Here is a 144,179-nt window from a genome sequence, read left to right as displayed (position 1 = left end):
GAATATTTTAACAACAGGAATGGAATAAAACCCTGAGAAAAGGAAATAGAACCTGATTTTTAAAATCATTTGCACACAAAATTGATGATTCAACAACCTTGAAAGTCTGGCTTTTATTTTCTGATCCTGCAAAATGCCCTAATTGCCAGCTTTAGGAGTATAAGCACTTGGAATGTACACATAGCATCTGCTTACGGATTTAAAAGTTTCACATATATATCATTATCAGAATCACATCTTAGCAATAGAAAGCTTCTTTTCACTCATGATTTCCTAGTGTGATATGGTAATCCCTCCAGTGTTCAAGAGATGGAACTTTAAAAGTTAGATAGTACAAAGTGTGCTTACATTTTTTTAGAATTCCTGGTTGCTTACAGTAATTTTTAATTCCTCTTTCATGATTAGTACGTATCCGAATGCCTCAGCAGCCCAAACATAAATGTTAATAAATAAGCTAAAATCTGAGAATCTCAGGAGTGGTGAAGTGCATGCTTTCACCTCTCCTCCTTTTAAAAGTGTCAAATGCTTCCTGACACGCTTAGGTCCATGGAAATGGAACATATTTTCTCATTACGTTAATTAATGGGCCTGCTTGGGTGGTATAATTCAGTATAAATTTCCTTTAGTATTCTGTCATACCTAAAAAGGATCTTATTTTTGTGATGTCTTTAAGTTTTTATGACTTCTACTCTGTTTAGTCTGTGTGTAATCCTTCTTTTGAAACCTAATGTCCTAGAAAATCGGCAGGTTTTTCTCAAAACTGGCACACTCTCTAGTTCATAGTCATTTCTTCTTCTTGCCTTCTTAGAACTCCATGCAAGTCCTTAAGGTGTAGTTCACGGCTCAGGGAATTTATGATTACATCGTCAACGTAAACTAAAGCACTGCGATATATTAAAACTGACAAGATGCTGTTCATTAATCTCTGAAATATGGCCAGGCGTGATGTAATGAAGAGAGGTTTCCAACTCTGAGAAGCTGAACACAGCTCCTAGCTCAGCTTGATGGTGGCTTTCTTTACCTCATCTGGGAGAAGGACTGCCTGGGTGGGGACTCTCACAGGGAGCATAATTCCAGAAAAATGCGGTTTGGGGAAAATGAGACAGGGTAATCCCTTGCCATGCCAAGGTTTCTCAAACAGCTCAGCTTCTGCTTTCCTTTCATTTCCAGGTTAGAACACTAACTTGGTCATGCTGCTGCGAACCACAACTTCCCAAGGAAATAGTTTGATGGGCTGGAGGCACATTTTTACGTATGAAAAAGAGAAGCATTTTAAGTACTGGAGTCTCAACTCATGGAGAAAGCAACAGCAGGCCCAGAAGACAGAAAAGCGAGTGCTGCAATTTACACGTGTTACATCTTGATGAAAACAAAGCTTTAATTTTGTTGTGACAGTTTTGTTGTTTGTTGTTTTTTTAAATAGCTGTACTGCTTCAACACAAAAAAAGGCAAAATCAGAAGAGATCAAGTATAAGGAAAAGCTCAACTTTTCCACATCATTAACTCAAACTTCAAAATAAAGTAATAAATGTTATTGCCTAATTTTACTTCATTAACAGTGTGTGGGGGATACTGGATTCAAATATTCTGATATTTTACTTGCAGAAGTGATTTAGAGAAAACAACAATTAAGCAGATACTGATGAACAGACCCAGAAAGCGAATTGTGCATTTAACAAGAAACCAGATTCTCAGAATTCCATTCATCCATTAGATTAGAAATTTATCTGCCAGAACTAAGTTTGAATATGATGCCAAATAGGTATTGCACTGATCTGTTGGTTGATTATCTTTAACTATATATCCCTTATTTAACTACATTAATTGAATTAAATGTATAAAAATTATTAAATTACTTCAAATACTAAGCTTGAGGATATCTTAAATCTTAAGTATTACTTTGAACTCATTCACAAATAGACCAAAAAAATAGTGATGTACATCAAATAAAACATCCCTTAAATAAGAATTCACTCAGCAATGGTCAAGGTAGTGTTGCCGCTTCCTGACTTAATATTACATTCTCCCCCTAAGTTAACATTACATCCATTCTGGACCAATTCCTCAACAGTATGGCCATTAAGACTACCCTGTCTCTCTTCTATTGCTCCCTTGTACCTGGCTACCAAAAAAGTTCTGGGCCAACTTTGATATTCTAAAACTAAATATTCACACTCATCATTTGTACCTTTATATTACCCTCCACCCACCGATGCAGATAACTTTGAAAGGGGTAATTAATTCTCTGCATATATAATACATATTAGTTACATCTTAGAGAAAAGGAACAAAAAGAAAGCTGGCACAACAAATTTGAACCTGATTTTCAGTGTTGAGTGTTCTAACCTCTGAAAACATGCCATTTCTGTTACTTGAAGATTATGAATACAGATGCTGAATATCAACCTCTAAGTTGGAAAAATATACACTAAAATGGTACTCAATAGATAGAGAAAACGCCCATGATTGGCATTATCCAGTAACATTTTTTTTCTCTGTGTTATTTTAATCATTACTCTATACTCAAGTATATATACTCACAGATAGATTTTGTGGTACAACCCCTCTTTATCTGAAAATAATCCATTTTCTCTGCAGAAACCTGTCCCACTCCACTCTACAGGTTCCCCAGAGCACAGCTGCATGACTTACGGAAAAAGGTTTGAGGTATTTATTAATTTGTGCTTGTACACCTCAGTAATCTTCACAATAAGTTTAATATGAAACCTCAGGTGAACCAGAAGGCTTTTCTAAACATCTGTGGAAGTTTGTCATACCTATGCCCACAAACTATTTGCCTGTTAAAATATCCAAAACCTGTCATGGTCTTAAAAAAAACCTAGCTTCTACTGAAACAGAATCCTTCTCTAAACAGAGTGGGAGGTTAACCAGTTTCATTCTATCTGCTTCTATTCTTTGATTTTTATCTTTTAATATTAATATTGTTAAGACCACCCAACAGCTAACCTGTTTAACAAAACTTACTCCCAGTTATCTGATTAACAATTGCAGTGACGTATAACTTCCTAAAAAGATGCATGCATTTTAAGGTAATTATTTAATTACATTCTTATATCATGGATCATGATATTTGAATTTTTAATATAAGTACAACAAAATAGGGGATATAAGTTCATGCTTAAGATGGTGTGACACTTTGGCACTGAGACCAAGTTCAAAAAGATACTTAATACCAAGCAGTTCCATTAGATTAATTTGTAAATAGTAATCCACAAATTTCTTGCCTTTAGAAATAGTTAAAAAAAAATCATCCTCATTTCTAAAATTTGAAAACTTCCCTTGATGTGACAAAACCAATAATTCCTATGCCATATACAAGGTTTACTGAATTATCTCAAGCTGAAGGAGTACAGGAGGACTATTTGTGGTGGACTTCGTAGTGTTAGGTTAATGGTCGAACTTAAGGGCCTTTTCCAACCTAAATGATTCTATGATTCTGTTTTTAAAAGTTCTGAGGGGAAAAAAAAAACCAAGAACAAGCACTGTACCTCTTTACCCTAAATTGCTTATGCTATTCATTCCAAACAAATTCCAAATGAAGAAAAGCTAAAATGGAGCATTGCTAAAGTTCCGTGGAGCTGCAGGAGTTTGTAAAGAAAAGTGGGTTCACACTGAAGATCAGATATTAAAATAGCTGGCATTTTAATTTTGATAGTGTCCTACAGTCTAAAGAGTACGAGCACATTCTAAATGTATTACTGCTCTGAAAATGAAGCCTCCATTGTACAGGAGGAAAGAAAGGATTATAACATTTTCTCCCAGAACAAAATTTATGACTTGTAAAAGCATGCAACACATGCTATACATCGATTAAAGAAAAAATTTTCCATACAATTTTATAGATGTATTGACATCACCATGTCACCAAGTCTCCTAAAACGTGCCACCTAGTGGAGCATATCAGTAAGTTCTACAATGTAGAAGGAATCAGCTCTGTATTAGTGTAGGCTTTGTCACCTAGTAAAGTCTTCTACTAACCTTCCAGCTCTCATCTGGAAGAACAGCTTTACATTTACCATTTCTCACACCGCATATCACCCATTCTCCTTAGCCCACCCTGAAAACTTTGCTTTGGTTAAGATTTAGACTTCTAAAATGACTAAAAACATGATCCTAAACCAAAACAAAAAATAATTGAGCACAGAAAATGTGCAAACATGTAAAATTAAATGCAGCACTTTCTCTGCTGTCTAGTTAAGAATGGAATGTGCATGAGATGTTATTCCAATATAGATATTATTGATTTCTGCCACCACCCCCAACCAACAGCAGTGTACAATTGAGAAAAGAGTTATCCACTGCTAAGCAACAAGACAGACACACACATACTCATATGCCTTTGGAAACAGCAGGGAAAACTAATCTGGAGAGCGAAAAAGAGAGATGAGACCAAATAATATCCAATTTCAGCTCTCTAGAAAGAGTAACTTCTGAGTATAAAGTCTACTTCAATATGCAATTTACCAATGGATTACTCTATTTTTCACAAAACAAACCCCCCAGCATTTCAGATAGTACTAGCTAATTGCTCCTATAAATCTACATCGCAAACCAAATCAAATTCACCTTTCATCAAAAAGAATTGATTTTTTCCTTGAATTTTAATACCATATCATATGGATTCTTTTAATCTCATATTATAATTTCAGAATGGGACTTTTTTATAAAGTGTAATTGTATTAAATTATAGGAATGTACCAGCATAGAGGGCATATAGGAATAAACAAAAATTACATGACCCCAAAATATGCAAATCATGAGCTGTATACAATATATGTAAGATGCTCATAGACCCTAAAAGACTCTGAAAGTTCTTGTGTGCCCTTACCTCTTTAATAACTGCAGCAGAACTTAAGGTTACTAAAATTAACTGATGGTGAGGTGTAATTTCACCACACATTTTTCTTTGCATAAAAATTTCTTAGTGTAACCATCTATATTTTGTGTAGTGGAAGGTACAGTACACAATAAATCTAAGAAATTTCAATAGAAGTAACAAAAAAAGTACAGAGAAATATAAAATAGTTACATACTGAGATTCTCACAGCTGTACCACTGTGTATTTTTAACAGGATCCATATAGACCTTAGAATAGCCACTTCTAGATCATTTTTTCCCCTCCTATTCAAAATAAGCTGTAAGTAAAAATAAGAGAAGAGCAAAGGAAGTGAAGAAAGCAAAGGAAGAAGCAGTGAAGAAGCAAAGGAACATAATCCACCCTCTACAAAGCACTGCATGAAACCACTTGGGGCTCCAGTCCAACCCGTTATTGTTGTAATTGTGACTTTTCAGAAGATGTGTAAGTATGGACACATGTATGTGGATGTGCGTTCTCACGTGCATCTATACACTTGCATAAGTGTAGATATTTCCTTTACCAGTCAGAAATTTACTGCAATGCACAAGTTTTTAACACAGATCCAAGCCCTGTCAGTGCTCTGTTAAATTATTCTTGTTTGCACTTTGATAAGGAGTAGTTCGTCCAGAGCAAACAGACTAGGCTTGATGATAACAGGAAAAAACAGGCATGTGAGAAAACATCCATGTGTTCAGATCACAGGAATGGATATTAAGCACCCGCTGAGGAAAATTAACATAAGTGAGATTTTTACCATCATGCTATCTATACTAAGGTAGAGCCCAAACACTCCATTTGATTTGCAGCCACATTATTCCAAACAAACAGAAAAAACGGTACTCTTGCCACGCAGGCAGATAATCTAAAAGACTCCATTGAGTGAAAAGTGAGGAAGTACTTTCACACTCCAAAGTAAAAAGAAAATCCCTTCAAAAGGAGGTCGGTTTTGTTTGGTAAGGCACCCTCCCCCCACAAGATACAGCATGTTCTAGGGAACAAACCGAGCCTATCATTGCCATTTCTTGTAAAAAAATAAATTCAGATTGCTATTTTTTTTCTCCTGTCTTCAAAGGCCTATGCGCTTTTGTTGCCAGGACCATAAACTTGTAGATGAAAAAGGTAAAATGGTTTCACCTTAGGCAAATGCAAATATGAGCATAATATCATGGCAGCTGCAAAAGTACCCAACTTTTGAAGATTGACTTCCTTTGCTTTCAGATTGTCAAATGGTGGTTTTATCTTTTTATAAGAATATTCAGTGGTTTGATAAGTATAAGCAAATCCCCAGTATTTTGGAACTTAGTGCATCTCAATTTTCTCCCACAAGAAGTGACACATTCCTCAAATTTGTAAGAGCTGGAAAAAACTTATAATCAAAAACAAAGAGACAATTTTATTGAGAGAGAATCACCAAATCAATCAGCACATCAGAGATGCAATAATTGATTTGGTGATGTTTCCCCATATACATTTGTCCTGAGTTGCCCAGTACTGTCAGTCCCCACAGTCAGCATGTGTTTTGAGAGACACATGCACGCCCATTACAGTAAACGTGGACCAGTGCATCCGTTCGTAAAGAACAAGAGATGAGCAAGGCAACTGGTAAGAGTTACAGCAAGTGCTCATGGGCTGCTCTGAATGGGTTGCTCTTCATTCTTTCGCAATGAACAGGGAGAGATGTGATTGGCTACATATGACTAGTAAAGGTGATGATAACATGACTTACGAGCAACCTGCCAAAAAAACTATTTATCTAGCAATATATTACGTGTACACAACCAGAGATGCTCCTCTAGAGGCACATCAAACGGTAGTTAAACACATAGTTTGGTAAGGCGATTATAAAATCACCTCAATACTCATGTAAGGAAAGAACTTTTACAGCCACGAGGCAATCGCAGATAGCAGAACTGTGAGGAAAGCAGTGGAGTTTACTCACTTCCCACCTTTGAAAACAAATCTTTATTCATCTCATACCTTGCAACCAGTGCAACATGCCAAACTAATTACACAGGAGTCATACTTAAAGAAAGCAAGAGAGCTTTCCAAGTCAAAAGAAACAGCCATGTTTTCGTCCTGCTGTGTGCCACAGTACCACAAAGCTCTCCTCTTGGCTACTTCTCATCTTTTCCAATCTGTTATAGTCTGGATTCTCACTTACTAGTTGCACTTTTGTTTGTTTCCTCTTTCAAGTTTCCAGACGCTGTTGCTTACCCATTTTTCCCCTGCCACATTGCATCCCTTGCCTGAACTGCTACACCATTCCCTTCTGTGTTTTCCCCCGCTATTCAACTCGCAATCTAAGTCAAGACTTTGAAACCTGTTGTAAATTACATTAATTGGCAGTTCTTTCCTGCAGCTGTGTGCATTTCTTAACCACATACTTACAGGGTTTGGGGTGTGTGTGTCTTTTTTACCTTCTTTGGACAAATTTTATATTGAACCAAATTGCATCTAGTTCCAACACCAGCTCAAAAAGTCATGCTGGTACCTTTCAGGGGTCCTACTAGGGTCAGGTTTATAATTATGTAGTACAGTATTCAAGTGGAAGAGAGATGCCCTGGAAACTTAAAAGGAAAACTAGTTTATGAATAACATGATCGAGTATTTCATGCTATCATGGGTAGCTCACCAATTATTTCCTACTTGCTAAATGGAAAAATACACTAATAAATAAAAAGCTTTAAAAAATGTGAATCATGAGGTTGTCTGGGAAAAAAAATGAGGTTGCCCATGTTCATGCAGAGTTTTATTAGCCCTGAGAGAAAGTTTCTCTTTTTATTTAGAGTCAACTCAACCTGCATAGTTTATAAAATAATTATTTAGAAAATCATTTGGGTTACCTTAAAATTACAGTATTAATTGCCACAGCTCCCTTTTTAATATGGCCTCAAATTAAAAATAAAATCCTGAAAATATTCAAAGAAAATATAATTAAAACCTAGAAGTCAAACCACAGCATTGTAGCAAGTCAAAATCAGATCCTAAATCTGCCCAATACCTTGGAGTTTTAACAAAAACATTCAAGAAGAGATATTCTGATTCTCTATATTTGCCCTACAAAATCAGTAAGAAAGCAACTAGGAAGAGAAAATTAGAGGATAATGCTTTTTGGCTTAAGTATTATGGTGATCTTTCCATTTAAAACTAGAAAAAAATATAGCTTTGTTGGGAAATTACAAAGTGCCATCAAAAATAATATTTTAATTTATACAAATACCTGAACCAGAAAGCTCAAAACTGCTGTGGCAGAATAGTAAGGTTGACTGTAGAGGGAACATTTACTCTGACCTCTAATTCATTTTCCCCAGTAAAGTTGACCAGTCTAAAATCTAGACTGAAAGTCCAAAGGACACCTATAGTCATGCAGGGAAACTAAAATTGCCTTCACCTACTTTTTATGTGCAACGTATTTTCCAAGAATGGCTTCTCAGAGTAAAAATGGTTGCAGCCTTCTCCTGTCTTACATCTCCAAATCTGAAATAGCTGAAGACAAGTAAAAGATATTGAGAAGCTAAGGGCCACACAGATATTTGGTGGGCTGACTCTGGCTGAAGGCCAGGTATCCACCAAAGCTGCTCTGTCACTCCCCTCCTCAGCTGGACAGGAGAGAAAGAGAATATATGTGGGTCAATATAAGGGCAGGGAGAGATCACTCAGCAATTACAGGTTACAGGCAAACCCGACTTAACTTGGGGAAATTAGTTTAATTTATTACCAATCAAATCAGAGTGGGGTAATGAGAAAATAATAACTAAATCTTCAAACATTTTCCCCTCACCCCTCCCATCTTTCCATGCTCAACTTCATTCCCAAATTCTCAATATCCTTCCCAGCAGTAACACAGGAGGAGAGGGAAATGGGGGTTGCAGTCAGTTGATCACACATTTTCTCTGCTGCTCCTTTTTCCGCAGGGGAGGACTCCTCACACTCTTCCCCCGCTCTAGCATGGGCTCCGTCCCACAGGAGACAGCTCTCCACGAACTTCTCCAATGTGGGTTTTTCCCACAGGCTGCAGTTCTCCATAAACTGCTCCAGTGTGGGTCCCTTCAATGGGCTGCAGTCCTTCAGGAATAGACTGCATGATGTAACTTTCTTACAGCTCCTTGGACTGTGAGACTCTATTGGCAACCTTTTCACAACTTTTAAATGACAGTATACTAACCAATATAGAGTGAATACTAAAAGACATTCAAAATAAAAATAACCTCGATTGTTTTCCTCTGTTTTAACAGCAGATTTTCACATTTTGTCCAAGAATACATATTATAGAATTAGGCCAACCAATGCACTATCAAAATTACTACATATGCTATTGATTTAAATTTTCCTACACGCTTTTTCTTTCACTTGCTGTGTTAGTTGGTTTCTAAGTTAAGGTTCCTGAAAACAAGGAGCTTAGACAGGGTCTTCAGCTTAAACCAATGAATGCTTGAATGCAATGAATCATAGAAACATAGAATGGTTTGGATTGGAAAGGACCTTAAAGTCCTAGTTCCAGCTGTCCTGCCATGGGCAGGAACACCTTCTACTAGACCAGGTTGCTCAAAGCCCCATCCAACCTGTCCTTCCAGTGAAGCTCCACTGTATTATATCAGCAGATCTGAGATATATTGTGCACAAAATACTATGCTTTAAGAAGTAATGTTATTACAAGTAAATTAACATATGATAATATGGAAATTATATATGTTTTTAAGGATTACATACAAAATCCTGACAAGCATGACTTATCTGAGGCTTGCCACTGCCCCAGCATGGCTGTACAGTAATTCACCAGCCTGCTAGCTGATCTATATAATAAATTAGAGAGCTTCAGTTGGATCCAGTGTTCAAAAACACTTGGGTTAAATTATAATCAAATCAACTAATAAAAAAGATAAATATTTTTATTTTTAAAAAGAACTTGCATTATCGATTAGACTGTGTGGTTTAAATCAGCTTTGGAATTTGGACAAACGAATAAGCAGCATTTTACATAGCCAGCTGCACATCAAAAGTAATTTTGCAACACAAAAATTTTCTGGCCAGACCTGCCTTTTAGACAGTTATAGATCCCAGTGGAGGCATGGGAAGACCAGAGTTCAAATTCAGTTTACTATGGCAGTTCTCCCAGCTCTGAATCTTAGCCATGTGACTGGCAATGCTTAATGTCACCACAGGGGAGTCTTAAATGGGAAAAGTGGTAGCTCTGACATTCAAAGAAAAAGCAAATACTACCATACATAACTCATATAAGAGCAGAATGTTTCTCAGTAGAATTTCAAGCTATTTCTTAGCATTGTGCAGGTATCTCATCATTGCTGAGAATGATGGCAGATAGAATAAAATACTGTTACACAGGAAAGTGCATTTGTCAGTTTATCTACCTCACTGAGCATATATGATGAATAAACTAGATACACCAAGAGGAAAAAGGTAAGAGATACTACAACTCTGAATTAGCAAGCTATGTGGTACAATAGAAGTGGATCTACTATAGTAAGTAACATTGAAGTATCCCTTGAAGTAGCAGTTACTATACTGACCAAGAACCTGACATTCCTGCACATATATACCATTTGAGGGTTTCTATTTCAGAATTGTTCTAGTTTGAGGTTGTGGATAGGCCACCAGTAGAGTCTGAAGTGTATTAGGTGCACTCCTGGAGTACAAGTTTTGCTTGAAAGGAATCCAGTTTTCACTGTGATACACGCTAAAAATGAAGCAAGTGGAGATCATTCTGAGGCTTGTTTCAAAAGCACACTCATGATCTGAACTGTAATATACATGCACCTGAGGCTGAAAAGCATGAAAGTGCTTCAGTGTAAACAAATCAGGACTTATTACGATAATTCTCAAATCATGGATGTACATCATCACAGCAATGTATCCATGCAACGGCTTGAATACTTCTGTGTCTATCTTATGCCAAAGCAAAATTTGGCATCTACTTGAATAAGCAGCATTTTAATTATTTTTTTCTTGTGAACTCTTCAAGTCCTTTTTCCCAAATTCAACATTATTCAACCAGTTCAACTAATTGCTGTTATTTTATATGTTTCACATTAATTATAATTTAGGGAGACTTATTTCTTCTTTTAGCTTCTTTCAGTGAATGATTTATACTGTGTTCAGCATCATGAACTTAAATAGACAGACTACATGTTTATTTGAATATTGTGAAGCGACCTGGAATGAAATACGAAAAGGGACCTCTAGTGCTGCAACCTTCTATTGGTCAGATTTAGTCCTATAATACATTTCTTATGTGCCTATCAACCAATATCAAAGGTTAGCTATAGAGAATTTTAAGGGAGCAGGCGAAGACGTAGCATAACACGTTCTCCATAACAGCAGAGCATCACAGATGAGGAGTGACAATAAATCTATATTACGGATACTGCCATTATACTGTGCTGGCTGTTTCTGAGATCAGCCAGTCTATATTCAATAAAGCAAGAGTGTCCAATAAATCCAGCCACTGCACAATAAAAGCCAACCTGAGTAAAGCCAACCTGAGTATAAATGCTATTGTTATAGAAGCTTGTTGAGAAAACAAAATACAGTGTAATAATACAAATGGAGTAGAGTGATTTGTGAGGAAAACCTGCATAATCCTCTATTTGATTTCATTTAAATTTTTGAGGGAATTAAGTATACAGCTTTCTATCCCAAAACCACACCAAATATAAGCAGATTGACTAGATACTTATTTTGTAGCAGTTTTGGGGAGCAGTCATCAGTACTGACCCAGTATTGACTCCATTTAGCTTCTTCAGTTTTACTCATTCATATAACTGGAAGTAATGACTCTTCTCAGCTTTAGCATAATGGTGATTAAGTATTTAATCTGAACCTCTGGCAAGCTAGTAAGCACCACTAATCACAAACTGATGTATCTACAGACTGGCCCTGCAATAAGAAACAACATATACTACCTCTTCTGTCACTTCTGAAACTACCCCTACAAGCTCATAAATGGAAAATCATAAACAAAAATAGAAGATTACTGTTAAAGAACAAGACAGGCACTTTCCATCCAAAAAATTATTGAGATCTTGCACAGGCCTTTTCATAGCCAAATTTATCCTGATACTTAAAAAACAAATGGAAATAATGTTGTGATATGGCAGCCAATTTGTACAGCATATGAATAGTTTTGGAAAACTTGCCCTGCAACAATATTCAGCTTCACAATTTTTTAATAATTCAACATCCTCTCAACAATACAAATGCTACTGACACATCTCCTTGTAAAAACATGTCTCCAACTCTGAATTGTAGTGTCAGTAACAGCTATCACAATAAGGCTTTGTATTTAAAGGTGTTTTTACTATCACAGGAAATGCACTATCAAGAGAAAAAAGTGTTAGGATGAACAGAATGTTTTAAGAGTTTCAGAGAATACAGGAATTTTTCATCTTTAGGTTACTCTTCACCTCCAGTCAGGCCATCACTAGCTGGTGTGATAGCTACTCCTGTAGAACAGATTGGTGTTTTAACAGTAACTAGCAGATAATCAACCAAATCAGTAAAGTTATTGCTCTAGTTGCCAGCATTTGTGAAAAGTCAGCCAAGAGTTCAAAGACTCCATGGGCATAAAAAACCCCAGAGATTATATTTCTTTAAATGACTTTCATAATATATTTGAAACCTACACTGCTGACGGCACTACAGTTGAAGTATAAGAACATTTAACTTGTTTCAACAAGCTAACTCCAGGACGAGAAGCAATTCTGCTGAGGTATCAGTGAGCATGGTATTTGGTTAATTATCCTGCCAAAAAGCAGTGATTAACCTTGCTAAGTGCTAAATATGGGAGCATTGTACAAACACTGCTACGCGTATTGAACCTGTTCTGTATAATCACCAGACTACAGGCTGTCAGACAGCTGCACACAGAGCCTAAACTCATATGCAAAATGATGGAAAAGCTGGTCTACACAAGATACATACACAGAATAAAACCATAAAGTTTGGCAGGAGATAATTGTAATTGCTGAATCAAAACTGTAGGCATTTGCCTTAAAACAATTTAAGAGATATTTCTGACATAAAACTTTTACTTAAAATCATAATTAGGTTAGTAGTCCCTATGCCCTACTGTCACTTATCTTTAAAACTGTTGCAAAACTTCTTTTCAAAGAGAAAAGCAATGTGACATTTTTACCCCGCAAATCAAGAAAGTTCACAAATCCTGAAGTTCTGAAAAATAAATAATATTACAAACACTTCAAATGGTTTCTTTGCATGTTTTTCATCTAAATGAAATTTTCAACATTCCCAAGTTGAAAAAGTTAGAAAGCAGGAGGTTCATAAGCAAGGCTCCTTCAAGTGCTTCACAGCTCTTGCTATTTGCGTTCCATGCAGTACAAATTATCTATGGTGAGATTATATTTCAATGACACTTGGCAACGGCACTAAAAAAAAAGCTGTAAAGATGCATCTTGTATGTCACAAGATCATAGTCCTCAGAAAGAACAGGACTATTACTCTAACACAAGTAGCCACCTACCAAGCATTTCTGTTGTTTTTAACACATCAAAAATGTCTCATGAAGGAAAATGCAACTGAACTTTTTTTCCTATTTCTGTTAAGGTGTTTTCTATAAAGAAAACATAACTGATAGAACAACCAATTTTTTCATTCAGAAGACATAAAGAGTAGATAATCCTCCCACACTTTAAATTTTATTTCCAGTGGACAAAATATAACTTACATACAGTGTAATTAGTATTTTTTCAGATTAGGAAAATCCCTACTTGGAATCAGCTCTTCATGGTTTAATGGCAACAGTCAAACTGGGCCCCCATGTGAACAAAAAGGGTCACCAAGTTATTCATAAAGGAAGGAAAGACAAACTTGCGAAAAAGTTAACATACTTAAAAGAAGGAGAACATATTTTGATTCATTCCCCTGGTGGCACCACAGCCAAAGGGACTGCTGTCCTCATGGGGAGAGTGAAAAGACACCAGTTTCATAAAAGCCCACAGGGCTAGAAGCGGACAACCACCAGAAGTGATGGCTTGAAGCCATCAGTACATTTTCTTCATTTACAAAAAGAACTTCAATATGTGCTTGAAATGCTTTGCTTTAATTTGTTAGCTGTTCTGCAAAGATCTCTTGATAATACAGAATGTTTCCACAATAAATGTTGGCCAGAACAAGTTTACTCTAGAGTTTTACTCTATCATTGAGCATTTACAAAGTAAACTAAATTTAAATAAGTAAGGTTGGCCAAATTCAAACCACAAATCAGAAAACCACCAAGTAGGACCATCCTCGCTGCCAAAGCTTAATGTGACCTAATGGGAGAGCTGTAAGAGGTTAGAGTTGGTTTTTATGTAGCTTCATGTAATATTTGGCAAACCGAAGGGGCTGGGACAGGATTCCTGATCCTTAAACAAACATTTGATGTAATTTTTTTTTCACTTTTTCATCATAATAGTACTCTGCATTCTACCCTCTTATGACCTCAGCCCCTTTTCCCCAGGGTGGGTCAGATTTAGAACCTCCTTCTTCACTTACGAGTGCCATTTGAATCAGCCCCTTCCAGCTGTGTTTCACCTCCACCCACAGCAGGCCCTGCATGTCCAGCAAAGTGCAGAGAGGGAAAGGACTGCAGGGAGAAGGAGCCGTGCCCTGGCAGCACATCAGTTGGCTTGCAACTTCTCACTGAGTTTATTATTCATAGCACTGGTGGGAGGGCAGGGGGCAGGTGACTCACACAACATCTTGTCTAAATTGAAAACCAATACTAATCCACACCCCGGCAACTAAGAAACAGAGCTGCGGTGGGTCACTGTGGTCAGTTTTGCTTCCAGTGGATGTCTAGGCCCCAGGGACTTCCTGCTCCAGGCTAAGCAGGTCACTCACTACCATTAAAACAATAGAGAATGGCAACTTTATCTTTCCCTCTAACCCCTTCAAAGAAGTAATCTCCACTGCTTGTTCTCTCTGAAAGAAGCTACATTTATGTTGGTGTTAAAAGTGAGAGCCAACGTGAAGCCTCTTGAGTTATTTTTTAATTTGCATGAAACATACAGAGAAATGCATAACCCCCCCCAGCATTCCAATTTAGTACTGCTCTAAATATATAAAACAAAATAATAACCTTACCAGCACTGATCCAACTAGAAAAAGGAATGTTATTTAGCCTCAACTCCACATTATTTCAAATACAAGTGAACAAGAAAATTATGATCCTAACTACAGACTGAAAGACTAATGCAGTAAAGCAGAAATAAAGTACTTTCTTTCAGGTACTACTATAGAAAAAACAAGTTTAACTATATTGAATTTAATAGTAAAGCATTTGCCTAACAGAATTAACACACTATTCCAATCACATTCTAAACTAAAATCTGAAGTGTTTTTGCCACCATCATAGAGCTTCACAACCTCAAGATACATGTGCATTTTCAACAGCGATTATATGACTTTTTCAACTTGTCCTGCTGTCCTGGCTTTCTCTCACTGTTTAACAATGCTGCATAATCTTGTCTTCAGTTTGCCCCCAGCATTATTCTTGATGACCGAATACTTAATCCTGTTGTCAGCACACCCCACCCTGAAGAAGGGTAAAGAACTACACAGTCCTGGCACCTGGAGTAGGTGCTCCCAGATGGATGGAGAACTAGGATGGGATCAATCAGCGCTAGAACAGGACTGTCAGGGAACCTGCTTAGTTGAGGAGTGATAGGACATTCCCGGGATGCTCAAGGTTGTTTCAGTCACCTGAAGTGAAGCAAAGGCAATAAGGGCAATAGGAAATGGTCCTACCCATATGCTGCTGCAATTTCCACCTCCCAAGAGCTCCTCCCTGCCTGGGATCCAACAGGGAGGAGATGCTCCACATTTCCTGCTCAAGAGTGCCACAGTGGCCCCAAGCGGTAAATAAGCAGAACTTCAAGCAGAAACCTTCAAGTCTTCCTGTGGCAGAGCCAAATCCTAAATTGAATGAATGTGTAACGAAGCTGCCAAAAGTGTGACACTTGGCAGCTCTCCCAGCTGCCTTCTACTACTTCCCTTCTAGCCCCCAAAGTATCGGTGATGTGAGTAAGGGGCACTTTTAAGTAGCTGCTGGCCCTTTCCCACTGCAACTGCCTGAAAGAGGACTCTTGGCTTCTTCAGGCACCACTGGGTTAAGGTAGAGAATGTGCCTGCTGGGCCATTTGCCCGATTCCTATTCAGATGGTGGAAAACAGCATAGGAGATGACTGGCTCTTTCTGAATTGAGGAAAGCTTCTAACAAAATTAGTCTTCTTTCTTCACAAAGCTACACAAAAGAAAATAAAGCATCAGCCAAAAAAACTGCGTTTGCTTTCTCCCAGCCCCTAAGTCAATTGGAGTTAACTCCCACTGAACTATATACCAGCTAGGGACAGGCATATCCTCACTGCCTTCACATCTTCACAAACCAGCACACACCCCGAAGTACGGACCGTGCCTTCACAACCTTCTTTCAGTACCTTCAATCCTCACACCTTGGAAGTAAAATACGTAGGCGTTAGCTGTTTTCCCTGTAGGTAGCACACTCGCTCTTCACCCAAGTCACAAAAGCCATAATTAGAGAAAAATCTCTCCCACCTCACCCTTGCTTATAAACTGTTTCCATCTGGTTAAAATTAAGTTAAAATTCTTTCTTCTCAGCTTAGATTGATATTTCTAATATTTCATTTCCAGAGGGGGGAAAAAACAGCAAATTACCAAAGTGTTTCATATCATGTTACACTCTCCATAGAACTGAACATCTCACTGACTCCTTTCCACGTAAGGATTATTGTATTTTATCCACTAACATTAGAAAAGTGTAAGTATATGCCGTCTTTTACCCCAAAAGTAGAGCACTGTACAAATATGCAGGTATTCAACCAACACAGCTAGATACAAACCAATGGAAAATTACTATTTACACACACAAAAGACACCTCACAGGAAAGCAGAATAAAATGGAAATATATTGCACCTAAGTTATCAGAAGGGTAATTTAATTATTCATAATATACCTTTAGTTGGCACATGCATACACACAACATTTATAAAATGTTCAAAATGTGTGGGCAATGCTTTCATATCTTACACCATGAGAAGCACAGGTATGTAATCATTGATCCAGAGGAAAACGCAGCTTTATTTCACTTTAACTCTTGCAGTTGTTTGAAACATCCCATCCTGCTACCAATCTGACATTGCTGTGTGTAATTTGAGATATCTGACATACAAAATAGCATACGGTAACAAATATTGCCTCTTTATTTTGCAGTTTTTTACAGACCAGAAGATACAGAATCTCTAGATCTAATTCTAGAGTCACTGGTTCATTGTATGAAATCAGCAAAGTCTATTAATCCCTCTAGTATTCCCTACTAGGAAAAAACTACCTTTTGTGATGTCTAAATTAAATGTTAGATATTGTTATTTCTGAGCTATGTTAAGGAAACAACTTTTATATTTCTGAACTCTAGACAGATTGGCAAATATTTATATAGAAGATATAGCTTAGCTATATTGAGACACAGCTGAATTCTTTGAGTAGCTTATTATTACAAAGACTATTCAGAAAGCTGTAGGCCAAAGTAAGACCATGACAGATGCCTCTGACAATTGGACACTTCACAGATGCAATTTGACTACGGAATTTTGAACTGCATCTTCTCAATGTATTTTTAATAGAAGTTGTCTTAACAGGGAAATGTACAGAACTTAGTTTAGTAGGGAAGACAGTCATATATCTGCTGAAAAGTCCACTGAAGAGTAACTATGGAAAAACATATATCTTTTCTTATCTAGAACGTTCAGACTCCATTTGGGTCTGAATGCCAGAAACCAAAGGATTTCAAAATGGAAAATTGTCCTTCTGAATCAAGATCTGACCATCGGCCCTCCATATAGTGTTCAGAGCCCAGCAGAAAGCTGCCTCAGTGAAAGCAGAAACTGGAAACAGAGAATCACTTTCCTTATGCATGTATTTCTTCCCTTAGTATTCTTTGAAATACTTAGTTAAAAATTATTATCTGCTTATAAATTAAGCATATTTTTAAAGCGTAGGGTTGTGGGTTTTTTCTTTCAGAAACTGAATTTCCTCCCTTCCGTAAAAATTCATAAAATTTTTGAGGGAATGGGATACTGAGGAGCAATGTTCCAATGTAAAGTGAAGACTGCTCTGGTCTGTACGCAGCTCTCTCATGAACTGGTGTTTAATGTTCAGTGGCCTCCAATGTAAACTTTATCATACGGGCGCAAAGCAGCATATCAGCACACAGTACAGATGCTTTCCATGAATTCAGTGTATTTCAGAACCTTGAAAATATTCCATAGCTGAGACTGCTACTTACACCACAAATCAGCCTGGCATGGCAACCCCAAACCAGTGTGAAAGCACTGGTTACTGTTGCACAGCCTGCTATTGTATCACAGAACATGAAAAGTGGACACAGAGAACAGTAATTTTTTACAAGTGTACAAAACACTCAAATCTGCTTCTACACAGATTTTGTAGAATAGGATCAGAGAACTAAAACTGCTATTCTACACATCCCAAACAAAAGTAGCTCAGCAACAGAGTGGTACTGTAATTGCACTGGGGGCCCTGTCAGAAAATTATTGAATAGCTGAAGCATTAGGTATTTGAAAATTTATTATATTTTGTGACCAAACTGGCAACTGCAGAGGAGTTGGGACTATATTACAGTGTAATAAAAACCTCATAAAACATTTAAACAAACTCACACATCTGCAGTGAGATGGGAGGTATTATGTAATGTAAGTCATTGCTAAAGTCACCTCTCACCCTACTAGCTGCTGCAGGAGCAATGTTAGGTATAAAGTGACTCTGTGGTTTCTCACTGTCTCACCCCCCACCCCTAATACACACATGTATTCTCATGCATGGATGTTATTTATAAAAGTGACACCATGGATTTGGGGGTGGTTTGGTACTTCCCCCCCCCCAAAAAAAAAAAAAAAAAGGTCAAAAATAATAATAATAAAGAAAAAAGAACAAACCTGGAATGATTTCAGTTTCAAACAAACAAGTGTAGAGGCAAAAAAGGTCCAATTCTCATTTTATCTTACCCCCCATAGTAAAGAAGTTTTGGATACAGGTCTTTAACTCACAGCTAACATCCTTAGGAGGGTTTCACTGGATTTAATACAGAATATTTGTGGACAAATTCTTGACCTACATCTTAGGCTGGCATCCCTGTTGTGTTTGTTCTTGGAAAATTTAACAACAGATCTACAGCATTACTTCTGCAGTTTGCCAGAAAGCTTATGTCTCAATTATATGCAAATGTAGATGATAATGTGTGAGTTAGGATCCACAATTGCACTCAAGGGACTACCTCAAAACCAGTCCAACAATCAATGATCCTTCGTCCAAACCACAAAAGACAATGAGAGATGAGTGCTTGGAATGCTTTAAAAAATTATGGCTGCCAAATTGTTTGAAGGCAGTCAGGAATGTATACTGAGGACTCATTAGAGTTCCTCCCTGGCTGCTCTCTTCACTGCAGCATATTCAGATCAGCTCCCAGATGGCCCTTGATGAAATATTAAGTTACTGAGCTGGAAAAAACAAATACCTTCAAAGTTTCATTTCTGTCATTCTTGATTTCATACTGACCTACTCTGAGACATGACACAACATGGGATACGGAACACTCTACAATGCAAAGCAGCATAACCACCACCTTTCCTACTATTGAAAATATGGTTATTTTTGCCAGCTGGAAGCTGAGCAGAAGCTTTGTAAAACCCTGAAATGCTTTGTAGCCTGGTGGTTTATATGAACAGATATTATCTTAGAATACTGAAAACTTCCACAAACTTTATCGTTAATTCACTTCTTTTCTCTCTAGCTTTCATCTTCTAACTTGAAAAATCACATTTTCACTTACAAAGACGCAGACCAGAAGCAGCAATAGCCCAAACTCTGTAAGCAGTAAAGTCACTCTGTAAGGGGCATTTTATGCTTATTCCTCCTCTCTTAGCAACATCTTGTTAGTAAGCGTATTCCAGCACAGGATAAAGAGAAGTGGATGAATGCCTGAAAAATGCTACATATAGTGGTGATGTCTAGGCTGTTCCTGAGGAACAATTCAAACACACCAATCTCTTCCCCAACTCTGTAAACATTTTTCAGAGCTATCATCAGACAAAACAAGCCAGGTATAAAAAGTGCTGCTGAAGACATCTAAACTCTAAATAACTTATCTACGTCTCTCCCAGCGAGCAGATCAATTTGAATAATATACGAAAGGATAAACTTACACAGTATTTTTGTTTAAACACCTAACTCTGGGCTACAGGAAGAAGCATTCCTTGAAAGGGATCCTGCCCTGGTGTTTGATTGGACAGTGGAATTCCCTCTTCTTTCATCTTCACCCACTACCAATGCACAAGGCCAGAGTTCACTAACCTTTCTGATCCAGAGCGATTTGAATCCACATCTATCATTTGTGTGGCAGGTCAGAGAGAATGCAAGAATGAGAAAAGCAAAGGAAGGAAAATAACTTACTAATTTTTCATGTTAAACTGACCTACTTGAAGGAAACATTCATTTAAGCCAGCACAGGTAAGAGAAGACAATTCTTCCCCATACCCAGAAACAGGCCCAAACAACAATTTGCCTCTTCTCTTTTTCATATGCACACACCTGTGACTTATAATTGCTAATTAAAATCAGATGTGGGCAATTCCATAGATAACCAGAGGACATGAACCAGTGAAAATACAAGTCCTATGGGTTTTTGATAATCTAGATAACAGACTGGGTATTCTGGAGATCAAAAAAGTCTATTAAGAAACAGGATGGCTCTAAAATAACATTTAATCCTCTAAATTGACTTTGTGATCTAGGCCAGAGCTTTCACATAGATATGGGAATAACTTAAGTTCCTGGGCCTTCACAGGTCTTAGATGAGCCCAGTGAAAAACCGTTGCAGGTTTTCCGGTACATGTATCTCTTGGAATTTTGCTTACCAAAACTATTCCGAAATACAGAGAAATTGATCCACTGTTGTTATACCTACTTTGTAAAGTATTTCTGCCAAGTTCTAAGTTATCACAGATGACGAAATAGCTTTAACTAAAATATCTGAAGGGCCATCAGAAATCTAGCTAAACAGCTTTTTTCTGGTATCCTTAGATTCACATCCCATGCACAATAAGCACACTGAGACAAGCTCATCAACTGAAAGAAACTGATATGCCATTAATACAAACTTGATCTTTTCCGATCTTCTGTAGCCAAAAGAACATTGTCTCTTCTCCTCAGAAAAGACTGTCATAAGCTACACTGGTAATAGCCTGGCCTTCAGAGTATCTTACATTAAATATGTTAACATCACTTTTCATACTACTTTTTTAATTAATGAGATTTTTGTATTGTAGAAATTATTTCAGTTTTCTCTTGGCTTATTTCCCATTTGTAACTTTCGGTAAGTGATACAGAACTCCACCTGTGTTCTGTACACTCAAGTAATACTGACCCATTTGTTAGATTAAAACTGATGAGGCATTTCGTGTCAGGAAAGTAACTGATAGGATGCAATTTACCAGCACCAATCCCTTGTCTTACTCAAAAGTTTCTCATCATAGTCCCTTCCTCAACTTATAGCAGGATCAGGGAGACAACAGGTATTGGGAAGACAGACTTTTTAAGTTTTCTGCCATGTGGAGAATATTTTTCCCATGAAAACTCCTCCTAAGTGCTCTTAATATTGTATGCCTCCTAGACAGGATGTAAAATAGTATTCGGTTTTGGTACAGAACAGTTTCTGCACATTTTGACAAGATTGTTCACAAGTGTCAAAGCTAAACACCTGCAATGTTCTGCACATTTTATACTTTCTGAATATTTTGACTTCAGAAAATCTGACGCCATTCTATGATCTGTACTCCTATTTCCAGAGCAATAAAACCAACTTTCTACTCAATAGCCATCTCTGCCACATGAAGTTAGTGTTGAGTGAAGGCTAGAAATTAGGTCTCTCATATTATGTCAATACAATATATTAAATACAGATCAATGAAATTGACCTTACTCTGTAAATAATCGATGCATTTGCAACAGTCCTGTAATACAGTTGTGACAAATACTAGATGCATTATTTAATGTTAATTTCAGTTGTACTACTGACTTTCATGGGACAGATTCTGCTCAACACGTATAAGTAACAAAAAAAATGCAACACTATTGTTATTTAGATTAGTATGCCAAAATTAAGCAACTTCAAGCATAAGCTGAAGTATCTTAATCATAAGTATCCCAATGCCTTCTACATGGTCCTGCAAAGTTCTTTAAAAGAATTAGACGCAAAATAATCACACAAATCCTGAAGTTTGTGTCCTGAAGCTCACAAATTTTGAATTTGTACTTAGGAATTAAGTTCTACAGAAAAAAAGGAGCCTGCTTGATTTCCTCTCACTATAATAATAAGAGGAAAGGGTGTGTGTTTAAGAAAGATTAAAAACCCAAAAGTTTCTCAAGTTAACAATCACAGATATACTTCCACAACTACTTTATTTTCTATTATTTTATATTACAATATAAATAACCTGAAAAATGCAATGTTTGGAAACTTAATGAAGAAAACACTGTAGAAAGTGCAGTTCATCAAAGATAATTATTACATAAATCTCTTGCATATCAGCTAGCACATCCCTTTACCATTATTGGCATAGAATTCTTTGAGAATGATACAATACAATGATATCTTCTTTCTCATCCACTCCTAGAATTGCTAAAAATGTTTACATTACAGCAGTTTAAAAATACCCCATGTTTTGGTCCTAACTTTTTGAGTGAAAGTGTCCTCAAGGACACTATCACTGACAAACCCCCTGATTTTGAAAGCTGTTTTTTCTGCATTAGTGAAGTATAGCCTAACAGTGCCTTCAGTGTAGTCTTGCATGAAAGTAATCACTTCTCTGTGCTTTTCCTATGACAAATTTATTTTTCCTATATGCTTTTACTGGCTGGTGCAGTTGGCATAGCTTGACTGACAATGAGCCAGAAAGATGTGAGTGTAGGGAAAACTCACAGCTCTCTCAGCTGTTGGCACAGTGGAGGGAATAAGAGCATAACAGAAGTGGTGCATTCAAGCACAACCCTGTGAGTTAGTATTACCTACCTGCCAGCTTGTGAACACTACTGGCAATGTATGTAAATGCAGATTATTCACACCCTTGTAAACTAGGAGAAGGTGTTGGAAACTAACTGCACAGAAAAATGTAACAAAACATTGTAAGTATTCATCAACTGCAGGAGCAAGTGAGCACTGCTCTTTGATCCCAGAAGTAAGTCAATTTGCAAACTAAAATGCACGCTGAATCGTGCTTAAACCAAAAACATTTCATAAGGATGTTAACAGCACTTCTAATGTTTTACTGTATATTAATACCAAAATAGAATTGTAGCCCTACCATGACACCAATCTAATGCATTTTTATCATTGGGAGACCATCTCTGAATCATGACACTATAGTTGTGCCTTACGGAGAGCATCTTAATTCCATCTACCTACACTGAAGGTTATATAATGCCAAAGGAAATACCAAAGCTGGTGGTACTGAATAATAAACTCATACGACAACAACTCACCCTAAATCTCCAGTTCACTACTTGCTGGGCATTTTACTATTTTAAGGCACTTTACCTACATTTTTGAGTTTTAAGACAACATTCAAAGAAATGTTGTGAATTTTCGTTTGTGCATATGAAGAAGAAATCATAAAATATTTCTCTACTAAACCAGTTCCTCTGCTTTCTAAACAAATCTTATTTATGCACTTGCCTCTAGAAAAGTAACAGAAAAACCTCAGGGGTATCGAAAACACTCATAAAAGAATTATTCTCATACTTTGTACAAAAGTGGGGGAAACCCCGTTGTCAGATGAAACAAAAGCAGTTTTGAATCAAGGAAGCTGAATAAGAATACACCCATGATTTTTATGATTTAAGAAAGCCCAGCAGACATGATAATGATACAGGGCCATGTTATAGGAGATTGCGCAAACATACAAACAAGATGAGCTAATTATCCAGCTCAACTAATGTCCATAAAGTTAAAGACTTCCTTTTTGCTTCAGTGGAGCTCAGTAAGCAATAAAATCCAAGAGACAGAAAAAGCATACTATAAACAGAAGAAGATACAAGTCAAGAATTTATCTCAGTAAATGCTGAAGTAGACATGGACACTGGAATACACGCATTAAGATCAAACGCACTTTCCTTCTGGAATCACTAATGACAAGTCAAGATGAGTATGACACTGACTAGCCTCAGTTTAGTTGTGAGCAGCACTGGCCAAAACCTGCATTTAATACAGTATATTTAAGATCCAGTACTGTATGTGGTTGAAAAGAAATGGCAGAAAGGAACTTAAAGGGGTCTTCTGCAAATATAGTCAAGTAGATACCAAAGCTAGAAGTGGAATAGCTTTAGCAACTACACTACTTACAATATTTTTGAGAAGTGGGAAATGACAAGTAGTTCTATGGCAAAGAGTTTATTTTAATGGAACAGCAGAAAAAGAAATGACACAGTGGAAGCATTTTGTGTGGTCCTGTTCATATTTTCCCTGGATGGACAGAGCGCTTGATTCCACCATAAGCTTTTATTAACAGCCAAATCCACCAAAATGTGATTTTACGCTGAAAACCATACATATATAAATTGCTTATTATTTAAATTTCAAAACAAGCATAGCATTCAGACTAAGACCTAGGCTCTTGGCAATTTTGTACAACATAACACTACGAAGGTTATATATCAGTCTAAACATTTACTCAGTGTACTGTGATGAGAAAACTGTTAGGCTCTTCCCCCCCTCCCCCCTTTCTTAAACATACTCCTCCCTCAAAAGTTTGGTTTTTGGGGTTAGAGAAATGCAGTGCTTAATTCTCAAATCACAATGTTTCTACTTTCAATTGGCATCACATTCTAAGCAAATTTTGCCAACAGCCAAGCATTCAAGACCTTAACCTGCTGAAGAATGTACAAATGGCAGCATCAAGTAAAACCACAAGGTCCATTTAGTTCAACAACCTGTCCTCAATAGGAGCCCTTGGGAAGTATCCATCAGGTCCTTTGATATTTTCAAGCACTTTCTAGTGCTTCGGAGGGTGCTCTGAACAGCATCCCCTCCACTTCCTTGTTTTTCCATCTCTGATACTTTGAAGCAGACACCCCTTCCTTTGATCACCCTGTAGTGAGTTTGTTTCTCCAAGCTTCCTCCTTTTCCAAGCAAAAGCTCTTTGGTCTTCCTAGGGGCTTGACATCATCCTGTTCCTAAAAAGGAACTGGCATAGAACAATGTCAGCATGGAAATGCCTAGGGAAGAGCGTGAGAAAGAGGACAAGCATGAACTGGTATTTCACCCAGTACTACAGAAATTTCCAACAACTTAAGGTCTGTATCTTCTGTATTTCATGATCTTCAATGGATTTTTCTCCCATTAATTTGTTCAGTCATGCAAGCTCTAGATGTCTACAACCTGCTCCAGCCAGAAGCTATGCAGCTTAAATATAGCTTTGAGAACAATATTCTTTCATTTATTTTCAACTTCTCATCTGCTGATATAACTCAATATCCTCTTATTCTTGTACTGAAAGAGACTCTGGGCCAGGATATAAATTAATCCCTACTTACTCCATGGTATTCATGATTTTAATCAGTTATTTGACAACGCTCATTTTTCAGCAGACTTTTTTTAAACAGGCATCTGAAACAAGAAACTGCATTCAATGGAGAGATCGGGATAGAGGAGTGCTACCTCTAAACAACTCACCCCTCCAGATGGTAATAGGCACTAACATGAAATAGATGGGAAAAGACTTTCTATGCCTTAATTATCTTCCAGGGTGAAGTGACTGGGGTTTTTTTTGTTGGGCTGCTTTCATTTTGGTTTGAGTGCTTCAGGACCACCAGAGCACAAAAAGGCTCTATGTGATCAGATTTGTCTTTGTCAAGTAATTCCTTGCCTTCAGAAGAGCTTTCAGGCTTAGGAGGTTCAGACATCAGGAACCCCTGATAGTTCTGATGTGTGGCATTAATTCTGGCATTCAAAGGCCAGATAAAGTACACAAGGTTAGTACTTTGAGACAATAAAGATGGGTGGTACATTTCTCTAGCAAAGAGAACCTTGCATGACTGAAGATACTGGCTTTTAAACAGTTTATAATAGATTGGGCAAATAACAGCCATACACCAGGACTCAAGAATTATCAATTAGCCCAAAAAGGCCTGCCGTAATGAAGGTAAGCCTGCGTTGAAACCCAGTGAAAAGCTAGGTGGGAAGAAAGAAGAAGCTTAGTAATGACAGAGCTTGAAAAACAAGAGTATTAAGTCTGGTTCACATAAGCACTTAAGGAGAACTGGGCAGTAGGAGTGTACTTTGCTGCTTTTATTACCACACAGACTGCACGCTAGGGAAGCAGATTCACAGCATTGTGCTACAGACACTGGTAGGTTAAAACTTTAAGAGAGCTAGCTCTGTGACAATGCTACTCTAGCACAAATCCCTGGTGTAAGCTATAAACAAGTATAAAAGAACTGAGGTATTTCCAATAAAATGCCTCTGACAGACAATACTTTTATAGAAAGCTACTTCAACTAGCCTGGGGAACAAGATCAATTATCGTTAAAACTCTTTGACTCTATAAACCCCAAACAAAAACAGCTCTTCTACTCTACTGAAGCTTAGCTAGTTACTGCAGAGATCAAATTTTAAACCAGATGGAAGGTCCACACAAAGTGACAAAGCATGTTGCCCAGAAGACAGTATTTAGTGAAATATGAAACATTACCCAGGGTTAATTCCCTCACAAATCTCTTCCGAGTTTCTCAAAACTCAGCCAAATTGCAACACTTTAAGCTGAAACTTCCCACTTCTGTTTCAGGCTGAATTTATGGCTAAAACAGGAAGATTAGGGAATTCAGGGGGGAAACTGAGGAAACAGTATTGGGTGAGGAAAGTTATGACTAAATAGGATACAAAATGCTGTAACAGTGAATCTGGGAAAGAGACAGAGACAGATGAGAGCTCTGGGGAAGAAGAATGGGAGTGAGGGGTAACTAAAGGCTAGGGTGGGAAAGCATTCATACTTGGAGATGAGTTTGGGCTCAATGTAAAGATTGTGGAGGAAACAAGCACTGCAAATGGGTGAAGCAGGGTCCATAGATGACAACTTCCAGAGCAAGACATTTAGGGCTGCCACCAGAAGCCAGAAAAATAGAGTAAGTGAACTTCAATTCAAAGATTTTTTTTATTTAAACAGGCGAACTCTTTAGTGGAACAGAATGGATGATGCAAGCAAACCTCTGCCTTCAGCAATAATAAGTACTTAAGAAAATGTGAACCAGGGATTCCGTACTAAATCCTCCTTATCTTCATCAGGGACTGTAGTGATAAAACAAGGGGCAATGGGTTCAAGGTTAAACAAGGGAGATTTAGGTTAGATACAATGAAGAAATTCTTTACCATGAGAATGGTGAGGCACTGGAACAGGTTGCCCAAGGAAGCAATTCCTAACTCAATCAAAAGCCAATTATAGTTTATATAAATTGTGTTTGTAAGTCAGCCTGTCTTGCCTGGTGAGAGGATGTGGAATCACACTGTCAGCTCAGCTGCCATATCTAAGTTACCACTGGGCTTCCCCAAAGATGGGGCAAGATAACCAGTCAACAGTGTGATGATGGTAGACGTTTTCAGTCAACACTAGAACTGAATTTATAGCCATAAACTGCCTCGAAACTTAAGTGCTGCAGAGCTCTGATGCTCTTATCTTGCACAAGGAATTTTTACCTTCCAATTTTAAAAGATTTCAACAAATGACACATTCAGTGCTACACTGCATGTGTCTGGAATGCACTCCTAAAGGAGTTCTGTATACTGAAAGCAGCATTTGAGAAAAATGTTCAAAACTGCTCCAGGTCAGCCTTTTTTTATCTACATAACTGGGAAGTCACTGATCCCATTTAATTTATTTGAATTAAAGTATTAAATATTGGCTTAACTGTACTTTACTATAATTAATAGTGGTAATTCACTTCAGTGGGATCAGAGTTCAGATATTTAATGCTTTCAGTGATCCCAAACCTACTCTCATTTCATATGTAATTATGTCTGGATTATATCCTCTAGCAGCATCTAGTATTAGCATCATTTTCATTACTTGGGTTTTTCCCCTCCTCTTCTATTAAACCAAACCACATTAATACTGTTGACTGGCTGCAAGAAATACTTATTCTTTCGTGCAAATGCAGAAACTGTCACAGGTAATTGTTAGGCTGACGTAAAACACCTTGTTGAAATGTCAGCCTGGAACTACAGCAAGTATGTCACATGAAGGATTACTTCAAATTTACTTCAATGAACAGTGTTTAATGGTGGTTTATGGAGTTTTATAAAAGCACCTTAACACCTTTCTGATCTAAAACAGAGCACTTAAGTATTCCCAACCAACAGCAGACCACCCAATACCTTTGCCTGGAAGCTTCAGCAATCCTGTCTTTGGAGGGCAGTGTACATACTCTTAATTCTAGGAATGCTTTAATTGCATTTAGATTATTATCTCCTGCTCCAGCAAAAAATCTACTGCATTTAATTAAAGAAGTAAAATAACATTGTAGTTAAATAATAAACAGCTATTTTTATGTAAACATGCAAAGGAATGCAAAGCATTCCTGTAATCCCTCCATCAGTGCTTAATAACTACTTACATATAATGACAAAATTTAGGAATCTACTAGCATTGTACAGCACGTTATAACCAGAGCCCCAAATCTGCATTTCCCCCATGTAGGAAGCATGTGCTGATGTCAGTCTGGGGTCACTCCCATGATCCCAAAGAATTCTGATGCATTCCACTTAAGCCGCAGAGCTGGATGGTAAATTCATGAAAAATATCCACCAAAATTATCTCCATAATTCATTCACATACCAAAACACAGTAACAGCAATGACAAACAATAATTCTTTCAGGTAGACCTGACAATAGCAATGAACTCTCTTTTTGCGTTACTAATCCTGATCCATCCTGAAAACAGAAGTTACAGAAAACCCACTGGACATTTTGAAACAAAGACACATATTTATGGTTGAAAATGTCTGAAGTGTTTAGGATTTCCTGAGAAGTTTACTACACTAGCTTCTAACCCTCCTTTCTCTATAGAACATAATGTGATTCAGCTGTCATTACTAGGTCCAGTCTTGTTGCCACTAGGTCCAGCCTTGTCACCATGACTTACTGCAAGTGGCACTGACTGTAGCTAGCCCTACTTCATAAGGTGGTGGTATAAACTTCCTGAGCACCTGTTTCACTTGCAACTCTTGACTCAAGACAATTACAATTATTGCTGGCTATGGCTTTGTGAGAAGTATGGATTTTCCAGGCAATGGTCTCCTGCCTGGAGATGTGCCTCACTGTATTAGGTGAAGCAGTAATTTGCCTTCCCAATACCCTGTAGCTCTCCATGGTCCTTCAGTCTTGTGTGTAACATTTGTTACACACAAATTTGTGTAATTTTGCTAATCAGTACTGGCGGTTTGAACATCTGGTGCTCTCTCTAGAGCATAAACAGATCTCACTCCTAAATCATGTTTCAATTACTTCCCTCATATTATTTTAACAGAGATGAAGAAAAACAAGTCCCAGAAGTAAGGCTCACTTCAGTTCTTCATCTCTCATACTTTGCTCATGTCAGATTAAGCTTTTGATCCTCAGGAAACTACCTACATGATAACAGTTCTGTGAACACCTAGTCTCATAGTCATGTTGGGTTACCACCAACTTGAGTTTGAATTAGAGCCCTAAGCACCCCACAGCCTAGTAAGTATGCCTATTTGTGAAGATGAGGGCAATCACAGAATTAGGCAGCAAGCAGTGTTTTAAGCAGGTCACTCATATCTAAGTAACTGAAGGTCTAGGCAAGAAAGATCTGAATTCTAATTCACAGAGTAGCTATAAAAAAAAAAATTAAAAAAAAAAAATCAGTAGAAGTCAAATATTCTACATTTACACTAAATGAAGCACAGAAAATGGCATATACACAGATCCTGGAGCCAGACCACAAGCTAGTATTAATCACATCAGGTATCCCATGTAAAACGTAAGGTAAGCTTATCCCTCTTTCACTAAACAGTAAGCTATGTCTTTTTGGTAAGGTAAGAGCAAGCACCAAGGTAGCAACTGAAGAGCTTCAGTTGTGCAACACAGTGTTGGAAAAAGTATTTCCCCCACAGACTGAACTAGATTGGCAAAACCCGAAATAGTTAAAACTTTAAAATGGAACTGCATACAGAAATTACACTTCTGCAAAATTCATCCTTAAAATAATATTGTTACCTGAAAATCTGCTTCACAGTGAAAGAGAAGACAAAAGAGATGGCTTCAACTTTCGGCTCTACCAGAGACTCCCCATGGGAGCTTAAGCAAAACAGAAATATTTCACTGTTCTCCATTTTAGAAACCAGGAGCAGCAAATATATCTTTTGTCCCTCTCCCATCATCTGCCTTTGTTTACACTGTGGTATTAAGAAGACGGACAAACGTGACTTAGTCAAAACACAGTTACTCTCATTCATTTCAACAGGAGTTACTTAATATCCTGGTCACGCAGCAACTTCCCTCTTCTTAGTGTCTATAGAAAAAATTAACCCCAGGTTAAACTTAAGAAAGGATTTTTCACCTACAATATGAATCAAATTTCTGTTCCATAATGCAGAAAGCCCTAGTGTGGTATCTTCCAAAAGAAGTTTTAAACCCCCTAAATTACTACTATTTGAAGTGATTTAGCAAATCACTGCAAAGTCATTACTTCTTAGAACAAATAAATCTTCCATTTTATCCCATTTATTTAAATCTTACCGTTAATCTTATACAATTCAATATTTATCAGACGTTTATTATACAGGAGAAAAAAAGACTATTTGGCAACAACATCTTAGATGACAAAAGATATAGAAAATACAGAGCAGTAATCAACGAGTTCTATTTGCTATATAATAGAGCTAATCATAGCAATTCACTTGATATACTACTAGCCTGTTATTTATCACTTTCTATGGTACTCTAGTTTTCCAATGAGTTCACTTAGGATTATTAACTCCTGCCTGCTTCAACAGTGAGGGACAACGCTCTAGCTACAGCCGGAATTCACATCACACAAGTTAAACCAAGATGATTCCTACCTTTCATTTCTCATCAAACCTATAATTCTGCTTTTGATACTGCAATTAAACATAAAAGTTCAGGATGCACTTTTATACCTTGCCTGAAGTTAGAAAACTGCCAATTTTTCAGCCATGTTGCAACTTCCAGTTCTCTTTTTTCTTTAATATTACCAAGGGAAGAAAATGTAAAAAGAAAAAAAAAAAATGCAAAATTTAAAAGGTTGAGGTGAAGTCACAATGAGATAACACTACTAGCCAGACTACAGCACAAATTTGAAAGCCTAAAAGTATCTGGAATTCAGTATGAAAAAAGACCTAATCCCATACTCTAACGAAATTAATGAACACTAGTCCACCACCTTTAACAGAAAGCAAGTAAATTAACTGCTCATCCACTTACCGGACTGTCTTTCCAAAAAAGGAAAGCAGACTTTAGAGATAATATTCTGAGACTTAATTTGGAATTTTTCTATATTTCATTGTTAAACAAGAGAAAGTTCATGCCTTACTTGTTTTTATATCTCTGTAGTTCCCTCCATTTTACACATTAGTCACAAGGAACTGCAAATTATCAGTATTTTAAAGTATGGCCCCATTAAGCCATCACAGATTAAAGGTGGCCTCCTGACTACTTCTCTCCCTGACAGCACTATTCTCAGCATACAGCTCTTTAAGAGTTTTCTATTGCTTGAGAAACAAAAAACTCTGAACTCCCTTGGTTCAGTTTGTTGAATAATTGCTACTTGATACTCAATACCACTACAGTAATAACACAGAATTGTCCACTCCGATCTTAGTCTCCAGCTGGAGAAGCACACCAGTGCAAAGAAGGTATCCTTCTTTATAGACAGGATTTGTAAAAACAAACCAAGAAATTACTAATGGGTCTGCTGGCAAAGTCTTGTGATTTGGGGTAGGGGAAAAAAATCAACCCTCTGAAACATCTTTCACATAGGGATATACCTATAGTATACTGCTCAGATCATCATTTTAGTAAAAACAGTTACGAAGCGTTTAAGCTTTATTAGCCTAAAGTATTGGCCATTATGGAATACAAATATACACCTTCTTACCCTCTCTAAAAACCTTTAGACTAGACACATCACTGATTTTAATTCAATTCTAAACTTTGAGTATCTTTAGTTAGTAGTCAACTTGCTAAATACAATGCTAAGATTGTACATGTCTAATTAACAAGCAAAGAAGTCTTTTCAGAGCATACACCTTTAAAACTTCAAAAGTTTTATAAAAGCTCTCTTTTCCATGGATCAGAATTATTTAAGACTAGTTGTCCTTGCAACCAGTACACCCTACTCTTCATATTTGGAGAAGCAAGCCAAAACACACACATAACTGCTCTTAGGTTTAGACACAGTTATAATTCTTAGCAAGCCACATTTGAGAATATTTCATTAATTTTTCCTCATCACTTTGAAGAAGCAGTCTTATTTGCTCATCATGAAGAAAAAGTATGCTTTAAGCTGGCAACAAGTTGACAACCTATCTCTTCTTTGCATCCCCTGAAGTTAACATTTGTAAAACCACCCTGTAGGGCAAATAGGTCAATTGCCAACTTTATGTTTTTCAGAGATACAGCTCTGTATTCATTTCTACTGAGAAGCTGACAACTTGGACATACTAAAGACTAGAGATTCCTAGGGCTTGTCTCCTTCCAAAGAGCAGTCCAAGTGTGCATGTGGGGAAAAATACAACATGATAGTTATGAAAGCAAGATATTATTAAAGGATGCAGAAGAAATTTCTTTTTCAGACTGGGCAGGAAGTGAATATGGGAGACAAGCATATAGAGCTAAAATGTTATTCCCATTTTCACTAAACGCCTGAAAATTCATGATCAGTATGAAAACGGTTCTAGTATTCCATTAGCACTATTTATACATCAGTAAGAATGTTTATTTTGTGAATTTTCACTGCAAAGGTTACTCATTCTGGCTTTTCCTTAGGTTTGTAATTTTGGATTTCTAGTACACCTTAGCAGTTAACTGTAATTTACAGCACTTGTTGACACCTTCCAAAGAAGCATGTGGCTAAGCAATATATAAGCTTTAACTAAATTAACATTACAAGAAATTTCTGTTCTCGAACTCTGTCTCTGCAAAAATTGTATGCTCGATAATTTTGGTCCTTAGTCACATAAAATTGCTCTTTCAAGTTGTGACTTCACAATTCTGCATCTGAAAAATATGAGCAAGAAAACAAAAAAGCAGTAGCTAAACACAATGCATGTGTAGTAACTTCCTGCAATAGTCTGGCAGACCAGTTTGTTTATCCCAATTCAAATACCAAGTACTATATTAATACACAAAGGCAGTAGCCTGATTTATTTTCAGGCAATCCTCTATGATCTCATCACTTAAAAATTAGCAGCCTTCTCTAAGCACCAAAAATGTTAAAACACAAATGTACTTGCACAGATGTTAAATACCAGTGCAGTGTATCTACAAGCGCTATGAAACAACATAGAAAAGATTTAACGTAGATTTAGAATGGCCACTGCACTTGTTTTCAAGTAGCACTAAGTATCAAAAAGCAAGACACAAACTGTAGTAATGAGTTCGCATTTTTATACTGCCTTTCAGGTATGGTCACACATCACTGTCGGCACAGCTAAAGGACTTACTAGTTGTACTCTCCCTTTTAATCTGTTTCTACTCTCATCATCGTAACTCACCGTTCATTCCCACAGTTCCACCACAGATTACTTGCTTCCAGCCAGTGCTAAGAATATACTGATTTTAAAAGGCCAAGGATCAAACTGTTTCACAGATGCAGCTCAGTGAACAGCCATGGAAGCATCTGAAGAAGGCCAACAATGGAGATGGTAATTTCTGGCAATAAAGTAGAAACAAAATATTGGAATGTGCAGCTTCAGACTGGATCTGCTATTGATAGAAGTATAACGTCTAACTACAGCCTTAACCTTTAAAGAGCTCTGTGCCTCTTAACATCTACTAAAAGATTGCATTAAATTCAATTTGTAAATACAGTTCCCCTTAATAACAGTAAAGCTTAACATCATCCAATTTAACACAGGTTCTTAAAACCCCTTGAACACCATCTGTGATTTCAAAATAGCAATCTAAGTAGTCAAGCTAGGTTTCAGCTTGTTCAACTACACTAACAGGAGTAACAATACTTCAAAGTTTCTTTGGATAAACTAAATCTTTGACAACTCTCCCATTTTCCTCTGTTTCAGCTCCTTTCTGCTCTGGAAGATGCTGTATCATTGTTTGATGAGCCTCCACTATTAGCCTCTCCTTGCTCACAGTTAACAAAAGTGTTAGTTTTCCTTGGTTGACTTTAGTCTGATTTACCATCAACTTTTATGGTGCTAGGAGAAAGAATGGGGTTGGATGAGTAGCGAACTTTTTAAAAGTAACCCTTGTAAATCAACAGCCTCTTTCTAAAATTTGGGGGTTTTTAAGAAGGTAAAATAACCCTAGTAATTAGATTATGAGACATTAGTAGAGGTGTTAAATATTCCCACTCATAGCAGATGAAGCATACACTTTCCTTGTAATGTTTCTTTGGGTTTTTTTGGTTGGTTGGTTTGGCTGTGGGTTTTTTTGGATGTTTTTTGTTTTGGGTTTGTTTTTTTACTTTAAAATACATTAGAGAAACTCCATGATATTAGTCTAACATTACCTTGTATTACACATTTGAGTTCTCAGTACTTTATAGAAGGTGCATTGGACCTTTACATTCATTCCCATGTTATTGTAGGATGTTGGAGTATTCCTAATTTTCCCTCTGTTTTGAACAGCTACCACATTTAGATGACCTATACTCAGTATGTCTATATTAATGTATATAATATATTAAGTACTTTGGAACGGTTTGGTTTTCTTCCTGTCATTGTCACCTTTGTTGCATTATTGGTTACTGGCACAGGCTCCCCAGGAAAGTGGTCATGGTACCAAGCCCATCAGACTTCAAGGAGCATCTGGACAATGCTCTTATTCATATGGTTTAGTTTTAGGTAGTCCTGCAAGAAGCAGGGACTTGGACATGATGGTCCTTAGGGGTCCCTTCCAACTTGAGATAGTCTATAATTCTATGATCTACTTCGCAGTTACAAAGAAGGCTAAATACATACAGTCATTAATCAGAAAAAAAACCCCTGTACAACACATTATCATAAGCAATGATGGGAAAACACTATTAGTAATGTCTTTAAACAAGATAACACAAGAGCACTCAAAGACTCCAAGCAAAAGTAATGCAATATTACAGACTACAATGTACTGTAGCACTGATTATCTTTATTTCAAAATTGTACAAAGTATAAACATAAAGATATAATTACATTGAAGTAAAACCTGCTCTTTAAGTACCTGAATACTTAAGCAATGATACTGCCCACCAAAAAATGCCTTTATTATTTCTCATCAAGAAATCTTATCTTATGGAGCGATACATCATGAAATCAATCGTTGTGCATCGAGGAAATTTACCAATAGAGCTCTCTTCCACTGGGGTGTACACTTTGATTTGTCTCATGTGAGTGTCTCTTCCATTTTGGTGATTAGCTAGAACAGCAATCTGTATCATAAACGTGCGAATAGGCTTCTTATGAGTATCTGTTAAAGGAACATGAATCCAGCCGCTTGGTTCCACTAATTCAAGTTGCTGCCAAAGAACAAGACAGAAAAGCAAAACATTCAGAAATATTTAATGTACTTAATATACGAACACATATTAAACCAATTTGACAGTCTTACAAATCAGATTTTAGTTACTTTTTCAAATGAATTTGAAATCCTACAAATTACTCATAGCTAATTTACTGATGGTGTAATTGGACACAAATAATTCAGCTAACTACAGTTGTGTTTGCTTTTACCTTTCTCAATCTACTCTTCATTTTGTGCCTTAATCTTAAAATAAAAATCAATATAAAAAATACAGAATTGCGTATAAATTCAAGAAAGTCAAAGCAGTACTATTTGGATTTGGTTCCATTTTGTATCTTGGTACTTTGAAGTACCCTGATCAAAGATGACAGAAAATATGCATCTTAAATTATTTTATCTAGGCACTCTGAACTACAATATTCTAGAATGACTTACATTGGAAACTGAATCCACACAAAGTCTGGGTTTTCAGAAATTCGTAAGATTATTAGGGGACATGGGGGAGACGAAAAGGAAGGTGGCAGAGGAGAAAATACAGGATACCTCATGGGCTCTGCCTCATCTATCTGTCCAGACAGATGCCTGACCAACTAATAATTGCTACACAGCCATTTAATCACATTCTATGGTCTATTTTGACTTGGCTTTTACACAAAGAGTGTAATATGATTATTTTTTTCTTTTAATTTTAATCCCACAGAAACCAATGTCAAAGCAAGCAAAGAATTGCATTTTGTTAACTCTAAACCACATCACTGACACATCAGCATGCTGAAATCAAGCTAGATGCTATGCAGAAGTATGGTAACAGCTTTTGTTTAGAGCTAGTTGCCCAACTTCAAAGCACAGCTTAAAACACAGATGGAAGAGCACACAAGCAGGCAGAAGTCTTCGGGCGGAGGGGGGAAACCAACAAAAAAAAAAAAAAACCAAACCCCAAACCAACCAACCAAACAACAGTTGTCCACAAGCAAGTGGATTTCACACTGCTAAGTAAACCATAGAATCATAGAATAGTTAGGGTTGGAAAGGACCTTAAGATCATCGAGTTCCAACCCCCCTGCCATGGGCAGGGACACCTCACACTAAACCATGCCACCCAAGGCCTCATCCAACCTGGCCTTGAACACCGCCAAGGATGGAGCACTCACAACCTCCCTGAGCAACCCATTCCAGTGCCTCACCACTCCCTCAGTAAAGAATTTCTTCCTTATATCCAATCTAAACTTCCCCTGTTCAAGTTTTAACCCGTTACCCCTTGTCCTGTCACTACAGTCCCTGATGAATAGCCCCTACCCAGCATCCTTGTAGGCTCCCTTCAGATACTGGAAGCCTGCTATGAGGTCTCCACGCAGCCTTCTCTTCTCCAGGCTGCACAGCCCCAACTTTCTCAGCCTCTCTTCATACGGGAGGTGCTCCACTCCCCTGATCATCCACGTGGCCCTCCTCTGGACTTGTTCCAACAGTTCCATGTCCTTTTGATGTTGAGGACACCAGAACTGCACACAATACTCCAAGTGAGGTCTCACGAGAGCAGAGGAGAGGGGCAGGATCACCTCCTTCGACCTGCTGGTCACGCTCCTCTTGATGCAACCCAGGATACATTTGGCTTTCTGGGCTGCGAGCGCACACTGAAGCTGGCTCATGTTCATTTTCTCATTGACCAACACCCCCAAGTCCTCCTCCGCAGGGCTGCTCTGAATCTCTTCTTTGCCCAACCTGTAGCTGTGCCTGAGATTGCTCCCACCCACGTGTAGGACCTTGCACTTGGCATGGTTAAACTTCATAAGGTTGGCATCAGCCCACCTCACAAGCGTGTCAAGGTCCCTCTGGATGGCATCCCTTCCCTCCAGCGTATCAACCGAACCACACAGCTTGGTGTCATCGGCAAACTTGCTGAGGGCGCACTCAATCCCACTGTCCATGTCACCGACAAAGATGTTGAACAAGACTGGTCCCAACACCGATCCCTGAGGGACACCACTCGTTACTAGTCTCCAGCCGGACATTGAGCCATTGACCACAACTCTTTGCACGCCGCCATCCAGCCAGTTCTTTATCCACCGAGTGGTCCACCCATCAAATTGATGTCTCTCCAATTTAGACACAAGGATGTCGTGTGGGACAGTGCCGAACGCTTTGCACAAGTCCAGGCAGATGACGTCAACTGCTCTGCCCCTGTCCATCAGTTTCGTAGCCCCAGCATAGAAGGCCACCACAGTGGTCAGGCAGGATTTCCCCTTAGTGAAGCCATGCTGACTGTCACCAACCACCTCCTTGTTTTTCATAAATAAGACTGCTGTTCTTAGCAGCCTAGTTCCTCTAAGATCTATGCTTCTGAGCAGCTCAAAATTCCCATCTTTCTCCAGAAAATACTGCATGACAAATATTCTGTCAAATGTTTTGCGTTTGCTGGAGCTTTCAAAAGACCCACCTGAGATCTGCTGCTTCAGAGGCAGCAAACACCCTGAGTGAATGGCCCAAGAAACAAGTAAAACTTTCAAGAGAAAAAAAACAACCTTCCTCTCACACCTTCACCTTAAGAGAGAGAGAAACAAAAAACCTAAAACTCTCCACTGCTACCAGCTCTCCATTTCCAAAGCATGAAATTCACTACATGTTAGCAGCAAATCTTTTCATTCCAGGAGCTAGACACTCCCACAAACACACAATCACTTATTTGTTGTAACCCTGTCTCTTTCAAAAAACCTACAAAATCCTTTTTTGCATAGGAAACTTCAGGTAACAGTTGGGTTTACAAGGCGACAGAAACCATGTACTGGTGAAGCAGCTTTACAAAGTGGAAATTTATCCCAGTGAGGTGGCAGTCACCATTTTGAGCAAGTATGTTTGTTTGTGTCGTGGTTTAATCCCAGCCAGCAACCCAGAACTACGCAGCCACTCACTCACTCCCCCTTAAACCACGACAGTTTGCCATCGTCACAGTGAACAGAAAGGATGAGGATCCCAGTAATGTTTTATTCAACTAACACTAAGGTAAGGTGGCTATAATTTAGGAAAGAATTAAAAGGTTATTGCTAATTAAACTTGTATTTCAATGTTATTCCCACAGTTTACAAACTCCAAGTTTCACTGCTCTGATACTGGGTTTTTATGCTTGGATTAGTACTAAATGGATTAGTTAATATACTAAAATAAAGCACTGCTTTCTTAAGAGTTGACATCACTGGTTTCAGCCATATCCAGTATAGTTCAGGTTTGCATGCTTCCTTGGAAAAATTGTGGAGTGAAATAATGACTCCAACTCCGGAACCATGAGAGCTACCAAAGAATCAGCAAAATTGGACTATTTGTACAAAAGGAAGTTGGATGCTTATTAACTTCACAGAGAAAATAATACCTTTTATTTTAAGGGAATTATTAGGGTCATAAAGGTAAGCACTGGGAATTTAAAAGTTACAAAGGCTATTTTACTAGTAATAATATACTTGTAACTTTTTACATAAAATTTTGACTAAATATCTATCAGTGCTTTGCTCTTCATCCCTGATCAGTGGGAGGTGGTCATATGCTTTATTTACAGCATGCAATTTTTCAGCCCTGCTAAAAAGGCAGCCAATTTCTACATGTGCCTTTCTACAGAGATGGGACGAGTAATTTCTACATCTTTAAAACAGGTGACTGAGGCATTAGGTTAATTAGATTAAAATATTCCCTAGTTCCAAATGTCAAATTTGATACACTCTGAACCTGATTTTTACTATCCTTAATAACATGTAATATTTTACTGAGGTTTAGCTCCCAGAATTCACTTGCAGTTGCAAGTGTCTGCATTTTCTGCAAATTGACAAGTTCTCAAACCAGCCACTAGAACACCCAGTATGGAATAGTTATTTCAGTGCATCGTGACAGTGACTAAGCACAGACTGCACACAATTCATCAAGAAGCATTCAATTCTCCTAACCATAAAGCCCTTTTTTTATTCCTGAAATCTCTGCTTCACTTAGAGTATGCTAACTAACTTCCGTAACAGCTGAATACGAATCCTATACTGTAGAAATCCTGGACTTATCCTCAGAATAGACTCCTTTCCCCATTCCAAGCAAATAGTTGCCTCTTGGACAAAGCATGTGACACTTGTGAAGTTGAGGCTATACTGCAATGTATTAAGCACAACGGGTTCAAGTTAAACTTAAATGTTTGAAAGGGAACTCTTGATTTTTGCCCAAAGTAACATTAATGTACGGTGATATTTTTTGAGTATTTTTTTCAATTGATGCCTATGTAGTTTAGCAAAATGATTAAAACTCACTCAACTACTGAAGTTTAAATGCAACAAAACCTAATTACTATTATCTGAATATCCACTAGAAAAGGAAGTAATATTTTGCCAGTAAGCTACACATTTTCTGTAACCAAAGGAATGGTACAAACCAGACACACACACTCCTAAATTCTTCTCCTCCACATGTCACACTCTTTCAGATAAGTGAGAAAGTTTCTTTTCCAGAGGGCCCAGGTCCTTCACCAGGGGGAAAGAATAAGACATGGGAATAGGCGGTGGTGGTACAAGACAAAACGCTGCCCCCTCTTAGCTCAGTGTCAGCACCCACATCCAGCCGTTACAATTCCTAGCAGAAGTGGGATGAAATACGCAGCTCTACTCTGCCTGAAGCATTCCCAGTGTGAACAGAATCTAAAGGAAGCTTACTGTGAAGTTTTAAGAAATTCCTATGAAGCCCATGCAAATGGCAATCTTTCAAAGCCTTGTAAACCGGTCTGGAAATTTGGGTGGATTTTTACAGGGAGGCAAAAGGCACATCCTCAACACAAAGACTGAACTATTGCCAAATTTCAAATCCTTGCTTCAGAGCTTGGGGGCACTGGAGCATCAAAGAAGGACACCAGAATATTCTCACACAAGCAAAATAGCATACTTGTCACTAGCCTTATTCTTGAAACAGAACTGCTTTGGCTGAAACTTTCAAAAAATTCAACCCAAGCAGACATCTGGCATGGAAAAATCTGTCTGAACTGAACTCGGGCAAAAGTTACAAAGTAACTAAGAGTTAAGCCTTAAAAATGGAAAGGGTCACACAACCTTAAATGCAGGTGGTCCTAGGAGCTCTACCTATAGTAATTACTGGTTTTCAGCTCCATTTCAGTTGACTTTGCTGTTGACCCTGCTCTTCAGAAGCACTAGCTACTGCATATACATATATGTATATAGATATACACACACATATATTTCACCCCAACTCGACAGCATAAGCCCACTATGAAAAAACATCAGATTAACTTTCCTCCTGTATTTTTTCCTCCTACATAGGTCATTAGGAATCAGTCACAATTAAATGGCTTCCAGGAAAGTTTTAAAAGCCAGCTGCGTTATTAATTACCTGAGTGAAATTAAAAATTACAAGTTTGTGTGTTTTACCAGAAAAGGTTAAAAAAAGGGGAGTAAGGGGGGAAAGAACAAAGGAAAGAGTCAATGCAAATTCAGTATTAGTAACTCAAGACAGTTCCTGCAGTCCCGTAGTAATCTTACATACAATATACTAAAAGCCTAGGGTTTGGTTGTTTGGTTTGTTGCTTTTTTTTTTTTAATTTGCTTCTAATACTATAAATTTTGTGGCAACTGGTGAACAACAGTATAAAAGTCAAAACAAAGGAATAGAAATTAAAATGGAAAAAAAATCACTCACTTGTCCTTTGCTGCTGTTACATACTCTCATCTATCTCTTCTCCTGCTTTCTTCTCTCCATTGCTTTCTTATTTTTCCTCTCCTCTGCGAGCTACAGCTTTACCTATGGACATACACTCCCACTCCAGTAATCCATGTTATTTTGAAAGCCAAAGCAGAAATAATGTTCTCAATGAAAAATCTCCTCCCCAGCCAATTTAATAGCCCTGTTTCTTCACTTTATCTTGTAGAGTCCAGGGGTTCTACAGAATTCTGCACACATTTGGCAAGGCTATTATTGCAACTATCGTATGTTCTACCATAGAAGATGCAAACCACACAAAGTAAAAACAATTGAACAAAAAAACCCCGAGGCCAAAGCAACCTGAGGCTATACTTCGGAAAAGACGATTGAACACAAGACCAGAAGCTTGTTCTACACTGGTATTGCTGACCTCCTTGTAAGGTAGAAAATTATTTGTCCAAAGAAGGCTTTTGCATTACACTAAATCCTACTTAAACTGAATATTGACTTTTTTTCCATAGTTTGTGATATTCTGTTTAAATTCTGTGCTGCCTTCAAAGTGGCATATAACTCAAAATACTAATGTACTAGGCTTATAAACCCAAGCCAAATTCTTTGCTACATTTACAACAGGCTAACATCTTTGAAACAATACATGATTTTTATTGCCCTATGAAGATAGCTTTTGTGAAGGTACAGAAAGGAAAAAAAAATGTACATAGTTTCACATTCAGGGTCATTACAAATATATCTGAGAATGTATGCTAGACAGAGCTCCCAGAATTCAGAGGCATAAGTTTTCCTGTGCATATGTAGGAAGAAAAAGCAGCCTGGATTCTTCTCCTGGAGAAAAAAGTCCTCTTCTGCACACATGTACCAACAGAAAGTTGAGAACTATGGCTGCCATAACAGCTTCAGCATGACACAACATGATTCTGAGATCCTGGTACCTCATCACATTTAATTATCTGTACTACTAGATCAAAATGGCAACACGTATTTCCAGTGGCTGCCTCTAAAACAGGCTGTGAAACTAAACAGCATTTATTTTACTCCTACTTCTGTCACAAAGCTGCTTCTTTTTACTTTAGTGACTTTGCCATCTCTGAAATTAAAAGGAGTGACTATACTCTTCTTTACAAATCTAACTTTGCTTTTCTCTACGCTCTTACCATACAGTTACATAAAAACCCTAAGATTTTCAAAGCAGGTGTTCCCAATAAATAATGCATTCTTCCAAGAAGAAGATTATAAAATTAAGTTCCAGAGGAAATAAATGTTATTTCCAGAAATGAAGTATTTATCAATACACAAACTTTCTCCAAGTTGAGTGATCAAATACGGGAAAGGCTTTTCCCTGTTTATGCATCTTTTTTTACAGCTATCCAAATATGCTTTCACAACAACTGGCAAGGAAAAAGAAGGCTGGCTAAACTTCCAAAATTCTCTTTTCATAACTGCCATGTCGTACCATACGGCTACTAGGATTCAGAATCAGTAGACCTCTGCATAATTCCAAGTGTTGGAACTGTCAACACATGAAGTAGCAGACCTTGGGCTTCAGCCATCACTTCACTTAGGAAGGAAGAGAACCAGTTAATAGCAGTGATGCACCAGTTCCAGCAGAAAAATGAAGCATGTCCAAAAGAAACTTTGCAAGTTCCAAGTGAGTCAAAGGAGGGACAGCACATTAGCAGCTTAAAAAGAAACACAGGAACATGCTCAAAGGACCCACTGTGAAAAGCACACTTTGCTCTAACGAAGCAAGGACCACCTAAGGAGGTGGCTCTGTGGTCATAATCAGTCACCTCCTTAAACAGTCAAGAAATCTAACTTCAGTCCATTAAGTAAGAGAAGTTTTCCATTCTTTCAAATAGCAGTTCCTGAAGAGTAGAGGAGCACAGCTCATCTCTCAGGAAGATTCAACTATGGATTTAGGCAGAGAGAAGAGTAGTTGCAGAATAAGCTATAATAGGCAGTGAAACCAGCAAGTACTAAAAATTCCTATCATATATAAGCTTTTTGTTTAAATGCACTGAAAGAAATAACTTTCGGGAAGACTGAGAAGGCTGAAAAATAGAAAGGTCAAGGAGATTCTTGCAAAAAGTTTTACGGAACCACCTTCTTCAGCCTGTTCTGCTCCAATTAAACCAATAAAAATTAGCCAATGCCCACGTGTTAGAAAAAGTTGCATCTGATTAAAGACAACTGAAGAAGTCAAGCTAGGAAGAGTAAAGCTTACTGTTATAGATTACCAAAATAAGTACTTGTCACAGAATATGTATCTGAGCCTAAGAAAAAAGTAGAACTCAAGTAGACCACAGAGACCCTGAAAACATATTACGGAAGTGCTCAATAAGCTCGACATACCAGGGAAACACTAAGAAAAATGACAAACTATATTTGGCAAAAAATTTTCATGAATGTACTAAATTTGACTTGATTTTTCACAGATTAGTTTTCATCACATTTGCCAAGTTCATCTCAGAGTCATTTGTACCCAATGTGCCAATTCAGTGTACGCGATTAAGCTGTGACTCTGTGTGTGTGTGTGTGTGTCCCCAGAACCACCAACAGTTTATCTTTATTTCACTCATTTCTGAACTGTTGGATGAAGTGGTAAGAAGTCACAGTATCACAGTATGTTAGAGTCTTGCAAAAATTAATATTCTTTAGAAAATACTCTCTAAAGTGTCACTTCTCCTTTATTAGGTTAAGCAAAAGAAAATCACCATCATCTTGAGGCTCTTTCACTGTCAACTGCTGGTAAAAGGCAGACATCTAAACTAGAGTTATTGTTGATTCCTCCCCTATTGGAGGCTAAGACAATGTTATCCCACTATGAGGATCTCACCCTTTAAAATACATTTGGCCAAGTTTTAAATAGGCTTGACAAGTTGTGAACGAGCAATGGACTGAGGTGCAAAATTATTTCAACCACAGAATATCACTTAAAAAAAAAAAAAACAACCAACAACAAAACAAACTATGCTTAGTAAATAGCATAAAACCATTAAAATGTAGGCTACTGTAATGCTTGGAACTAAAACCATAATGCTTCTACACAGGTATCACTGAAAACTTGCACGTAGTTTTTACATTAGACATTCAACTGGATGGATGGAGATCTGCAGACAGATCATTGATACGCTGCAAAAAAAGCTATTGACAAACCTGTCTGAAATCTGTTCAAAACATACATACCCCACCCCACCTTGACACCATTACCAACCTGAGCATCAGTACGAGTTTGTCACAGCTATCCAACTGGAACTGTAATACAGAATTGTCATTGGACATCCCCTTTAAATATCCCCTTAGGGACACTAAAATACATTTGAAGAACTGGAATTCCTCAGAACAGTGTCATGTTTAAGTCCTATACTCTTAGGGGTCCCCTACACAAAAAAACAATCGATCTATTCTGATTTCCTTATGTTATGATTTAACACATAAATTCCTATGATCACTTAAAACAATACAGGTTCAATCATAGCAGCAAAACTACACCATCTCCAAGAATCACAGTTACTGGAAGTACATAGGTACTCTACAAAAATGCATTGATAGGTTCCAAATGTGAGCAAGCAGCAAGCCATATCCTCCTTGCACGGTGGCCCAAGGATTAGCATCTATGATGCTCAAATACAGAGATTCTTACACTGCCTTTCCAAATTTCATGTTTGCACAGAAACAGAACACATGTTGGCCAATGTCAGAAGGTTATATCATATTGCCACCTTGTAGATCACAGAAACAGGCATGTTTCCAAAGTAAGCAGATGATGTCAACTGAGCTATGATATAACCTAAACTTCATTTAGCAGAAGTGATTCACCAGCCATCTCATGAAACTGTTTCATTGACTAGTGAGTTTTCATATTCTTTAGAGTGAGGAGTTCTGATTAGAATTTCCCCATATGTAAAAAAGTAACCATTTGATCTGATTCTGCTGATAAAACAATGCCATCTCTTCATAGATGTACTTCATTGATTCAGACAGGATTTCAATACAACTACAGGAATAAAATTAAGAATACAGCATTGAAATTTAATCCACGAAATGTTAAACAGGGAAAGTCAGATTTTGCATTATTACTGCCCTCATTGAAATCTTCTGAAATCAAATGAGGAAAACACGGGAGGACAATAAGAAAATCTAGACATGAGAGGAGTCTCTGATAAATATGCACGTAAGACTACTGTCAAAAAAATGGGGTACAATTGCACATGCTATGAAACATCAGGAGTCTCAAAGGAAAAAATGTTGTTTCAAAAGTATCAAGTCAAAGAAACATAAGTATGATGCCTGCAAAAGGGTCAAGGCTGTGCTGAACTGCCCATATACAAAACCCCTTACAGATGAAGTCACTTCAGTGGAATGCCCACAGGTTAAGACACAGATGGTCTTGATGCAGATGGAGGGGCCTCTGTCCGTGGTACTTAAGAAACTAGCACCCTGCCCATCACACTAACACATCTGCTCACAGGGTTTACCAGTAACACTTGTACAATCAGGTATATGTGGCCTGAGACACAAATAAACAGCCTACTAAATGGTCAGCTACTGTGGATTTGTCAGCCAAAACTGACTCAATTGTAATTTCAGAAAATATTGACTGCTTAACTCTGAGTGGCCAAAAGAGCAAACAAAATGAAAGAGACGACAATCTTTGAATACTTCATCCCTTAGAATTTGACTGAAAACAACTCTTCATTCAAAAAAATATATCTGCAAAAACCATCACGAATTTGTCACAGATTGCTTGCTTTGTCACAGATTGCTTGCTTTTCTCTCTCGAAAAAAAAGAACACTTTTTACATTGTTATGCTGTGAACACTTTAAGATGTTCTGTGAGGGACAATGCTCAGGCAGCAAAACATGAATTAAAAAAAAAAAAAACAAACCAAAAAAAACCCCAACAAAAGTCTCAAGATGCATATAACATTCAGAGAAGGCCAGAAATGTTAAGTAATCTTGGACAGTTTGCTCTGAGTCCCACATCTTTAAAATCCTATTATTTATTTGGGTGAGGTCACTTGAACTTTTATGTAAGAATTTACGCTTGAAATATCCATAAATTAAATCTCATTATATTAGTTAGGACTGTGAAGGTTTTGACTGGCAGGCACCCTATCTACTGGAACTTAAGAAAAATACAAAAGCCTTCTCTCTGTCCCTTTGAAAAACAGATTTATCAAAATCAACAGATTTGTTGATTTATCAAATCAACAACTACAGAGTGACAACACAGTCTAGCATAGAGTTTCACATGTGCACGTATGAAAATAAGGCCTAAAACTCCAAAGCAAACCTTCAATCCACAGCAGGAAGTCATCTAAGTTTAGTTTGGTCTCAGTTAAAACAGAGTCCATTTTAACAGGAACCTGTCACTCCAGAAGATATACTGTCTCCACTTGCAATTAGTCATGACAGCTGTGAAATTCTGGATCTCTGATTTAATGGAAAATGATTTTTATAATTCATTTAAGGATCAGTCAAGAGTGGAGGAAGGGAAGGCAAACATTTCCTAAGCTTATTAACATTCTCCTGCTGGGACCTATGCCTCATTAACCAGATGTCACAATAGACAGGAATGCCATACCTTTGCAGGTGCACTGCTATTAAACTTCCAGAAGACTCCCAGTATCGGGGGAAATCCTTCAGACCTACAGGGGCTTGGCTCCAATGTGAATCTCAGTTACTTCCCTTGAGCTTGGCAGATAGTATATGCTGAAGCTGAAAAAGCAATGAAAAAAAAAATCTTGAGCTTATGCTCTAGAGTGGTGGCCTGGCCACCACTGTCAAAAATAGGTAATGCAGCCCAAAACAAACTTTCTGCTTCAGTTTGCCTACTTCTGGTACGTAAGTTGTTTTAAAGTCTAAGTTGTAGACATACAGGAACAGACTGCATCTGGACAGTCCCGCCCTAAAAATGAATGGTAGAAAGGCTATGGTTTGCTGCAAGTCTTTAAACTTTCCAAAATTTCAGCATTCCGGAAGAGGGATGAAAGGGGGTTTTATTTATTGATTTTTTATTATTTTTTTAAAAACTAGGGTACTATCCAGCTAAAATTATCAGTAGCTGCAAATATTATAGATACAGATGGGAGAAGGGAAGCAGTACATTAAAAAAAAAACCTAGAAAATATATGGCCAACACTGCACATTTAGAAACAAGTGCAAATCTCAGGTAGGGAAATCAACTATTTTGTACCTTTAGGGAAGCATTCAAATCATAAAAGCTTACCTCACTGCAATGCTTTTTCACAGAGACAAGTAACTAAGTAGGAAGCCTCATATACACAAGGTAAGTATCCTATTAAGTAGGCATCTGGCAGATGACAACCAGCTGATACAAGTCATTTTTTATATGCTGTGTGATGATACAGAACAGAACCACAAGATTCTCTAACAATTATAGGTTTACAGGATCAACAGTTGTAAAACTTGAGCAAATGATGGAGCATAAATGTGGCAAATGTCATTCATAGAACTGGTTCTTTGAAAACCTTTCCAGTAAATTTTACTTGATCAGAAAACAGGGGAAACAAACAAACAAACAAGCCAACCAACCAAAAAAAAAAAAAAAAAAAAACAACCAACAAACCAGGGAACCTGCTTTACAAAAAAAGCAGTAAGCACAACAAAAGCCCCTATAATTTCCTGAGTTCATTCCAACAAATGGCACTACTTGCATTCCAACTTTCTAGACACAACAGAATACAAAACAACAACAGAGCTATCAAAACCCCATCTGCTTAAGTATGCAAAATGGGGTTTTTCATAACACAGGCAACTGGGCACAAAGTTCTTAAAAATTACGTAAGACAACATACATTACTAGCCCTTTTATTTAAATCCTTCCCTTAGTCACGAATTTGAGTTCCTTCCACCTTCCCTGCCCCCCAAAAGTGCTGAAAAGCTCCAAGATTTTCCAATTCCTGTACTAAAGCCTAAAAATCTTAGTTCCTCTTCAAAGTTTCATCCACTCAGAATAAGGACATCACCTCCTACAATTTCCAGGTGAGTCAGGCTGCTCTCAGGGAAGACAACAGCACTTCAGCCATGTACTGCAGAGAGGCAAGGGAAACCAGAAAGTAGGGTAGTAGAAAGTAGAAGACTAAACAGCTATACAGACAGAACAGAAAATGGATTGAAGAAGAGCTTTGCAACATGCTACAGCACTGAAGTCTGAAAATATATTAAAAAAACTTCCACAGTTCAGGTGAATTTACATGACAAATGGGACTGTTGACCAAAGAACATGACAAGGTGTTAATACCGGCAGCTGCCTTCTATGGAAGATAACAGAACACCACAGAATCCACCAAAAAAGGAGAGAGTAAGCAGAATTTCCTCTAAGCAAACAAACAAGTGCTTTCAAAGAAAATCCTACAACAGCTACTTGTTATACAAGATGACCTTAAGGCAAATAGAATTAAGACATCAGAAACCAGGAGATAGGAGCATACAGGAAGAGGTCCTATCACTTTTTCCAAGCCAGAATTGCTGGGTACAAGAAGAAACAATATAAATGGACTCTATGGATGCACTGCACAAATTTATTGTAAGTGAAAATTCAGTGACTGAAAACACTAATGAGAAATAACTAATTTTACAAAGGTGCAGAATTTTGCAAAACGGATGAAAACTGTACTTCCAATGTCCGCAGTTCCCATTTGCTCTAACATATATAATGGAAAAATACTATGTTTGTGTGAAAGCACAAAAAAAAAAATCGGCTCATAATTTATCTTCAAAATTGTTTAGCCATATCCAGGAAATATGTCTAGACATAGCTACAGTTAAATTATACCAAAAAAAGGTATTTGGAAAAAAATCAGATTGTGCAATGAATATTAAAGATTTAAGTGTCTGAAAACTACCCATACACAGCCAAGCCTGTATCAAATCATCTTGATAAAGTTGCAGCAATAGCCTAGAGATCACACTTCATGCTTTGCACTTTGCATCCTAGAAAATCATAGAATCATAGAATAGTTAGGGTTGGAAAGGACCTTAAGATCATTGAGTTCCAAACCCCCTGCCATGGGCAGGGACACCTCACACTAAACCATGTCACCCAAGGCCTCATCCAACCTGGCCTTGAACACCACCAAGGGTGGAGCATTCACAACCTCCCTGGGCAACCCATTCCAGTGCCTCACCACCCTCTCAGTAAAGAACTTCTTCCTTATATCCAATCTAAACTTCCCCTGTTCAAGTTTTAACCCGTTACCCCTTGTCCTGTCACTACAGTCCCTGATGAAGAGTCCCTCCCCAGCATCCTTGTAGGCCCCCTTCAGATACTGGAAGGCTGCTAGAGGTCTCCACGCAGCCTTCTCTTCTCCAGGATGAACCGCCCCAACTTTCTCAGCCTGTCTCCATACGGGAGGTGCTCCACTCCCCTGATCATCCTCATGGCCCCTCTCTGGACTTGTTCCAACAGTTCCATGTCCTTTTGATGTTGAGGACACCAGAACTGCACACAATACTCCAAGTGAGGTCTCACGAGAGCAGAGGAGAGGGGCAGGATCACCTCCTTCGACCTGCTGGTCATGCTCCTCTTGATGCAGCCCAGGACACAGTTGGCTTTCTGGGCTGCGAGCGCACACTGCCGGCTCATGTTCATTTTTTCATGGACCAACACTCCCAAGTCCTCCTCTGCAAGGCTGCTCTGAATCTCTTCTCTGCCCAACCTGTACCTGTGCCTGGGATTGCTCCCACCCACGTGTAGGACCTTGCACTTGGCATGGTTAAACTTCATCAGGTTGGCATCAGCCCACCTCACAAGCGTGTCGAGTTCCCTCTGGATGGCATCCCTTCCCTCCAGCGTATCAACCGAACCACACAGCTTGGTGTCATCGGCAAACTTGCTGAGGGCGCACTCAATCCCACTGTCCATGTCACCGACAAAGATGTTGAACAAGACCGCTCCCAACACCGATCCCTGAGGAACACCACTCGTTACTGGTCTCCAGCCGGACATTGAGCCATTGACCACAACTCTTTGCACGCCGCCATCCAGCCAGTTCTTTATCCACCGAGTGGTCCACCCATCAAATTGATGTCTCTCCAATTTAGACACAAGGATGTTGTGTGGGACAGTGCCGAACGCTTTGCACAAGTCCAGGTAGATGACATCAACTGCTCTGCCCCTGTCCATCAGTTTCGTAGCCCCAGCATAGAAGGCCACCAAAGTGGTCAGGCAGGATTTCCCCTTAGTGAAGCCATGCTGGCTCTCACCAACCACCTCCTTGTTTTTCATGTGCCTTAGCATGCCTTCCAGGAGAATCTCCTCCAAGATTTTGCCAGGCACAGAGGTGAGACTGACTGGTCTGTAATTCCCCGGGTCATCCATTTTCCCCTTCTTGAAAATGGGGGTTATATTGCCCTTTTTCCAGTCGTCAGGAACTTCACCTGACTGCCATGATTTTTCAAATATGATGGACAGTGGCTTAGCAACTTCATTTGCCAGCTCCTTCAGGCCCCATGGATGGATTTCGTCAGGTCCCATGGACTTGTGTGCGTTTCGGTTTTTAAGATGCTCTCGAACCAGATCCTCTCCTACAGTGGGCCCAAGGTCTTCATTCTCACAGTCCCTGCGTCTGCCTTCCAAGACTTGGGTGGTGCGGTCAGAGCATTTGCCAGTGAAGACTGAGGCAAAGAAGTCATTAAGAACCTCAGCCTTCTCCAAATCCTGGGTAGCCAGTTCTCCCGTATCTTCCGAAGGGGGCCTGTGTTGTCCCTAGTCTGTCTTTTACTCGCTACGTACCTATAGAATCCCTTCCTGCTATCCTTAACATCCCTAGCTAAGTTCAATTCTAACTGGGCCTTAGCCTTCCTCACCTGGTCCCTAGCTTCCCAGACAGCATCCCTGTATTCTTCCCGGGCTGCCTGTCCCTGCTTCCACCTTCTATAAGCCCCTTTTTTCCTTTGAATTTTCCTGAGCAGCTCCTTATCCATCCAAGGAGGTCTCCTGGCCCTCCTGCTGCACTTTCTTCTAGTTGGGATGCAACACTCCTGAGCTTGTAGCAGGTGATCCTTGAATAACAACCAAGAGTCTTGGGCCCCCCTGCCCTCTAGGGCTGTATCCCATGGATCCTTACACTAAGCAGGCTCCTGAAGAAGCCAAAGTCTGCTCTCTTGAAGTCCAGGGCAGTGAGCTTGCTGCATGCTCTTCTCACTGCCCCAAGGATCTCGAATTCGACCATCTCGTGGTCACTACAACCAAGGCTGCCCTGGAGCGTCACATTTCCAACCAGCCCTTCCCTGTTGGTGAGCACGAGGTCAAGCATGGCACCTCTCCTTGTCGGCTCCTCTATTACGTGCAGAAGGAAGTTGTCTTCCACACTTAATATATTATAAAGGGAATACCATGATATTTTTAAAAAAGTCAGGAGCAGTAGTAGCAGCCAGCTGTTAGCTCTCAACCACCCTTTATAGGTGGAAATAAGCACATCTAAACGAACAGAAAAACATTTCCCTTGCTGAAAATGGCTCTTCCTACACACTGAAGAGAACCAGATTTCTGACGTTCCAGCAGAAGATGCGCTCACAAGACTGCATGACTAACATTTTATCTGTTACCAAAAAAAGTAGTTCCTGAGTGACTTGAATTGGTAGAAAAATGTTGCAATAAATTACACCTAAATGCTACAAAATTAAAAAAAAAAATTCCTACTTATTCTTTACCAGCAAGAGAATAAATTGTTGCTTTGTAAGACAGACACTGGGGTTAAGTGAAAATTTTGCTCTTGGTTCCACAGGAATGACTTCTGAGGAAGCAGAGAATGAAAGAGGGTTGCCTCTCCCAAAAATCAAGGAATTTAAATACCCTAAACTTATGTAAATAATCTCCAAACTCTGCAGAAGTATAGTATACAAACAAGTAAAACATTTTTGCATCTGGGTAAGGACTCTGTGGATGCAGATACTTAGTAAAGGCAAAAACCTGATAAACTGTAACATTACTCAAGTTCATTATAGCATGCCAGATTTCAGTAAGCAAATGCAGAGTAACATTTCACAGGATCCAGAGCAGAAGCAATGCTCAACTCAAGGAATATTTACTCATTGGAAACAAATGCAAGAGACTGTTGTGAAAACTATTTGTGTAAACTTAAAATGCAATGCAATGTCTCATCTGAGAAAGATCCCAAAATTCATAAACATGACTCACTGGAGATATATTTTCATAAAAATGAACTTCAAAAAAGAAGAAACATATCTGTCAGAGGTTCAGCTGGGTAGTTTTATACGAGCCAGAATACACTTCCATAAATTTGCAAAGCTGGAATCAGGACTGTTGCCCAATGGAAGCATTTAATTTTACATCTACACACAATTTCTTTTTCTGTAACATGCTGGAAGGAGTGCAGAAGAGTTTTACCTTTTACTTGTGCTTTCTCACAAATCCATATGCAAGCATGTCCAGAAAAATGCAAGTGCAGTTTTCATTCATTTTTCAAACTTCTGCACCTTTGTAAAATTAGTTATTTCCCAGTAGTGTTTTCAGTCATTGAACTTCCACTTACAATAAATTTGTGCAGTGCATTCATATATTTATACATCATATACATTATACATCCATTTATATTGTTTCACATGGAGGTCAAACTCTAGACTCTGCTTCTCTCAATCTTGATGAATTCTATATTTTTACTTCCTTCTAGGAGTTACCACTCACTCAAGGAAGGTATAGTGCAAAAAGATATTCAGATGGAGCCATACATTGCTGGGCTAATGACTACCTGTACTGCAACAGTACATCTACTGTAAACAGCAGTCTGGAATAGTCTTAACTGTGCATTCAACAGATGTAAGAATATCAGCTCTTCAGCATAAACTGTATGGGAATAAAAATAACTACATCATGTACTCTCCTGAAGAATGAGGGGGCAGCAGTGAGGGAAGAATGCCAAAACCGAAAACTTGCTTACCAAGCACAACTGCTAAGTCTTAAAACTAGAGCTACTGTTGGGTATCATCTTACTGCTTAGAGACATGAAGTCAGTAACAACCTGATGGAATTGGATTACACACATATGTGACTTACTGTGTATCTTAAAGTCCTGTAGGTACGTATGCTCCTCTGCTTAATTTATTTCTTCTATGCGAGTAAATCTTTACTTCCTCATGACAGACAGTATAAACAATAAGAAGAAAGCCTAATAATTCCACAGTAGAAGTTCTTACCCCAGCAGTGCTGGATTTACCCAAAGATGATTAATGAAAACCTCTCCGTTAAACATGGTGACCATCATAATCACAACAGTGACCTGTTCAACCAGAGGGAAGCCTACTTGAAAAGTTTATTGAACTATTTCTCCTGATGTGGAACCGCAACTCCACACAACAATGAAAAACCAAAATATGATTTTATTTAGCCTTACTAAATATCCTCAGTAACATCATCTTGAAAAGAAGTAATAGATTAGGATTTTCTGCATTTGCTAGGAGAAATTATCGAAATTACAAAAAAAAAAAAAAATCCTTCATATACAGAGTTGAATTTGACTTGGAAGATACAAAAGAGAGAAAGATAAAAAATAAAACTAGCTTAATGAGTACTAGGGGCTAGACTCTCATGGATCATTCAAAGACTGAGAACAGCATTCATGAGAAACATCTCAATAAAAACATATATTTGTTAACATTCCTTTAACTTGAGCCAAAACACTCCAGAACTCATTCTGAAACAAAATAGGACTATGAGATAAACCTAGTTTAGAAATTCAATGAAGAAGGCTAGAAAGCACAGGCTCTCAAGCCAAACATATGTTACATTACTCTCATTCCACCCTCATGTGTGTTCCTGCAAAAAATGGAAAAATCCTGGGAAAGGCATTTCCTATTCAAATGCATGATCTTGCTTATCTTATGACTGAAAAAGAAAGAACAGACCTCAGAAATAAATTATACGTCAGATCTACAGACACATTTCCATGCTCTACTTGAGATAAGGAACAGGCTAAAACCACATTTGATTCCTACCCCCCCAAAAAATGCTAACTTAGCAAAGAATACAATGTACACACTGTCTAGCAGCATTCCCAAAGCTCCTAGCAGACACCTGATTCCCAAACAAAACATTTCAAGGGAGCCAAGACCTAAGTCTAGAAAGGACTCTCATGACGATAGCTCTGAATTTACTGAATCTCTTGCTCAAGAAGTCTGTATTTGTTCTAGGTATTTATCATTTGCCAGGTAGCATTTTCATCTGAATGTCAAAGACTGCTTTAACTTGTCATGTCGACACCATTCTTTCCCATAACTACTTTCTTAATGACATTGTGAATGATCTCAATTTTCCACTACCATTTTAAGCTTCAGGACTAAAAGAATAAAAAAATAAATTATTTTTTTTTTTAAAAAAGGATGATTGTAATGATATACCCCCTCATATACCTACATGAAATATATCTGGTCATCTACTTGTACCTGAAGAAAAAGTCTGTATAATTTTGGAAATACAGAATAATATATTCTTACTACTGGCTATGCATGCTAACGCTACGTGTGAATTTAGGAAATTTTTAATTGCTTTCGTGCTGGCCTGACATAAAGCATGGCAATCCAGTCCACGGGGTGCTGTTTTTTGGGGTTTTTTTAGATCTTATTCAGTAGCATAGCAGCACTGGATAACTTCGTCAGAAGGCAAACTTACTACAAAGAGTTAAATCTGACTGAATCTATACTGATGCAAATAACAATACTTACAATATGGAACCCACACAAAGGCCAGAAAATAACAAGTGGTGAACCAATTGGCTCCTAATTTCTACTACATTGAAGCCACTTCGTCCCTAAACCCCACTGCTAACTGCTGAAGAAGTGCGGTTAAGATAGTCACATCATGTTCCCAGCTGCTGTCACCTACAAGTTAAGTGAAGCAAAAAAAATAAGGTGCGGTGTGCCAGTTTGACCAGCACCAGTTGAGATACCAGCACCAGTTGAGATGACAGCACAAGAGATTCTTAGTTCTGAGATATTCTAGAAAGTCCCCATTCCTTTTATACCTTTGTTTCTTATGCTTAACCCAAATTACATGTCAACTACTGGATTTCCTCTTTGAAGTATTTTAATACTGTGTTAGTAGTAGGACCCAGAGGGATCAAAATCAATCTTTGCTTTGACCTTTCTGCACGTATTTAGCACTTCTCACTGTCTGAGATCATCTAGCGCTCCTTCTAAGGATTACTTTCCACAACCAAGTCTGTGAAGACAATCAGGTAAATCAAAGCTGATTATTTATAATTCACTGACTTTATCCTCTCAGTCCTGATCCACAGTTTGTGGAAAAAAAATAGCTCAAATGCCACTCACTGCAAGACATTTCAAACTGGTTAGCAACCTCTCCAGAAAGAGAAAAGCAGAAATAAGTAAGCAACGTCTTACTATCATCTTTGACACAAAGGAGCTCAGTTTTAAATCTTTCAAGAAAGATGCTGGCATTCAGTAATGGATTCCCGTGATGTTTTTACATATGGGATGCAAAACCAGACAGTTAACTTCAGATTTCTCAGGTCTGGAGAACTCCAAGGACGGGAAAGCATATGGTTATAGAATGAGGGAAAAAAAAGGAGGTAGGTCAACAGCCCTCTATTTCCACGCAGTATGCAGGGTCCTTTACTTCAGAAAAATATTTCCCTTTCAAATACAGTTCTGCTGAAAGCAGAAAGCACTTCTCCAAGACCTCTTCCCTGAAGATCAAAGAGACTCTTGCTCAAGACAGTTTCTTCAATGGTACCTACTTTCTTGCCCTGATAAATAACTAGTAGAATCAGGTGTCTGGTTTGCTCCCATCACCCTTCTTCCCCCAAAACCAATAATGATACAGAAAAAAAAAAAAAAAGGCAAAAATTTTCAGCTTTCCTTAGCTCTCCTTAGCCTGGCTTTATAGAATCATAGAATCATAGAGTAGTTATGTGACCAGAAGCCTCCTTGAACATCCATGAGAAAACCCTAACAGACAATCCACACACCAATTTCCTCTTGTGGACACACACATAATTAAAATTGTTACCAGAAGCTTCCCTTCAATCTTTACAAGCAAGCAAAACTAAAAGGTACACATGATGTTGTTACAGCAATTAACATTGTATGGAAATCTAGAGTGCAGGCATTCCCCTTTTAATGATCAAAAAAATTCAACATTGTGCCCCAACCACCTGTTGATTTAATTTCTGCAATGGACTGCCATACATTTTCACAAGAAGTAATAAAAACAATAATACAAACTCATAAGTAATTTGCTGTTTAATATGGAAGACCACTCCCGGGTGGAGGAGCTTGAAGTTTTATTCTGAAGAAGAAATTAAGATAATCTATACTTAAGACCTAGCCTGTTGCCATATTGATAACAGTAAAAAGACATATACTTTTTGTAATTACTTCACTGAAGGAAAAAGACACACATGTATATAGTTTTGTGGGCATATGACATGAACTTAACCACAGCTGAGGAAGGCAGGAACCAAAAAAAAAAAAAAAAACCACAAAAACCAACAACCACAAAACAAACCCACAAGTGAAGTCAATCTAATATTTTTTAGATAGATAACCAAAAGTGTAATTTTTATACTGGCAAGAATACACTGACATCATTTGCCACTGGCAGACTAGTAAAAGGACTTCAGCAATGTTTTTTCATCAGATAAATAGATAATTACCTTGAGTAACTATCAAGGTAAACTATCACACTTTACCTAGCTTGAACCCTATAATCTGGTTTAAAATCATTTCCTTTTCTCTTCACCTTTATGAATCTAGAAAAAGACTAGAAACTGTAATCATGTGTCCTTGCATTAAACACTTTACCTACCAGGGTCTCCAAAAGCATGCCCAAGCACAGAGAGTTTAAAAACAAATAAGAAATAAGATGTTGCTACACACTACAATTTGCAAGTGAATAGTATTACACTTTTTGTAAACTACAGTTAAATTAATTCTGATCAACAGAAATAATCTGATTGAGCACCACAACACAACTCCAGATGAGCTTGCACGCTGAAACCCAGTACAAGCTGTGAAATGCTGGATGTACTGCTTTAAAAGGTCAACTAGAAAACACAGGAAGGGGAAGAAAGAGATGAGGTTAAAATACTGAAGTAGGGAAACTAAGTATGAGTCTCTTCTACTGTGCTATCATCTTCCTCTCTACCCACCCATCTTATCCTCACTCCCATGTTCAGTCTTCAAGCAGAATGCTTACAAAAGGGGAAGAGCACCGAGTTTTCTTGATATGGTGTTTATGTTGCCAGAACCAAATCTCTGCTTGCTTCTCTTACTTCTGAAGCATTAATGATTATCTGCAAGAATTATCCAGTGAGCCTACATTGGTAAACTGCAATTAGAAATCCCTGCAAACTTTGAAAACCAACAAATATCTCAGTGCACTCTCCAAACACAGAACCTTTATTCCAACAGGAACTTTCAGTAAAAAATGATGTGTGAACAGCAGACACTGATGTTCACACAAACATACTGCATACAACCCAGCAGGCGATTTTTCTGTTTTTTTTGGATTATGCCCTGGAGGTGCTGGCACAATGGAATTTCAATTCCATAATTGCTTATTTCTCTGTGTGCCAGCCTCTGAAATAACAGGTAGAAAGACATAAATACACATAAACCAAGCATTCTCTTTTTTAAATTACAGGAATCACAAAATAAAATGGTTTTAATTCTCCAGTTCAAACGATGTAATTTATAATCATGACAGAAATAGAGAAGAAGCACAAAAGAAGGGAAAATACAGAAATAACATAACGTTCCCAAGGTTCAGTTTACAAGGACCTCACACACAGTTTTGGGTTTTTCTTGTTTTTTGGTTTGGTTTGGTTTGGGTTTTTTTTGCAACTCTGACTAGAAACAGTATTATTTGCTAAAAATGCAGTAGCTGCCAAAAGCTATGATCCATCTAAAGCAAACATGTTTAAGATGGAAATAGAGTGTTAATGCTGAAGAAAGACAGAATTGAGTACACAAGTTTTCTTTTAAAAGTATTGAAGCAACTGCAGTACAGTATTTAAGTTTGTTTTTCATCTTTCTGAGCAAAATTTGATTACATTTACAGATAAGCACCTAAATTAGAGAGAAGTGCATTAAGACAATAACAGAAGTAATCAAATCTCAAACTTTCTAATTAAGCCTCTTTTCCTGCAGAAGGTTATTGGGAATTCAACACTAGCCTTGGTTCACATGATAGAACAATGGGAAAATTTTCCGAATGGTTGAACGCTAACCCTGACAAGTGTGGAGAGCCAACTACAATACATTATATGGTAGCATAACCTGCCACCCACGTTGCTGAGAGAACAGCTTTCAAACACATGCACTGAGCTGTAAAACCACAAAATCCCTTATTACACATTGTCTCTTACTTAAGGTGAAACACACTATTTCCCCCCCTTTTAAAAACTTTGGTGCTTTTTTAAACCTTCATCTCTGAAGTTTATTTAGCAGCTAACTACACTGTTTTTCAGACTTTTTTCCCAAATGTCATTTTTCCTGTTTTGTTTTCTAACCAAAGTAAACTCATGTTTTTACAGTACACAGTGAAGCCTGGTTTTTTCTCTAATAGTACTTCCACCTGTGTGACATTATCCAACTTTTTAAAAGAAAATGCCTGATACATGACTAATGCATCTATGAAGACTTATTCCTGGAGTGAAATATTTTCCTTTTTTTAATAAGATACATGACTCATCACTGGTAAAGTAAAAAATGGTTCCATCGTGCTTTTGATTGGAAGAACAGATATTCTGTTATTTACTGTGATTCTTTCCCATTGTTACGCAATCTGAATATATTAAAAAAGATACACTGCCACAGTACGTGTAGTTATAGACACTGGCATTCAGTAAGTCAACTGTTGCTGCAGAATGGCAAACATACCCTACCCTCATGACAACAAGCTGTAGTTACTAGCCAAACATCTTTGCCTTTGCTGAAAATGGTACATAATAATAAAAGCAGACCAGCAAAACAAGTAATACAAGGAGACCTGAGATATGGAAAAGGAGTAATAATTATTAGAAAATATAACTCTGAATATGAGAAGTTAACTTTAGGTTAACTTTCAGGATTTTTAGGATTTAAAAATTAACTTTAGGTTAACTTTTATGATTTTTAGGAGCTCATAACCTCACGCTACAAAAAGGTCACTGAAGAATGCCAGCATACAAGACTTTATTAGTTAATGATTCCTCCCTCCTACCCCACCACTGCACGTCTGGCGACTGAATCATTGCATTCCAAGATAGTTAGAGGATATACACAGTTTCTTCAGGGGTTTTCAGTTGCAACTTTGCTGGCAATGGGAATTTTATTTGCAAGTGTTTCTATTCTACTGACAAGGTCAATTAGTCCAACGAACTATCGGTTGTTCTGTCTGATAGCTCAGTGTATTTATTCAAGCAAGCACTTTTATAACCCACAATTGAATGCAGACAGTTACCCTTGTAAACACAACTGTCCACAGGGATTTTCACTACATTTTGGGCATGTAAAAGAAAAACATGCTTTTCTTTCTTCAGCCTGATAGCACATAAGTTTCATTACAACTTGTATTTCAGAGAGTGAAGGGTGGGGAGGGGCTACTGTTTTAAATACATATATAATCTCTTGTACTTAAGTATATACATATTTGGACCAATTCCTAGGAGCTGAAGAACACAGTCATTTGATAGATCTCTCTATAGATCAACAAAAATTTGGTAATGCTACCACAGAGACAGATCAGCATTGCTGCTATATGCAGGCACTAAAGAAAAAAACCCTCATGGTTTAAAAAGAAACAAAGAGATACTATACTTAGCACTAAGGGTTAAAGGCTACATAAAATGCTTTCACAAAAGCCAGAAGCACAGGGGTGAGGGGTTTGGAAATCATCTGCAAAATTTGATAGAGGTAAAATTAAAGAAGACTATTCCACAGCTTTAGCTAGAATTTTTGCAAGTCAGCATCACTGCTATGCCACTGACAAACTGTGCAGAGGAAAAATGACAGACCCTAGTCTCACAGACCCTTTCATACACATATATGTACTTTCTGCACCCTTCACACAAAATCTTCTTACAAAGAAGAGATTCTTCATCTTTACTAATTATATATTGTATAACGACTAGTCTGTTAGTACATTGCTCACCATTATTCAAGTCTTCCCTGAAGAAATCTTTCAAAGTTATAAAGAAGGTAAGAAACTACCATGGAAAACCAGCACTCTTTCATGGCTGTATTCTACCACTTCGGGTATTATACAGCTGCTACAAAAACTGAAAAGCCTATTGAAATTATCTAGGAAGTCTTGTAGTATGGGAGAAAACCACAGAGATAATTAGGAAATATGGATTCCATTATGCAATAAATTTTAACAGCACAGAGGAATACACACTACATTAAATCTCAAATACCTATTTAATCAGTATTAAAGTACCACTGAAAACAAACATCTATTCTGAAAAATACTACCAAAAGAAGATGAGTCAATGTAACAAACTGATGAACAAATGGGAACAACGGATTTTAAAGACTGAAAGGGAAAGTGCTCTATTTTGGTCTAATTGAAGAAGGAACTTTATACATAAGTGTATATGGTGCTTTACCTTGGTTTTGTGAGGTATTTTAGGTAGATGTAAATTATACCAGTGCAAACAAAGCAATTTTAGACAGAACTAACCCATTTGAACAAAAACATCAGGCATTCATAACCTAGTAGCAGCGAACATCATAATTCAGTCAGATATAAACTGGACAGAACCCAATGGGGACTTTGACTTCGGACACTGGTCCAATAGCATAGGCAATCTGCACAGACTACAAACAAACCACTTAACCTTCTTGCAAGATAATATTATAACCACTCTAAAACAGTATTATCAACCTACAGACTTCAAAAGAGTGTCAGAATATGCTCAACTAAGTTTGCAGTTGATTTCCTATACTATTCTATACTTGCTATAAAGCCATAATTCTATCCATACTAATACAAGAAGTTCAAGCATTCGGCTTTTTCCCACCTCACACACAAAGCACTATCTGCAACCTGCTCATGTCTGCCATAGAAAGGCCTAGAATTAATTTATAGTTATTGTAATTAGAATACACTACTGCAGGCTTGTATTAAAGCCTATGAAAAAATCCCCATCATATAGGAGGACAGTTTCCCCCCCACTGATAACATACTTTTTTATTATCTAAGTTTTTAGCCAAAAAGATTCTTAAAGAAGTAAAATATATACTTAACAAGCTTCAAGAAATCTATTCAAATTCTCCAACTAGAGCTTCATGCACATAAGAGATGAAAACATGAAACCAAAAACTTGCTACAAAACAGGTATTACACAGCATAACGTAACTTACAAATCAACTGACAACAATAACTTATCTTGCCTTTTCACATTGGCAATGGAGAGAGAAGCTCTTTCACTTTTACATGAAAAATAATATACATGTTCTAATTTCTTTTCTGTAGTAGAACTTATATCATCACAAAAAAGGCCGTAATTCCAGGCAGGGGTTTTACATGTATGTAAAAATTTGTGCTTCGATCAGTTCCTAGCCTCTATATACTTGAGTTCCCTCGAGAAAAGCTCTGTACTTCATCAAGTTCCTGCCTTACATGAAGCTGTTACCACTTTCTTTCACATGGCTTTTCCTCTGCTTCAGAAGGTAAAGTCAGACTGACAGTATTAAAAATACAGGGCCTCTTTAACATACCCTTGCCTAATTGAGTCCCTCTGTGGCAAGGAAAGGTTCCTTCATAGACTTGTTTTTGAATGCTGGCGTATAAAGCAAGAAAAAATATCTTCCCACATGCACCATAGCATGAAAACAATGTTCTATTTTCCTCTTTTTTCTTCAAAATCCAACAGAAGAGATATTTATTTCTCTTAAAATACCATTTCAGAGCAAGGTAGAGATAAAAATACTTAACATTTATGGTGTGTGGACCAAAATAATCTTCCATTCTTCAGAATTCTTCTAGATCTAATGTGGGTCTTGCTATTTGTACACGTATACCTCATATGCAGAAAAGTCTATTTCAATAACTGCGTCTCTCATGATTGCATATGATGGAACATCATGCTCTGTTCCATCATATTACCATAGCAGGGTATGAAAAGCAGGAAAAATGCAATCCTGTTCCTAGTTTCCAGTTTGAAGTATATATTAGTTGATTTAAATATGCACAGGAACAAAGAGCAGGTGATATCATCTACAAGGATTATGACATTAGCAGTGAATACTGATGCTATGTCATCATATTAACCTTTCTTTTGTAAAAAGGGGTTCATGTGAACATCCCTTCAAATATCCTCTTCTGCTGGAAGGTGGAAATACAGAGTACCAATTGTATCAAACTGAAATAACCCTGATTCCTAAACTTGACTCCTACACCCTTGTCATCAACCCCAAGACCTAATAACTAATACCAGTGGATCATTCTACACCCCCTGCTTCGCAGATTTCCAGTAATGATCAATTTTAGATGTAAGAAACAGGTACTGACTGCATCCATACCCAGCTGGCATAACAGCAAGATAACAATTGAAATGAACAAGCTGATGTGATGATCTCATCTATGGGGCATCCTGGAGACAGGCAAGAAAGACTGCAGTTTGAAATTCTATAAAACTAAAGCATACTCAGTCTTTTCTTAGCCTTGAGTGTAGTTTCCAGAAAGCAGACTGAGTATTTTTAATTGACATTCTGAACCCAAGGAATAATTAGGGGTCAGAAATGCATCTTTTCTTACATGGAAAAGGAACACAGAGGAATGGTTTCTAATCAAAGTACCTGAAACCTAGTCAGAAATCTAAAGCAGTAATAACTCAGTATTCCATCTTCACAGGAAAGCAGTTTAAAATGCACCTTTGAAATGTTTGTTCAGAAACTCAGAAGCAGTGCATTTTCTTGATTCATTAGTTTGCAATAGTCCTATGACAAGTTACTATCTCCTTGTTCATCAGTAAGTTTACTGCACACACAGAAAACAGGTTGATATTGCTTGCTGTTGAATTTCAGAAAATTCTAGAGAAGTCCAGCCTCTTCACTACAATCACTGACACTGCAGGCATAAGGACCCTACTGTAATCTCTCCAACTACCTCTTTGAAAACCTCCCCAGTGTGGCCACTCTGTTTGATACCTCCCTGCTGTACTGCAGAATCTCTTCCAACAGTGAGGAAGCAGCCCTGTCCGTGGTGCTTGGTCACAACACCACATCACCAGGAAGGCTGCTCTGCTTGCAACAACTCTGGAGCACCTGGCTGCAAAACACCAAGACAAAACGGGCTAGAAACCAAACTGAAAACCAAATAGAGAGCAATTCAATAGAAAACAAAAAGCTGAAACCAAGGACTCTCACTGTTGCCAGCAAAGACATATTAAGATAACAGAGCTTTCACCTGAGTCCTCAAAGTCATCTTCAGGATGTATATATGTGTGTGTATATATATATGTGTATATATATATATATTAAACCTAGTCTTGTTGAAAAGGTTAAGGAGGCTTTTGTTCCAGGAGGAAAGAGTACAGCCAGTGAGTTAAAGCAGACCTCTTCCAAAGCAATGTTTAAAACTTGGTATCGCTCTTTGATACAGTCTACAACACAGGACCTCCGGTGACAAAGATTCTTTTTCCTACAAAGAATCTTTTTCCAGTGTGCAATGCTACACCGGGCAGCACTGCACACATATGCAATGCTGCCCAGTGATGGTGCACTGCATACATATTGCGAGCCAGGAGAGTTACCCTGTTCTAGCAGCCCTGCTTCAGACTGAATGGCTTCCGAAAGAAGCAAACACCTTGCTAACTTAGGTTACACAAAGCCATGATGCCATCTGTTTGCAGATTTGCCCTATTGCATACAGAAAGCACATTCACAAGCTAGAGGCTTCCTGTCCCCCCTTCAATGGGGCAATTCTGATAATTTCCTTTTAGACCTGAACATGAATACATCTTATCTGTCATGTGAATTATTATTACCCTTATACAATTTGAAAAGCAAATTACACATAGTAATGCCACACGCTAGGAATGATTTTGGAACTATCACAAAGCTTGCCAGTTTCTCTGAATTACACAAACAACTAAATTAAACACATGTGCTAGTCAAAAAAATCACAGGAAAATCCAAAATGTGATGGAAGAACTAACGCCTATTGGAAGGAAATTACACCTGTCTAGTTGCGTCTCACTTAGTTATACAGCCAAGACATGTACACCGCATTCTGTTGCTGAGTCCTCTACAGGCTCAGCAGAGTAGAAGACTTTGTCTCTTTCAGAGGTTCTGCCTCTAAAAGCAACTTTAATTTTGTGATTAAACACCAGTGGCTTCTCATATTTGAACTCATCTGAGAAGCAAGTAACTATATTCAGGAAGTCTGACTCACACCTTCCCGAAGTGTCTTTTACACCCAAAGACATAGGACTGGCTAATGCAAGAGTTTACTGGTGTCTTCCTTTTCTGTGTAAAGTCCCTACATTACAGGCTGACAGCAGAAGACATTGAAACTACTAGGCAAATATTACTTGAAATCCTACCTGCACTTAGCATCACTTTTTATGCCACAATACAATCTTTTTATGCAAAGGCTAACTGCTGATGACCTAAATATCTTGGAGAGGTAGAAAGGCAACAAGCAGGTGAGCATTATTTGAAGAGACCAGAGATATTTTGCAGCCAACATTTCATTCACATCCTTTGCAGAGGGTTATTTTCATATCATGGCAAAGTGCAATAACTTAAATCACACACTGGATTTAAGTTATTAAATCTGGATGGTGTCTGGATGCTGTTCCAAAAATGCCTCTGTAGACTATCTTGTCCATGCAGGCTGTTTACACCATTATGTGAGAGAACTCAGACTGGAAATGAGAAAACATCTGCCGTCCAAGCTTGACAGCTGTGATAAAAACGCATTAAGTCAAAGGAGAAGGCTTACTGCACACATTTTAACCCTAGTTCTTATAGCTGAGCAAGGGAATAATACCAGATTATTATGGCTGTTCTCACCCATAGGATGAGGTACAAATGACTTGTTTCTCAAAGGAGACTAAAACTTTTGTTCAGAAAGTAATTCCATCTTAGGTTCCAAAAAAGACATGCCTACACACTAGACCACAAACTAAAGCTAGTCTTATATGAGCGATGAAACCTGACCTAACAGCACATTGCATTGTTTTGATAATTAGACCATCAGGAAGAACACATACGGAAGCATCACACGACTTTCATTAGAAACTATGAACTGGGCAAACATCCATGGAAAAATATAAAATGATTTAGCTGGATTTTCCAGTCACTTAATCAGTCCTGAAACCAATGGAATCATTGTATAATTGAGCAGATTTCTCTAAAGACCTCATAACTGTTCACACTGCTTTCATAACCTACCTATGTGTCAGAAAAGCTGAAGAACAGAAAGTTTTAGGACTTAAGAAAAATTGTAGAAACATATTCTGAGTATCAAGTAGTTTAGGAAACGTGAAAATTGATAGCAGTATTTAACATCACAGTGGCAACAAAGTAACTAGTATTTATCTTTACCACTTCAAATTATTGTAAGTCATTAGTAAGCAGCTTGACCATATATTCATCTCAGTTTTGAAGTAAGAAAGCATATGAGAATGTGGTATGCCCAGGAATTACTGCTCTCATGCAACATATTAATTATTTATATACTATAAACAATAGTAGTAACTTTTTCATTTAGAAGTGCCTTTTTTAACTGAATACATTATGTATAGAAACCTGTGTTTTTCAAGAAAAAAAGCTGAATATTGCCTGCAAAACCACAGAAGACCAATATGTTTATTATACATTTTATTGTTTCTATAATCTTTAATAACGCATATACCCTGAAAAGTGGAAGTTTACCACTGTATAAGAAACTTAACTGGTTGCAGTAGTTATACATACCAAACATTACATGTACTAATTATTATTATAAAAGGATAACCTGGAAGACTACTGGAAGAGTAGCCTACAAGCACACAAATTGATCATTAAGGACAACAATGACATCTAGTGGACAATCGGAAAACAGACCCGTAACCCAGCACAAGGAAAGGATCCAGCTGCTGCTACACGACGTGCAACTCCCAGATTGCTACAATACAGTTAAGATGACAAAAAAAAAAGGCAAAAACAAAACCAAAACCAAACAGAATTTGCAGCTGGTGAAAGTCAAAGTAATGTGATTATTCATTGCTTTCAAGAGCATATTTAAGCGTAAAAAAGAAAAACCGAAAGACCGACCCTTCCGGTTAAGATTTAGTATAAAAGTATAGGTCAAAACTACAGAGAACATCAGAAATAATTGAAAGGATATAGACAGATACACAGTGCCAACATAAGAGACGTATAAATGCTTACTACACTTCCTATTTATTCCCACTGCATTTACAGCCTTCTGCTTATAAGTTGCTCCTGTTAGGACTTCAAACACTGAAAACCAAAGTGAAAAAAATATAAATCCCAAGAGTAAAAATTCAAATCACTATTTAGCACCTCCCTTGTCATTCCAATCCTTCCATTACAATAATGCCTTCCATTACTTTCAAACTTTCCCAATATATGAGCCACTACCTGCTGCACTCCAGAGAAGAGGAATCTGAAAAATGAGGCTACTGTAACCCAAAAATAAGCAAAGATACCTGGGTATTTTCATGGGTAACCTGATTAGTCTACAAGGTAAACTTCTACAAAGACCATGGATTATTTGAAATCTGCTCTTACTATTTACCAAAAGGCTAGCAAAACTAAGCAGTTAAGCTCAAATATCATCTCACTTGTTCCATGAAAGAAACTTTTCCTGACTAGAAGTGTCACCATGAAAAAAATACTAGGTCTGCCTATTGCACTCTTATAAATAGGTTAATAAAACACTACAAATCTATGTCCCATTCAAAGTTGTATGTATCAAATGTCCTATCTACATAAATGGAAATTACATTGTATTGTTAAAAACAAAAATACTGCATTCCTCTCCAAAATTTCTATGTCTCCATGACTGTTCAGCATTAAAAAAAAGGCATTACAAAAAGATTAGAAACTATACTCAAAACAGCATTTATGAACACATCTAATTGCAGATTTCATTAGACTTATAATTTAAATTGGTGTTTTGCTTGCTTCGTGTATGATTATGTAAAGTTAGCATAGCAGTTTGTCATGGTTTAAGCTCTGTCAGCCACACAGTCTTGCTCACTCCCCCCCTTCTTCCCTCCCCTCCCGCTCCCGGAGGGCTGGGGAGGAGAATCGAAAGAACGTAACTCCCACGGGCTGAGATAAGAACAGTCTAGTAACTAAGGTATAACACAAAACCACTGCTGCTACCACCAATAATAATAATGATAAGGGAAATAACAACTGAAGAGAATACAATACCACCCGGGAAACCCAGCCCGACCGAGCAGTTAGCCAGCCCTTCTGGGTAACTCCCAGTTACATCCCGGGCATGATGTGCTGTGGTATGGAATACCTCTTTGGCTAGTTTGGGTCAGGTGTCCTATCTCTGCTTCCTCCTAGCTTCCCCTCCTCCCTGGCAGAGCATGAGATTCACATTTTTACTTGGTCAGACTAAACATTTGAGCAGTAACTAAAAACATCAGTGTTATCAGCGCTGTTCCCAGGTTGAAAGTCAAAAACACAGCACTGCATCAGCTCCTAAGAAGAAGAAAAAATGACAGCTATTGCTGAACCCAGGACACAGTTCTACTGGTTCCCACCATCAGTAGTAGCTAGAGTCAGCTATTAGCGAATATGTAACAGATTCTCACATAAAGATTCTCTAACCACCAGAATATGAAGAAACCCTCATATAATTGATGGTTAGGCCTTGTGTCCCAGCTTCTTTTTGCCTGGGTCTCAAATATCAGTTTTGAATCAGATGCCATTTGTTAATATGAGTACATGCATTCTCCCAAAACTTAAATCCAAAGACACAATACACCATTTACAATACAAATGCACCATACACATCCATAACTAAAGCCTGCAGGTTTAAATTCTGATACCTAGTGAGACTCAATAGCTGAACAACCCGTCATAACTTTGATTCATGCCTTTTTTAATTCTAAAAAGGCAAGTATTTAAAACTAAGTCTCCCTTTTGATGTATGTAATGCATAGGGTTTGCAGATACTTAAAAATGAGATCAAAGTTTAACCAATTCTAAATATCCCTGTTCTGAAAAATCACACTCTTCATTACAGGATCTATATATCAAGCCTGTTATAACCATGTTGGTAATGGAGCCTGATAAAAAGCAGGAACCAGTCTAGTAAATTTACAAGGTAAAAAACCCTTATAACAAAAACTAAAAGCAAACATCAAAATAAACCCAGGTATTTTCAGCCTCCAAGCACAATGCTGTATTTTACCTCCAAAAACAATTTTACTACATCAGATGTCCTAATATGAGGCTTATTTTAAGACAGAAAGCAAAGCATCATTGACCTACCCGGATTTCCTGGAGATTATGAAAATTATTTCCTACTCTGACAGAGATTTTGCTTGGAGTGTAACTTTCATCAGATTTGTAGTCTGCATAAATACATAAAGTCTTCACTGTTGTTTTTCTTCTGCAGGAAGCAACAGAAGCTATGTAAGCATCATTATGAAAAATATTTAAGATGAGTTTGTTGCTAGTTTGTAATAACTAAGGACTTCTAAAACTTAATACAAGTGTGTCTACTGATTTATAAGAACTCCGCTGTTAAAGCAACTAGGTGTTTATCTACATTGTTATGCACAGACTGGATCTCACTGTTCTCCTTTGTCTGCCTTGGTCGGTATACCAAGAAATACAACAAGACCAAGATGCCAAATAAGCACTCGTATGCAACAATGCATAAGTTTAGCTTATCAAATATGGACTCTATTACTATACTAAAGATTTCTCCAGAAAGCAAATAAAAAGGTGACAAACATCTAACATCACCTTAAGAGTTGGGTTAAAGAAAGACTGAAATCTTACAAAGAAAAGGACAGGAAAACAATAAGTTCTTAAGTAATATTAGACTATTTAAAACCAGTAATCTACACTTCAAACCACTCAAAGACAGAAAGCCACGACAAAGTGTCACTTTAGATAAGTAAATGTGAAACCATTGCAAATGACATACTATTAAACATCCCTTTTTGTTGCTTATTTAGGCATTTAGTAACCATTATGTTTGACAATCTCATTTTTATAAATGCTATCCATCTGGTTTCTTTAGCAGTTGGGAAACAGGATTAACTCAGGAGTCCTTGCACGTCCAGAATTTTTATCTTGGTGAACAGTAATCAATACATAATTACACACCCTAACCCATATAGAGTAATTTTCAATACCTAAATTGAATGTTCACCAAATGAGGCTGTGATCCATCTGACTGCCAGTAAGTTTCTAGATTATCATCTCGCAACTGATCCACTCCAAATCCTAAGAAAAAGAAAATTTAATAGTCTTCAATATCGCATTTCCACAATGCGGACATCATAGACATAATTTTTATTCAGCTGTTACAAACTAAAGTATGTATTCCAAGTTGTAACATATAAGGAACTATTTCTAGACATGAAAGTTGTGCCTATACTTTTGTGACAGAAAACAGGGGAACTTGTTTGAAAGCTCAGTACTTGAGTGTCTTTACATTTTTATCACCTATTGAAGTCCGTGGGGTTTGAAACCATTTAATACATCCTGGAATTTCAAATGGTTAAGTAGTAATTCATACTAATTGCAAGAACAACACTTAATGGTTAGGCTTTTCCACCTATTCTATAATCTAATTGCTGAACTAAAGGAGACTCACAGCAGAGGCCATTTATCTATTACAAAATTGTCCAAATATAACATCTTCTTTTCAAGCAGTTTCCTGAAATATTTTGACATTTTCAAGTTAGCAGCTAGAACAAACAATAGATGCCAAACACAGTATTTCTGAAAGTTAATGCCATCACATTTAAATGAGCTACTCCAAATCCATATTTTTCCATTCCCTCATTATCTGTCCTTTTACTAATCACATCCTTTTATTGATTGCCCACACTAGCTGCAGTTTCAATTCAGCAGTTGAAGTTTAATCTGCAATAAAAAAATATTTTCACTCTGTAGTGACTAAACCATATGATGTTTTCTCTAAGTAAGATACCAGCATATCACACTAGACATTCAGCCTGATCACAATATTGTGACATAAAAGTCACCACTTAGTCCAGGCTGCAGAAAGATACCAGATCAATTCCCAGCAGATACTTCTAAAACAGCAACTCAACTATCTCAAATCAAAACAATACAGATTTTCAGACATTTTGAGCAGGTATAAACTATCATTAACTGTACCTCAGGAAAATTTGCAATAGTTTGATTTCACTTGGAGGATTTTAGGGAGCTACACTATAATGGCTGAGTCAACACAAAGTCTGGACAGAACATTTAGGTTGCCCAGCTGCATGGTTTTTCTAAGTTAAAAACACAAAATGCAAACACACAGGCAAAATGCAAACACACAGGAACAATTATACACTGCTGGTTTTCTGCTCACATGGTTTAGTTTGTTCACTTATGCGAGTAAAAAAAAAAAAAAAATTCTCACAAAACAATTTAGTATAACGCTGGTTAAAGATCTCTTTTGTTAACATGAGATTTCCTCATCATAGGATTTCCGAGAGAGTTTAAACTTTCATATTGCATCAAACACAGACTAGGTCAAAATGATTTGTAGTGACTATCCATAAAGCTTATACAACAGCAGTTTTACTGCTACACTGTCTATGTATGTCTTATCAAAACACAAACCTCTATGTATTCTAAGACAAATGTACATTCAGCTTTTTACGCCATTTGTTGTGGTTTTACCTGGCTTACAGGATGAAAGAGACCAAACTGCTTGTGAGCCTATTTCTCTAACAGTACCAGTCCTCTCTAACTGCTTTGGATCAGCACCAGGTGGCGTCTTGTTTGGGGTAGTCATTTCTAGTGGGGAGAGAAGAAAAAAAAAGAGTTGATACATTTTTAGGTTGACAGGAAAATTAAACAATTGTTTGTTTACATAGACACTTTAACTCTTTGGCCTTGCACTTATATAATAGTCTATGGAATATGCAGTTTATACACATATATGGAAACATTTTTACATGTCTGTAAAACCTTTTACTTATATAAGAATAATATATTTTATATATAATCTTTAAGTAAGAGGTTCCACATACATGTAAACTGTGTTCTTCAAAATTCAATACATAACTGAACATTCATAGAACATATACTACTTGTTGCACTCTAATTCACACATACAGAGTTAGTCAGAGTTTCAGGATTTGGTTTTAAGAAATTAAAACAGACCCTGTTGATTTCAAGGCTGGCAATACAGCTTCATTTTCCCTCCACATACAAGCAAGAGTTTTCTTAATCTGCAAGTTCAGAAGCCTATTCAGAATCTAGAGCAAGCTTGCCCTCCTGGAGATCTCCTTAAAAAATAGGAAATGAGAGTTTAAACAAATCTCATGGGCTCAAATTTTGTAGGGATTGATTATTGCCATATTTATCCATGGTGCATTTCCTTAACTTCACAACTTCATCTGGAATCATTAACCTGAGACTTGCGCTGCTCAAGCAATCACATTCAGTCTCAATACCTAGACTAATGCTATATATACAACAACATAATCGTGTTGGGTTTTATATAGTATAGAACACTTTATTACTTCCTAGAAAGTAGCTTAAAGACTTTTTTCAAGAAAAAGAAAATTTAAATTAAAGCTTAAAATTAACCGTAAAGTGCTCAAGAGTCAGGGAATTGGATATTATTTTAATCCTTTGTTTACATGCATGACATCATACTATGCTCTGCTAATCTTGCCAAAAGTCTCCAGTGCCTTGCCTACATAGCAAATGAGGGGCAGGTATCCACAGGGCCCAGACCTCACCCACAACAGAAGTGATACAAGGCAGAGACAAGGTTTTGGATGTAAGAATAACTGCAGCTAAAACCTTTTTGTTGTATGCGGGAAATCCAAATTCTGTGGCGTATATCACTGTCCATACCAAACACTTTCTATTGGCTCACCATCCTCTCAGAAGAGTGGGTTAACACTACACAGCTAATCCTACAGATATCACATATATATTCATATAATTCACATATATACTAATCCTAATGTCCTCCAATTGAAAAAAACCGTAACGCCATCCAAGTTTCTTACTGTCTTAAACTGAGCTTGTTTCCTTCAATCTAGGAGGCAAAGCTACTCAAGATCCAAATTTCAACTCCAAACCACCAATTGCAAATAAGTCAGCCACAAAGTGTGTGTCAGTGATGTGGTAGACTGAAAATCTTGAACTTAGTTTGAACTAATGAGTTGAAGTAATTAAGTCTTGGAGTCTTGGGTAACATGGTTCAGCGCAAGGTGTCCCTGCCCATGGCAGGGGGGTTGGAACTAGATGATCTTAAGGTCCTTTCCAATCCTAACTCTTCTATGATTCTATGAAGTCCATTTTTCACAACAGAACTTCTGTTTAACCAGCTTGGTAATAATACATTCTGGATAGTTTTCTGAAGCTTCCTAAAACTCTAAGAAACAGAAAGCAGGTAGAATTACTAAGGAAAAATACTACAACAAGAGACCAGCTCACTCAAATAACACTTCTGAGCATTTTACTAGCAGAAGTACAAGTACTTCATTTTGGACAACACTAATACATAATATTAAAAATAATTTCAGTCACCAAATAAAATAAAACTACAAATCAAAACATTTTCTCAGCCCAAGATGATAAAAGAATGAGATTTTTTTTATTATTTTCTTTTCAAGATGCGCAAAACCAAGTAATCTGTCTAGAAGCCCTTCTCCTTTACATGTGCTGAAAAATGGAATGACACACTGCATCTATAGAAGCATTCGCTGGAAGCATCTCCAAATTCCCAATTCAATTATTCCAAAAGATCATTAATAGGCTACTGTTTCCTTATTAACAACATTTATTATATTGATGTCTTAATGACATGACTAATGTCACACTTTCGCCACTTTCCACTATATGGCATGTACATCCTCTGATCAGGACAAGGCAGCAGCTAAGGTTTTTCCCCGCCTTGAACTCTTCATCCCTCAGCATCTTCCTTAGAGAAGTTTGTTCCTTTCCAGAGAACATCCCTGTGAAGTAGCAGCCATTAGATGTTTTAGCAAACATACAGTTTATAAACAGAGCTAACTGGATTTAAATGGTTCAATAATCTACCTTTCACAAAACAGACAGGTTATTCTCAGTATACCAGGAGAAGACACTTGAGATGCATACCTGAAATCAAACCCTTCACTAAACACACACATGCTCCTCCACAATATACTGCAAAGAATACATCATGATTCTTTCCTACTAAAGCTCCATAAAAATACCAGTTGAAGGGAACTGCTGCAGATTCCAAAGCAGTTTTCTCCAATTAAAATTTCTAATTCCACCATGTTAGCACACACAGAACTGTTTAAATGCACATTTGCAAGGACCTTTGAGACTGTCTTCAACAGACACCTGTCTAACCATTTTACTTCAGCAAAAGAAACTGCACAATCTTTGTGGACAGCCAGCTTCAGTGTTTCCTCAATCTAAATGCCAAATGTTTTTCTCTACCATCCAACCCAAGTAATACCTTCTAAAAACCAAGCATGATTTCTTCTTCCGTTCTACACAGAGCCTGAAGGCTACATAATCACTAGCTTTTACACAATAATCCTTTCGTAGATGTGAGGGCCTTCATCAAATTGGCTTCTAGCTTCTTTTCTAGTGTGCCTATGCCTCAAGTTTCCCTCACAAACCAAGTGTTATTAACTCTTGTGCAGTCTAGAGATCTACATACTACGGTTAACAAAAACTAGCCATAGTAAGGCTCAACAGCACCGAGTAATCACTTTCCTTTGTCTTCATATTTAATCTCATCTGCTAACGTGACAAAATAACGTTATGTCTGATTGCAAGGACATCATATTGTTTAATATTGCATTTACTGTACATTACAGTGCTCAAATGCTTTTTTGGGATACTACTTGCTGTTCATTACTACCCTTTTCACTAATTATGCCTTTAATTTCTCCTTCCTGTGTTTTCTTCCTCCCCTAGTTCTTGTCAACTGAGCTTAATTACACTGATTTCGAATCTGCTATCTTCACAATAATTTTGAATTCTGACCCTGAGCTATACAGTGCTCTCAATCCTTCCAACTTGCCAGCGTATCTCTTCCATGCTAACTATTAAAGAAAAAAAAAAAAAAAATGAATGCACATTCATAACAGAACTCAACAGCAGTACACTTCCTGGCATCCCTATTTAAAGTGAATTATTTACAAGTCAGCTTCAAAAAGCAATTTTTCAACCAGCTGTACAAAATCTCACAAAAATTGTTTTAGATCCCATTTCAGTAGTCTGTTTTTAACATAAGCCCAGGCAATGGCAGAAACGCTGCAAAAATCAAGACAAACCCCTTGTATTCCTTTCTCATTAACTGCATTGGCTACTGGGAAAAATAGGTTGATCCAGACCATTCTTAACAAACCAAACTAGTCCATTTTCTGTTTGCACATCAGTTTTAATTGTTTTCTACTTACTGACAAGCTCTCCCCCTAAACCACCTCCACAGAATCTTTCAGGGGATCAAAGCTTAGCAAGCTTTGCCCTTTTTTTTTAATTATTATTCCGATTGCATTCCCATCATAATAATTTTATTCAGTTTTAGCAAGCATCTGTCTACAACTTCTCCATCAAACCCAGACAAAGGCTGCACTGACTACTCCAGCATTTTTGCAACATCCATGATTTATAAGACTGTTTTTCTTGTTCTTCTTTTGAATGGAAGAGGATTTCATACCTTAGATTTCCCTACGATTTTCATACTTGAGCTACTCATTTTACCTCACAAGTTCTTTCCCCTGCTCTCATTTCCTTTGAATGGGCCTTTGTTGGCTTAAGATCTTTAAAGATCACAAGATAAATACAGAAACTACTATCTTACTATGCTTCCTATTTTTTCATTCAGATTGAAGATTAAACAGTAACATCGAACATGCAAATTACTACCATTTAATTAATATTTAATAATGGTTGTAAGCATTCAGCAACAATGTATTTTAATAACTAGCTCACCTGTACATTTGATCTCCCAGATAATTCTCTCAATAGTTTCAAACACCTATTACTTTACTCTGCCTTCAGCATACTGCTTTAAGCTTATTAATAAAAAATACTTGTCTTCCATCATCACAAATGTATTTAAAAATAAGGTAATTAGAGAAAACTGCACAAGACAATTACATTAGCAATTTTTATACCTATATCCCTAATCAACTGAAATTAAAAATGTGGCTTTGCACAAGCTCAGACTTCCATAGGTACTCAGCTGCTCCTTGAAGGACACAAACACTTCTTTGCTAGGGACTGTATTAACTTTTCAAAACTAGACAGTGAACAGAGGATGAAGTCGGTTTGACAACTCAAGCCGGTTTCACTCAGTCCTCCACCCACGACTTCTTCGCAGGACTCTGAATTCCGATTTTAGGCATAATTACTTTTACAACGCTGTATTATGGCGCTACAGAACACTTCAATATCGGAAATAACCGAGCAACCCTACTCACGAAACACATCGGCTGTGCTCAGTCACCAGATCACACTCCCCCTCCGAGCTGGAGACTCAGCTCAAACGCACAACCATTCGCTGAGGGAGGAACCCGGCGGCGGCACCGGTTAAGCAGCCCCAGCCCCACGCCGGGGTCGGAGGGCGCTCCAGAGGCTGGGCGAAGGTACCGCACCAGCCTTCTGCCCAGGCACAGCTCCCGCAGCTGCCGTGACACCTAGGGGCGAGACATTGGACAAGCCACCCCCTCAGCCCTCCGTGTCGGTACGGAGCAGCATGCCCACCTGATCCTCGCAGCCGCTGTAGCGGGCGAAGGAGAGGCGAGGGGGCAGCGAAGGGGCAGCGGGTCCGCCGCCACGCGTATCCCCACACTGGGGTCCCTCACCTTCTCCTCCGCCTCCGCCGACTCCAGGCCTGAGGCCTCGCGCCCGCCAACGGAGCCGATGTGCCTCCGCGCACGCGCAAAGCCCCGCACGCCGCCGCGCGAGCCCGGTTTGAAAGAGAATGGCAGGGAGTGGGGCGGGGTTGTGAGAGAGAAAGGGGGCGGGGCCAGCTCACCGGTGCCCGTGTGCAACCCGGAGGGAGAGGCGGAGCTAGAGACTTTCCGCGCCGGGGCGCTCCAGCCAGAGCCCGGGCGGTGTGGGTCGTAACGGCCCGGTGCCCCCACACTGCGTGCCTCGGAGAGACGGCGGACAGCCGGACAGTGGGCACATCTCTCGCGTAACGCGGCGTCGCCCGAAGATGGCGTCACGGACCGTCGCGGGCGAAGTGCGCCGACTGACACCTCCCGCGCCCCGCCCCGTGGCGGGAGGCGTCGCTCTCTCCCTGAGCGGTTTCTCTATGGTGAGCCTGTCTTCCTGCGTCCCTTCTTTCGCTTCGTCTCTATGGTACGCGCCCAGGCCCCTCCCTCCGGGGGCGGCGGCCATCTTGGCCGGGTGGCGGCGGCGGCGGAGCACGTTGCGTGCCGGCCCGCGGGACAGGACAGCGGGCAGCGGTTCCTCCCCGCTGCGGCCCGGCCTTGCCGGCTGCGAGGTGCCTCCCTCAACCCATCTCCGGGTAAGCGGTTTCTGACGGGTTGTGGGATGGGGGGCTGGGGCCCGTGGCTTGCCCGCACCCATCATGGAAGTGGGGTCGGCCGACCGTTCCTCACCCGGGCCTCAGGGCTGGCAGCTCTGATGGGGCCCGGCAGGGTGGGCCAGCTGCGCGGTGCGGCGACCCGACCCGAAGTCCTTGTCCCCCAGCCCCAAGGGAGCAGGCCCTCATGCTCCATTGATTCAGGGTACGGCCCGCACAGAAGATGGGGCCATGTGTGGCAGGAGACCGCCCCTTCCCTAGCTGACACGGCCCGCACATGCAGTCCGTCGTCTCTGAGGCGTGTTGCACGTCATCTTCTGGCATTGCTTTTTTGTCACACACACGCACGTCCCCCTCCCCATGCCGCAGCAGCGGTGGAGGGCAGATAAAGCGTTTCCTTCTGCTGCTGGGTTCAGCCGCCGGCATCGCTTTCGTGTGGAGACCCGGCGGGGGTTCCTCACGTTGTAGTGGCCGGGCTCCGGCGAAGGGCAAGCCGCGGGTTTTCTCCGGCGAAAGCAGGGGGCTTCCTCCTCTGGAGGTGAAAATGCTATGGTTTGCCTTATTTGAGGGAAAGTTAATATCCACGTGTGTGCTTGCATGGTGAGGAGATAAAGACTTCTTGCATGTTTGGTAAGGTGACAGGGTAAGACAGGTTTTTACAAGATACGTGTAAGAAACCGAAATAAAGATCTCGGCAGGGCTTTCTCTAGGACCATGGCAGTGTTTCCTCTCAGGAAGGCACTGAGTTATTTCACCTGCAAGCTTGTGTGGCAGATCTGATTTAAAGTTCTCTGCTATGGTTTCCTAAACAAGTGGTCGTGAAGTACTTGTGTAATTTTCATGTGGTAGACTGCTAATTGATGGGTTTATTCTCAAGCATTTCGCTTAATGTTAAAATATTAAAAGAGTAATAATTAATACTGTTCAGCTCCAGCTGCACACACCCACTCATTATGCTGCGTCAGTATATTTGAGCATATGCTTTTCATGTTAACATTGTCTTTATTTTCATAGTCATGTTCTGCCTTATGAGTAATATAATGAGTTAAATGCAGTCAGGAGATTTGGGGCTTGTTTAAACTTCTTTTTGTGCATTGTCTCAGTTTCTAAAATGTCAAAACCTGAAGCATAGTTTGTAATTTTTAGTAGATTTTGTTTGTTCTTGTAGTATTTACTATTATTTTTTGACACCTACAGAGGTAGTGATCTGCCATGCACAGTTTGAAAACCAGTTGTCTTCCATTTACATTTTCTTCGGCTATTCTAGTTCTAAACTTTCTTGTTCTTAACTTTCTTGTTCTCTCATGGGAGTTGACTCTAGTCCATTAGCAATGGGCTGAGACATAATCCTTGAGGTTAACTATTTTCAGAGGAAAGCGCAATTGCTGCTCACCATCACTTCTTTCACAGCATTTATCTTTGAGGTCTGATGCAGCATAATTTAACAAAATGTTAACTGTTTTACTGCAAAGTGTGGCTCCATTCTGAACACAGATTGTGCCTTAACATAATTTAATTGAATTGCCTCTGATTAGGTTTCAGTCTTCATTTACTTTTATGTATGGCTTTTTTTTGTTTAAGTCTGAACAATTGAATGTATTTACAAATCCTTCTTGGCCATAATTGGTTTGACTTAGCAAATTCTAGTATAACTCTAACGCTAGTGAAAGAAATCAGTATTTTTAATGCAAGTATGGTACATTTGTGCTGCAGATTGTACATTACTGTTGCCTTTGTGACAGGCAGCAAGGTCTGCTGACTTTTTTTTTTCTTTTTTAATTTACTCAGGTTTGTCAAAGAACAGCAGCTTTGTCACAGAGCCTAAGAAAGCTCACTTAAAATACTTGTGATAACATGTTCGTGGCTTATTTTCAGGCTTTTTAGTATTTGTACCAGGTGTCATAATTGGACTTAGTGGACAGCTTTTGGCTTCAGTAAATGATAAGTCAAGGTTTTTAGAATTTTTTCTTTTCTTCCGCCTGCCCCGTTTGTTATTCCTCTCTTACATTTTCACCTGTGTTGTCATTCCATCACGCTGGAAAGATTTTCTGTTGTGACTCCATCATAATTTCATTAGTTCAAAATAATGCTTTACTCTTGTAGTTAGTATCAATATTTTTGTTCGTTCTTTTTTTGTTCTGTTCTTGATTTGGAAAGGACAAAAACTGCTTCTGAAAGGAGAAATGCTTCTGAATACCAGTTTCTCCTGCCCTTAAACTGCTGACAGTACTTAGCAATTACTTCATGCGTGCTGTATTGTAGAGTATGTATGTTGTATGTGTTGTTGATCTGTGTTCAGTGTACTGAGAGTTCTGCTGTCCGCACCTTGAAATTGGACCATCCTATTCAGTATGTTAAGGTAAATGCCACCAAAGTAACTGCATATAAATTGCACATAAAATGCATAACTTGAGTTCAATCTGGGTTTGGACAGTCTTGTTTAAACTGCTCTGTCATTTCTCAGTAGAACTGATTATTGTTATTTTCTCTTGTGGACAGTTACCATAATAGACAGGAGGACAGTCCTGTAAATTTTGCAGAAGTACAAGAAGTCACAAGTATTTTTTTTTTTTCTGAAAATAGTTTAAGGCCACTGGAGAGTTTTGAATGAATTGACACTTCCGTCATGTAATGGGAACAGGGAGGCACGAGTGTGTGTCTCATGCCAGGTCATTAGTTCTGTTCCCCCCACCAAGTACTTCATTGATGCTTGTGCTTAATTCTGTGGACCCTTCAAAACTCTTCACCGCAGATGGGCATTTTCCTATATAAGTAGGTTGGAAGGGGGAAAAAAAAAATAGGCTCTTTTATTATTTAGCAACCCCAATCTGATTCAGCAGCAGGCAATAGTGTAAACTTTAGTCTGCTTATCCCACCAAGACTGGATGGAAAGCTTGCTGAGATGGGTGGCCAGAACTAATTGTTTCAAGCCTTGGTCTTCTAGAGCAGCCCCTGTCCTGTTCTGCTTTGGTTCCGTAAGCTAAGCACCAAAATAGAAGGGTGTATGGCTGAGAAGAGGGTTTGTCTGCTCTGCTGTCTGCACTGCTCAGGCAACAGAAGTTTGGGAGGTTGAACAGGGGAGGCAAGCTCCTGAGGTACAGCAGCATAATCTTCTAGATCTTGCTTTTCAAACCGGTAGAAATAGTTTGCATGCTAGTTAGAGCTAAGATACCTAGCAGAGAGAGCCCTGCCTGGAAGATACAAGTGTGTTCTGTTTGCTCAAGGTGCTTAGCCACACAGGCATGGTAGGAGAAAGGGCTGATCCAAGTTAGGCACTTCCTTCAGGAAACCAAAGAGAGAGTGATTGATTCAACCCCAAATACTGTATACACTGTGAAATACAAGACTTTTATGAAAAGCACTGGGCTGTATTTCCAAAGGATGTATCTCTCTTTGAAGCACTGACAAAATCCAGTATCTGTCTCCTAAAAAGTTACCCTGACTCAAACATCCTTATAGTTTTTGAGAGTAAGACTTTCTTGTTATGTAAGAAAAATGTAGTAAAATAAGAATTGCAAACCCATTATTCCATGCCTGTTGGCCTGGTCTGTGGATGTAATTGCAGTGTTCAGCCCTACTTTATCAGTCTGGTCTGATGATACAGAACTGTAGAATCACTTTTAAAATCTTTTTTAAATATGCAGTCTACGTTATATGAGGGCTTTTTGGCTTAGGAAATGTTGAAAGATTAATGAAAAACAATTGAAACATTTAAAGTAGAAACTGCCACAGTAAGGTTAAAAGCATGAGTAATAATTCATTTCTATCTGATAAAGAATATCTTTAGATGTCAATTTAAAAATACTTTGGAAACTGAGGAGTAAGTCTACCACTTAAAATATTCGTATGGTAATAATGGATTTACAGATAAAATAACATCTTAGTTCCTGACCTTTGCTTCCAGTGAGATGCCAGTCTCTTCCTTTCTTTCATATTACAGTAGTGGCTGTAGAATTACTTCAGCTAAAGTTCACAGGTGAATTTAGGGAGGGATGGAGTTTAACATGATAAATGTGCTGTACACCTATTTTATTCTTGCTTCTTTCAGGAGCAGCAACAAGAGGACGGAGTTGCCTTTAGGTGTATGTTGCTCATAGGAAGATAGGATCATTATTATTGTTACTCAGTTCTGTATGTGAATATGGTAAAATGCACTTTAAAATACATTCTGGCCTTTTCTTTAATCTGTCAAGGCTTAAATTTAAAATACTTTGTCCTTCCCTCCCCTAAGCTACAATTGTTGACATAAATTCCCAGTATAACCCAGTGCTTGTTAGTGTGCATTACAGATATCTAAGCAAAGGAATAGACAGTTATGTAAAGGAATACAAGTAATTTCACTCTTTAAGGGCAATTATTTGTGATTTCAGGAGTATTTAATCACCTAGTACTTCAACACCTTTCACTTCTGAAAATAGTTTTGTAAAGAATCTTGCTTATTTTTATTGCAATATCTTATAGTCTTATATAGTCTTACAGTTATTGATTCTGTATTAGGAAATGCAGAATGTAAGTGTAGTTATTCAAATATTAATGAAACTCAAGATAAAAGAATCAAACATCATCAAGTATGGCTGTTCATATTGCCTAGAGTTACTTAATACAACTACACATTTTCACTTTGAAAAATAGTTTAAATTTTACAACATTTTAATAATTTAATATAGGCTATTGACATAGAGTTTGCAAAATTAGTATTATAATCAGATTCTTGGAGTAATAATTGTAGTCACAATTTGACTTTACCAGGCACTGTAGCATGAACAAGGTTACTTTACAGAAGGCAGCTTGTGAAACTGAAATTTGCAGCAGTATAGATTCTTCCGTTCACATTACAACATGTTTTTCTTGGAAACAAATACATTTTCAGATAAAACTGCAGTTATATTTTTACTGTGGAGAAATATTAATGGGATGGAAAGCTGATGTGGAAGATTTGTGCCATTATTTACATACCAGTACCCGAATTACTTGTATCTGAGACTTTGCCCTGTTCACCATGTTGCTTAAAAGAGGAAAAACATCATATCATTATCCCCTTTTTACATGTCTGAACTCTGCTAGTAATAACTTCATATATATAGATATATATATATGATTTTCTCTATGCTGTCAGTAATTATGTTCTCTCTTGGGTTTTGTTTTTTTTTCCTTAAGGTGTGTGAGACTCTCACTATTCCTCCTCATAATTGGTGTATGTGTTCAATCCAAAATTGTGCATTATGGCAGACAAATTAACAAGAATTGCTATTGTGAACCATGACAAGTGTAAGCCAAAGAAATGCCGGCAAGAATGCAAGAAAAGTTGTCCTGTGGTTCGAATGGGTAAGAAATGTAATTTAACCAAGTATTTAAGCGATTGGAGAAGTTTTAAGTAATGTTCTATTAGGAGGAACTAGGTTTTTATTATTCCTAGGGTTTTATTTCTCATTCATGCTTCATTTCTTAAAGCCTGAGAACAGGAACAATTCATAGTCTTTGAATACTCTGAAGCTTCAGTGAAGATTAATCAGTTACATGTTCCTCTGTGGAATTTAGTAGCAAGAGCTCTGATTTGCAGAAACTTTTTTGAGTTAATTTTACTCTTTTTTTCACCAGGAAAACTTTGCATAGAAGTCGTATCACAGAGCAAAATAGCTTGGATCTCAGAAACGCTTTGTATTGGCTGTGGTATTTGCATCAAGGTAAAAGGCTGCCTTATTTGAAATGATAAAATTTTCTTGGTTTTGCTGTTATATTTAGTAATGCCTACTGCAGCTTCAAAAAGCAGGATTTTTCCCTGACTGATCACACCTTGTTAATTGTTACTGTATAGAAAGTGAAGTACTGTGTCAGTTTACTGGACCAGTTAAGGTTGCAGGGTGTGGGTTGTAACTTTCTGTTTGTGGTTTTGATTTTGTTTGGGTTTATTTGTGTTTATACACACCTAGCAGTAAAAGGATGTTTGTGTAAAAGAGCTAGAGAACATACGCAGTGTGCCTTATTTATATTGTAGGCTGACAGTCTAAAATGCTAACTATTTAATTTGAAATCTGTGACATAAAACTTCTTTGGAAAGTTGACTGAGTAAATGAAAGTCAAGTAATTTGGTGAAAGTTCTTTTAAAAGTACAGCTGGGTGCAGTACAGAACATAGCATTTTGTTAATAAATTGTTTGTGTGCACCAGTAATCTATATATTTCTTTCAATTACAGAAATGTCCTTTTGGAGCCTTGTCAATTGTTAACTTACCTAGCAACCTGGAGAAAGAAACCACGCATAGATACTGTGCCAATGCCTTCAAACTTCACAGGTATTTTATTTTTCAGCCAACATAAGACACAAAAAATTCAAGGTTTTGATAGTCCAAACATAGCGCACATCAAGGTGTTCCCAGTTATTACCTTAATAGCTTCTTTTTTTGAATGTTAATTGCTTTCTTATTAAAAAGTTGACCAATGAAATGCAATTTTAATGCTCATTTTGCAGAGCTCCTGTTTAAAGAACAGACTGCTCTTAAATCTTTCTTATGACCTATTATTAAGGAATATTGATTTCATTTATGTCTATTGGCAAGTTAACAAAGTAGGCTGAAATAATCAGAAAGTCTGAAAGCACATTGTAACATTTACTTTACCGCCAAATGTTGGTGTGTGATGCATTAATGTAATCCAAATTTATTGATGTCATGTACAGGTTGCCTATCCCTCGTCCAGGTGAAGTACTGGGATTGGTTGGAACTAATGGTATTGGGAAATCAACTGCCTTGAAAATTTTAGCAGGAAAACAGAAGCCAAATCTTGGAAAATATGATGTATGTATCAGGAATAAAGTAGAGTTGACATTATAGATAGCTGTGCTTAGATTTTTTTTCACTGAATTTTTGTGTCTGAACAATGTAGAATTTGCAAGAACATTGGCACTTTTCCTATTAAACAGCCAATGACTTACTCCATGCAGAAACAGTAGCAGAGGGATGTTATTAAAAAGAGGGGTTTGTTTGGTTTGGGTTTTTTTTGGTTTTTTTGCAAAGTCTGTATATCTTTCAAGAAAGAAAAGGATACTAATTATAGGTGTAACTTACTAAATATAATTATCAGTAGGTTTCTGGCTTTAAGTCACACATAAGGGGTTTTTAATACGATTTTAAAACTGTCAGCTTCTTTTCCCTGCGTGATTAACCTGTTCCCCATCAGGGGATTTAGATAGCTTGAGTTGTGGAGTTTCTTCAAAGTTCAACACTGGTTTTCTCTGAACAGCTCCAGTGCTTATCAGCACTTACATATATCCTTGTGATGTCTTAGGCTTTTTTATCTTTCTTTTTAAGATGATCTCTTATGAATACGTTGTGACAACTTGCTAAAGATACTTCCCACTGTACACTGTAATGCTGATTTCTGAAAATCCTTAGTTTCTTGATGTTGCTAGGTACTTGGAAACTTTGATAGTCTTTTTTGAGAACCAGACATAGATCAACTTGTAATCTGCTGGTCTTCCTGGAAGGTCATAAACCATTTCCCTATGTCTTTACACTAAGTCAAACTGCAGTCAGCAGGGAAAATAATTTGCAGGGGGTTGTTTACCTAGCACTACTGTAAGAGTGAGTATTACTAGAGAAAAGACATAAACAGTAGCTTCCGTGACTCTTTGTATCAGACAGTATTTCAGTTACCACCTTCTCACCTTCAAATTAGTGGTGACAATTGAATTCTCATGCTCACTCCTTCTTTCAAGAAGGACTTACAGGAACGAGTGTGTTCAGACTTTCTTCATACATTTCTTTACCTGAAAGAGTAATGTTTTAGCAAATCGTTCATTTCGTGGCCACCACTTAAAACGACGAAGAAATAGTCATTCCCCAGCTACAGTTTCCATTCTCTTTCAAGTTTGGTTTATGTTATTTTGTGGACTTCTTGTTTCAGGTGGTAGTATTGCAGAAACAGCAAAACTTTTGACTTTCTGAATGTGTACATAATTGAATTACCATGCTTCCAAAATCAGACTTCCCTGTGAAGAGCCAAATCATGACCACAGAAACACGTAGTATGAATTGAATCTTCAGTGTTGCTTCTGCTGTAAAACTTATGAAGCATTTCCTCTGTATATTTGCTTGGTTTATGGCTTTGTCGCTCTGTTTCCATGCTGCTGTTTACCATCAAAATAGTACCTCAGCACCATTCAGAGCAGTTTGCTGTATAAAAGTGTACGAGTTGTGGCTTTTTCCTGGGTGACTGCTCTCAACAGGTCCTTTTTTCTTCTATTTTTTTTTTTTGTCATTTTGCCTTTGTCTCTGTCTGTTTCCTTGACAACATGTGCTAGAAGCAGAGAAAATGTCCAAATTTTATCATCTCTTGTGCAAGTTGATGTTATCAGTGAAATCCTTCTCCTTTGGGTTGGCTAAATCGCACCGCTAAAAAGTGCAGTTACACTAATCCACACTTCCATTTTGCCCATCAGGTAGTTTCACTCACTGCTTCTTAACTGTCTAAGGAAAGTTTTGGATGTCCTGAGTGCGAGTCTAAAACGCCCTTTCTTTAAAGGGCTAGTGACACCCGGAGGAAAATACCTGAACTTCAGCCTTCCCTTGTGCAATGGCATATTTTTTCTTTTTTCCTTCCTTCTAATGGAAACTTTGCAGAGGCAACATCACCATTTGGCAACTTGCTATTTTCCAGGCTTTTTTTTATCTTACAAGCATATTCTGTTCACTGTGTTAATCACAGTTTTACATTTAGGTATCTTTAATGATGTTTTTAGAACGGTAGAAGTAAACACAAGCTTTGATTTTTGTCACAGGATCCGCCTGACTGGCAAGAAATTTTGACTTATTTCCGAGGATCTGAATTACAAAATTATTTTACCAAGATCCTGGAAGATGACCTAAAAGCTATCATTAAACCTCAGTACGTGGACCAGATCCCTAAAGCTGCAAAGGTGAGAAATCTCATGAGCTGAGAGAAAGCTGGGAGCCTCTCCTGTAATACTTCTCTTGTGTTTAAAGATTATTTTTTTAAAATTATTATTACTATCATCTATCATGCAGGGAACAGTGGGATCGATTCTGGATAGGAAGGATGAAACCAAGACACAAACTGTTGTGTGTCAGCAGCTTGGTAAGTGTATTTGTTAATCAAACATCAGATAAATTCATACTTACTGCAAAAAATCAGTTACTACTAATATGATAGTAGATTTAATTATGCCATTTAAAAAGGGTGGGGGGAAGTAAAGATGCTTTAGTCTAACTAATTGATAAATGTTAGTTGACAGAATCCAATGCAATTTCTGTTTCATGGTAGAAAGTGTTTATTTTTAAATCTGGAAAAATTCTGGTTACCATCTGCTTCTCTTGCTTGCTTACAACTCTGGCAAAATCTTAACATCCCCTCTTGTCAGAGCCATTGCATATAGAAAATACTACAAAAAAACTCCAAAACATTTTATTTCAATTTAAAATCCTATATATAGCTGATTATAGTGGGAGTACTGATTTCTGAGAATAATGCAGTTAATAAGAAGAACATCTGCATAGTCCAGCCCTGGTAAGTTTTTGTAGGTGCTTTGAATTCAGTTTTTGTTAAATTTAGGTGTTCCTAAATTAACAACAGGGTTCTTTGTGGTAGATGTGGGTGGTAATGGTGGGGCTACATTGTGCCATCAAGAGCATGGTCCTTGAGTCCCACTTAACTTATTAGTGAAACAGTATATTCTTGAAATTGGCTGTTCTGAGGCTGATGAGAAAGTACTGGCTTCACCCATTGATTGTAACATTTGGGAGACCTGATTTTCCTGAAAATCAGAACTCTTCAGCTAGGTCTAACAAGAAACGCTTTTAAAACTGGTAGAGTTTGTTTTTAGGGCTGGGAGTCTTGTGAAATAGACGACGGAAAGCCAAATAGAAATGTAATTCTTCTGCATGATGCAGCTGTACAAATTAATGAGCTAATGCTGCAGAGAAGCCATAACTTGCTGTGACTTATATAGAAGCATCATAACGTTACTTGTAAACTGAACACTTTACTACTTTCTGCTTTTTTCTCTGTATAGGATGTCTGCTGTGATTATACATGTTTCTGTAGGTAATAAAAATATGAATTGTTGTGTTGGTTATAACATATCTCAACCACTTATTTGCAGACTTAACCCATCTGAAGGAAAGAAATGTTGAGGACCTTTCAGGAGGAGAACTTCAGAGATTTGCTTGTGCAGTTGTTTGCATTCAGAAGGCTGATATGTATGTTTAATTTACTTCTGTTATACATCGCTTCTCATAATCTGTCTCGGAATGTGATCCTCTGATTTACATTTATTGTTAGAAATGATACTTTTGTTTGAAATATTTAAAGAAAAGGATTTACAAACAAAAAATTATTTTTACCAATTCAGCAGCTGAGATCCGTATTTACTCCATATATAATCTCCGAGGGTTTTATACTTCATCTGCAAGGAAATTGCTAATTTCAGAGGCCAGTGCTAAATTCCAGCACCACAACTTCAGAACCCTTCCTAATCCCACATAAATGTGCTCTATTTGACAGCTTACCTCACATGGCATCTCTGAATAAGAAATGGGACAGGTGCTTCCCCACCTCTAGGAACTTGGGTCCCTCTTCTCCTGTCTTGCAACCAGGAAATTACTGTCTAGTCCATGCTGTTTCCTACCTCCTAGGGACCAAGAAAGGAAGATCACAAGGCGGGGGGGTGGTTTTTTGTTTGTTTGCTTCAAATTGTTTGCTTGGGCTGTGGCTTTTCTGTTTGACCGGGCTTCTTTTTCGTTGGTGCAGGTTTTGGGTGGGTTTTCTTGTTTGCTTTGTTGTTTTTCTCTTTGGGAAGATACGCTGCTTCCAGTCTTCCCAAATACTTTTGTACTTTTCAGTTCATGAGTTCATAACTGAGTGCATGGGATTGCTAACTGATTGCTGGTATCTTGTAACATTTAATAAGTTTGTCAGAGCTTTCAGGAAAGTAACACTTAAACGGTTTAATAATTTCACATGACTGTCATCAGAGATTCAAGGCAGGTGTCAGTACATAATTCTCATTCTTTGTGTCCCTCAGTGTAAATAACGGTAGTGTTTTATTTTTGTGGATTTAATTGTTGAAATGTTAGTACTAGGTTTGAATATGTATAAAGCTTGCATTCACCAAGACTTTATTCTTTCTTTTGGGGCTAGCTTCATGTTTGATGAACCTTCTAGCTACCTAGATGTCAAGCAGCGCTTGAAGGCTGCCATCACTATTCGATCTCTAATAAACCCTGACAGGTAAGTACAAACTTCAAATGTTTTGCTAGACTGTAATAATATGCCTTTTTACAGAGGTAAGAAACATCCAGCCCATGTACCTAGAAGTGCTGACTTTTCAGCATGGTGCACTGATAGATGTTTAAAATATTCTAAGTCCGTAATATGCTATTTCTTTGCATTTTAGAAACTTATTTCCTATAGTTTCTGTACTCTTTTAGCATTTGGTAATAAAGAGGTGAAAATAGAGGTGGTTATTTTTCACCTGAATGTTGCTGTTCCATACCCTTCTCATGAAGTTTTTTTTTCTTAAAATGTGCTAAATATTTTTTGCTCCAGTCGATTAATATCCTTTTACTGACATAAAGAAGCTGCCAGTTTATGCTGAAGATGGATTTTCAACTTGTCATTCACGATGTCTCTTTATTGGAATGTTTGGGAAAAAAAGAAAAGCTTTTCAGAGATTTGAGCTCTGTCCTTATTAAGTATTAATCAAAGAAACCATATTAAATGAGAATCACGTTGATAGCTTTTGCTTATGCAGGACTAGAGTACAAAAGAAAAATTGTTTTGTATTGAAATGTAAAAGCATGGCTCTGGCTCTATTTTTCAGGTACATTATTGTCGTAGAGCATGATCTAAGCGTGTTAGATTATCTTTCTGACTTTATCTGCTGCCTGTATGGTGTGCCAAGTGCTTATGGTGTTGTTACCATGCCCTTCAGCGTAAGAGAAGGTAATTGCTGTATTTCTCTTTTTAAACATGCCCCAGAAAATCCTAGGGAAGAAAGAAAGGTACCAAAGTGCTACTTGTCTGTTACAGGAACATGTTTTCTTCCTGTTACAGTTCAGTAACTAACAAACTACCATTTTAATTTGTGCAGAATTTCTAATCATAACCCTAAACTTACACCTCAACGCAAAACTCTTAATTATGAAATGCCCTTTGTCTCTTGCTCAGGACATAATTTTTATACTTGCAAGTGTTTTGTAAACAGTGGAGTTACACGAAATACCCTATAAAGAGTAGAGAAAGGTCAGGAGAAAGTTTGCATGGTACAGAGGTGTGTAGCGTTCAACTGAACTGGCGCTGCTTGTAGCACTGAGACTTGGTAACAACTGGTTTTGTGAGAACAGGTCCAGCAGCAGTAGTTTCTTAAAACCCTATGCACGTGACTAATACCAGGTTTGCAGGAAGAGCTTCTACATCTTTCTATGATTTTAGTAAGATTTTTCATCATTCAGTTTACATAATGTACACAGTTCAAATAGGAGTTTGTTCCCTGTTTTAACATGCCCTTTAAAATCCAGTGTTGTTCTTACCCAATGGGAATTGACAGCCAAGAACTGAAATTCATCTTGTATTGCTCTGTTGTAGACCTTTTTTAATGATATTTTTTCCTCCTTTTGTAGGCATAAACATTTTCTTAGATGGCTATGTTCCAACAGAAAATCTGAGGTTTCGGGATGCATCTCTGGTATTTAAAGTGGCTGAGACAGCTAATGAAGAAGAGGTTAAAAAGATGTGTATGTACAAATATCCAGGAATGAAAAAAAAGATGGGAGAATTTGAACTATCCATAGTAGCTGGAGAATTCACAGATTCTGAAATTATGGTGATGTTAGGGGAAAATGGTAAGAAACTGCTTCTGCAGCCTTAACTATGCTCCTAAAGCCATTTTTCAGGGTTCAAAATGACTGGGTTTGAGTCAGGTTGAACTGCTTGTTACCTAGTGAAGATGCTGTGGCATAAGCTTGCTGTCTAGATAGCAAGAATTACTGAATGTTACCGATGCCATTGGTTTTGTCCCTTACCCCATTTTAAGAACGTAGATTGGCAGGATGACAGTTCAGCTGGTGAGCTTAGGCACAAGTCTAGAATGCTTCAGCTTTAGACATCTCTTTTACTTGAAAAAACAATAGGAAGTGCTGCTTGCTGGAAGTGAACATAGGAATTCTTGAAGCAGTCTAACTTGAAAAATGTATTCTTTATGAAGTTTTTATCTTTTTGTATCAGTGACTTAATTGTTAGAGGTCTAAAAAGTCAGAAATAATTTATAACTTTCATTTTATTTTAGGAACTGGCAAAACTACGTTTATCCGGATGCTTGCAGGAAGACTTACACCTGATGAAGGAGGTAATGCTTAATACCTTAGTTGAAAACTATTTTGAAGACACTGGACAGGCTCTTGTTTTCCTTATAAATTTTATCTTTTCATAGGTGAGGTTCCAGTCCTGAACGTCAGCTACAAACCACAGAAGATCAGTCCTAAATCTACAGTATGTTTAAGCTTTATTTATTAAGTATTGTGTTTGCTCCAAAAAGTATGTTTGAAATACACAGGTCAAACTTCTTCATGCCCAGAACAGAAAGCTCTGTTACATGTTTTCTTATGGCGTGGTGCCTAAAACTGAAGGTCAGCATTTTTCTTTTACTAGGGAAGTGTCCGTCAGCTACTGCATGAAAAGATCAGAGATGCCTACACACACCCCCAGTTTGTAACTGATGTCATGAAACCTCTTCAAATAGAAAACATCATTGACCAGGAGGTATGAATTGCTGAAGACAACAGCCTAATTTTTCTGCTTTAGTTCTCTACCTGTCTCTGAACTAAATACATCCTTCTTCCCTCTTACCTCAATAGGTTCAAACATTGTCTGGGGGTGAGTTGCAGCGCGTCGCATTAGCTCTTTGTCTTGGTAAACCTGCTGATGTCTACCTGATTGACGAACCCTCAGCATATTTGGACTCTGAACAACGTCTAATGGCTGCTAGAGTCATTAAACGGTAAAGTAGACATGGGGGGTAAAGAACTGAAATTCCCAGTAGTTTTACAAAAAGTTCACTTTCATGTCTGTCTCTCTCTTTTTTCTTAAATTTCTATTTCAGTTTCATTCTCCATGCTAAAAAAACAGCTTTTGTGGTAGAACATGATTTTATCATGGCTACGTACCTTGCTGATCGTGTGATTGTTTTTGATGGTATTCCTTCCAAGAACACACTTGCCAACAGGTAAGAGGCTTCTTTGGATTAGTAAGGAGGACAAGGCAGGAATAAATTGTTTATCGGAAGTATCAACAAAAATTAAGATGTGAAGCATCCCTGCCCATTGAAATTTAAGCTGCATTTAATGTAATCCATGAGTGTTGTGAGGGTTCTGACTTCCGTTTTGAAGCAAGGAAAACAAAATGGGGTTGACTCAAGCTTGACCAGCTCCTTGTTTAACCTCAAGCAGCTACACACCAATTAAATTTCTGTCAGAAATATGTGGCACTTGTAAGGAATGAAAGAAAGCACCAATTGTAAACTATATTTAGGAACATATCTTGAAGATATATTAAAAGAAAGCAGTGTACTGTACCAGTCCAGATCTTGACAGCAACATGTAACACATGCAGTCCATGTATCCTTTTGATACATGCCTGTAAATAATTTCATATGAATGACAGAGAATTCTGGAGGAGCAGTCTAAAACACTAGAAGCTTTTAGACCAGTGTCATTATAATTACCAAGTACTTAATGTGAGCCACATGAAGTAAATATGTCGCTGAGATACTCCTGAAGGATGAGAGTATATAGTTACTGACTTCTTGTCCAAGACATGATTTGACTGAAAATGTAGGACATCCTGGTATGTCAGACACAGTTCATACTTGTGTTACCAGACCTGAATGAGCTCAGGGTGGAGATCAAACTACCTGTGATCTGCACAGTATAGAACTTCTGACAGTTGAGCTGGAATGTTCTTCTCTCTTAACAGTCCACAGACTCTTTTGGCTGGAATGAATAAGTTTTTATCTCAACTTGAAATCACTTTTAGAAGAGACCCCAACAATTACAGACCAAGAATAAACAAACTCAATTCAATCAAGGTAAGAGAGAAGCACTTTTACAATAAATAAAAAACTATTTCATATAAAGCCAGGTTTTAAAAATTAAGGAACAAAATGAAGACTAACCTGGTAGTTTTCAGAACAGCGTATGAAACAAGTAGTAAGAAAAGGGGCCTACAGGAAATTTGGAGAGGGTATTTCTACAAGAGCATATGGGGGAATAGGACAAGGGAAATAGCTTTAAACTGAAAAAAAGGAAGTTTTAGATTAGATATTACAGTAAGTGCTTCCCTGTGAGAGTAGTGAGGCACTGGCACAGGTTGCCCAGAGAAGTTGTGGCTGCCCCATCCCTGGCAGTGTTCAAGGCCAAGTTGGAAGGGGCTTGGAGCAACCTCGTCTAGTGGAAAGTGACCCTGCCTGTGGCAGGGGGGGTTGGAACTGGATGATCTTTACTGTCCCTTACAATCCAAACCATTCTATGAAAATAGAAAAGTGTTTAGCTGTATGTCTCTTTATTTCAACTATGTTCAAATCTGCCAAAGATACTTCAAGTAACACTGACCTTTTTTCTCTTCCTAAGGACGTGGAACAAAAGAAGAGTGGAAACTACTTTTTCCTGGATGATTAAATATTGGATCTGAGCATCTTTGTAACTGGCATATAGGAATGCATATTGGAATCTAAACACTGGTGGATGAGAAGGCTCAATCAGGTTTTAGAACACTTAAATCTTTTGGAGCTTAAAAATCTCTTGCTGCTTGTAACATCCAAGACCCAGTAGCAGTGTAAATCCTAGTCCACGTAAAACTGCCACTTTCTATATTTTGCTGAGACAGCCCTATTTTCAGTGTAATAATTTCAAAATAGACCACCTTGAAATTGTGCAAATGAGTCTCCTGATTTTTCAAAAGCTGAGGGAGCTTTTCAATTCAATAGATTCAATTCACGTACCACATACTGACTGAACTCCCTCGTTTTAAGAATCTTTGAGGCCGTTTTCTCTACCAGAGAGAATCTTACCAAGAATGTCAAGATACAGAAGCGACTTCTGTTTTAAAAAGGCTGAATCTCTCTGGATGAGGGTTTAATAAATAAACATCCTCTTAACTTACAGCTGCCTATGACACAGTGCAAAAATTCTTATACACATGCTGAATTTGTGATTTATTTCAGTTGTCATTATGCACACCTTTTTTCATGCTATAGTAAAGAACACACAAAAGATGGAGTGCAAACAATATGAAGGAAGGTTATCTATGCCTTTTTTTAGGCACCTGTCCCTGTGCATCTTTTCAGACCTACTTACAGGAGAGTATGCAGTTAAACATCTTAAAGAGTACACTAAAAATCCTTTCAATCTTCTCCAACTTAAACCTACACCGTTCTATTTTATAACCTTGGCAGTATCAGGTGTTACATATACACTACGTTGCTATGTCTTGACACCACCAGTCCATCTGCATTATACCAACAGAGCTACTCCATGATGAAGTACAGGTAATGAGTACAGCCTTCACCACCAGCAGCTGTTTAGACAAAAACTTTTGCACTAACTGAAACACTTAAATCATGCAGATGAGCGTAAACCCCTTTGGACTTGAACTCTGCATCTTCTGTTAATCAGTCCTAATTAGGGTAAAGATGTGGTTTAGCAGACAGCTGAAGCCATTATCTCTCAGTTCATTACATGCGAAATAGTACATACAGTCCCCTACACACCAGTGGGATCCTACAACCTAAACCATCTTGGCCTGGGTAAAGGATTTGGCCATTCAAACTATGAGACTTTTTAGCAAAACCAGAGGAAACTGTACTTATTGTGTCAACAGGGAAGGTGGAGAAGATACTACATGGGCACATTTTGGTCCTTAACTGTGGTACAGTAGTAAGGTGGGGCACAGGTACATCTTAAATAGTACAAGTCAATTTTTAGAAGTAAATTCTAAGAGCAGAGCCCTACCAGTTACTGCCATGCCTTTGTTTTCCCAGGAAGTTTGTGTGGAAAGCACACGGCCTCCATTCTTGCAACAAAGCCCACAATTAAATGCCTGCTCTAGCAGAGAGTGATTATTCCAGTGACTGCTGGGAAGATTGGGCTACAACTATAGTTACGTTTTAGGACCTCCCAGGAATGATGACATTCGTTAGGAATGATGACAGGAAGCCCCTTTAAAGTCTCCATCTGAAAAACTGAAGATGGCATCTTTCAAAATCCTGAATGCACTTATGAGAAGTATTTAGGTTAAAATAACAGAAACCCCACAGCACAGCCCCTACCCCCCACCATTTTGAGTTAGAACTAGAAATCCACTTCATGTCCCCTTTCAATTCATAGCTTGCCCATGTAGTAACTGGTTTAGTTCTACTGCTGTCTACGAGCAGCTCCATCGGAACAAACCTGTATATTAAATGTCACTGCAACACTTTCAAATACATAAATACAATTTAAAAAAGAAAGTGAAAAGACAAACATTTATTTTAAGTAGGGTTTTATACATAACATGCATCTGAAAAGAATTATCACATCACTATCGCTCAAGTTGCCTAATCAAGGGCGTACTACCTGGGACACGAACAGAAGGTACCATCACCTACACTGCTATATACAGAGATATAAAAATATACACAACAGTTAATCTTACAGAGCAACAGAGCCAAGTGAACACTGCACACTGTGCTCTCCGAGTCTGGACAGCTGAACATCCAAACTGCAAAGGCAACAGGAACACTGCAGGGATCATAATCGGGGTCAGAAGAAACAGCATCAGAACTCCACACAGTGTAAAAATATAAGGCAGAAGCCACTTTCTTCTGAACAGTGGGGAAAGAGCAGAGCGCACCGAGACACTCCATCTTGCTTTTCAGAGTAGTTCTAGCAAGGAGTTGTACATGCAAAACACGAATCTGCATCAACAGTGCAACAACAAAACAATACTGAACAGTAGCTCAATCATACAAACTTAAAAAACGTCACGTCCTTTATGCATCTCTCCTCACAAAATATCTAGGATTTGTCAGTGCATTAGTGTTAAAGTGGCATTAAAAAAAACTTCTGCTATTATAACAGGTGCAGAATTATTTTGGAAATGCATAGCATCTACATTTTTATTGTCTTTGTCATTATTCAGTCGGCATAGGCACCATTCTAGTCACCCCAGCATTAAAAATTCTTGGTGGAAACAGCCATTCTCATGAATTCATACCCAGCTATTCTCGACTGCCTGTCTTGATTTTGAGTTCAACAAATAAATGCTTTGTAAAATTCAAAAATATACCCTATGAATATGAAAAGAACTATATACAACATACCTAAGACCCAGGGCTAGCTGGCTGCCACACGTGTAACACACTGAAGAGAAACATTCAAGTTTGACAGATCAATTATTTTCTGGTTTTGAGATGAAAGGCCTTTGGGTTGGAAGCATCAAAGACAACAGTGCAGTAGGCTGAGAATTCCTTTAGCTCAGTTCAGAACTAAGGCATTGTATGATAAAATATACATTTCTATTTGGTGCAATGTTACCGTCAATTTTAGAATCTAGATCACGTCAAATGCTGTAATTTGTCACTCCAGTAAATGTACGTATCTTCTATCACAAACCCTATTGTTTGTAGGGGGAAAAGGCTTACCAAACACTAAACCTATTTTTCTTTCCTAGTTTGACATTTAGGAAAAATTACTAAGCCAAACAAACTATAATCCCCCAAAAAACACATGGTAGGAGTTCACATCCTCCTTGTCTTCACTCACCAAAAGCTAAAACAACGTATCCTGAACTTTACTAAAAGGAAATACAAAGGTTTTTAACTGCTACTTCAAATCTCATTATGCATTTTAACATTTTCAATTATCCACTCATTCTATGTCTGGTGCCCCCTCTGATTATCTCCCTGCGTTGCCCTTCTCCTGTCGTTGCGGTACGGCCTCCCTCTGAAGTTCCGCTGACACTGGTAGCCATCATCTCTGCCCCTGCCAGGTGGCCCTTTCCAGGCTTCCTCATTTCTTTGGAACTGGTATCCTCCCCTGCTGGAGTAACCCCACTCAAGCCTGGGCCTTCTGCCTCCTCCGTAAGTCTGGCTATAGAATTGCTTGGATCTCCCACTTCGCAGCATATCAGAAACTTCACTCTCATCTTCGGAGCTCTCCTCCCTGGTGCGCTGCACCCTGCTCTCTGTCTGCTGACTGCCAGTGCCCTTGGACTCTCTACCTTTATCACTCTTCTCCTTACGACTGGGAATGCTGGGTTTCGGTTCATTTTTCGGCTCTGCCGGGACCGGCAGGGTGCTGGGCACTGCTGGCTGCCTCTCAGTCCCCGGTGTTTGTGGGGAATGATTTCGCTGCCCAGCTGTTTTCTGCTTGGCCAGAGAAGCCGAAGGACCAGTCTGCTCCAGCTGAGATGCCCTAGCTGGAGCTTCCTTTGGAGCTTCCTGGAGTTTCCTTGCACCAGCCACAGGGAATGGCACAGCGTTGGACCCGCTGCTGCTGTCAGTCCTCTGAAGCTGTTCTGCAGAGTTTCCTCCAGGAACTGGAGGGCTGCATTCCTTAGCCACATACATGCCAGCAGAGGTGCCAGCAGCTGCCTCCTTGTCCTCAGGTGACAGGACAACATTAGGTCTCGCTACTGAATTGTCGATGAAACCCTGAACTGGGTACCCATACCAAAAGTGAGGAAAGAAAGGAGGTGCTATTGGAACAGCTCCTAGAAAGTGATTGTGTCCAAAGTGTGGCTGTGGGAACACATTTTTCCCTCTCAGGGACTCCTCATAGTTCGCATGAAGAGCTTGCACTGGATTCTCTGATTCCACACAGACCTGTCCTTGACTTTCCGACACCTGAGCTGTAGGCATCATGAGAGGCAGCGATGCAGACCTACCATCAACCTGCGGGACCTGGCCGTTGGATCGGGCCTCACTCTGGACAGGGAAATGCCTGTTTGTTTGTGCAGGTTCATTCTCACTCTGAGCCGGCGGTGCCTCCTGGAACCAGGGGCTGTGCGGGTACACAGGAAGGGACACATTCGGGTACATTCTACAAGCAGCTAAATAGGCCTGGTGCAGGGGATACAAGTAAGAATGGGGTGCCCACATGGGACAACTGTATGCCTGCAAGACAGGGAGAAAGCAAAACAAAACATTTGGTCACTTGAAGAGACATAATAGCATGCAAGTCAGTTACCATTTTAAAACAGTTAATTACAGGAAGTAAAGGTTAATTTTATTTACAATGACTGCCCTTAATTCAAGGGCTTGGGACTCCAGGCTGATGTTCTTCTTTTTAAATTCTCCCTCCAAATGCCACTGAAATGGGCAAGAAGTATGACTAGTAAGAAAACTGGGTAACAATTTCTATATGCTTGATCTAAACACATGATGCTGGTAAGTCAAGCTTTAGATACACGTTTTTAAGACACACGTTTCAAGTTCATTTTCCATAATCACAACTATTAATTCACAATTTGCCCCTCACTTTCCAAAATTCTAAAGGATAATGACTGAAATAACCAGAAGTTGCTTTGAGCAACATGGTCTAGTGGAAAATGTCCCTGCCCATGGCACGGGGTTGGAACTGGATGAGCTTTAGGGTCGCTTCCAAACCAAACCATTCTATGGTTGTATGACATGTTTTTATAATATAGCATGACAAATGTACATATTTCAGGCCATACAGGACTCCATACAAGGCAGCTGGAGGCACATGGCTGTCCAAGGAAATTCTGGAGTCATGTGAGGACAGAGCCCAAAGTCTGTCATGGTCTCATGTGTGCCATCTGTATAAACAGCCCCCTGAGCAAACCATCCTGACAAGCCCACTCAGATCTCCTCTCAACAGGAACCAGTCAGTTCACCCTTAATGAGCAGCTGGAAGCACGTGGATAACAGCATGGCAGGATTGAGGACCAGGGTGATGCAGGAAGTAGCTCCCAGCTCTGCTGTGCTGTCTGGTTTACAGCTGAGGAGCATAACTACTAGAACACGGAGCATGGACCAGTAGATAGTGCTGAGGCACCAAAATGACAGACTATATCCTAAATAATACAAAGGACCAGAAAGGCCAGTCCCAAGTATATGTAGGCTGAGAATACAAACACTAGCAGTGATACTTGCTAATGACCTACAGATTTTCTATTAAGCAAAGAGACTTGTATTAGGCACATATTTATCAAATCTAAATTTACTTTGTAAGGTGCTGAACATTCTCTCTTTCCACACACAGCCACCAAAGAAAATTACTCCTTATGGCCAAAGCCACGTGGAACAAGCCTGAGACATATTAGGGATTGGTACTACAACAGATTTGCCAGTACACAGACATGGTCACAGGGGCTTTCCTCTTTCACTGTACACTGCTTCTGAAAGAACACAGATTTATCCTATGAAGACAGGCTGAGAGAGTTGGGGTTGTTCAGCCTGAAGAGAAGGCTCTGGGGGAGACCTTAGAGCAGCTCCAGTGCCTAAAGGGGCCTACACAAGTCTGGAGAAAGGCTTTTGACAAGGACATGTAGTGACAGGATGGGGGGGGGGGGGGTGTGGAGGTGGTTTTAAACTGACAGGAGAGATTTAGATTAGATATTAAGAAAAATTCCTTCCCTGTGAGGGTGGTGAGGCACTGGCACAGGTTGCCCAGAGAGGCTGTGGCTGCCCCATCCCTGGCTGTGTTCAAGGCCAGGTTGGACAGGGCTTTGAGCAACCTGGCCTAGTGGAAGGTGTCCCTGCCCATGGCAGGGCATTGGAACTGCATGAGCTTTAAGGTCCCTTCCAACCCAAACCGTTCTGTGATATTTAAATACAAACTTGAAGTACACAGCTGCAGCAACCAAACTTCTGCACTCAAAGTGCTACCAAATACACGTAATTTTTATGGTATAACAAAAAAAAACGTAAGTTTCAAGAATTACCTTCACACCAAGATTGAAGAAAAATCTGAGAATATTCTTATCTAGGAAAAGAAAAAAAAGAAAAATATCTATGAAGACCTAAAATATTATACTTCATCTCATCCAACAATCAGTCCCTTCACAAAGTTCCATTTCAATAGAGACGCACTGGCACACTGGTATTAAGATGCTGCTTGCATCTCTGCCTTCCACTTTTAGGTTTGGCTTTTGGTTTGTTTCCTACCTCTAACACCTCCAGCAGGATATCTAGAACACAACTGCAGTTTAAATTTCAGTTTTAACAGTTTGCAGAGCTGAACTTCTAAAAGAAACAGTTCAGTAAACAAACACCCCCATGCAGTCAGACACAGGATGTTCTTTCTAGGCATATTTCGTATCTGTGTATGCCAAAACCTGTATCTTCTCAGGCCATTAAGAAAATGCTCAGCAACTTCTAAGCTTTTGATTACATGAAAAAAACCTGTTACAGTAAAAGGAAGCAGTTCTCCAAAGAAAATCCTTTACAAAACTTCAAGTTATGGTGTGTCAAGCTGAGAAACACAAAATGATCATATCAGATTTCCAGGTATATCCAACTGAAGTAACTGCAATGTTAGCAACACAAGCTAAAAGGTTACCACTCTATTCAATATTCCCTCCCATGCCATAAATCATGAATGACAACAATCAGATCTTTAGACACAGACTAACAACAGGACCTAAGGAGTTGTCTTTATTTACAGTTTTAGAGAAAAGAACCTATTAGGAAAACCAGTACAAAGCCCAGACATTATTCCAGCTTCTCACCTTTAGGCAAGTCCTCCCCAGTACTGCACAGGGAGTAAGAGGGTGCAACAGCTCTTTCTCCCTTTTCACTAAAAGGGAATCCAGGGTATAGTGGATCCTGATAAGGATTCAGAGTCTGAGGCAAAGGCATTAAAGGCTGATTAACTGCTTGGAGCGACACTGGAACTCCAGCAACTGGAGCAGATGTTACCTGAGCCTGCGATACAATAGAGTCAGGTCCCGTTGCTGGGGCTGGCATCAATGAAGAAGCAGGTATTTGGGCTGGAATACCTAAGGGGAAAAAAATACATGTGTATGATCACAGCTACATATGTGCATATGTGTATCACAGCTACAGGTTGGGCAGAGAAGAGATTCAGAGCAGCCCTGCAGAGGAGGACTTGGGGGTGTTGGTCCATGAGAAAATGAACATGAGCCAGCTTCAGTGTGCACTTGCAGCCCAGAAAGCCAACCATATCCTGGGTTGCATCAAGAGGAGCATGACCAGCAGGTCGAAGGAGGTGATCCTGCCCTTCTCCTCTGCTCTCGTCAGACCTCACTTGGAGTATTGTGTGCAGTTCTGGTGTCCTCAACATAAAAAGGACATGGAACTGTTGGAACAAGTCCAGAGGAGGGCCACGAGGATGATCAGGGGACTGGAGCACCTCCCGTATGAAGAGAGGCTGAGGAAGTTGGGGCTGTTCAGCCTGGAGAAGAGAAGGCTGCGTGGAGAACTCATAGCAGCCTTCCAGTATCTGAAGGGGGCCTACAAGGATGCTGGGGATGGACTATTCATCAGGGACCGTAGTGACAGGACAAGGGGTAACGGGTTAAAACTTGAACAGGGGAATTTAGATTGGATATAAAGGAAGAAATTCTTTACTGTGAGGGTGGTGAGGCACTGGAATGGGTTGCCCAGGGAGGTTGTGAATGCTCCATCCTTGGTGGTGTTCAAGGCCAGGTTGGATGAGGCCTTGGGTGGCATGGTTTAGTGTGAGGTGTCCCTGCCCATGGCAGGGGGTTTGGAACTCAATGGTCTTAAGGTCCTTTCCAACCCTAACTATTCTACGACTCTATGATCTCAACTATACACAATCACAAAAGAAAATTACAGTGGGAAAGCAGGCTTCAAAGAACAGAAGGGAAAAAAAGAAAAGGGGGGGGGACCCAGATATTCAGGAAGATACAGAAAGAAATTCTTCAGTCAGGAAGTTACACACAAAAGAAGATTTGGCTAAATGCAGAGAATAGTTTCCGAAAAGAGGGAAACAGTTGAGCTGTCCAGAAACAGATAAGATCTTCCCATATTTATTTTCTAAAATATGAGTACCAGAAGAAAATAAGAAGGGATAGAGGGGAAAGAGGAGGAACTGAAACTTATTATGTGACTCTCTGCAGTTCTCATTCTGATTAGTCATTTACTGTCAACTCTGATTAATTTACAGTGCAGATTAACTGGGCTTTTCTGTCACAGATGCGGTCAGGTATGACAGGATCATTACTGTATCATGTGAATACATTATGCTGATTTGAAAACTAGTTCTTGTACAGAAACACAACAGTGGTAGAGAAAATACAGCACCTGATCTAGTGAGCAGTACTGCATCTCAGCTAATTCCATATGTGAAGATACACACAACACAGAAATAAGATTACACTGGCTTTGCAGTTCAGGTCCAAATGGATCTCATTAGTTCCAGACATACCAGATCCATGCTGAGCCCTTAGTGAAACAAGGAGCTTATTACATGGAACACGGAGCACAAGCACATACCAAGCTTCAATGTGCTGACATGTTCTACCTTAAGCAGATCTTCAGAGTAAGCCCTCTCAAAACTCAATGCTACCCCACACTCAAGAGAAAAACAGAGAATTGAGTACACATCTGTCTTCACTTTCAGGTAGGGAGTAAAGCAAACTATACATATGGGCAAAGATCTACTACAACAAGCTTTCAGCAGTAAGAAACTATATTCCTACAAATGACTGCCTTTAGGATGTGAAGTTACACAAAACAGTGGCTCCTGGAGGCATCTTCAATTTAGCAAGACAGTTAAAAGTATTTTTCAGGGCTAGTAATTTCTGATTTATGTTAGTATTTCTCCAAACCTGCTGGTCCATAGGTTGCTGGCTCACTTGGCCAAGCTGGCACAACGGCTGGTACAGAAGGCACTGCTGGAGGTAAATGCACCTCAGAGAAGACTGGTGAGGGTGTTGGAGTTATGCTCGGTAAGCATTCTGTCAGGTTCTATAAAACAAAGAGACCACTTTAAATTATTCCATCACCACTGCTGGTGACCCCTAATGTGTCTGAGTTCTATCAAAAAAAGGCTTGATGGCTCAGTATTATCCAGACTCTCACCATCACCACAGCAAAGTATTAACTAGTAATATATCAGGCTGTATATGCAACAGATCTGAGATCCATTACACCACTGTGTGAAGAGCTCTGCACTGAGCTCTATCCAGAATGTGCCTGTACCACAGCCAGCCATCAGCACTATAACATTTCCACAAGCATTACATTTAAGTATATCCTATCCAAAAGAAAAGCCACCCTTATACACAATTACCTATAACCTTGGATAAATCTCAAAAGGCAAAGGTAAAGAGTTTAAAGTGAAAAGCACAGCTATTTAGCAGAAAGGTAGAAAATCACCCCTCCCTCAGAAGAGAAAGGATATACTTTTACTTTCCTGTCAAGGGTTGTCCTTTTACATTGTATGTTGGATATAACAGATTCTATAATTCTAGCATTTATCACCATAGAAATGATCATATAATTAAAAGCCAGTATTAGAATACATACATGGCTGTGATGAAGCTCCCCTTTGCCTGAAGTCTCCTGACTGGAAAACTTTGAAATCAAACAAACATTTCTTACTTGCTCAGCAAGGACCGGAGAATCTGTTTTTACTTGTTCCAAAGGAGATGAATCTTTTGGACAACTCTCATCTTGACTATTCTTCTAAAGCAAAGTTAGAAACAACAGACACAGCTAGTCTAATAGTAAGATTTACTTTTCAAAGAGACATTCAAAGGTATTAAGCCACACTACATACAATGTGGGCTAAGCACCCAATCACTACTGAACTAGTGTAACATTTTGCTCATTGAAAGAACAGTAAAGGTTAAAATCCAACAAGAGGCCACAAATCTTCACTGAACTTCAGAGATCACGGTCTGTTAACACAGAAGCTATTAGTAAAGATCAAATCTTCTGTGGTCCCATTATACTCAAAGTACAGACTGTACTAAGCAGTTACAAATCCAGATTGGTAAATGCTCTCGATAGCCCAGATTTGAGAACTCAGATTTCAGAAAGACTGTAAGTACAGGTTACAGGGGCTGAGGAAAGCCAACAGCAATACAAGCCTCCAACCTTAGAAGTATTTCACTAAAAGCTGTAAAGTAGCAGCAGCAATCACAGCTCTAAAGGCAGCTATTGCTCTGCTAATCATGTACCAGAGAAGCAATAACATTAAACAAAAATTTGGTCTTTTCTTTAAGATTACCTCAGATGAATTTGGCTCAAGCTTCTGACTTAAGTGGATCTGCCTGGAATTTGACTCTGTAACACCAAGACATAACCTAGTAAATGAACCATTACACCATTTATGGCTATCACAACTTAAGCCAGTTAAAGTTTGTTTTTTCCAAGTTAAACCTTCAAAACAAAACCTACCTCAGCACATATTACTTCAAAAAACTTAAATTTCAATTTTTTATCAAAGATCAAAGCATCCTAAAATAAACAATTGTTAGGGCAGTAACAGAGCAGCTACTTCAACCTGGGTTTTCAAAGCTCTACAGGAATTGTTTACTGATATTTGTTAACCACTTTGGTGATGCCTGAGGGAAGCGTGCAAAAATATAGCTGTTTCATTAAAACACACATCATTCATCCCAAATCCCTCCTAGTGAAAAAGCAGTAAGTTCATACTTTGCTTGAAGTGAAAATGTTTTCCATATTCAAGATAGCAGAAGCTTAAAGTCTCATCTAGTTTTGGCTGAGTTACAGACAGATAAATTTACAAGGTTTCAGTGCTTCAAAATATCTAGAAAGTTTTCAAAACGATGCAGAAAGTTTGATTTCTTGAGCACCAGCAAACACTTGGTGGGGGAGGTGGTACTGAAAACAGTCATGGCATAATCTTCATACATTAAGATCTTTACAGGGTCTTCCATTGTAGCTTATGTTCAAATCTGGTTACTTGACTATTGTCTATCAAACTCATGCACATAATTTAATAGTAGCTGCTAAACAGACATGTACTTTTAAAAAGCTTAGTATATATACACCATTGCAACTAGACAAGAATGTAAATTAAACCAATGTTGATTACAAGAATTATTGCCAATCCCCCAAGCACCAACAGGAATCTCTGAATACTCAGAAGGAAGTGCAGTTTATTCTCATGGGACTTTTAGCCTAGTTTCAGAAGAGGCAATACAACCCAGGGCATCACAAAACACACAGAGAAAGCTGTACATGCTATGTACTTCAGCAAAATCTCTCATGGCACCATAGGAAAGAGCTTTCTCCACATGAACACTCTTTTTGGCACTGGTGATGAAACCAGTTTTCGAACAAAACTGTTTTTCAGATGTTTGAAGAATGAAAAATAGGCAATGTCAGTCCTTGTGAGACCATTCAGGATGGCATTACATGTTGAAAGAGGGACTATGGAGCACAAGTACCATAAATACACAACAGCAATGCTCTGCTGTTGCCAAAGGGAACAAAAAAAGAATATATTTAAAAACGAAGGGAAGGAACAGCTTTTAAGAGGAGGCTAGAGAGTTTTTACTCTGGAAAAAAAAAATGGAGGAAGCCAAGAACAAATTGAGCGTGCAGCTATAGCAAAGCTGGTAGGACAAAAAAATCATTTAAAAAAAAAAAAAAGCTAACAAAACAACCCCCTATCAGTTGCATTTAGCAAAGATTGCGTAACTTATCTCCTCACAGCTACAGCTTTTACCTATTATTGTTATGTTCCACTTCCTCACAGAAAAGGAAAGCTTATTCAGTGAAGAGAAGCTGAAGTGCATTAAAACAGATTGGGCAAAGGGAGGAAACCCAAACAAATTTTGACCATGTGACAGCTCTTTCTACTGTAAATGCATGTGTATGTATGTGTGTGTGTGTGTGTGTGTGTGTGTGTGTTCAACTCTTCTGTACACCACCTTCTCCCCTCATTTTTTTATCACCGCTTCCAGTTCTTAACCACGCCACACTGAATACTTCTTTCTACCTGCTTTTCTCTTTACTTACTCCAGTAAGCACTCTTAATACTCATCCCAGTGACACTTTGTGCCACACTCATTATGATTTCAACAGGATGTAATCTGGGGTAGCTCTGACAGTATTTTTGTTTCTCACATTCCTCTTCCCATTTACTACAAAATCCCAGCACGAAGCTTGCTTTCTCTGCCACATTCACAAAGCAGGAAAACATGCACTTTCTTTCCATGCATGCACTTGAGCCTAGCTTAGTTTGGCACTATTACTTGAGATAATTTTCCCCTCACTGCCTAAAAGATGCGCCATCTTCAATAAATTCTGATGCTGGTAATAAAAACAAGCAAACAAAAAAAAGCCTTGGCCTAAAACCATTTGTTTTTACCTTTATCCTTCTGTTCTTCCACCTCTGCTGTCCATTTGCTGTTTCTTCTCTCATTATTTGAGAACTTTTTCTGGTTTAAGTTATCCACAGTCTGTGTAGCAGCCTGACAGACTGACTGATTCTAAAGAAGTTTACAAAAGCAGAAATATTAATTCATGCAAGTAGTCTGATGATACTCTGACATCATCTAATATATTATTATGCCTTTATGACAGATTCTTAGCACTGTGATAGGCAGAAGTGTGGAGTGGGAGCAGTCTTGATCAGTATCACTCAGATTCAGCCACTCTTTCACTCATTGCTAAATTTTGCAAAGTGTCCTTTAAAAAGCATTAATGTCATTAGTTTGCATGGCAACCAAAAACTGCTTCACTCAGACAGTACCTGCTTTTAAATCATACCCTTCTTTTGCAGGTGAGCAAATACAGCACACTTAACCCCAGCTCAGAGTGAGAGCAACCTCCCTCCGTTAGGCTTCAGTCTTAATCTGCTTTTTGCAGCACAGAACTGTATGTTTCTTCTTGATTACACCAATAAAAGCAATTACTGCTTAAGAACTGAAAGGTACACTACAGGAAGCCACTTCCACAAAGCAAGAGATTTAAGGCCCATCTTTCACCTCCTCAATTCTTCCCTGACTGGTTCTTTTCCTGTTTCCCCTAGAATTTAAATCCAAACAGCCTTACATTCCTCTAGAATAACCCTATGTAGACAGCAGCTCTTTACACACAGGATGTGCTCACTTCCTGGATGTAGTGAGACTCCGACCCACTTTCTTTCAAAACTGCATCATTTAGCTCTCAAAATCTAAAGGCTACATTCTTCCCTCAGACATAGACAAGTCCACTGAAGCCAGCTCAGCTCGACAACAGGAAAACAGCATGTCTGACAAAGAATTTGCATTACTTATGACACCAGTAAGTTCCCAGGCTAAAAAGAAAAAGTCACCTATAAACGAAACAGGTTTTATGTGTACCAAATCAGAAACTATCAACCAGTCATCTCTGATACTAATTCAAGCACCACAGTGTCATTCTACTGAGCTATTTCTCAGCTAAATTAAAGTGTACTTCAGAGCAAGTTCTGTCCTCACCTCGAAGCTTGATTCCAGTATACGAGACATCTGAGTAACTGTGTGTGCAAAGCCTTCCAGAGATAGGAGGAACACAAAAAAAGAAGCTCACAGCTTCAGAATCTCATGTGTCTACCGTATCTAGATAACTCAAGAACTACGTGTGGTCAACATTTATTATTCCCAAAGGATACTGCTATGTATGTGTCTTATCTTGAATTGTAACACATTGTAGAGTTACATATTTCTATGTAGGAACTGAGTGTGAAGAAAACATCCTTAACTTTTGTTTTGTACTGCAATGCAAGGACAGCAAAACAACAATTGGAAATTAAAGGTTCATGGACAAGTACAAAAAAATGCACTACTGATAATAGTGAAAAAAGCATACATTAGAAAGAGCAGGAAAAGCTTGTTCATCCCTTTGCTGAATCTCATAGAGTGAACGGGATTCTTCTATAGCCTGTTTCTCCCTGCGCTCCTCTGGAGACAGTCCAAAGTAGTTACAATCTCTGCTGCCGTGGTTCGGATCCTCAGTTCTTTCCCTATCTGGCTTTCTGCAAAGGGATTAAAAAGAGAAACCAGATCACCTTGAAAAAGAAATTCACCAATATAAAACACAACACAAACTCAGGATTTAGAAGGAAGAAAGATGGTAATTATAGCACTGCTTATGTGATACCACATATACCAGATCTCTGTCTACTGCAAGTTACCCATACACATAAAATTTAAGAGTTGATTTTATCCATGATTTATTAATTTCAATCCAATTTTGAAAGATCTGATAATAAACAAATGGTTCGAGTTGGAAGGGACCTTATTATCTAGTACCAAACCCACTGCCACCAGACCAGGTTGTTCAGCTGAGTGAATAACTTAGCCCTGCCTAAGCAGCACTACATGCAGCATTACCTCAGCCCCAAACAGAAAATAAAACAGCATTCCCTTCCCAAGAAGGAACTGCAGTTCTGTCTATGGGGCTTCCAGGGGAAATGCTGACATACCCATAAAAAAAAAAAAAAAAAAAAAAAGGTGTGAGCTCACAATGGCAGCAATTTTGAAGAAAGTTTAAAATTAAAAATAGATAAATAGATAAATAAATAGAATTATTCTTCTTGTGCTTGTGTCTAATCTTAAGGATTTTGAACCCTTCGTAAGACGTCAATAGCAACATATTTCAAAAGAGCGTGCTGGAAGTATCTGAAGCAGACCCCTGGGCTCCAAACAACTCAGCTGGAGTTCAAGGTAAGAAAGATGTTAATCGCAGCTTTACCTTACAGTTTGGGAAGGATTCCTGCCTGGAGCCTTTTGTTCAGTTGAGGTCTGATGAGGTTGGGGTCCAGAACATAAGAACTGATGCTGCCTGGTTCCCACAGTATGCTGAAGTCGAGGAGGTAGTGCTGGCTGGGGTTTTACTGACTTGATCTGATTCTTTGGCCCTCTGCAATCTGCATCTATGTTAAAGACATGAAAACAGACACATTTTTTTAATCATTTTTTAAGCTCTCTGGGACAAACCAGCTAACAATAAAGGTTCTGCCACACATAGACAGGTACAATCCTACCGGGCTGAGCATTCTGCCCCCATGTTGGGAAAAACTTTTTTATCTTCTTCCCTGGCACAGTGTTCCAGCCCTCCATAGGAGAGGTCTGTGGAAGAGGTTTAAGGCTCTTCAGTGAGACAGCATGCCTAAAAAACAAGGAATTATGGAGGGAAAAATATCTTAAAAGACCAGACTGGGGCTTGCACAAATTAATAGCACATGTTTACTAAGACTGATGGACCTTTACACTTTTGAGAACACTGCATTCAAAGATCTTTGTTCTTTATGATTACACTCAAGCAACGTATATAGAAGAACAAACCTTCATTTTTGGTAGCGTTTTTTGTTTGGATTTTGGGGGTTTAATAAAACTCTGTGATAATGCTGATGCAAAATTCAGTAAAGAATGATCAGCCAGTTGTGGAGTATTATGTCTTCAGGGCAGACAGAAAAGGATAAAGAGCAGAAAAAGAGATATACTCAGCTAAAGTTATCCCAAAACTGCAACAGATGTCAAGATTAAAAAACATTATGCTGGTGGTTTATATGCCAAAACAGTTACTGCGTTTTTAATTGAGAATGCTGTAGGATGTCCACGTAACTGTTCACATTATTTGAAGGGAAGACATTGAAATCTATAATAGACAGGTCAAATCAGGCTAAATCTCCATTTTAAAAAGGCAGCAAGCTATGAGACAATCCCCAGGTCTCACATTTTCTTTTTTTATAAAAAGAGATCACATCAGATTAACGGACACCTTTCACCTTCCCTCATTTACCTTGACTGAAAGCTTTTCCTCTCCCCAGACTACACCAAGTTGTGGGTTGTTTTTGTCCCACAAGTGTTACAGAACTTACAACAGAGGTCAAGATGTGTCAAACCACCCCACCCTCTCCCCAAAAAAATAAAAACAGAAACACACTCCCCCTAAACAACCAAAACCACCACAAAAAAACAAAACAAACAACAGTCACCCAACAACACACAAAACCACACTGCAGCCCCCCAACAACTTTAAACACTTGGTTTGTCCAAGGAAGGGCAAAGATGATGCTAATTTGAACAGCTGCTTGGCACTCTGTATGAAATCAGGTGGCGCTACTCAACCAATAGAGAAGCTAGGTGCTTTGATAGACCTTTTAACATCAAAAGCTTATTACAAATATAGCATATAATTAATACGCACCACAAGCAACACTTAATTAGCATGGTATCAATCTGTTTAGGATTGGATCTTGTGCAAAAAAATAAAAAACCCTGAGTACTAATGTAGTTATTATGTCACTCTGCAGGTAATATCCAGACTACTTAGCACTAAACCAGAAAGCCTGCAATGACAACCAGTGCAGAACCTCTTTTTCCTATTTAGCATGCTGTTTTCTGAATTTCGTGGTAGTATCCCTTCAAGTAAAGAAGCAGATGCACTCCACAGGCTGAAATCAACTTTGAATTAAAGTAATGCTGCCATTACCAATGTTCACTTTGGCAATGTTCCAAAAGAGATCTAGCACTTACTTTGCTCCTAGCTCTTCTACAAATACAACAACTGGCCCATTCTCTGAACAAACTTCTTGAATATGGGCATTATAAAACTTCCCATTATGTTCTAAGCGCACCTATAAGAAAAAAGAGTAAGGAAAAACAAAAGGTGCGTTAACTTCAAAGAAGACAATAAGAGAACATCAGCACCTTAAAATGACAGTAATGTCAAAAATAGAGCTTTTCCTTTGGGCAATAGACGACCTGAGAAATAAATATCACATAATTCAGTAAATGCATCAAAAGCAAATCTTCAATTCATATCACTTCTTAAAAAAGAAATAAAAATACTAAAAAAACCCCAAAAACTATATACACCCACCCCAGAAAGCTTGCCTAGTAACATGACTTAATGAAACATGCTTTCAAAACTACATGAGAAAGAAGTAAATAGTGTATCAAGGCTTTTCAATTTCACTGAAAACACCTTCTTTTAGAATAAAATCCAAAGCTTCTTCTTATCGAACTCTATGTAAAGGAAAGAAAAATTAATTACTAACTTCAGTGAAATTTAGTATAGTTAAGAACATAAAGAACGCCAATTATTTCTGAAGTTATTCTTCAGGAAGTTGTTTTTGAAAACAACCAAAAAAAGTTGTTCAGACATGATCACAGTGTTACTCGTCTGACATTCCATATTCTGCAAAGTCTTCTGGTACACATAAATTTCATAATGTTCTGCTACAATATTTGGCTTTCCAATTTGGTCAATTCCACTTTTCATCATTTACTTCATCTTTCCTCCTCATGTTTTTATCCCTTATATTCACTGACTCGCTAGGTACATATAAAATTTGATAGGGTGTGTTAGCTACCAGAGATCTTTCTACTAATAATACCTGTACCCTTTAGTAAATACTACACGAAACAGCCTTAGGTTCTTAAATACAAATTTTAAGCCTCTCCCATTAAGCAATAAGTAATCAACTCCACACTAGGTTCAGAGATGCATTTTTCCTGAATTCATTCACTATGCTTAATTCCATTACGCACAAAAAAATACAAACTGAAAGAGCCCCCATGCTGCATAATAAAACTGAGTATTTTCACATTCAGATGAATAACCTTCAATAGATGGTCAACTGTCCTAGAAAGCACCATGTTTAGCCAAGCACCAGCAGTTTAGTTAACACACGTAAGAAGATTAATCTAAAATTCGAGCACTATAGAATTTAACGGCAAATCTTATTTCTTCCTAAGTAGCAATGCATACTACAAATTTTAATAGAGTTTAAAGAGCAATTGTGTAGTGCACTTTGAATACTTCAAGAGGAAGAATCATCCCAAACTTCAGGATCTGCAGTAACTAAAGCAAGCTGTATTCCATTACTTGAAAGTTATGAGTTTAGAACAAAGTCAATTTACAAACAGTAATCATTATCTCCAGAGCTGAATACAAATACATGGAACTATGGTGTTGGTTTTGGTCTCTCCAAAGAAAAGCCCATATGACAGAAAACACTAAAATTTAGTTGTCCATCATGCAACTATATGCACACAAACACTTCACCGTACAGCAGTATAAGAAAGCAAGCAAGCACAGGGACCAGCAAAAGATACAGGGGAGATAATGATCAGTTTTATTAAACAGACACACCACACACTTTCACACATCACAGGAGTAACTACCTAGCTTATGGAGCCCACCAAGAGAGAAACAGAGCTTAGCTTGAACTGAGTAAACTACCCTGAACACACCTGCTTCTCACACACAGGCTAGCATTCTACAATGCTAAGCAAGGACTCATCACAGAGGGAAGCCTGAACAAACTTACCTTCATACTTAACATTAAGGTCCTCAGTCATTTTACCAAATATACTCCTGAAGGTAACCTTGTGACTTTTAAATCCAGAAAATTAGCACTGATCATACGTTCTATCACCCGCCTTTTCTAGACATATGCTGTAAGGCATGAATACTGCCAACAGTTCAATAATGAACATACACTCAGTTGAAAACACAAGAATATTTAGAAAGCAGCAATTATATATATACATCAAAACAGTTAATGAAGAGGGAAAACTGGCATCTTCAGCAAAATGTTAATGTCTATAAACTATAATGCAACTATTACTTACTTTACATTTATCTCCAACTGAGTATTGCATGCCAGCGGCAATAGAAAAATCTTGTTTTTGCTGATCTGTAAATACATTACCAATAACATTGTTAGTTTAAATACACTGTAAGAGTTACTTTCTTGATGCAATAGAAGTGCAAACCACAAGTTCACGCCCTAAACCTGTACACTGACCCCTGTGAGAAAGACCACTGCCTAAATCCAAACCACCATTTGCATCACTGCTCTTCAAGAGAGCTCATTTTATATATACATCAGCATGCAAAAGCTGGAACTTTTAAGTATTTGGTTACGTACCCCATTTGGATTGGAGCCAAACGTCGTATTCAACATTTCTGTAAACTGATGGATTGAGTGCTTTAAGAACTTTTTTAGGTAAGACCAACAAGGCAGGATTCCCATTGCTCTTAAGGTGCTGTATGAAACAGAACAAAGTGCTAAATGGTCAACTATAAAATGATGTAACGATTCTCCATTTTTCAATCACAGTGCTCAGCTTTAAACTAAAATATAAAGAAGATGAAAATACATAAAGCATGACATCATTCAATTACCTTTTCCATGCTTTTTCTTCTAACCGTATCAGAACAAAATTAAGAACTAAGTAGTGTTAAAAACAACACTATCCATCTTTTGGCACATGAAAAGGAAACATTATTTTTCAAAGCAGTAAGTAGTTTTTTAAACTATTACATATTAGCAGAACTAGAAACACAAGATCCTCTCAGGAACATTGAACACTGAAAAAGTATGGCAAATCACAAATTACTAGTAAGAAAATACATCTTAACATATAAATACCTTGTTGTCAGAAAGAGATTTCAATCCATTTGTATCACTAACTGTTGTATCTTTACTCCTGCAAAAGGACAGAAGCGAACTTTGATACTATAGTATTAACAACACTTGAAAATTGGGTAAAGAATTTTCTTGGAAGTGGATAAAAATACCACTCTCTACGTAGTTTTTCCACAATAAGGAACATCTTTCAAAATGAAAAAGCTGTCTAAACCAAAGAACTACATTTCTGTATCATATAAAGGTAAAAATAGTATTTTTGGTTTTAAGAACAAGTTTTAGGATGTCTAATTTATGTGTACTGACTTAGCCATTACTTAAATAAAAAAGGGGGAAGGGAGTAGGCAAAGGAAACAAAAAATTCCTTTGAAATTTCTACAATCGTATAAGGAAAACATAGCAAAAGCAGAGATTAAAAAAAAAAAAAAAATCAAACCCAAAAAACACTACTAGTGAACTGGCATCAGACACTCTAATTTACTCTTATTTTCTACACCTGACATCACTGGAAAAATTACTTTCCACAGAGAAAAACCAAGTTTTTTTCCCTACAGCAAGTCGTAAGTATCTGTCAGCATTAACTTCTCCCAAAACCAAAACAAACTATGGCATTTAATAACAACATAACTGAAAAGCTGACATTTATAAAATGCAAAAGACCTCCTGGAAAACTAGGTAATGAAACAAGCTGAAGTCAACTTCAATACAAGCAAGAAAATCAAGACTTCATAAACACAGCAAAGTGTTTGTAATTCATGTTAACTAGGTCAAGAGTTACACACGCTGGCTCTTGCGTCATAAGACATATGGTTTAAATAAAAAAAATGTTGAGTTTGGTAGTCTCAAGTGAGTTTATGACCTTCATTTACAAAGGTGCTATGGAGGTTAGCAGTTTATTTCCTTATGAATCCCAAAGATACAGGATAATGCTACTGCATACAAAGCCCAGGAAGGCTTCAGCAGCAGAAAGGAATGAAGAAGGTTTCCACTGTCTGACATTTAACCACAATAATTGTTCCCCAAGGCAGAAATACTTCGTATTTTAATTGGCAATGCTCCCTAGTATTTTTTTTTTATTTTTTTTTTTTTGAAACAAGAAAGGAAGCTAAACCCTTTCCCAGAACTTGGTTTTCCTTCTGTGATTTACATCATCTTCCTTTCTGCTGTTTTCAGCTTGAGGTAAAAAAAAAAAAAAAAAAAAAAAAAAAAATCAGCTTTCAATATCTCAAAGTATTTCTTCTGACACATGCTACACAGACAACAGCAGAGTCCCCAAAAAAGGACTTTCATGACATTCAGTGGGAAGAGGGGACATGATGCACTAATATAGCATAATCTCCACGGCTTCAATGGAATTTCACACAGCCATAGATTTCTGAACAGTATTAAACAGAAGAAAAACTGCCACTATGTAAACAAAAAATGGCACTGTGGAAGACTTACTGTGCAAAAGGAATCAATAGGTCAAAATCTCAAAGCTAGCTAGAGCATTCAGGTCCAGCAAAAAGAATACAAACCCACAAATAGAATCACTTCATACAGATCAAAGAACAAAATGGAGCAAGCCATATCTGTATTTCTCCATTTTGATACATCCCAAGCAGGCATGTCATCTCCCAGATATGGAAGCAACATAAGCTGGAGTAGATTCCTGTAACTGTACTGAGTTGCAAGAGCTGGCCAAGCAACTTTCATGGAGTTTACCATGCCAGATTGGCAGACTGACAGCTGTCCCAGGGGATTCTGCTCTTTTAAACAGGAAGAGGGACATGTTGCAATGGCAATATTCCATTATGTAAAGAGACCTGAAGCTAGACTATAGGATAAACAGAGGAACCAGAAACCTGTCCCCCGGTACAGGGAAGATGACACATTTCATTCTTTCTAACCTTGTCAGTTTGTGTTTCTTTTCTCAGTAATTTGTAAAGGTCGTTCAACCCTAAGTGTTAGAATTCTACTACCCACCAGAAATTCAGAAAACTCATTTAACATGTATTGCTTACAGGCACCTTACATTAACTTTTAAATCCCATTTACCTGTAGCTGTCATCTTCTGAATCTGAAGCAGATACTTCACTGCTACCGTTACTTTCCTCTGTCACACCACCAGCACTAAGTTCCGCTATAATTTTCTTTACATCTGTATCAAATACTTTCTCATAAAGCAACTCATATAGTAGAGCTGGGGAAGAGGAGGAGATAGTGGAAGGGCAAAATCAATTACAAAGCAAATGAGATTTTATACTACCATTACTGATGCATTTCAAATTTCTTCAATCAAAGCAAGCAAGCATTTTGATGTCTTAACAAACTGTGAAGGCATTAAAAGCAGAACCAGCTGCAGCTGCTATGGGTATACATACTAAAATTCAGGTCAAATTTGCCCTCTGTCATGTAACTCCGCACATAGGCAGAGCCTCCATGAAGAATTAGAATCCTTGTAGAGACTGTCACAGTGACCCATCAAACCTGATTAGGACCTTTGGGCATTCTGCAATCTACTAAAGGAAACAATAATCCATGAAGAGAGTTATTTTTTCCACATGCAACCCCTGTAATTTCTGTGACAAGTTACACATGCAAGGATAACTCTAACACAAACCATTAGTTTGCTAACATAGTCTGAAATACAAAACCAACACGAGAATGTTGACCAGACAAAATGCAACAGATCATAAATTGGTACACCAACATTTTCTGTTTACATCAGACCACTCAGACTCAAAGAGGCAGGTAAATATTCTCCTCTTGTCATATAATCTGCTTTGTCAAAAATCAGGACACAGGAAGAATTCGTGTTCTTGCAAAACCATACAGTCATTGACAATTCAAATGGAAAATAAAGCTACTAAAAAAATTACTATAATGAGCTTTCACACAGTGCTTTTCCTGAAACCTAAGAGTGACCATTTTAAGATTTTGGTAAAAATACATGCTTTTAACTAACCAACATAATACTTACACTGGCACAGAGCAGCCTTTTCTGAATACTCTATGGGATAAACAATATCATAGTGGTTTCCATTTGAGAAGCACAGCAATACCTATTAAAAAAACCACAGATATTTTAGGGTTTGCATCTCACTTGATTTTTCATATTAGCACTACCTTTTAAATTCAATCTTATGTATCAACACACACGTATCCTTTAAACCGAAAAACATTTGTCCAAAAGTCAAAAAAACTTTAAGACAGAGGTAGCTATGTGAGTTAGCACTTGTAAATTGTTTTTTTACATTTTAGATTTAAATTTTTTAAATTTTAGATTACTAAGAAGATACACCCCAAATATCCATTTAAAAAGAAGTGCTACATGTATCAACAGAAGCCTTAAATATGTACAAAAAGAAATTGTTAACATTCTCAGAACATTTCATAGTGTTGAATAATAAAACTCACAAAACTACTTGCTGTTTATATAGTCTTAATTCAGCCTTTCACAATAGCCATCATTAATTTTTTTTACCTTATCAGAAAAGCCATTTTCAGTTACATGTGAAGGAGAAGCATTTGGTTCCCGGTATATTATGAAATCTTTCCTGAGGACAAGAAAATAGTAGTTAAGAATTAATTTAAAAATTAGTATCAATTAAAAAAATGAAATATTCAAATCAAGTTCAAGGAACATCCATAACCACAGAAAACATCTACTGGAAAAGAATACTGAAGAAGATGAATACAGCTATCACTGATCAAAAAAAGGCTTACTTTTATGGAAGAATATTCTAGACTAAGATGTGCTATCACAATGTGGACAGAGCCAATGACAAGTAAAGCAGATTTCCAGACACTGCTTTTTGGAGCAGTGTCTAAAAAGATGATGACTCCCCAGTCCTGGAGAAATTCATTGCACTTTTTGCCATTTGAAAGCCAACCAGAAAAAAAGAAGAGGTTGGTTTTATGAACAGAGACAGGAAACAATGACAAGAGCAATGGCTTAGGCTAAAGCTGTGTTAGCAGACTGATTACATGCGCATGACAACCCTCTTGGGCCAGCTAACAGAGCAGTCCATGTCTGTGGCTCAGAAAATCTTCTCGCCTAACAAACCAAGTTCTTATGCTCAGAAGGGTCGACACAACGTTTCTGCTCCCAAACAGACCACCAGCAGGCACTGCCTGAGGATCATATATTGTAATCAACAAGCACCTCTGCAAATCACGCCCTCTGCGTCTTTTTTCCTGCATTTTAAAAAGCATAATATACTGAAAAAAAGACATTCAGAGGGTTCAGTTTCCCTTTTTTAGGGGCTAAGGACTCCACTGAAGTGTGGAGCCTAACACCATTCTGTGTTTGTTAGACTCAAGTTGCTGGATTTGAAGTGGCAAAGAAACCCCTGTTGTCTCTTCAACTGCTCTCTTCAACAGCACAGAAAGAAACTTTTTGGGAAGCTTGGGCTGAACCAGCAGATAGCATGCCACTGCTCTGTTGGCAGACATTCACCATCAAGGGTGAAAGTCCAGTAGAGTCTTTAAACCAGGTTTAGAAAATTCTTATCACTGCAAAGAAAGTTTGGGTATCTCATTACGTTTAAAAGGATTGAAAATATCATAAATGAAGAGTTAAGCTAGTACAGTTAAGCAAATTTAGAATTTACATTCCACACTTACAATTCTTTTTTTTTGGGTTTGTTACATTAAAAAGCATAAAAAGTTGAACTGGATATAAAGTGGCATATACAGGAAAACCCACAACTGATACTGACATGACATGCTGCTTGATTTTCTACTTTCTAAAAACTGAAATCATTCTTTGCTACTTTTTTCTTTTTTGCTATAATCAGTCTCTGTCATGATCTTAATTATTTTCTCTCTCTTTCATCCATAAATCCTCCCCATGAATTCTTTGTTCAGCAGCAAATCACTTCCTTGAACTTCTTCCTTGCTCACACAAGCAAAACCTTTACTAGTCTTGCAAAATGGTGAAATACACTCAGAGGTGCTTTTTTTGGATTGAAAAAATCCACAAGTTTCTACAACAACTCAGAAAAAGCAATTCTGAGAAGAAAAATTTCATAGCTCAGAGACCCACACGCTTCAGGGCAGCAAGGAAAACTTGATAACCAAATTACACCTGTGACAGATCCGAGGAGTGAAAATGACACAAACCTATTCATACTGCATTTCTACCCTATGCTTGAAAAGTCTGAAACTCTCTCATTTCTCTGCTTGACACAGAACAGCAAATTCACACTTCTGCTCTCCATTAGTCTGCCAGCCTGCAGGAAGAGAAGCAACTATTTCTTCCTACCTCCAGCACCATTCCTACTTTCCCAGGGCCTCAAGATTGCCTTTTTTAATAGAAGCCAGTCTTCCCAAAACAAGTATGGCAGCAGCAATTCCTATGTGTCTAACTCCGCAGCAAAATACTGCCTACAGCTGCAACTATGCCACAATCCTCATGCTTCCAATAGAAATTTTAAAAATGCTGTGATCAACCAGGATTTGCCTCTCTATTCATTTAACAGCTGTGGTCCTGGATACCAACACATCACAGCTTCAAAATCAACTGGTTCTATTTCATGACAATAAATTTCTCATGGCTGGAAACAGAACAAACAGAAGATCACAACCATCCAGGTCCAATGTAAGCAAGCATGCAATTTTATTGACTTGAGTTACATCTCTCTTCACCTTGGCTCAACCTAACCATCAGACCTTCTTTCAAAGCCTCTTGAGCCAAACTTTACTCTCTCACCCGTGCAGCACATGCAACTCTAAACTGTCCATTAACGACAAAATGCCAAGATAGTTTCATGCAATTTCCCATCCTTAGCACTCACCTAAGTAACTGAAATATTTAACTAGTTGCTTTCCTCCATCAACTGTCTCATCAAGAGTGGAAGTATAAAGTCGTTAATTTACAGTAAGCATTTTGAAATACTGAATTTTTCAACAGGTTTACAAACAGCAGAAAGAGAAGATGCTGTACATTGCACATTCCCTCACACAGTATATAGAAAGCAGCTATAAATATTCAGCATATTGTTTCATACTATTCTGTAGAAAGATTAATATAGAGGTTTACATTTAATAAAAAACACATCAACAAAACTGCTCATCACCAAGGAGTGTTTCTATGCACAAATATCAAAACGTTTCTGAAGCATATGGTACTTGACAAACTCTTACTATTTCATCCATATTGATACAGTGGAAAAATTCATGTTTATACAGAAAAGAGACTAAGCAGTACATCAGGTAATCATATATATATATATATACATATATATACACACACACACCTGGTAGTCTTATACATATATACCTGGTTCACAGAACTTCATAGCAGGGGAGCGGCTTTCTAGCATGCAGCCTACAATACCCATACCACTTTCAAGGTACATTAGAGCATTTGTACAAAGGTAATAAAGAAATAGGTACAGCCCCCAGCTTAGCAATACTGTTAATATTAAAGCCTTGCTGAGAAACAGGAAGAAATGCAATTTTAATAGAAACATTAGGACATGAAAATTAACAAGATGCAAACTGTATCACTCTACCCACAATCAGTTGTGCAGGTGAGATGCATGACATTATCGCAAACTTGGATTCAAACCCCCAATTAAATGCCATTTTCAAAGCTCACTTTTCTATTTATTACCTTGAGAGCTGTGATTTTCAAAGCATATTTGTAACTTTCTGGAAAACTACAGTATAACACAATTACAACTTTGTTATTCCAACTGACTCACTAACAAAATAGCTGATCTCAATAAAACATATTCAAAAGTTTCCTTACTTGTACATAAGAGAAAGGGCACTTATTTCTACTTGTCCAACCCATTCCTATATTGAAAGAAAAAAGAATAAAATTAACTTCAAACACACAATTATTAAACACAGTTATTATACTTCCTCATGTGTAGGCCAAGAGATGCAAGAAATTACTGTCAAAAACAAATATATCAACACGGAGTCTGAAGTTCAGCTGAGACACTTTGATTGTATGTTTTTGTTAATAATAATTATTCCAATAAGGCGGTTAAGGGGTACAAGCTAGAAGGACATTTCCCCAAACTAGCAATAAATCTATCTGTATGAAAACTGAGAGAACTAAAAATCAATCACAAATTCAAATTTGTCATTAAAGAGTATGATTTTGAAAGGTGATAGAGTTGGGTTGGGGTATTTTTCTGTTAAACAACCAGCAGTCTAGCTTTTCAAAACTGATTTTTGAAGAAAAGTGAGTGTCAGATTTATTTACCAAGTGGGTTTAAAAATGTTACTCTCTACATTCAAAACTGTCTGGGTTTGTGGCCTTGAGCTGTAGTTGAGCAGGAAAAAGAACCTTGAGGCTTAACTCTCCTGCCTAAAACACAGATAACTTCCATACAAATATTCTGACACCATCGTGTGAACTGCTCCAACAAAGTAGACAATCCACTTCCAAATAGCCAAAATAAACTTGTGATAGCTGCATTTCTCAGACAAGCAGCTATGTATCAACACCTGAAGAAAGACCAAAAGTCTGTCCTTTAAAACTGTTAACCAGTGAAGTGTCAGTAATGCCATAACCCAGACTCAAATCATAAAAAAGTAAAAGCTGTTTCTTCCATTACCAGCCAAAGCAATGTCCTGTGCTCCAGTATGATGGGACCAGATCTTTTTTCTCCCCCCCCCTTTTTTTTTTTGTTATTCTTACTAAATTAAAAAATACTGAAATTTGAGTTTGGGGCAGGATTTTGTAGCATTTAACTCTTTTTAAATTCTCACGACAATTTTCAAATACCGACTAACTTAATACGTGAAAAAGCTACTGTCTGGTTTATTTTTCCAAAGGATTTCTTTTAAACATTAGTGGACATGTACGAGAAAGGCATTTTCTACAAAGGCAGTGCAGTGCTGTAAACTATTCATATTATCACAGTTCAGTGCAGAATAAGTTCTACTGGGAAACGGCATGGTTTACCATTTAGCAAACCATGTTAACTCAAGATCTCACTAACAAAGCTTTGCAGTTAAAAATCCTGGAATGAACAAAGACACAAGCAGAGTAGGCCAAGACCCACTTTTTCCCTCCTTCCACCATTCATTTTGAAAACTGAAATAGAGAACCATCCAGTTAGCCATTCTAACTAAGGATGCTATAGAAACAGGGGGGAGGAAAGTCATGTTTTGATTTTTAGGAGAGCAAAATTTAATAAAATTTATGTATGAGTGCTTAAAAAAAATTTTTAAGATTTTTTAAGATTTTATTAATATTATTATTAATTATTTATAATAATTATTATAATAAATTTTAATTAATTTAATTTAATAAATTATAATAAATATTATTATTTATAATAATAATTATATATAATTAATTATTAATTAAATATATTATTAATATTTTTAAATTTTTTAAGATTTTGCAATGTTTTACTAGATAATCCTTTTTTTTTTCCCCTATCCCCTCAGCTTACACAAATTAACTCCTTAATAAAAATACTAACATTAAATTGGTGGAGAGAAGAATAATAATAATTTTGCTTCAAATAAGTATCTTCAAAAAAGCCTGTGGCTACTGTTCATAATATCCCTTACATAAGTAACTCTTTCTTCATCACGGAAACTTTCACACTTTATTCAAGGCTGCCTTTAAGAAAAAGTTAGCCACACTATGTTTCTTGATGTTTTGCAGAAGCTAGAAACATCTGGGTACAATTTGAAGACTAATAGGTTTAAATCCAGACAAAAAAAAAAAAAATCCCCAAATCATTTTACACTAGAAAGTACACTGATAAAAACACGTTCACATAATTCAAAAACCTCTTAAATTCAGTCAAAGCATTTGTGAGAGAAAAAAAAATGCAATTATCCATCAACTTCAATAAAGTACTGCTTCTTATTATAAGTCAAGTTTAACATACCTGTGGATTTTCCAAACATTTTAAATAGTCTTCAAATGGCCCCTCTATGAACTGTATTAAAAAAAAAAAATAAAAAAAGAAATAATTAATTTTTATTAGAATAGTATATGCAATCCTTAGTGTGTGACCCACTCTACCAATGGGAATGTTCCACTGGAAATTTAAGACTACCCTGCCCCAAAAGGGCTTACAATCTAAGTATAAAGTGATGTAAAGAAAAGGGAATAAAGGTCAGGATTCCAGAAAATAACCACATAAATAGCCTCTGGAGTCATCATAAAATCCAAACCAAAAAAAACGCCAAATACCAACAGTGTTTTCAGCAGCCAAAGGGGGAAATCTGAACGAAAGCAAAGATGCTGCAAAAGTAGGTGTTCATGGGCAATTCAACCCAGGCATGCAAACCATCACTGGAGAGAGTATGTGTGGGCTTATTCAAGTATCTTGTTACAAGAAATAGGCAGCAATGGACAATCAGAAATGAAATTCACATTTCTGTAATACCCAAGCAGCAGTAAGATATAGTATAGGCAAATCAGAAAGCATTTTATCTTCTTTTCTATATCACTACAAAAAATCTGCTTTTACTATCAGTGAAATGATGCAAACAAACTGGGCTACCCTGTAAGCGCCAGACTAAGAAAGTAATCCTTCAGCTACACTCTTTAACATGCACATTTGTTAAGATCAGAGAAAGATGCTGCAGTAATAGACATGAGACCGTATTTTTAAAAAATGCGATTTAGACGCAATCTAAATGCTGAAGTAGTAATTCCTGTTACGAACTTAAGCTACAAGCTGTATGGCCTCTCTCCCACAGTGAGTACAAAACAAGGTAATGAGGAAAACTGATTGGAATAGTTCAGATTAAAAGTTCTGCTATAGCCATTTTGAATCTGCCTGGACAGTGTTGTTCATGAAAAGAATAAAAAAGTCTGGCCAAAAATTTTAATTTAGACAGAAGCAATCAGGTATGAATTTAAAAGGTGAATTAGTAAAACATGATCACACACAGCAGGATTTTTTGTGTATCAAAATTAAATGACCTAAAGATAACACACAGCAGAAGAAGGGGCACCAGAAAGTTCTCATAAGAAACTGAAGAGTTAAAAAAAAAAAAAAAAAAAAAGAGCATGAAAGTAAAACAGCAGCAATCAAAGATAACACTTCAAGAAACGATGAGGATAAAAATGAAGACCGTTTCAGTCACCTGAAACTTCAATGATAGCAGCATCAATGAAAAGGCAGAAATCCAGGCTGCAATGGTTACAATAGACAGAAGAGGAACTTCATCGAGTTCTACATGCCAATAGAACACAGCTACTAAGAAGGCAGACGAGTAGATAGTTGAACTAAGAGTTTAGGTTGGCTATGTATTGTTCGTCTGTTTGTTTGTATGTTTTGGGTTTTTTTGTTTCAAGAGGGTTACATTACGTTAACAATGCTATGTTACAGACTAAAAACACAAAGAGTAGTAAGAGATATGGGGAGCAAAGGAGATCAATAGAGCTGAAGTGGGATACCTGAGGGACTAGGAACACCAGGAAATGAGGATATGAAACACTTCAACCTTGTACATGAAACACCTATTCTGAAAACTGACAAGAAGCTTTAAAAAAAGAGACTTTTCAGAAGAACAGAAAAGAGGGGAAACAACACATATTTAGAGTCAAGAATGTTCAAGGTATTTCCAAAAACTAGATATTGGAGTAAGTGATGTCTTCTGGTAAGAAAGGGATTAAAAAGTCAACAGTGAAAAAATAAGTAAGATGGGGGACAGATCTAAGAGTTGGTTAAGTCCTCAGATAGACAGGAAACAAATAGTCCTGGCAAATGGAAATAGTCAAGTCAGCACTGCATTCTCCCAGGGAGACTTACTGTATTTCATGTCATTCATTTCTTGACAACTTCCACACTAACAGTGATCAGTCACATTCAAGCATAGGACACTTTGAAATTACAGAACACATACTTATTCCTGCTTTCCTTCTCTTCCCTTAAGGTGCTAGTGAGGTGCTCTTTTTATTTTGGGCCCAAATAAATTTGGAACAGAAAACATGAGCTGAATAATAACCCTCTAGTAACAAATGCTTAACCATACTCCTGTTTTGGCTATCCTTATAAACAAGATATACACTAAAACACATACAAACAAACAGGAACACCATTATTTATTATTGTTCTTTTAAAAGGAATGATAAATAGGATTTTATAACGTTAACACTGATGACATTGGTCAAATATAGCTCAATGTCAAAATATTTTATTCCATGGTTGATGGAGAATTTATGCATGTCTAGAGAAACACCACCACAGTGGTAATACATAATAAATTGTAGACCCTGAAAGAAGTTTCACTCTTCTCATCAGTCAATCCCTTATATATTGTAAAAGCAATTAAATAGCACAATAAGAACATTTGATGACCTTTCTTAAAATAGGCATTATACTAAAATAAAATCCAGATTTTGGTAACTCCATTACAGACGATTACAGTTTAAGTTTGTTTTGTTATTTAATGAGCATTAAAAACTCTTCCCACCCCACATGACTCCAGCTCAAGCAGCACACAAGTCTTTCTGCAAGCTTATGAAAACCAGTTACTACGACACATATGCCAATTATTTTAAAGAGTGCTTACTTTAAAAAAGCATCAACTGGCATATAGCTGTGATGAATACTGTCACAAACAGCAGAAAAGTGGAAGGAATAAAGCAACTTGGTTTTAATTGCTCACAAATAAAACAAAAATACTTACTGCTTCAAATTTCTCCCTATTTTTCCGAAGATAGTCTACACAAGCCATCCTAACATCAATATGCCGAGACTGAGAGTGTAACACCTACAAAGGGAGAAAGAGAAGAAAGTGACACTGGTTCTTAGGAGTTTTAATGACAGGTCAAAAATAATTAATGACTGTTGTTTAAATACAGGCTTGCAAATATTCTAATTTTAATTTTAAGAATATTTAAATACACACTCAGTAACATCTTTATGCAGGCGAAACCTCAGTTAATCAAAAATTAAGTAACTGCAGATTTACTAAATTCAGACATTCAATTTTACAATGATTTACTGAACAAAATGAATAGCATTTGTTGTCATTCTTTAACCAACTCCTTTGTAAAGGACTTTCCTTAATTGAAGAAGTTACTGCACGAGTGAATGAGGAAATCGACTACCAGCACGCATTTGTTCAAATGAAATCCAACCAAATCTAAGAGACTGCAGGATTACTTTCTATTGACTTTAAGAGGTGTATGTCTGTTGCCCAAACACTGATTTGGAAGTCAGAAATTCAGATCCAAATATGACACCTGCATTTTACCTCCTGTTCAAACTTCTACTGGAAAAAAACATTACTTTCATCAGTTATCTCCAACATCACTTTTTCTGCACCCTCACTACAACGTAGGGAAATTCCAGATAATTCAAGCTGCGGCCTCTCTTGCAATCCTCACGCTACCCTTAATTTAAAACACCTTCAAATTTAGACTAGTGCAGTTTCTCCTGCATGAAGAGTACAGAGACTAGGCCAAGTTTCTGGATAAACACCTAATAGCTCTGAATTAAAGGCCTTCCCTTCAATAAAATACAAACGTGATGTTAAGTTTATAGTTGAAAAAAGTTCTATATATACTGTAGTGTGGGCAAAACCTTTTATATATATATATGCTAATTAAAAACACCAGAGTATCAATGTATATTCAACATTCCCCTGAAATAAAAAAAATAACACCACTCACTTCAGCTCTATAGCGTTTTCTTCCTGAACGTAGAAACTGAGAGGGAAAGTAGTGTTAAAAAAAAAAAAAAAAAAAAAAGAAGAAAAAACAAAAAAGTGAACTGTGTATAACTAGCACAGGAATCCGGGCTCCCACAATCAGAAGCACCAGAGCTCCCACTGCTGTTTGTTTGTGTTTAAGACAAGATGACGCTGTTACTTTTTTCCTTTAACAGTAACACTGAAATGGGGGAAGGGAATTCAACAGGAAGAACTGAAAATAAATTACTTTCTCTAATTTTATAATAAACTAATTAACAAATCAGAGAGCAAAGCTTTTCAGCTCTTTAAGCCAAATTCCATTTCCTGAAGAGCCTCATGCGGAACCAGTTGCACCAAAATGTTGAAATCTTACATTGAAAAAAACTCTGAGGAGGCAGTGTAAGGTCAAAACAGGTAACAATTTCTTGATGACAGAAAACGGCTGCACACACAGAACTTCTCTCTAGTTGCAAGGCAGAAATTATTCACACACACACACACACATGTATATACACACACCCCCAGACACACGACAGTGTAACCTTAACCTATACTTGTCAGCATTTTAACACTGATTATCACCCACTAATGAGATATACTTCCCATGCTTTCATGAGAAGTAGCTTTGTTTAGGTAGGCAGTTACCTGCTCGGCCACAGCCCTGAAAAGACAAGATCCATCCTTGGCAACTCTCTTTCTGTACAAGCCCTGAGATCGCAGGTAGCAGTCCATAGAAGTGTCCCCGGGGGTGTCCGCGCCGCCGCCTTGATGGCTCTGCTCCCCGCTGTCGGCTCTGCACGCCGCCTCCATGTTTATCGCTTCACCCTGTGGAGAATGGCTGCACCCCTCCTAGCCCCACATGGCAAAGGAAACCCACCGCGCAGCTCCGCGGCCGGGTAAAGGAAACAGCAGCGGCTGGGGGTGCAGAGCACTGGCCCGCGGCACTCGAGGTAGCAGCAGCGATAAGAAAAGCAGCCGGTCTCACGTTATCAACTTGCATGTGGGAATCGCGGGGAGAAAGAGCCAAGTTTTACTTCGCAGCCTGGACTTCCAGCTCCATAAACCCCGCGGCTTCTACGCTCCTCCGGAGGGCCGGGCAGCAGCTCCCGGGCACCGCTCCGGCGGGATCGCGGTCCCGCTTCTCCCCGCTCAGGGCGGCGAGTCCCGGCCCGGGCGCGCAGCCGGCCTGCCGGGCGGAAAACAAAAGAGAAAGGACATGTGCTACCGCCGCCGGGGAGGGGAAAAGGGAAAAAAGAGAAGCGTAACCTGGCGTTTATTTTCACTTTCAGCCCGGGCGCTTCTGGGAGCGGTAGTCCCGGAGGAGGGAGCGGCGGGATCCTCCCCCGGCAGGGCGGGAGCGGGGAACAGGGCTCATGTCAGCCCGCGGGAGCTTCTTAGCTTTATAACCATACATAGTTTGGCTTTTGGTTATAAAACCCAGGCCACAGATAGGTGCGGGTTTAATTTGGCTATGGTGTTTTTTTGTTTGTTTTCCTCAACACATTAGACTGTAAGATTAATTAACTCCATCCACTTGTAAGAAAGAAGATAGAACTAAAACGGGGATAGAAAAGGAGGCTTACTTAAAAAGGAGATTAGAAAAAAAGCCACGGCCATTAACTACTTTTGATACAACACTTTTTCCGTATACCACTCTTAGTGGTAAGAAGCAGCACACATTTTTATTAGAATTGCATGACTTAGCTTTTGTTTGGCACTGGAAACTGGCTTGACAAGATTTAGGTGCACAAGAAGTGTCAAGAAGCGAAGCGTCCCAAACTTGTAAGGCTGTCTTTTTTTTTTTTTTTTTTACTGTGATTGTGCAACTTTCCTAGGAGAAAGAGCTATAAAGCTCTCAGTAGCAATAGTGATAAAAAAAAATGCTACCAGTTACTTTTTAGCTTAAATGAACAAATTTAGATGCAAGAGACAGAATGAATTAAACCTCTGATTTTTACTTTCAGCCAACAGAAGCAAGAACAGGAAGAGCAGTGTCTTGCGCTATGATTTGTGTGTAACAACAGCAGATTGAATAAGCTGAAGTCAAGCCTGGCTAAGTCTAGTGCTCAATCAGCTCTGCACAAGCAGTATCAAACCCTTGTCCCCAACAGAAGCCCAGGTTCTCCAGAAAGGAGTTAGTCTACTAGAAACAAAAGCCCATTTCCAAGGTTCTCTGTAGACAAGAATAGAAACTGAAAGAAGTGAACGCAAAGCCCTAACAGCATGTGAACCTCCAAGACACATGGAGCTGGTAAGGCAGCATGCAGATAGTTAAGACAAGGAACATGAGGTAAAAATACCAGTGAAGGGCTGGATGGAAAGCTCAGTCTTCTCACGAGAAGATGGGAAAGGTCATCTAACAAGACTGAACTATAAACAGTTGCTGCTTCTGACTCAGCTAACCATACTCACTTCAGGAAATCAGACTAGTAGAATCCTGCATGGGAGAGGTGCTTCTTCTGTAGCTACAAGTGATTTGGCAATATGTTCTTGAGACTCTACCAAACTAGTGCCCAGTTACAGAGTTTCTAAGAATATTCCATTTTTCCTTACCCTATTTATCACAGCTAGAGACAGAACTATCCTCTAACATGCTCACAAGTTCATCTTCCCTCACATTTGGGCCTTTTTCTCATTGTGATTCTAAAGGCCGGTTAGGGGAAGGGCTAATGCCTTCCACCAGATCTGTTAGACTCCAGAATGCCTGTACATACATACGAGGTCATCCGGTGTCTGACAGAACATGAATGTACTTCTGACAAGTGAATACACTGAGAAAACTAACAAATTCATACACTTGCCAGTTTCCTAAAAGCCTGCTCTTTTTGCAGCTGAATCCTGAAGTCAATCAAGCAATGGTGACCCACAGATTACTTTTTTTCCCCTCAGATACTGCAAGAAGCAATGTTTCTAAAACAGCGAAGGTCTCATTGAAGAGATCTAGCCTGTACATGCTGAGTATCCAAGGCATAAGAAACACATCCACTAAAAGACATCTGAAATCACTCAACGCTGTAATCAAGAGAAGAAAGGCCAAATTATAACTCACGCGCTGTTACAGATGTTCTAAATAGCAAGTACCTCTACTAACACTTTCAACCAGCACCTGTACCACAGTTCTAGACACTAGGTTCTTCCTCTCCACTAACCTCTATTGACCACACAAGCACTTCTGCTGCACGTACACTGAACCAGGTCAGGAAGCTGACTAAAGCTAAAAGGAAAGAAAGAAAGGAAAGGAAAAAAAAAAAAAATAAAGAAAGAAAGAAAACAAAACACCCCACAAACTCGATGTTTAAACCAAGATTATTTTGGTGATTCAGTCTAAGGCCTGCCTGTGCCAGCACCTGGCCAGCCAAGGCGGGGGGGGGGACGACACAGCCTGAGGGGAACCGCCTCTCCTCACCCAACTGCAACCTTGGCCGAAGGAGACCAGCTTTCGCCCTGCTCCACGCCCGCCCTTTCTCCCTCCGGTTCAACAAAACCCTCCTCCCAGCCCGCAAGCCCGCCATGGACGGCTCAGCACAGGCCGAGCACGGGCAGCCAGGCAGGGCGGCCCTCCTCGGGAACGGGAGAGGCCGCCGAGGCCGTGCTCTCCGCCTGAAGGGCTCGGCGCGGCCCGTACTCGCTGACTGACACTCACCAGCGGAAGGACAGGCGGCCCCCTCCTCTTTTTCTCCTCCTCCGCCCCCCGCGCAACAGCTGCGGTGGCGGCAGCAGCGGCGGCGGCGGTGCCGCCCCCTCCTCGCCTCACAGCGGCCCCAGCGGCGGCGCAGGCACTTCAATCTCCCGCGGCGGCCTCTCTGCTCGCGTCGCTCCGCTATGATGCGACCGCTGCCAGCCCCAGCCCAGTCCCGATCTCGCCCTCCCGCCTCTCTGCCTCTCATCACTCTCGGCCGCGCGCGCGAGGGAAGGAGCGAGAGCGCGCTCCCGCACGGCTCCCCCTCTCCCCGCCAGTCGTTGGTTTTTCCCGACGGCCACACCTGCTGGGGCTGGTACCATTTGCCGCACAAGGGGAGGCAAAGAAGGGGCCGGCGGAAATCGCGAGGTGCAGGTGGAGGGAGCGGCGTTTAGAGAGGGGCTATTTCTCTGAGTTTCGTCTTTCGGCGACTTTAAGGAGCTAGATGATGCTGAGGCAAGCGGCAGTGTCGCCTCGCCTCCTCACCCGCAAGGGCACGCAGTGGTACAGCCGGGGAATGTCTTCTTTGCTTCTAGCGAGCAGGTCCTAGTGCTCGGCCTCGCCGCCGCCATGGGCGGGAGCGGTGACCCGGGGCTTCCCTCACACCCGCTGAGCATGTGTGCCGTGCAACGGGAAACTTTTAAGAGTTTTTCTGAGAGGTAATTTTGTTTTAATGAGGTTTACAGCCCGGAAGAACGGGTGTAGGATAGAAGAGGGGGGATCCCGCCGTCCCGTCTGCCGGCCTCGCTGCCGGAAGGAAAAAAGCAGCTAAACTATGCCGTCGGTACGTGCCTGCGGCTGCAGCAATAGTATACATTCCTTGTCACGGCGCCCTCCCTCAGCGATGTTGTGACAGACATGGAGAAATACGTAAAATGCCTGTAAGTCATCAGCGGGAAGGCTGTGAGAAGAGCAAGCATGTGTGTAGCAAATTCAGAATTTATTTTTCTTTTCCAAATAATTTTTTTTTTTTAAACGGACTTTTTTCAAGGGCAAACAGCGATAGGATGAGAGAATGGCCTTAAAGAAAGGAAGTTCAGGTTAGATACAAGGAAGAAGTCCTTCACTGTGATAGTGGTGAGGCCCTGGCACAGGTTGCCCAGAGAGGCTGTGGCTGCCCCATCCCTGGCAGTGTTCAAGGCCAGGTTGGACGGGGCTTTGAGCAACCTGGTCCAGTGGAAGGTGCAACCCCCCACGGCAGGGGGGTTGGAACTAAATGAGCTTTAAGGTCCCTTACAACCCAGACCATTCTGTGATGGTATTGATCAGAAATTATAAAAAGCACATGTTGGTAAAAGCTGTTCCTTCTGCCTCTGAGGAACACTTCTTCATCAAACGTCTTGACAATACTGATCTGAAGTCAAGGCTTGTGTAGTCAAGAAATACTGAGAGGTGAGGCAAGAAAAGTCATTTAAAAGGTTTCAGAAGTCATGAATGGTTGCATTCCAATCATCGCTCGTGTTGGAGCAGCAAACATACTGAACCCTGGTTTCCTCTGTCTTTACATCACCTATACCCCTGTCCTGCCACAACAATAGCACAAGCTTCCTGCCATGTTTCCTTGTTTCTAGATGCCACACACATTGCTCAGGTACCCTCTTGACTCTTTCACGTGCCCTGTAATACATTCATCTTCCCTCTGTGATTCTGAAGTGCTCGTCAAAAAAGAGGTAGCAGATGTCATACCTGATTCTGAAATCCTCTGTGTTTTTGTGCTGAGGCGCTTGATGTGTGCTCAATTGAAGCACAGGAGGCCAAACAGGACAGGTAACTTCAGTGTTCAACAGAGACAGTAATGTGGGTCTCTCTCTTTAACTCGAGCATTGATTTCCATTATACTTACAGAATCTTGTCATCCCAGAGACTTCTGTTCCTCTGGCATATTTGTTCACAATTTGTGGATTGATTCCAAACATGTATGAGAGAGCAGAAGTCAACAGATGATCGAGCAGAAGTCAACAGATGATCAAGCAGACAGTATAAACCATCATTTTTTTTCCTTGTTTATGCAAACTACAGTAAAAGTGATAGTCTTAACATTAAACATTAATGAAGGGTTTGTCTTTATGAGTTTAGAATGTCTTTCACTTTCAGGTTTTGACTCCAAAGTAGGAATACATGTCTATCTGTAAACCTGCAATTAATTCAAAGTCACATTTGTTACCTGAGGTATTGAGTGATCAGAAAAGAATGTTAGACCACAGGGAGAAATTTGTACGTATGTGTTAATATAGGATTCTAGTATAGCTATGGAATTAGATGAGTGGTCCAGAGTGCTCTGTGGTGTCAAAGTATGCTCTGAGGCCAAGAAAACTGATACAAAAGGAAGATGACAGAGTTACATCCATTGAAAGAATGTCTTTAGTTGTATTCTGACTGGACACAAGAGGAAAAATTTTCACAGTGAGAGCAATCAGCCATTGGAATAGTTTTCCCAGAGCATTGGTGGATTCCCCAACACTGGACACGTAAGAGCCAGCTAGACAGTCTAGGTCATGCTTTGCCTAGAAAGGCTGGACCAGTTGATCCTTGAAGTCCCTTCCAAATTGTTATGCTATGATGATAAAACATGAGTAGTTGGGTTCAAATTGGTGTAGGATATTTATACAGTTACATTATACCCCAAAAGTGTACTTTTTCCCAGTTTCTTTATAGTAACATAGACTTACATTGGGTTTGCATGGCAAGATGTTTGGTAAAAGGAAGGAAGATATAGGAGTGGCTTCTATGAGTAGCTGCTAGAAGCTTCCCTCTTTTCTGATAGAACCAATGACAGCTGGCTTCAAGATGGACCCTCTGCTGGCCAAGGCTGAGCCCATCAGCAGTGGCGATAGCACCTCTGGGATAACATGTTTAAGAAGGGGGGGGGAAAGGTTACTGTGCAGGAGCAATTGGAGGCACAGAGTGAGAATATGTGAGAGAAACAACTCTGCAGACACCAAGGTCAGTGAAGGAGGGGAGGAGGTATTTCAGGTGCCAGAGCAGATCCCCCCGCAGCCCATAGTGCAGGCCGTGGTGTGGCAGGCTGTGACCCTGCAGCACATGGAGGTCCATGGTGGAGCAGATACCGACTTGCAGCCAGGGGAGGACCCAACGCCAGAGCAGGGGGATGCCTGAGGGAGACCGTGACCCCCTGGGAAGCCTGCAGGGTCCTGGAAGGACCTGCGGCCTTGTGGAGAGAGGAACCCATGTTGGAGCAGGTTTGCGGGCTGGACTTGTGACCCATGGGGGACCCACACTGGAGCTGTTTGTTCCTGTGGGGCTGCACCCCGTGAAAGGAGCCCATGCTGGAGCAGTTCTTCATGAAGAACTGCAGCATGTGGGAAGGAGTCATGCTAGAGAAACTGGTGAAAGACTGCCTGCCATGGGAGGGACCCCACGCTGGAGCAGAGGAAGTGTGAAGAGTCTTCCCTCTGTGGAAGGAGTGGCAGTGAAAACTATCATTCCATGTCCCCCGTCCCCTCCATTATTCCCTGCTGCTGTGGGAGAGGAGGTGGAGAATTGAGGACTAAAGTTAAATGAATTAAACTAATTAGTTAATAAATAAGACTAATTTCTGCAAGTTGAGTCTGTTTTGCCCGTGATGGTAATTGTTGAGCGATCTCTCCCTTTCCTTATCTCAATCCACAAGCCTTTTGTTGTATTTTTTCTCCCCTGTTCAGCTGAGGAAGGGAATGACAGAAGGGCTTTGGTGGGCACCTGGTGTCCAGCTGGGGTCAACCCACCACGAGACTATTCCAGAGAAAAAGTTCCACCTTTTCCACAGGCTCGTTCCAACTCCCTCCTCCTGTGCCCAGACTGTCCTTCATAAAAAATGATTCACTGATGTTTTCAACAAGTTTGTTTCATCTGAATCAAGGAACTGATGAAGCTGGCTGCTTGACTGCAAGTACATTGACATCAGTGAAAGGTGAACAGGGGGAGTCCATGGCTAGGGTTAGGAAGTGAAGGGACATAACCCTTTTTTACAAAAGTAAATGTGTGACTTCAGCTAGAAAAAGAGGAATCTGGCAGCACTGTTTTCTTTCAAAAGCAGAAAAAATACTTTCTGTAACTCAGAATCTGTAAGCAGTAGCATATATTAGAGGAGTGGTTTAAGTCAGTCACCATGAAAATTAATCAAATCGATGAACAGAAAACTCTGATTTAAATCATCGCTTTTCATCTTGAATTACAGTAGGTTTTTTTTCTTAAAGACTGATTTTTCTCTGAGAGGTAACCATTAAAATGTGCTGATTATAGTTGTTGTGCATAATTTAGCATTTCTTTTTGCTAACAAAGAAGGCATACATCTGAGACATTTCAGACTTTAACATAACATTTATGTGGATTCTTAATTTTTATGTACATTTTACTATTTTAGAAGATGTGGACTTTAATTTCTTATTTTACTAGATAATTATTTCTGTTACTTATGATTCATATCAAACTTCTCTTTAGTTGCTTTTACTTAAATAAGATTACTATAAGTGTATTTGAACCTTGTTAAGAAGATTAAGTATGTTTTGCACTGAAATAGGGTTTGATAAAAGAAATGGAAGTATACTTGTAGGAAGATAATTCAACTGTTTTTATCCCTCAGTCTGAAGTGTGTGGAACTAGTAGAGGTCATCCTGTCCTTTCTATCTGTTTTTTTTTTTTTATTTGTGTATGGAAATGATGGGGGAAAACCCCAATCCACTTGGGATAATTCATTTAAGTGAGCTAGCTGAATAAACAGAAAAGAAGAAAATACTGCCACCTTGCTTGCAGGAAAAGATGTTTGTCAAAAACTGGTTTAACACCAGCAAGCCGAGATGAATTTTTCAGCAGCTTAACTTTCCTTACAGCTTGAACAGAAAGTCCGTACTGCTTAATAATACTACTTCTGTAGTATTTGTTTTGTAAAGCAAACGTATTTAAAATTTAATTTTAAATTAACCAACCTGATTGATCTTACTGTTATTTTGTTTTAGAGACTCAGAGGAGTTACCAGGGAAGAATCATATTTTAGCTTTACACTTAAATCGAGCACAAAGTCAGGTTCTTCTAGAAAGCAGGTACTTTTCTTCATGTTTAAGAAGGCTGTACATGATTGGAGGAGCCTGTCTTTTAGCAAAGTTATGAAAAATATCATTCAAATATATAAATCTGTAATATTGCTGCAGAATATTCATTCTTTGACTTGTTTTGAAAGGAGCAGCAGTTCACACTACCATCAACTTTGCTTAAAGTAAGTGCAAGTGCAGTGGAATAATACTCAAAATCAGGGTAAGTCATGTTACTAATAAAGCTATAGTGATAAATAAAAAAAGTAATATAAAAAGCGCTGGACTTCAGTCTTTTTGGACTTTATATAAGACAATCTTGCTGAGTTTCTTTTTTACATTCCAGCTGAAGCCAGTGCTGTCCTCAGCAGCAGAATACGTGAAAGTCTGTAACAGATGCAGTGGGTTTCCTTATGGGCATAAGGCTGGTGGCCATATATTGTAGTTCAGTTTCTTAGTCTTTAGATGGCATTAGCTGCTTGAACATTTCATGTTTTAATTTTTCTAACGTGTGCCAAGTGGGAGATGAGGGAACAACACAGCAATAACTTCTAAACTGATATTTTTTAAGGGAGACACAGTACACTCAATACATGCTGCCTCACCCCCCTCAGAAAAAAAAAAAAAAAAAAAAAACAAAAAACCAACAATTAAAAAAATGGTATTTTGGACTGGAAACATTAAGGATGTGGCCCAGCTCCAGGCCACAGGGCTGAGAAAAGTCTACATCTGAGGTCAGTCTGTCCCCAGGCATTGTACTACAACTCTGAGGTGCAAACAAAGCAGCAGGGGATTTGTCAGGTTGTTTTCCGATCTATTCTGTCTCTGCCAGCTGTATAAAGGCACAGAAATACACTGTTTTGTTGGCTTGATACCATGAGAGGCTCTTTGTATGCTGCAGTGATCCATTCATGGCTCCCTGTGCTGTGGTTAGGTCTAATTCTGTTGTTGGTGTGTGAAATGACAATACTGCAGTATATAGTTGTGATTAAGGTCGTGAAAAGAAGTATAACCGCTAGCACACGGCTTTGATGAAAATGCCATTGTATTCCTAGGTTTGGTGATCCACTGCAAGTAAAGTTGTTTGAAATTATAGATTTTCCACATGCTGTGTTGCACTTCTGTAAGATATAGGGCTTCTGCACGTTTTTAAGTACAAAATTAATGTGCATTCTGTGTAACATAGTATTGATTCAGCTGATGATGACATATAAAGGCATTTAAGATGTGTATGCCTCTACTGCAGAATGTTTTAAATTATATGCCAAATTAACTGAATGATGCATTAACCAAAAAGGAATTGAGTGAGGCTGCTATAGTTGGCAATGTTCAATTCCTCCTTAATTGCAGACTTTTTAAGCCTTGTTTTCATCTCAAAACACAGAACAAGTGCTGCTAGATCCATTTTGTGGATGAGGAAACTAGAACATCAAAATTGGACAATATGCACATGATCATCCAGGAAGTGTCTGACATATCTGGAAATGGAACCTGGGTGGGTTCCTAGTCTCTATTCTTGTGCCTTCACTGCCAGATTCATTTTCCATTTGCTGTACATCTTTACATGACAATAGTGTAGCTGTTTTCCACAAGATAGTCTGAGCTAGTGTCCAGATCAGAACAATGGCTATGACAACTGTTTTCTCTTTGATGGAGTACCATAAAAATGAACAGTGCTTTAAAGTAAGCATATGTGTCAACAAAGAACATGAAGTACTGAATGCTGCCAGTGCCTGCTTCCTTTACTTCAAGTGTTGTCTTCTGTTTGAATTCATCGTCTCTGTGTGTTTAAACTTCACAGGATGCTACTCCATGGATTCCCACTGTTTTTTCTAAAGTCTCTAAGGCTGTAGCTATACAAGTGAAATCTGAATTTTGCCTTCTAGTTTCAAAGTGAACACTTCATAATCGAGTAGCCATCAAAATGTATTACATGCTGGCAGTGATGCAAAACATTGCAGTTGAGAAGGCTTTCACTGCAGCTGCATCTCAATTTGACTTAGAAAGGTTGCTAAAGGACTGTCTTGTTTTCATGCCATATTTGTCTTGCTCTTTTTTGTTATTTATTTACTTTGGAGAACTGAACCAGACTTAAGCATCTGTTTCTCAATTAGTTGGGTTTTTCTAGGGAGGGGATGTTGGGTTGTGTTTTGACCCAGTATTACACATGGTTTCACTAAAGAACATAATAGTTAAGTGATTATCCCAAGGTAATTCAGTGAATGGCTCAGTCTTCCTGAAAATGTTGCCTGGCTCTTTGTCTTTTAAACTAATATATCTGCTAAATCATACTGACTCCCATACAAAATTCAACTTTAAGAACTGGAAGTCTTTTCATACTATGTAATTGCCCATCTTAAGGAAAAAAGTCTGTAAAAATCCTGCCTGAGAATCCTACCACCATTATTTTTAATAAAGTTTAAGCAAAGCTTTTTGCATCAAATAATTTATTGTCTGTTGACATTAATTCATGGGAAGCATACATACATGAAGTTGAATTCATGTTTTACCAGAGCAAAGCAAGAGTGCACAGCACCTGTGAGGTGTGTCTGTGATCTGCCCAGCAGAAAATAGATGCTGTTTAAGAAAAAGATGACAGTTTCTGTAGTTATGCTGTAGTCAAGATAAAAAAGAAAGGGAGAAATACTATCTCAGAAAGCATCTTTTCTTGTGTAGTGATTTTTAAAAGACAAGCATGTCCAGTTACTCAATTTTTTTTTTCTTCCAAGTATTATTCCAAGGGTTCCTCACTTTACACTTTTCCCTATCCCATTGTTTTTAATTTTGTTCCAGCCTGGATAGTATTATGATGACCAGGACAATTTTAGACAGTAAGTGAGGAAAGATTTGTGAGGTGAATCTGTTATTAGAAAGTGTGGTAAAAAATGGCCATATTTAAGGCACAGGTGTGATGTGGGGAAAGACTTGTTTGTTCAGTACCTTATCTGTATTTGTTACTGTGTCTATTGGTTTAATAATGATAAGAAAAAAGACCCTTGGCTCTCATTTTCCATTTGCCAGTACAGTTTCCCCTGTCCATTCCTGTTTCAATTGTGAAAACAATTTGTGAAAACAAAGTGAGCCAAAATATGGAGAAAATTTAATAGAAATGAATGCTGAAAGTTTTTCTTTTTGTCTATTTTAACTTATTCACAGTGCGGTTTGTTTGCTTTTGAGAGATGGAGATGGCTTCTAGTAGTAAAACATTACTTAAATCAGTAAATACAACAGTATAAATAAATCGTGCATATGAATTAATATAAACCAAAAATTCTTAAGATACACACCATGTTATTTTAGAGTGCAATATGTATCTTTATATATTTCTAAAGATGCAATTTTATTTTGCATATCATCTCTATAAACAAAATACGTGCATCTTTAAGTTCTGTGGCTTACAATGTCATATTACCTGCTGATGTAAAGGTGTTTTACCCACATTAAATCCCAATTTATATTTCTTTTAACATTTTTAAAATACAAATTATTGTATGTAAGTAGTTCTCTACATAAAATCTACATAAAATAAGGTGAAGCTGGAGATATATACACCTATGTACACCTCGAATAACGTGAACAAAATTGTAGAAGATAAAAATGTTTCCAATCTGAGAGAAATCAATGTTTGAATGTTACATTTTTACATATTTTTAGAAGTGGATTGGCATAGCTGTTGCATAATCAGATATTCCAGGATAATGCCTTTTGCTTGGATAGGCTCTTCCATAACAAAAATAAGAATTTTTTCCAAAATAATATTTTTACAAAGCAGAATTACTCTTCAATGATTGGATTATTGTATGCTGAAGTAAAATACTCACCTGAGAAGGGCTAGTTCAACCAAACAGTACTTTGGAACAAATATTTTTGTCAGTTTCTCTGAGGCAGCTAGGGTAAGGTGTTGGTATCTTGAGATTTTCAAACAAGAGTAAATCAGGTAAATTTTCACTGAAACCAGAACCTAGCTCATTCTAAGACTCCTAACTCATCAAGACATATAGCATGAAATTTCAGAAGAACAGTATTTGGGAGCTTTTTCTCTAAACCAAAATGTTATGATTTGGGTGGGTATGGCTTGATTTCTCGTTGTTTAAGTAACATTCACATTCAGTTCTCTTCAACAATGTCACCCTTACTCGGGCAACAAACTGAGCTGATGTGTTTGGCTGACAGTGTTCACCTCTGCTCTGAGTTTAGGCCACTGGAATTCTTGACATTTCCAAAAGGGTTTCCATGGGTTGTTACAGATTCAGAGCAATTCCTGCTGTGATAGCAGACTCTCATCTCATGCAGATACTAGTCTAATGATGAGGCAGCAGAGTGGTGACTGAGACAGATAGCGTCTTCTACTAGATTAATCACATAATTGTCAAATTACTCAACTTTCCTCCATTGGCAGTGGAACTGAGACTGTCTCTATTCTTGCCAAAGCTTTCCCCTATCTTTGGCTCTATTTTAAGCGTTTCCAACTTGTGCAGGCTATCTCTGCCTATTATTTTTCTGACATCATACATTTTGCTGTCAGTAATCCAGCAACACACAAATAATTTGGTTTTTATGTCTGTAATTTATGCTCTAGAGTTGAGTAAATTGCTGCACTTCAGACCCAATCCAAAGTCTAATGAAGTCATTGGAAACATTCCAGTTGACTTCACTAGGCTTTACATCAGGCCCATAAGTAGTACTTGCCTGCCACTGAGTCAGAACTTACAAAAGACAAACAAAGCAAAATGGTTTTTGCCATCCTTACCTAGTCATGGTAAGGAAAAAAATAGCAAACAAGAATCAGAATACAGTTTAAATTATAACTACATCTGCCGCTAGTCCTAAATAGTGCTTCATTCAGATATATAATTTGACAATAAAAACTACTTAAGCATGACTGCATTAAAGGATTTGTGAAGAGGTTTCTTTTATTTATTTCTGATTTTTTAATTGTATTTTAATTGGCTATTTAGTGGATTCTGCATCATGCTAACATGGGTAGAGCTCTTGTGATTGCTAAGTGTTACTTTTATTTTCAGTATCTCCTTTTTATGTGTTATAAGGAGCAAAGTGCTGCTGCTAACATCAAATGTATGAATCGCTTGATGAAAAAGAGAAATTAAATAGAGAAGAAATGTAAAGAGTATTTATTTTCTCTTTTACTGATAGTGCTGTGAGCAAAGGGGACTTTTTCTCCTCCTAGTAATGCTAAAAACTGCATAAACTGTTAAACTTTTCTTGAAGGAACTTGAAATGTTAAAGGGAAAAAGCCTACCATGCTATGACTTTTCCCCAGGGGTGCAGCAGGCTTTGCAAGGTAAACAAGCGGTATCACTATGCTATGGGAGCAGGTGGCTAATTAGTGCTCTTCACCATCCTTAATCCTAGGGGAAGGGAGAAAACCTTTTAAATCTCTGTATCAAAAATGGAGGTAGTCAGGATGCAAAGGAAGCCATGACAAGCTGACTGTGTAGAAGCTGTGTTGACAGTTAATTCAATTAGATCTTTAATGCAAATATATTTGGTATATTGTTGTATTTACATATCCCCCATCAAAGAATTAAGTCAACATTTTAGTACCTCTATTGAAATTAAATTTGTGAAAAATTTAAATTATATTGAAATAAAATTTGTGAAACTTCAGCATCTGGAAAACAACAGATTAAAGTATCACTCATTTACTAAATGAAAAAAGATAAACTGAGTTTTAGGGTGCCAGAGAAGAATCTGGCAGAATCGGAGAATCTGTTGAAACCTGGCAGAATCAGGAGATTGAAGTCTCACAATTCTAAACAGATCATATAAGCTCAGATTCCCAGATTTAATTAGGTATTTCTTTTTTTTTTTTTTGGCTTCAACGTTATTAAGGATGTGGTCCCTCGTTTTGCAGGTCTTGGTTCTGTGAATGTTTCCTTCTCAACAGCATATCCTCAAAAATATTAAAAAAGAGGAGGGGAAGAGGAGTGCTTTTGAGGTTAGATCAGCTCTCTGTTCTGGTTTGTTATTCAGCTATACAGAGAATCACATTAGAACAAACGGCATAAGCACAGGCGTGGAAATGATCAGCAGTGAGGAAAGGGAGCTGGAATCACTTAGCTACCTTTGTTAGTATGAGAAGTATCCTTGGAACCAGAAAGTCTCATTTCCCCAGGCCTCATCTACACTACAAAGTTTTCTAAGTTACCTTGTGTTCCCACACAAGTTTGTAAACTGGCAAAGCATAACCCTTCCTTTGAAAGAAACTTGTCCATACCACACCAACCTTCAGCCACCACACTGCTAATGACATAACAATACTAGCACCTAGAGGCTTCTGCCACCATACATAACAATCTTTTTTTAACCAGTAACATTTCATATGTTACTTTTACCAACTTCAGACTTTTTAGCAGGGCCTGTTGCAATAGGATGAGGGGCAATGGTTTTAAACTACGAGAAGGGAGATTCGGGCTGGATGTGAAGAAGACATTCTTTACCATCAGGGTGGTAAAATACTGGAACTGGTTGCCCAGAGAGGTGATAGATGCCTCATCCATGGAGACATTCAAGGCCAGGCTGGATGTGGTTCGGGCAACCTGATCTAGTTGAGGAAACCAGACTGTCTTTATTGCACAACTAACTGAATTGGCTTGGTTCCTGCAAACCATTTTCTGAGACTACTGGTCTGCAAGTGTGCCTACATTCATGAAATGTAGACTCTCAGAGCATCATCATGCTTTAGATCAGGAAAATTTTACATTTAAAGACAACTAATTAATCATAGTTGTCACACATGGTGAGAGTTTAAAAAAGAGAAAACATTTGCTATTCTATTCACATCTTGGAATCATAGGAATGAGAAGAAAAGGAATTTTATATCTATGAGCAGTTTCCAGAATTTCATCTAATTGTATTTGGGATACTTGTTTATTGATGTTGTAGCATTTACACTGCATGGTGACTGACAGTGCACTGTTTGGTAAATGTTTAGGCAGGAAAACCAATATAGTGCAAAAGTAGAACCACATGTAATAAACCAGCTTGGTGCACACAACAGCAGGATATCCTTGTGAAGACAAGTGCATGAGGTAGACACCATAGCAAAGAAGCCAAAACCAGGATAAATATTCTGTGATGATTACCTTAAAATGCTTGGATCAGTTGCACTCTTGTACGATTCAAACAGTGTTTCTTTTAATAGTGACAGTGGCAAGTGATTACGCAAAGAGGTGTATGCCAGTGAAAGCAGCAGAACTGAAGGAAAAGTCTGTTCTGCAGCCCAGTAGTCAATAAATACACTAAATGGAGCAAATGGGTTCATTTTAAAAACTTTATTGTAGTAATTGTCCAAAGAATGTCTGCAACACAAATAGGACTACTGTTTACATTTTGAAACTGGCATTTCTTTTTGCTAAATTAATTTAGTTCTAAAAATGCTACACAAGATTTGAACATAAGCATTCCACATCCTCACAACATCCTTATTTAGTGGAAACTTAGTATGAAAAACTAGGCCGTGGTATACAAATGTGTTTTGTCTGTACTGATCTAGTCTAGGCGAAGGCTTTTACATACTGTTGGTAATAATTCTCATTCTGATGGCAGGTGGTGAGAACATTGTGGAACAGCAGTCTGATACAGGAAAGTAAGACCAAAATATGCATAATTTAAAAATTATGAATGCCATAGTCTCAAAATTAGGAGGGCTTCTGCTGTTGGTTTACATTATTCCCTCTCTTATGCTGTAGTATCAGTAAATACATTTTGTCATGATAAATTCCACCCTAATCATAATGAATGTGGCTTTTTCCTCATCCTTGAATACAGGAATATAAACCTTTGTTACCAAAACCCCAGAAAAGCCAAGAAGTCTTTTTTCATATTTCTTCATTGACTCCACCCTCATTGAAACATGTTATTGCTGTAATCTGAATATAGATTTCCCTGAGTTTGTAACTTCTGGCAAGTTTCTTTTCAGTTTAAGATGAACACTTCTTTATACTAATCAGACTGTTCCTAGCTTTCAATCAAAAGCCTGTGAATCTGTGGTTATATAGATTCAAAATATCATTTAAAATAGCTAGTTTTAGTAGATGTAGGATGTAATACTATGGAGTAACTTTTAAGAAAATAGAGATACTGAATAAGTAATTCAACACTGCAGCATTAGCTCTTCTTTTAGTTATCAAATGTAACTTAAAGTACATATACTTTCAAATGCCACTTTTATCTAGACTCTGCAAAATTTGAAAAGAATGTAACTTAAAACTGAGAAATGTTTTCCCTGTCAGCTGCAGTGAGAATAATGTACAGGAAAAGGTGATGTAATGATCATATCACTTACATTATTCTCTCCCTAATGAATAATCTTCCACACTAAGGATGAGCTCACTTTCTGTTATTGGAGTCACATCTGTAGGCCACAGCACACTGCTGAATGTACTGGAGTTTTGATGCTGTACAATCTGCTTGTAGCTAACACTTTTCATTAGCATTGCAAAACCATTACATGTACATATGGAGTAAATGTTCCTCATGAGGAATCCAACTGAAAAAAAAGAAACAAAGCTTTTATTTGCGGCAGTTGTACTTTGGATTCACACTCTTCCTAAGCACAGCTGTATCTTTCTTTGAAAACCAGTCTGGACTATTATTAGTTTGGAACATCTAAAACATGTGATGAATGTTTTCTGTTTTCCTTTCAGCCAGAGCTCACATGATTGATACAGTAGTCTAAGTTTAATTTCAAGCTAAGGATAGAAAATCCTCTCCATTTTCTATTCCTATTTGTAGCTTCAATGCAGACAGTGTGCTCAGTTGTGAAACTGTGTAACTTATGTGATTTGCTTTCTGTAAATGATGAATCATATTCTTATTTAGACCTGGTAAAATGAGTAACGCTGAGAGTCCATTTAGAATTCAAGAAATAACATAATTAGAGCCACTGAGTAATGTAATTCAGTATTATAAATGTCTTGAATACACAAGCTTTGATTAATATCAATGAAGCAGGAGTGGACAGAGAAAAATATGGCATGTGTAGAAAGTCTAAAAGAAAGAATCTCTACCTTTGAATAGGCATGCTCCCTTATGCTGTTCACTTTCCATGCATCTCAATCCAATAATTGTACTAGCCTGGAAAGAATACGAGGAATATTTTAGGCCTCGATTCAGGAAAGGGTTAAGCATAGGCTTAAAATTACACATTTCTGTATGTTTGGCTGAGAGCAGTACTGGGAGCTACATAGCAGACCAGATTCCCTTCTTGTGGTGATAGTGTGTATTTGTGGCAGCGGTGATTCTATGGCTAACTCTAAGCTTCTCGTTTCAGTAGGAATAAAGTTTTCTCATTTCAGTGTTTTGTCTCTGTATTTATAAAAAGAAATCAATTTTCATAAAAATTCCTGAACTAAAAAATATCAAGGATTGCAAAGGAAATGTAAAAATCATTCCTTTTCCAAATATGGTCCTAACACTGTAATCTTCATCATTAGCTAAACAACCTGTCATTACAAATCCAAAACTAGATGTGTATATATACCCCCATGTACACAGACATACCCTTGTGTAAGCAGCAGCTATGCAGTTTCAGATTCAAGACCTTTTCATATTTTACAGACCATTAGGAAGAAAATTATTTCCCTCTCCTTCCTCAGTCTTCATGCACGGTAAAGGAAGCCCTGTGATTTCTATTCTTTTACGCTTTTCCCACCTTTTTTCCCTTCTGTTTCTGCTCCTCATGTTGCCACATGTTGTTATGCTTAGGTGGGACAGACTGAGAAGTTGGGAGCTCTGCTGCCCAGGCTTTATACACGTCAGACACCTTCTCCATCTCTGTTTCATCTCAGATGTGCTCTGCATTTCTTTAGCTAGCCATTAAGTTAACCTGCAGGTGTTTCCTGGGTTCCTGCAGAATCCTTGCTCTTGAATTTAGTTTTTTTCTGATTAGTAGGCAGTTCATTGTCACTCTCGACTGTGAAGCTACTTTTTTAACTTGTTCAGAATACTGTGATTTTTAAAAGAAATTAATTAATAAAAGCAAGCAAAAGCAAACAAGTTACCATATGAATGATGCAGATTGAACTTCTGAGCGTGTTAGGTGACATCTCCATACATCCTGGTTATTGGAGTAGGAATGCTCAGTTGTACATGTAGAATAAATGATAAGTTTACCTCCCCAGGTAGTATTTACCCACTCAGGCTCCCCCACCTTGCTATTCTGATATCCATGTGCTTACAGTAGCTGAGTTACCTCCTAATCCTGCTTTGTCTGCTTCATAGGATTCTGACTGTCAGTGTCCCACAGCAGAATTAGTCAGTGCTGTCTCTACATATCAAGATGAAGCGGGTCAGTTGCTGGGGTGATCTGTGGTCCAGATATGCTGCTCTGTGGAAAGTTCTTTCCAGGTGACTCTAGCTGTCAGCTGGAACGGCTTGCC

The 144,179-nt window shown here is 38.4% G+C and overlaps 3 protein-coding genes across 17 annotated transcripts; 1 reads left to right on the top strand and 2 right to left on the bottom strand.

Moving 5' to 3' along the window:
- Positions 1–33,748: 33,748 nt before the first annotated feature.
- ANAPC10 (anaphase promoting complex subunit 10) lies at positions 33,749–76,410 on the bottom strand. 6 transcript variants are annotated; one of them, XR_013958525.1, is made up of 7 exons: positions 76,280–76,340; positions 71,228–71,344; positions 69,718–69,808; positions 68,843–68,963; positions 47,616–47,717; positions 46,971–47,104; positions 35,557–35,690 (listed from the first exon to the last, which is right to left on the bottom strand). XR_013958525.1 is itself a non-coding variant. In XM_080634678.1 (6 exons), exons 2-6 carry the CDS (start codon positions 71,340–71,342, stop codon positions 33,822–33,824), a joined length of 570 nt encoding a protein of 189 aa, XP_080490804.1. In that variant the 5' UTR covers positions 71,343–71,344; positions 76,381–76,410; the 3' UTR covers positions 33,749–33,821. The 6 variants fall into 6 exon arrangements, 4 of the variants coding, with proteins under 4 accessions (XP_080490804.1, XP_080490803.1, XP_080490805.1 ...); XM_080634678.1 differs by lacking the exons at positions 46,971–47,104; positions 47,616–47,717; positions 76,280–76,340 and adding exons at positions 33,749–33,889; positions 76,381–76,410 and having other exon boundaries at positions 35,516–35,690; XM_080634677.1 differs by lacking the exons at positions 46,971–47,104; positions 47,616–47,717 and adding an exon at positions 33,749–33,889 and having other exon boundaries at positions 35,516–35,690.
- Positions 76,411–76,673: 263 nt separating this feature from the next.
- On the top strand, positions 76,674–94,449 carry ABCE1 (ATP binding cassette subfamily E member 1). Its single transcript, XM_080616898.1, has 18 exons — positions 76,674–77,051; positions 82,227–82,394; positions 82,668–82,753; positions 83,264–83,361; positions 83,745–83,862; positions 85,845–85,982; positions 86,092–86,161; positions 87,186–87,282; positions 88,223–88,312; positions 88,905–89,026; positions 89,704–89,925; positions 90,369–90,428; positions 90,513–90,571; positions 90,731–90,841; positions 90,937–91,079; positions 91,182–91,304; positions 92,054–92,165; positions 92,707–94,449. The coding sequence occupies exons 2-18, from the start codon at positions 82,292–82,294 to the stop codon at positions 92,752–92,754; spliced, it is 1,800 nt and encodes a 599-aa protein (XP_080473024.1). The 5' UTR covers positions 76,674–77,051; positions 82,227–82,291; the 3' UTR covers positions 92,755–94,449.
- A 130-nt stretch (positions 94,450–94,579) lies between these two features.
- On the bottom strand, positions 94,580–129,034 carry OTUD4 (OTU deubiquitinase 4). 10 transcript variants are annotated; one of them, XM_080616816.1, is made up of 22 exons: positions 125,716–129,034; positions 124,063–124,146; positions 121,305–121,355; positions 119,192–119,238; positions 115,919–115,991; positions 115,415–115,496; positions 114,490–114,634; positions 112,456–112,513; positions 111,952–112,069; positions 111,653–111,717; positions 109,550–109,650; positions 108,055–108,179; positions 107,763–107,943; positions 106,878–107,043; positions 105,415–105,535; positions 103,303–103,358; positions 102,597–102,755; positions 101,897–102,035; positions 99,999–100,078; positions 99,809–99,923; positions 99,023–99,063; positions 94,580–97,229 (listed from the first exon to the last, which is right to left on the bottom strand). In XM_080616816.1, the coding sequence occupies exons 1-22, from the start codon at positions 125,878–125,880 to the stop codon at positions 95,988–95,990; spliced, it is 3,414 nt and encodes a 1,137-aa protein (XP_080472942.1). In that variant the 5' UTR covers positions 125,881–129,034; the 3' UTR covers positions 94,580–95,987. The 10 variants fall into 10 exon arrangements, with proteins under 10 accessions (XP_080472942.1, XP_080472944.1, XP_080472937.1 ...); XM_080616818.1 differs by having other exon boundaries at positions 99,809–99,905; XM_080616811.1 differs by having other exon boundaries at positions 99,809–100,078; positions 125,716–128,284; positions 128,714–129,034.
- Positions 129,035–144,179: the final 15,145 nt, after the last annotated feature.

This window comes from Psittacula echo (genome assembly GCF_963264785.1).
Source record: "Psittacula echo genome assembly, chromosome: 1".
Lineage (NCBI taxonomy): Eukaryota > Metazoa > Chordata > Aves > Psittaciformes > Psittacidae > Psittacula > Psittacula echo.
The sequence above is the reverse complement of the archived record's forward strand: the minus strand, read 5'-3'. Positions and strand labels throughout refer to the sequence as shown.

Coding starts and splice junctions, on each gene's coding strand:
- ABCE1 (XM_080616898.1), top strand. CDS start 82,292: ATGGCAGACAAATTAACAAGAATTGCTATTGTGAACCATGACAAGTGT. Junction 82,754..83,263: donor GCTGTGGTATTTGCATCAAG/GTAAAAGGCTGC, acceptor TTTCAATTACAG/AAATGTCCTTTTGGAGCCTT. Junction 86,162..87,185: donor TGTTGTGTGTCAGCAGCTTG/GTAAGTGTATTT, acceptor ACTTATTTGCAG/ACTTAACCCATCTGAAGGAA.
- OTUD4 (XM_080616811.1), bottom strand. CDS start 125,880: ATGGAGGCGGCGTGCAGAGCCGACAGCGGGGAGCAGAGCCATCAAGGC. Junction 112,070..112,455: donor AATCTCTTTCTGACAACAAG/GTATTTATATGT, acceptor TGTTTCATACAG/CACCTTAAGAGCAATGGGAA. Junction 103,359..105,414: donor GGAAGAACAGAAGGATAAAG/GTAAAAACAAAT, acceptor TTGGTGTTACAG/AGTCAAATTCCAGGCAGATC.
- ANAPC10 (XM_080634678.1), bottom strand. CDS start 71,342: ATGACTACCCCAAACAAGACGCCACCTGGTGCTGATCCAAAGCAGTTA. Junction 69,809..71,227: donor TCTTTCATCCTGTAAGCCAG/GTAAAACCACAA, acceptor TCTTTTTCTTAG/GATTTGGAGTGGATCAGTTG. Junction 68,964..69,717: donor TTGGTGAACATTCAATTTAG/GTATTGAAAATT, acceptor TGCTTCCTGCAG/AAGAAAAACAACAGTGAAGA.